The 133,900-nt window shown below is 51.5% G+C and overlaps 49 protein-coding genes across 49 annotated transcripts in view; 25 read left to right on the top strand and 24 right to left on the bottom strand.

Moving 5' to 3' along the window:
* Positions 1–2,208: 2,208 nt before the first annotated feature.
* Positions 2,209–4,233, top strand: UHO2_05428 (putative DUR3 - Urea permease; the record flags this gene model as incomplete). The annotated part of the gene is made up of 1 exon (XM_041560244.1): positions 2,209–4,233. The coding sequence occupies one exon, from the start codon at positions 2,209–2,211 to the stop codon at positions 4,231–4,233; it is 2,025 nt and encodes a 674-aa protein (XP_041416178.1).
* Positions 4,234–4,822: 589 nt separating this feature from the next.
* On the top strand, positions 4,823–5,869 carry UHO2_05429 (uncharacterized protein; the record flags this gene model as incomplete). Its single annotated transcript, XM_041560245.1, has 1 exon — positions 4,823–5,869. The coding sequence occupies one exon, from the start codon at positions 4,823–4,825 to the stop codon at positions 5,867–5,869; it is 1,047 nt and encodes a 348-aa protein (XP_041416179.1).
* Positions 5,870–6,186: 317 nt separating this feature from the next.
* UHO2_05430 (uncharacterized protein) lies at positions 6,187–6,638 on the bottom strand (the record flags this gene model as incomplete). The annotated part of the gene is made up of 2 exons (XM_041560246.1): positions 6,187–6,511; positions 6,607–6,638. The coding sequence occupies 2 exons, from the start codon at positions 6,636–6,638 to the stop codon at positions 6,187–6,189; spliced, it is 357 nt and encodes a 118-aa protein (XP_041416180.1).
* Positions 6,639–7,474: 836 nt separating this feature from the next.
* UHO2_05431 (putative OPT1 - High-affinity glutathione transporter) lies at positions 7,475–9,967 on the top strand (the record flags this gene model as incomplete). The annotated part of the gene is made up of 1 exon (XM_041560247.1): positions 7,475–9,967. The coding sequence occupies one exon, from the start codon at positions 7,475–7,477 to the stop codon at positions 9,965–9,967; it is 2,493 nt and encodes an 830-aa protein (XP_041416181.1).
* A 301-nt stretch (positions 9,968–10,268) lies between these two features.
* UHO2_05432 (putative nucleolar rRNA processing protein GAR1) lies at positions 10,269–11,113 on the bottom strand (the record flags this gene model as incomplete). Its single annotated transcript, XM_041560248.1, has 2 exons — positions 10,269–10,725; positions 10,887–11,113. 2 exons carry the CDS (start codon positions 11,111–11,113, stop codon positions 10,269–10,271), a joined length of 684 nt encoding a protein of 227 aa, XP_041416182.1.
* A 566-nt stretch (positions 11,114–11,679) lies between these two features.
* On the top strand, positions 11,680–13,479 carry UHO2_05433 (uncharacterized protein; the record flags this gene model as incomplete). The annotated part of the gene is made up of 1 exon (XM_041560249.1): positions 11,680–13,479. The coding sequence occupies one exon, from the start codon at positions 11,680–11,682 to the stop codon at positions 13,477–13,479; it is 1,800 nt and encodes a 599-aa protein (XP_041416183.1).
* A 298-nt stretch (positions 13,480–13,777) lies between these two features.
* On the bottom strand, positions 13,778–17,095 carry UHO2_05434 (uncharacterized protein; the record flags this gene model as incomplete). Its single annotated transcript, XM_041560250.1, has 1 exon — positions 13,778–17,095. The coding sequence occupies one exon, from the start codon at positions 17,093–17,095 to the stop codon at positions 13,778–13,780; it is 3,318 nt and encodes a 1,105-aa protein (XP_041416184.1).
* A 2,349-nt stretch (positions 17,096–19,444) lies between these two features.
* On the top strand, positions 19,445–20,304 carry UHO2_05435 (putative MMS2 - part of the error-free postreplication repair pathway; the record flags this gene model as incomplete). Its single annotated transcript, XM_041560251.1, has 4 exons — positions 19,445–19,454; positions 19,557–19,655; positions 19,821–20,064; positions 20,244–20,304. 4 exons carry the CDS (start codon positions 19,445–19,447, stop codon positions 20,302–20,304), a joined length of 414 nt encoding a protein of 137 aa, XP_041416185.1.
* Positions 20,305–20,568: 264 nt separating this feature from the next.
* UHO2_05436 (uncharacterized protein) lies at positions 20,569–21,846 on the top strand (the record flags this gene model as incomplete). Its single annotated transcript, XM_041560252.1, has 1 exon — positions 20,569–21,846. One exon carries the CDS (start codon positions 20,569–20,571, stop codon positions 21,844–21,846), a length of 1,278 nt encoding a protein of 425 aa, XP_041416186.1.
* Positions 21,847–22,027: 181 nt separating this feature from the next.
* UHO2_05437 (uncharacterized protein) lies at positions 22,028–22,734 on the bottom strand (the record flags this gene model as incomplete). The annotated part of the gene is made up of 2 exons (XM_041560253.1): positions 22,028–22,590; positions 22,686–22,734. The coding sequence occupies 2 exons, from the start codon at positions 22,732–22,734 to the stop codon at positions 22,028–22,030; spliced, it is 612 nt and encodes a 203-aa protein (XP_041416187.1).
* A 742-nt stretch (positions 22,735–23,476) lies between these two features.
* On the top strand, positions 23,477–24,844 carry UHO2_05438 (uncharacterized protein; the record flags this gene model as incomplete). The annotated part of the gene is made up of 4 exons (XM_041560254.1): positions 23,477–23,494; positions 23,605–23,770; positions 23,857–23,910; positions 24,018–24,844. The coding sequence occupies 4 exons, from the start codon at positions 23,477–23,479 to the stop codon at positions 24,842–24,844; spliced, it is 1,065 nt and encodes a 354-aa protein (XP_041416188.1).
* A 332-nt stretch (positions 24,845–25,176) lies between these two features.
* UHO2_05439 (uncharacterized protein) lies at positions 25,177–25,512 on the bottom strand (the record flags this gene model as incomplete). Its single annotated transcript, XM_041560255.1, has 1 exon — positions 25,177–25,512. One exon carries the CDS (start codon positions 25,510–25,512, stop codon positions 25,177–25,179), a length of 336 nt encoding a protein of 111 aa, XP_041416189.1.
* An 818-nt stretch (positions 25,513–26,330) lies between these two features.
* On the top strand, positions 26,331–27,144 carry UHO2_05440 (putative APT1 - adenine phosphoribosyltransferase; the record flags this gene model as incomplete). The annotated part of the gene is made up of 3 exons (XM_041560256.1): positions 26,331–26,364; positions 26,466–27,021; positions 27,126–27,144. 3 exons carry the CDS (start codon positions 26,331–26,333, stop codon positions 27,142–27,144), a joined length of 609 nt encoding a protein of 202 aa, XP_041416190.1.
* A 185-nt stretch (positions 27,145–27,329) lies between these two features.
* Positions 27,330–28,614, bottom strand: UHO2_05441 (putative RPN7 - subunit of the regulatory particle of the proteasome; the record flags this gene model as incomplete). Its single annotated transcript, XM_041560257.1, has 2 exons — positions 27,330–27,364; positions 27,471–28,614. 2 exons carry the CDS (start codon positions 28,612–28,614, stop codon positions 27,330–27,332), a joined length of 1,179 nt encoding a protein of 392 aa, XP_041416191.1.
* A 632-nt stretch (positions 28,615–29,246) lies between these two features.
* UHO2_05442 (uncharacterized protein) lies at positions 29,247–30,065 on the bottom strand (the record flags this gene model as incomplete). Its single annotated transcript, XM_041560258.1, has 4 exons — positions 29,247–29,450; positions 29,560–29,696; positions 29,767–29,895; positions 29,990–30,065. 4 exons carry the CDS (start codon positions 30,063–30,065, stop codon positions 29,247–29,249), a joined length of 546 nt encoding a protein of 181 aa, XP_041416192.1.
* A 348-nt stretch (positions 30,066–30,413) lies between these two features.
* On the top strand, positions 30,414–33,011 carry UHO2_05443 (uncharacterized protein; the record flags this gene model as incomplete). The annotated part of the gene is made up of 1 exon (XM_041560259.1): positions 30,414–33,011. The coding sequence occupies one exon, from the start codon at positions 30,414–30,416 to the stop codon at positions 33,009–33,011; it is 2,598 nt and encodes an 865-aa protein (XP_041416193.1).
* Positions 33,012–34,500: 1,489 nt separating this feature from the next.
* Positions 34,501–35,867, top strand: UHO2_05445 (putative aspartate aminotransferase, cytoplasmic; the record flags this gene model as incomplete). The annotated part of the gene is made up of 2 exons (XM_041560260.1): positions 34,501–34,577; positions 34,670–35,867. The coding sequence occupies 2 exons, from the start codon at positions 34,501–34,503 to the stop codon at positions 35,865–35,867; spliced, it is 1,275 nt and encodes a 424-aa protein (XP_041416194.1).
* Positions 35,868–36,073: 206 nt separating this feature from the next.
* On the bottom strand, positions 36,074–37,171 carry UHO2_05446 (uncharacterized protein; the record flags this gene model as incomplete). The annotated part of the gene is made up of 1 exon (XM_041560261.1): positions 36,074–37,171. One exon carries the CDS (start codon positions 37,169–37,171, stop codon positions 36,074–36,076), a length of 1,098 nt encoding a protein of 365 aa, XP_041416195.1.
* Positions 37,172–37,564: 393 nt separating this feature from the next.
* Positions 37,565–38,164, top strand: UHO2_05447 (uncharacterized protein; the record flags this gene model as incomplete). The annotated part of the gene is made up of 1 exon (XM_041560262.1): positions 37,565–38,164. The coding sequence occupies one exon, from the start codon at positions 37,565–37,567 to the stop codon at positions 38,162–38,164; it is 600 nt and encodes a 199-aa protein (XP_041416196.1).
* Positions 38,165–38,325: 161 nt separating this feature from the next.
* UHO2_05448 (uncharacterized protein) lies at positions 38,326–40,389 on the bottom strand (the record flags this gene model as incomplete). Its single annotated transcript, XM_041560263.1, has 4 exons — positions 38,326–38,512; positions 38,622–39,019; positions 39,136–40,028; positions 40,119–40,389. The coding sequence occupies 4 exons, from the start codon at positions 40,387–40,389 to the stop codon at positions 38,326–38,328; spliced, it is 1,749 nt and encodes a 582-aa protein (XP_041416197.1).
* Positions 40,390–41,399: 1,010 nt separating this feature from the next.
* UHO2_05449 (uncharacterized protein) lies at positions 41,400–42,649 on the top strand (the record flags this gene model as incomplete). The annotated part of the gene is made up of 2 exons (XM_041560264.1): positions 41,400–41,887; positions 41,989–42,649. The coding sequence occupies 2 exons, from the start codon at positions 41,400–41,402 to the stop codon at positions 42,647–42,649; spliced, it is 1,149 nt and encodes a 382-aa protein (XP_041416198.1).
* A 1,432-nt stretch (positions 42,650–44,081) lies between these two features.
* On the top strand, positions 44,082–44,594 carry UHO2_05450 (uncharacterized protein; the record flags this gene model as incomplete). The annotated part of the gene is made up of 1 exon (XM_041560265.1): positions 44,082–44,594. The coding sequence occupies one exon, from the start codon at positions 44,082–44,084 to the stop codon at positions 44,592–44,594; it is 513 nt and encodes a 170-aa protein (XP_041416199.1).
* A 619-nt stretch (positions 44,595–45,213) lies between these two features.
* Positions 45,214–45,900, bottom strand: UHO2_05451 (putative polyubiquitin; the record flags this gene model as incomplete). Its single annotated transcript, XM_041560266.1, has 1 exon — positions 45,214–45,900. The coding sequence occupies one exon, from the start codon at positions 45,898–45,900 to the stop codon at positions 45,214–45,216; it is 687 nt and encodes a 228-aa protein (XP_041416200.1).
* A 2,251-nt stretch (positions 45,901–48,151) lies between these two features.
* UHO2_05452 (putative myosin V) lies at positions 48,152–52,996 on the bottom strand (the record flags this gene model as incomplete). The annotated part of the gene is made up of 1 exon (XM_041560267.1): positions 48,152–52,996. The coding sequence occupies one exon, from the start codon at positions 52,994–52,996 to the stop codon at positions 48,152–48,154; it is 4,845 nt and encodes a 1,614-aa protein (XP_041416201.1).
* Positions 52,997–57,023: 4,027 nt separating this feature from the next.
* On the bottom strand, positions 57,024–57,323 carry UHO2_05453 (uncharacterized protein; the record flags this gene model as incomplete). The annotated part of the gene is made up of 1 exon (XM_041560268.1): positions 57,024–57,323. One exon carries the CDS (start codon positions 57,321–57,323, stop codon positions 57,024–57,026), a length of 300 nt encoding a protein of 99 aa, XP_041416202.1.
* A 2,031-nt stretch (positions 57,324–59,354) lies between these two features.
* UHO2_05454 (related to KAP123 - Importin beta-4 subunit) lies at positions 59,355–63,067 on the bottom strand (the record flags this gene model as incomplete). The annotated part of the gene is made up of 3 exons (XM_041560269.1): positions 59,355–60,285; positions 60,652–62,942; positions 63,062–63,067. The coding sequence occupies 3 exons, from the start codon at positions 63,065–63,067 to the stop codon at positions 59,355–59,357; spliced, it is 3,228 nt and encodes a 1,075-aa protein (XP_041416203.1).
* Positions 63,068–64,030: 963 nt separating this feature from the next.
* Positions 64,031–65,161, top strand: UHO2_05455 (uncharacterized protein; the record flags this gene model as incomplete). The annotated part of the gene is made up of 1 exon (XM_041560270.1): positions 64,031–65,161. One exon carries the CDS (start codon positions 64,031–64,033, stop codon positions 65,159–65,161), a length of 1,131 nt encoding a protein of 376 aa, XP_041416204.1.
* A 722-nt stretch (positions 65,162–65,883) lies between these two features.
* On the bottom strand, positions 65,884–68,064 carry UHO2_05456 (uncharacterized protein; the record flags this gene model as incomplete). The annotated part of the gene is made up of 1 exon (XM_041560271.1): positions 65,884–68,064. One exon carries the CDS (start codon positions 68,062–68,064, stop codon positions 65,884–65,886), a length of 2,181 nt encoding a protein of 726 aa, XP_041416205.1.
* A 4,511-nt stretch (positions 68,065–72,575) lies between these two features.
* Positions 72,576–74,616, top strand: UHO2_05457 (uncharacterized protein; the record flags this gene model as incomplete). The annotated part of the gene is made up of 5 exons (XM_041560272.1): positions 72,576–73,078; positions 73,178–73,449; positions 73,579–73,941; positions 74,049–74,406; positions 74,508–74,616. The coding sequence occupies 5 exons, from the start codon at positions 72,576–72,578 to the stop codon at positions 74,614–74,616; spliced, it is 1,605 nt and encodes a 534-aa protein (XP_041416206.1).
* Positions 74,617–86,269: 11,653 nt separating this feature from the next.
* Positions 86,270–88,132, top strand: UHO2_05458 (uncharacterized protein; the record flags this gene model as incomplete). Its single annotated transcript, XM_041560273.1, has 2 exons — positions 86,270–87,464; positions 87,537–88,132. 2 exons carry the CDS (start codon positions 86,270–86,272, stop codon positions 88,130–88,132), a joined length of 1,791 nt encoding a protein of 596 aa, XP_041416207.1.
* A 3,410-nt stretch (positions 88,133–91,542) lies between these two features.
* Positions 91,543–94,437, top strand: UHO2_05459 (uncharacterized protein; the record flags this gene model as incomplete). The annotated part of the gene is made up of 1 exon (XM_041560274.1): positions 91,543–94,437. One exon carries the CDS (start codon positions 91,543–91,545, stop codon positions 94,435–94,437), a length of 2,895 nt encoding a protein of 964 aa, XP_041416208.1.
* Positions 94,438–94,741: 304 nt separating this feature from the next.
* UHO2_05460 (uncharacterized protein) lies at positions 94,742–95,760 on the bottom strand (the record flags this gene model as incomplete). The annotated part of the gene is made up of 2 exons (XM_041560275.1): positions 94,742–95,329; positions 95,419–95,760. The coding sequence occupies 2 exons, from the start codon at positions 95,758–95,760 to the stop codon at positions 94,742–94,744; spliced, it is 930 nt and encodes a 309-aa protein (XP_041416209.1).
* Positions 95,761–96,098: 338 nt separating this feature from the next.
* Positions 96,099–97,800, top strand: UHO2_05461 (uncharacterized protein; the record flags this gene model as incomplete). The annotated part of the gene is made up of 2 exons (XM_041560276.1): positions 96,099–96,214; positions 96,312–97,800. 2 exons carry the CDS (start codon positions 96,099–96,101, stop codon positions 97,798–97,800), a joined length of 1,605 nt encoding a protein of 534 aa, XP_041416210.1.
* A 647-nt stretch (positions 97,801–98,447) lies between these two features.
* On the top strand, positions 98,448–99,719 carry UHO2_05462 (putative RPT5 - 26S proteasome regulatory subunit; the record flags this gene model as incomplete). Its single annotated transcript, XM_041560277.1, has 1 exon — positions 98,448–99,719. The coding sequence occupies one exon, from the start codon at positions 98,448–98,450 to the stop codon at positions 99,717–99,719; it is 1,272 nt and encodes a 423-aa protein (XP_041416211.1).
* Positions 99,720–99,869: 150 nt separating this feature from the next.
* On the bottom strand, positions 99,870–101,810 carry UHO2_05463 (uncharacterized protein; the record flags this gene model as incomplete). The annotated part of the gene is made up of 1 exon (XM_041560278.1): positions 99,870–101,810. The coding sequence occupies one exon, from the start codon at positions 101,808–101,810 to the stop codon at positions 99,870–99,872; it is 1,941 nt and encodes a 646-aa protein (XP_041416212.1).
* A 447-nt stretch (positions 101,811–102,257) lies between these two features.
* UHO2_05464 (uncharacterized protein) lies at positions 102,258–106,199 on the top strand (the record flags this gene model as incomplete). The annotated part of the gene is made up of 1 exon (XM_041560279.1): positions 102,258–106,199. The coding sequence occupies one exon, from the start codon at positions 102,258–102,260 to the stop codon at positions 106,197–106,199; it is 3,942 nt and encodes a 1,313-aa protein (XP_041416213.1).
* A 133-nt stretch (positions 106,200–106,332) lies between these two features.
* On the bottom strand, positions 106,333–107,487 carry UHO2_05465 (uncharacterized protein; the record flags this gene model as incomplete). Its single annotated transcript, XM_041560280.1, has 1 exon — positions 106,333–107,487. The coding sequence occupies one exon, from the start codon at positions 107,485–107,487 to the stop codon at positions 106,333–106,335; it is 1,155 nt and encodes a 384-aa protein (XP_041416214.1).
* Positions 107,488–108,169: 682 nt separating this feature from the next.
* UHO2_05466 (uncharacterized protein) lies at positions 108,170–110,345 on the bottom strand (the record flags this gene model as incomplete). The annotated part of the gene is made up of 2 exons (XM_041560281.1): positions 108,170–109,948; positions 110,049–110,345. The coding sequence occupies 2 exons, from the start codon at positions 110,343–110,345 to the stop codon at positions 108,170–108,172; spliced, it is 2,076 nt and encodes a 691-aa protein (XP_041416215.1).
* Positions 110,346–112,020: 1,675 nt separating this feature from the next.
* Positions 112,021–112,729, top strand: UHO2_05467 (putative ubiquitin--protein ligase hus5; the record flags this gene model as incomplete). Its single annotated transcript, XM_041560282.1, has 3 exons — positions 112,021–112,086; positions 112,205–112,288; positions 112,400–112,729. 3 exons carry the CDS (start codon positions 112,021–112,023, stop codon positions 112,727–112,729), a joined length of 480 nt encoding a protein of 159 aa, XP_041416216.1.
* Positions 112,730–113,150: 421 nt separating this feature from the next.
* On the bottom strand, positions 113,151–113,729 carry UHO2_05468 (uncharacterized protein; the record flags this gene model as incomplete). Its single annotated transcript, XM_041560283.1, has 1 exon — positions 113,151–113,729. The coding sequence occupies one exon, from the start codon at positions 113,727–113,729 to the stop codon at positions 113,151–113,153; it is 579 nt and encodes a 192-aa protein (XP_041416217.1).
* Positions 113,730–114,123: 394 nt separating this feature from the next.
* UHO2_05469 (uncharacterized protein) lies at positions 114,124–114,909 on the bottom strand (the record flags this gene model as incomplete). The annotated part of the gene is made up of 2 exons (XM_041560284.1): positions 114,124–114,803; positions 114,897–114,909. The coding sequence occupies 2 exons, from the start codon at positions 114,907–114,909 to the stop codon at positions 114,124–114,126; spliced, it is 693 nt and encodes a 230-aa protein (XP_041416218.1).
* Positions 114,910–115,244: 335 nt separating this feature from the next.
* UHO2_05470 (uncharacterized protein) lies at positions 115,245–116,834 on the bottom strand (the record flags this gene model as incomplete). Its single annotated transcript, XM_041560285.1, has 2 exons — positions 115,245–115,562; positions 115,650–116,834. 2 exons carry the CDS (start codon positions 116,832–116,834, stop codon positions 115,245–115,247), a joined length of 1,503 nt encoding a protein of 500 aa, XP_041416219.1.
* Positions 116,835–117,561: 727 nt separating this feature from the next.
* UHO2_05471 (uncharacterized protein) lies at positions 117,562–119,223 on the top strand (the record flags this gene model as incomplete). Its single annotated transcript, XM_041560286.1, has 1 exon — positions 117,562–119,223. The coding sequence occupies one exon, from the start codon at positions 117,562–117,564 to the stop codon at positions 119,221–119,223; it is 1,662 nt and encodes a 553-aa protein (XP_041416220.1).
* A 3,398-nt stretch (positions 119,224–122,621) lies between these two features.
* On the top strand, positions 122,622–123,716 carry UHO2_05472 (uncharacterized protein; the record flags this gene model as incomplete). Its single annotated transcript, XM_041560287.1, has 1 exon — positions 122,622–123,716. The coding sequence occupies one exon, from the start codon at positions 122,622–122,624 to the stop codon at positions 123,714–123,716; it is 1,095 nt and encodes a 364-aa protein (XP_041416221.1).
* A 184-nt stretch (positions 123,717–123,900) lies between these two features.
* Positions 123,901–125,581, top strand: UHO2_05473 (uncharacterized protein; the record flags this gene model as incomplete). Its single annotated transcript, XM_041560288.1, has 2 exons — positions 123,901–124,612; positions 124,692–125,581. The coding sequence occupies 2 exons, from the start codon at positions 123,901–123,903 to the stop codon at positions 125,579–125,581; spliced, it is 1,602 nt and encodes a 533-aa protein (XP_041416222.1).
* A 60-nt stretch (positions 125,582–125,641) lies between these two features.
* On the bottom strand, positions 125,642–127,642 carry UHO2_05474 (uncharacterized protein; the record flags this gene model as incomplete). The annotated part of the gene is made up of 1 exon (XM_041560289.1): positions 125,642–127,642. One exon carries the CDS (start codon positions 127,640–127,642, stop codon positions 125,642–125,644), a length of 2,001 nt encoding a protein of 666 aa, XP_041416223.1.
* A 951-nt stretch (positions 127,643–128,593) lies between these two features.
* UHO2_05475 (uncharacterized protein) lies at positions 128,594–129,496 on the top strand (the record flags this gene model as incomplete). Its single annotated transcript, XM_041560290.1, has 1 exon — positions 128,594–129,496. The coding sequence occupies one exon, from the start codon at positions 128,594–128,596 to the stop codon at positions 129,494–129,496; it is 903 nt and encodes a 300-aa protein (XP_041416224.1).
* Positions 129,497–129,572: 76 nt separating this feature from the next.
* UHO2_05476 (uncharacterized protein) lies at positions 129,573–131,135 on the bottom strand (the record flags this gene model as incomplete). The annotated part of the gene is made up of 1 exon (XM_041560291.1): positions 129,573–131,135. One exon carries the CDS (start codon positions 131,133–131,135, stop codon positions 129,573–129,575), a length of 1,563 nt encoding a protein of 520 aa, XP_041416225.1.
* Positions 131,136–131,737: 602 nt separating this feature from the next.
* UHO2_05477 (uncharacterized protein) overlaps positions 131,738–133,900 on the bottom strand; it is a gene marked incomplete at both ends in the record, with an annotated part of 4,179 nt that continues 2,016 nt past the window's right edge. Inside the window, one exon of the mRNA XM_041560292.1 lies at positions 131,738–133,900. This exon is cut by the window's right edge and continues 997 nt beyond it. Within this exon, the coding sequence (XP_041416226.1) occupies positions 131,738–133,900 (2,163 nt within the window).

The following is a 133,900-nucleotide window of genomic DNA, read 5'->3' on the forward strand; positions in this document are numbered from 1 at the left end:
GACACTCCGTTCAGGGGTAGCTCGGCATGATCAATATCAATGCTATGATGACACCAAGGTCTGGTGTGAGTGTTGATGATGATGAGGTTGATGATGTTGGTGATAAGGTTGGTGAGTGTTGATGAGAATGAGGTTGATGGTGTTGGTGATAAGGTTGGTGGCATCAACACGAGTGTCCAGTGTGTTGACTTGATGCTTGAAGTGATCCCCGGACCGCAGTGGACTACTGCCTTCGGTTCTATCTATATCTGGACTGCTAACCTACTATGGGCACCTACGGACGTCAGGTAGTGGTGATACAACACACACACTACGATGAGGAGCAACCTTGATAGATTGCTGCTATGCTGACTGTAACTAATGAGTACTTATGTTTCTAAAGTATTGACTAGTTGTATGGTGAATAGAGTGGATGAGGATCCACTCGACCTATGATGATGAGAAAGCATGGTTATATACCTTTTCACAGCATCGCCAGCGATGCTGCTCCTGCTCTCTCTCCAGAGAGTACCTTCTTCATCGAGTACTGCTCAGGGGCCTCTCCTGCTTGGCACCCCTGTGTCTCTTGAGTGGTGTCGACTCCTTCGACACTGCTCCTCCTCCTCATGACCTGGTGTCAACTCCTTCAACACTGCTCCTCTTCCTTTGACCAGTGACAGTTCCTTTGACTCTTGTCTCTCGAGCCCCTGAGTGGTAACCATCTGAGCTTGGTCCTCTTCGTGGCTGTGCCTGCTCCTTGAGCTTGGTCCTCCTCATGGCTGTGCCTGGCCCTCCTCACATATGGCTCGGTCCTCCTTTGCATGTGAGTCTGTAGGAGTCCATGGTCTCCATGGAGACTGCACTACGACCATGCTCTCTACTGGTGTCAACTAGATCTTCGATACCTGTGCTCCTTCCATATGAACCAGCGACCCTCCTGCTTCCTGAGCATTTAGGCCCATGACACCATTCCCTCTTCATCTGAGTGTTGATGCATGCTCCTACTCATCTCGCCCACCTGCCTGTCTTAAGTTCATCATCTGGTTGGGCCCCTTCTTCATCTGGTGGCGACCTCTCCTTGTTTGTTGTTGCCCTTTTGCCCTATCGGCAATAGAGGCTTCTCTCAAACTGATTCCTGTGAGATCTACTGTAGCGAGCATGATACTACTGATCCTACCAACTCCTGTAGTAAGACCCATGTTCCTACTGATCATGACGAGTTATGCCATAGAGCTGTTGATCCTACTGATCTCACTGAGCTCTGTCGGAACTCCATTCTCGCCCGATCCATGATGTTTGCGCAAGATCTCTTCATATGAGCTCCGTTCTTCCTGTGCATCCATCCATCCCATGACATGTAGCTTCAGACTCTTAATCAGTTGAAGTTATGCAAGACACCACTTCATCTGGGCTACGCTCTAGCTCCTTTTGCACAGGTGTATGGTAGATGCAATGCTTGAAATTTTGTGTTAACTATGACTACAAGACTGCCTATATATATGCCTTTGTTCCATCCATGAGAAAACTTTATTGTCACCTGGCTAACTGAATGCACCATGTGTTGCCTCAGCATTGTCTCCCACAAATGTCTCCTGATTGGTTGCCACATGTTGACCATGCATGCATGTCCCTTGGCCTCTTGGTGACTTGGCTTTCTCACGTGTCAGTTAAGTTCCTGGTAATTCCATCGCATCTTTAACTCTCGATCTTGCTTATCTGTGCCAAGCGTGATTGGAGCGATATTTTTCACGGGCGTGGCAAACTCGGCCGTGCTCCGTCTGTTCTTATCTCTACAGCTTCAGAAATTAAAGTGAAGAATTGGCCATCTTGAACAGTTCCGCTTCCTGGCACCTTGCTCCGTCGGTCGATTGCGGGGACTGTGGAGGATTCAAGGTCCAAGGAAAGGCGGTTTGATCGAGAAAGCTTTAGCCAGGACGACGGATCGATGAGATAAGGATCCACTGATAAGCATTTGATTCCAACGCTTCCCAGATATCGTCGCTGCTTCGACACATCGTTTGGCCAAAGAGAATCTGTAGAAGCCAATTGATATCTGTCAGGATCGTCCAGCCACAGGTGGTTACCCTGTTTCCCAAGAGATGAGTCTGTATATAAGTTTGGCTTTCTACAATTTCTCTCGTCCCGTCAACCCTTGAAGGTACCCAGTAGAAGCGTATTACAGAGACCTCCAGACCCTATCCTTTCCTCCTCTCTTCAGGCTTGCACGCAATGGCTGCAACTATCAAAGTGCTCCCCGAGGGAGCCGGCTGGGCCGTCGTTTGCGGCCTCGGTTTCTTCTTTGCTGCTTTCATGGTCCTCCTTTCCTTCATCCAGCAACGCTATACCAACAGATCCATCAAGGACACAGATGAATTCGCCTCCGCCTCTCGATCCGTCAAACCGGGCCTGGTCGCAGCGGGTATCTGCTCTGCCTGGACTTGGTCGTCGACTCTCCTACAATCCACCGCAGTTACTACAAAACTCGGGGTTTCGGGCGGCTACTGGTATGCTGCTGGCGCAACCATACAGATCCTGTTATGTTCAATCATGGCATGCCAGATCAAGCTGAACGCCCCGTTTTGCAGCACTTTCCTCGAAGTATTGAAGGTACGATGGGGCAAATTGTCGCATTGCATTTTTCTTTTCTTCGCGCTCGCAACCAACTTGCTGGTCTCGTCCCAGCTGGTAGTTGGTGGATCTGCCGTCGCTAGCACTCTTACCGGTATCCCTACTCTGGCAGCCATCTGGCTCATCCCTCTCGGTGTTGCCTGCTACGTCCTTGTTGGAGGAATGCGCGCTACTTTGCTTGCCGACTACACGCACACCGTGGGCCTTTTAATCATTATTTTTTATTTCTTTTTCAAGGTTTGGTGTACGTCGCCAACCATCGGAAGCGTGACTGAAATGGTCAAGCTTCTATCAACATCAAACACCATTCATGGTAATGCTTTTGGTAGTCCTTTGACCTTCAGAAGTACACCCGGGCTTGTGTTCGGGGTGATCAACGTAATAGGGAATTTAGGGACGGTCTTCTGCGATCAGTCGTATCACCAACGTTCGATCAGTTCACGCCCATCCTCAGCAGCTCGAGCTTTCCTCCTGGGAGGTTCGGCATGGTTTGCGATTCCTTTCCTGTTCTCCATGACCATGGGGCTGAGCGCAAGGGGCCTCCTGTTCTCCGGTGACCCGCTCATGCCAGCCCTGAGTGCTGACGACATCACTGCGGGTCTCTCTGCGCCAGCAGCGGGTGTCGCTTTGGCGGGAAGAGGTGGTGCTGTTGCTATCCTGATCATCCTTTTCCTTGCTGTCACTTCAGCCTCATCCGCCCAGCAAGTCGCTGTTGCGTCGGTGCTCACCTTCGATGTGTACAAGCCCTACATCAGGCCGAACGCAAGCAAGCGCGAAATCTTCATCATGAGCCACGCCGGTGTGCTCATCTGGGCCGTAGTAATGTCTCTCTTTGGTACCATTTTCCACTACGCCGGTATCTCTCTTGGTTGGCTCTACCTGGCTCAGGGGATCATTATCGCTCCCGCTGTCGTGCCCATCTTCTGCGGTCTGGTTTGGAAGCGTACCAACAGGCTGGCATGCATTGTCGCCATGATGGTTGGTATCCTGTGCGGTGTGGTAACATGGCTCGTAACTGCAAGCTGCCTTTACAACCAAGTCTCGGTCGCTACTACAGGAAAAGACTATCCCACCCTAGCTGGAAACGTGGTATCCCTCGGAGTCTCTGCCATCATCACGGTCGTTGGCAGCTTGCTCCGTCCAGAGACGGAAGACCACTTTGTTCTGACACGTAGCATTAACGCCCCGGAAGACGCTGTCGAGCGAATGGCGGCCAACTCTGGACTCGCCTCTCCCAGTACGCCTGATGCGGAAAAATCTCCACTTGAGAGCGAGAAGGTAGCCTACACTCTCGAGACCATTGACTACGTCAAAGCTGCTGGTCTGGATGCCGACGAGCTTCGCAAGACTCTGCGATTCACCAGCTGGGTCAGCGTAGCGGCTTGCTTCACGCTTTGCGTTCTGATCCCAGCTTGCCTTGCATCGCGAAAGGTTTGGAACTCAACCGGCTTGGCGGCTTATATCTGGCTCGGATTCATCTGGCTACTATGGACGACGCTAGCGGTGGGCGTTCTGCCTATCTGGGAGTCGAGACATGAGCTTGCCGACATCTTGAGAGGTATTGGAAAGGACATTGTCGGTAAGAACGGCAAGGTCGAGAAGGAAACCGCAAACACTTCTCTGTAGAACAACACCCGACGGTAAGGATCTCCGAGAGCCACTGAGCGTAGACATGTGTCTTCTTATACCATCCATTGTCTCAATCAAGAGGCCTCCAAGATTGGATTGGCTGTACTAGCACTGAAAAGACCAATTTGTGCGGATGCGATTGAGACAGTGAGTGGACTCGATGTGATGTGTGGATTGGCACAGTTACGACAACTATCTGCTCAGCTCGCCAAGTTCGACAGCGGTCAATGTCGGTGCTGGAGCTGAGCAGCTGACTGAGTGAGCTGCTGCCTGAGTCCGAAGCCAGCCGAAATTTCGAAAGAAAGCTTGGACCATCTCCGCATGCGCTTATCAGTGCCACACACCACTTTTGTTATCTATCATCCTCTTCAACATTATCTTTTCGACCAACACCGTAAATGACGACAAGAGACCTGTCCTGAGGGCAGTGATACACATCCACACATTCACACATCCACACATCCACACATCCACACATCCACACCATCATAGAGCAACGCGATAGCCTTGCACATCAACGGTACGATTCAGTTACGGGCAACATCAGCTACCAGCTACCATCTACCATCTACCATCTACCATCACGATGAACCGCTTCCCAGAGATTGACCCTTACGACGTGCTTGGGCTTCAGCGGGGTTGCAGCCCATCCGAGATCAAATCAGCCTACAAGAAGCTTGCACTCAAGAACCACCCAGATCGAGCACCACCTGCGGAAAAGGAACAAGCAACAGCCCGTTTCAAGATTGTCGGAGAAGCATACGAGCTGCTTTCCGATGATCGCAAACGACGAGAGTATGATGCCTTTGGGCCAGGAAGCGCTGGAGGCTTCCAAGCTTACGAAGACGACGCGAGCCGCAAACACTTCGGTACTAGCCCTAATGGCGTTCCTTTCTCTTTCATGTGGGAGTCCAGTGCGGATTCAGCAAGGAGAGCTCAGGCGGGCCGACGTGCGGGAAGACCGTTTGGTGCGGAAGGCTTCGACCCTTTCGAACTATTCAACATGATGTTCAACAAAGAGTTTGGATCTACGGGCGGCAACATGGGTGGAAGAGGTGGAGGCAGCGATCCTTTCCGAATGAACAACCCGGGCCAGCCTATGGGTGGCGGCCTGTTTGGCGACAACCATCCTTTCTTCCAGAACCATCGTAGAATGGCCGATACCATGGCCTTTGGTTTTGGAGCGCCGTCTGCATCATCACGAGCCCCTTCGGGCCCGCCCATGGGAATGCAGTCAGCAACTCGCTTCGGCCATGGCTTCGGTATGAGCAGTAGCTCATCGAGCACCATGTACGGAGGCTTCTCGGGCACCAGCCAAAGCACCACCACTCGCATCGTCAACGGCCGTAAAGAGACAGTCACTCGTAATGTCGACCATCACGGCAATGAAACCGTCCATATCTCGACGCCAGAAGGAAGCTCTGTCCATGTCAACGGTGTACAACAAGCACAGCACCCGTTACTTGGCAACGCCGCGCCATCTGGCAACTCTGCCCTTCCAAGCACAACTAACATTCCACCCACCAATGCTGCAGGAACAGCTGACAACCCGATCGTAGTAGAGTCCGAGTCGGAACGTCCAACACCATCAGCTTCTCGTACGGGGCACGGTTCGAGCAGGTTCAATCTCTGATTCGCTTCATCGCGCTCCCACAGCCTAATGTCGCTGTCTTTGGTTCCTATACCTCTTCTGTCATCTGTAACATCATCGCAACCGACTACAATGCTCATCTTTCCTACTCAAGACAGACAAACGACCAGAACACACACACACACGCGGAGTATGTTGTGTTGTGACGTCTAATTATGAGGACAATGTTTTCTTCATTACTACTGATACAATGGAATGAGTGTGACCGTGTCGCTGTTGCTAAGCACTGACAATGTTGGTCAAGGCGTGGGGAATGACACGAGCTCGATGACGAGCGTTTAGGTTGCGAGACAAGAGGCTTAGGTCTTGATGCCCTTGGCTTCCAGCATCTTGCGTTCTTCTTCTTCAATTTGCTCATCAACCTTGGCACCACGACTAGGGGAGTTACCATGCTTCCTTGCTGCATCGGTAGGCTTCTCCTGCTGCTTGGCCTGCTCGGCTTCACGAGCCTCCTTTTCCTCCTTGCCGGCCTGGGCAAGCTTGTTCTTGAGCGACTTCTCGTCCTTCGAGTCGAGAGACTGGTGTGACTCCGGCTGGCCCTTCTCGTGGTCCTTTCGGTTGTCGTCATGGTGCATACCGACATCGGGGTTGGGGCCAGGGGCGTTGCGCTGGTCACCGTCGGAGCTATAGATCGAGAAGAGGCAAAGTGGACACGGGCGTGAACATGGGAGTTCAAAACATGGAAAGCTGGCAAAGAGGATGCTCGTCGATATACTTACGTGTGGGTCTCGTACTGGGCCTTGGTCGACATGTTTGCTGATGTGTATATTGGAAACAAAGATGTGGTGTGGGAAGAGAAATACAACTCGAATCAGTCAGAAGTTATATATACGTCCAGGCCAGTAATTCTCTCATAGGGCGTGCACGCTGACGCTCGGCAGCATGCTTCTGCAGACAAGATTCAGATTAGGAGCCAGAAGCGGGACAAGACAGGACTATACGCTGCCTTGCAGCAGCAAAGCACCTAGCTGTGGACCCGGAGTGAGGCTCGGGAAGCAACGTTTCTAACTTTGGCTTCGCAGTCGGCTAGGGAAGGGCACAAGCGAAGCAATGCAATCCGGTGCGGCTACCACTCAGCAATGCAGCTGCACAGAGAAGAGCGGCCTCACGTCATTAGCTACTCCAGATCAGTCGCCGGACGGTGAGAAGAAAAGCTCGAAGCTGAAAATAGCAGCCGCAGTCGAAAGCGGGCTACAGATAGTCAGACATTGTGGTAAGCGGCCGTCGATCCTGCCACTTGAACGCTCTTGCTGTTGTGATTGGTGGCGACAAGGATGCTGCTCACAAGTGCGTCATCAAGCGTGGTGTGGGAGGCGAGACGCGTCGAACGTATCGGCGATTTCGACCTGTGACTATGCGATTCAACCTTGCTCTGAATTGTTGAAAGTGTCGATCTCACAGTCCGAATATCGGGCGGTGCCAAGCTTAATTTTTGCAAGATCTGGACCGCCACGTTGGACCCTGAGCAAGTTTTGGTGAGTGCCAGCTTTCTTACATGCCTCGCTCGAGCCCACCTCATAGGGTCATCAGTACAAGCACTTTCCTTGATTCTTGAACCCATGCCCCCCCCCATGTGCACGTCTTGATATGCACAACAAGTCCTCGCAAAAGTCTCCGCCCGGAGGCGCAGAGGTCAATCATACCCTTCCTTACATCGCCAGAAGGTCGCGGTCTCGTCCTTCTTCATCAAAATTTAGCAGCCACCAGCAACGTGCTCTGGGTCAGGACTCGGACGAGGACGCCACAACCATCCAAATGGACCAGTACGAGCTAGGTCAACGGCCGAGCAAGCGGTATGCAGACGCCGTTGAAGATGACGATGACGAGCATGAGCAAGGCGAGAATGCTCTTATGCTCGGACCCGCGTCAGCGTCGGGAGCAGGTGCGGATGAAGAGGCATACGAGCTAGGCCGCAGCAAGTCAAGACATCGTGCTGGCCGCAGACATGTCTCGACAGGTTCGATATCTGAAAAGTATGATCCTGATGATCCTATGCACCTTGTCAGCAAGGCGGTGCCCGAGCATGACGACCCCACCCTTCCGGCACTAACGTGGAGAGCACTTGTTATCGGTACCTTTTTCTGTATCATCGGTGCTGCGATAGCACAACTCTTCTTCTACAAGTCCAACTCGCCTTCTTTCAGCAGCTACTTTGTTATCTTGACGTCCCTGCCAATGGGCCGATGGCTAGCAAATCGTCTACCAGAACGAACGATTCGAGTCGCCAAGTGGTCAGTGCAGCTTAACCCGGGACCGTTCAGCATCAAGGAGCACATGCTTGTCGCCATCATCGCCTCTTCCGGCGCCACATCAGCCTACGCCAGTGATATTATCAACATCCAGGAACTCTTCTACCATCAGCACATGAATTGGCTTTCGTCCTTGACCCTTCTCATCACTACCCAGGTGCTTGGCTTTGGTTTTGCTGGGATGGTGACCAATTTGCTCGTCAAGCCGACTTCAATGATCTGGCCCAGCACCCTCGTTACTACTTCACTCTTCCACACACTACACGACAAGGAGGCACCCAATACCCGCGCTCGACTCCGCCTCTTCGCATTCGCCTTTGTCGGAATCTACATGTATCAATTCCTGCCAGCCTTGATCGCACCCACCTTGTCCAGCGTAGCGATGCTCTGCTTGGTCGACAACAAGATCCCAGCCTTCCGATTCCTCAGCTCTGGCTACCATGGTCTCGGCTTCCTCAATCTCACTTTTGACTGGAACGCAGCTGGTATGAGCGGACCGTTCTACCAGCCATGGTGGGCAGCGCTCAACTTCTTTGCTGGATTCGCAGGCATGATGTACATCGTCATGCCTATCCTCTATTGGGGCTTTAACTTTTGGAATGCTCAGGACTTCCCCGAAATCCTCAGCGCTGGGCTGTACGACAAGGAGCACAAGAAGTTCGCAGTCGATACACTGCTCAATAAGGACAACACCCTCAATGCAAACGCGTGGGTAGAGCAGAAACCTATGCTCCTCACACCGTACTTTGCGCTCTCGTACGGTCTTGGCTTTGCAACCCTGACAAGCACTGTCACTCACGTCTTGCTGTGGCACTGGAAGGACATTAAGAAGGCTGCCAGCAATGCCGTCCACGATGATGTGCATAATCGCCTAATGCGAGCCTACGAACCTGTCCCTCGCAAATGGTACGCCACCACCTTTGCGCTCTCTACTACAGCCTCCATTATGCTGGTTGTGTTGACGCCAGCATTGCAGTTGCCAGTGTGGGCCCTCCTGCTTGCCATCTTCATGGGCCTCCTCTTCATTGCTCCTCTTGGCATCCTCAGAGCGGTCTCGGATACAGGTGTTGGTCTCAACATCATCTCTGAGTTTGTCATCGGATACATCATGCCGGGCAACCCGATCGGTAACATCTTGTTCAAGACTATGGCATACATGTCCCTCAACCAAGCACTTGACTTGGTCAACGATCTTAAGCTCGGTCACTACATCAAGATTCCGCCCAAGCACATGTTCGTTACACAGCTGTGGGGAACCATGGTAGGATGCGTGGTCAATTTGATCGTCGTCAACATTGTTCTCGATCCCGCTTCAGGCTACCGCGCCTTCCTGGATGGCACAATTGAAGACCCTTCAGGTCAGTGGGATGGACGAAAAGTGCACATCTTCTTCTCAGCTTCTGTCATTTGGGGTCTTGTCGGACCAGCAGAGTTCTTCTCTGGCGATTATCGCAAACTCTACTCTGGCTTCCTCGTTGGTGCGCTTCTGCCGCTCATTCCATACTTGCTGTTCAAGAAGTACAAGACAAAGTGGCTGCCAAAGGTCGCCTTTCCCATCATTCTGCATTCGGCCGCCTTGCCTCCAGCTGTGCCGACAAATGTCATCATGACTGGCTTCTTCTTCTCCTGGCTCTCACAGAAGCATCTCCGCGAAAAGCACCCGGTCTGGTTCGAAAAGTTCAACTACGTCTTCTCAGCAGCGTTGGATGCCGGTGCAAGTGTCAATGCTCTAACCATCTTTGTGCTGACATTGACACTGCTCAAGTACGCTCCGGTTCCGCATTGGGCCGCGAACCCTTTGCAAGATGCCGAACATTGCAGACCTACATAGACTTTCTTGTTGCCTTTTTAAGATGCTTGCAATCCATTTTCTAGTTCTGTTTCCATCGACGCCGACCGCATTCCTTCATGCACGGTGTGAAACGCTTCGCAGTCTGAATGGCAGGTTCGCTGTTGACCATGTCGTGACCACAAACCATGGATATTGGGAATGAAATCTGATGCCGAAACGAAGGAGCGGGTCAATACTAACACAAATACACAAAAGATGAAAAGAGACAATGCCGGAACGAATGTGGTGATGATGTAAGAGTCCTGAACGGTAGAGCTGACAAGTAGCAGATTGCTTGAGCTTAGTAGCCACCACGTCCGCGACCTCGGCCACCGAATCCACCGCCACGACCACCAGCACCACCACGTCCACCTCCAAATCCACCACCTCGTCCGCCGCCGAAACCTCCGCCACGACCACCGCTGAATCCGCCGCCGCGTCCACCACCGAAACCACCACGTCCGCCGGGAGCACCACGTCCACCGCCAAAGCCACCTCGGCCTCTTGGTGCACCACGACCACGGGGAGCACCACCAGCACCGCCTCGCCCGCCCTTCTTCTTTGGTGCTTTTGTCAATGATTTAGGTTTTGGCAAGAATCGCTCGATTGGCAAGAGCTTCTCGCCGGAAATGTAGACCTTGTCGTCGGTCTTGAATGATGTTGCAACCATGCCTGGGTCCATCTTGATTGTGAAATAGACCTCGTTGATAGGTCCGAGAATCTCGTCGACCTTGCCGATCTGAGACTTGTTTTCGAGGCTGTTGGGTTGCATGAAAGAGGAGAGTTCAGAGCAAAAGATTGTAAGTGAAAGTCAGCATAAAGTCCGCAAAAAGAAGCAGTGAAAGGCGAGCCAAGGGAGCCGACAGGGCTTCTCTGACAATTCTGAGGGTGCTGTTGAATCTGCGCCAGATGTACGTACTAGATAGGAGCATTGAAGTATGGGACGTGCTTAGCATCGGTCGATTGGCAAAGCATCTCGCCCTCAACGGCGTGAAGGAAGGAACCCATGGGCTGCACTGCCTCGGGAGGGCCAGCGTTGGCATATCCACCACGTCCTCCACCGCCAAAGCCACCTCGACCACCTCGCGATGAGAAGCCGCCACGACCTCCGCGGTCACCTCCTCCTCGTCCTCCACGGAACGACATCGTATATGTGAGTAATAAGTGACGCGGATCTTCGGTGCGATGCGGGTTCCTGTCAAGTTATCGATGTAGGAGCGAGGAAGATGCTGATCCGCTCTGCTGTCGTCAAGAGTTGTCGCGGCTGAGGTGTAGGAATGGTGATGGTGAGCAAGCTTGCTCGGTGTTAGGATCATGTTCCTCCAGGGTCAGCCAAAGGTTTCTGTGCGTAAAACGTCCAAAAAAGTCAAAAATTTCCCTAAAAGCGGTTCTTCTGAAGAGGGCAAATCCCCAGCGAAAAAATCGGAGCCGACTCTTTTCGAAATACAGTAGAGCAACCCTTTCTCGCACGAGTCAGAGTTCACCCTCCACAGGCTCCAGCAATGCAGGGTCCAGCTTGAAAAGTCAAAAAGCCGATTCACTTGTCGCAACCTCACCACCACAACCTCACCACCACAACCTCACCACCGCAACCTCACCCTTCTGGGCCACTTCCTACATCGTCAGTACGGCAAGCGCTTGCTATAAGATCGATTATGATCACGAACCTGGCCACCAGGCTGGACAAAACTACAGGACGCTGATTGATTAGCATGTCTCTGTCGGACCTGTTCAACATCTCACAAACTGTCCGTCGAGACAAGGCGCGGGAGCAGGACCTCCTTCCAGTTCCAACTTCAAGCAGAGCCGCATCAGCTCGACTTTGTAACATCTGCTACGCACAACCCGCAACGTACAACTGTCCGAGATGCAACGTTCCGTTCTGCTCGCTGATCTGCTTCCGCAGACGCGAGCATCAAGACTGCTCGGCTGCCTTCTCTTCGTCTGCTATCAGCCTTGCTGTCGGTTCCCCTGAGCTCTTGGCAGAGGATGGCGACCGGCAAAAGGTTGTCGGCATCCTGGATCGTCTCGAGAAGGATGCAAGAGCGACGCGACAGAGACAAGAGGATACACAAGAGGAAGAAGAAAGCGACGATGACGAGGACATTGACCAGGCTGCTGGTCTAAGAGCCAACATCACGGCTGACCAAATCGAATCTGCTTCGTCTGAGGCTCTCCTTGCGATGCTCACTCCCAAGGAAAAGCAGAAGTTCTTGGAGGCCATCAAGGATCCACAAACTGCATCTCAACTCATGCAGCGACTGGAAAGGAAGGCCGATCGTCTGGCGCCAGTGGAGACTTCAGCCACGAAGCAAGGTGTCCTGATAGCCGCACAGTCGCCTCCCGATCGCGCTCCAACCCAGCCTGCTCCCAAGAGGGCATGGCAGTCCACTCCATGGTTTGAGACTTCAGATGCCTGTCCCGACTTTTCCAGTCGAGACCCGGACGAGGTATTTGCGTTCAGCGCATCGCTCGAGAAGATTTTGCGAGGGCAAAGCGCGGCCTCGACGAGGAGCGGAGGTCCTGCCCCCGTCAACCTGGTCTACAACCTTTATGCTGTGCTCATGGCATATGCGTATACGCTCCGACATCTAGACATCGCAAGCCTGTCGGGCCTGACAAAGCCCCTCGCATCCAGCAAACCAGCTTCGGCGCTTTTGTCTGCATCAGCGCCGACTCCGGACTCGACATGTCTGGTCCGATCTCTTCTCGAGTCACTGCAAGAAAACAACGATGATGACGAGCCACCGCCGCTCGAGCCAGATGATCCGGTTGACGAACCAGCCTCACTGCCGACCTCGTCGCATGTCGACTTGGTACCTGTTTCAGCCTCGAAAACTCGAGTGGACGCCGACGCGTCTCTGGCCGCCACAGCCCTGGAAAAGCTGGTTCACTTGGTCCCATTCCTTCCATCCCAGCCCATCCAACGCAAAGAGCACTCACAGCATGTGCCAGCCGGTAGGGATCCTAGCAAACTGGCTTTCACGTCGCTGGATGATGCATCCATGTGGCTGCTTTCACGGCTCTCGTTGGACGCAGAAGTTGGCCCAGGCGGTGCCGACGCTATTAATCTGCAGCTGTTGCAAGATCTCAGTCAACTCCTTGCACGCGAACAGCTTCTACCAACTTTCGCTCACCAAGACGACGTCGAGCCACGGTTCCTCATAGTAGCCAAGCTTTGCTCTCTGCCCTGCCAACAGGCATTCATCGCCGCCCAGATGCCGTCGCTGACCAATGCGATCGCAGATCTGCATTTTTTCCTCGAGGACCTTGCAGCGCATGCATCCTCTCACGACCCGCTCCTAACGTGGTCGAGCAAATCCTTGAGACTGGCGCAGCGAAAGCTCTGCTTCTACTTCTGCAGTTCGATCCTTAGCGATCAGGCAGCGACGACTAGAACCAGCTCAAATATCCGTGAAGAAGCGCTTGTGCATGAAGAGAGATTGCGTCGACGAATCGAGGTGAAGGACCAGGCAGATAAGCTGGCTTCGGCCATAAGCAAGCTTCAATAGATTTACTTGACACAGAAAACCATCGAATGATGACCCAAGAGATCAGCTTTCCTTGTCTTTTGTATTTGTACCTTCACCATGAGCCAGCGACTTCAATTCGTATATTACAGCACGCATCACTGACGATCGGGGATGTGACAGAATGACAGACTATCTGCAATGAGAGCTTTGCACAACGTAACAAGCAGAACAGTAACGAGACAAGATGCGAGATACTAGGCAAGACACAAAGACGAACCACGGCAGGGATCCTGTTGTCGAAAGACCCGGATGGTTGAAAAAGCCTGACAACCTCTGATCACGCCTCGTAGATGACGTGCATCGAAGTGTTGATGGGAAGAGGATAGCCATTGCCCTGGTTGCTAACCAAGTACGGCAGCTTCTCGTTCGCGGTCGGTCCAGCATCGTTGACGACGGGAGGAGGTCCAGCTGGTGCCATAGCAAGACCAGAGTGTTTGAAGAACTGCTTGGCGATGGCAGGAAGGGCCACTTCGAGGATCAATTGTGTGGGAGTGTCACCGAGACCGAGACAAACGGGAGTCTTGCTGCTGGGCGAAAAGCGCTCAGGGTCCTGAGAGAGATGAGGGTCACGATAGAGAGCCGAAGGCGAGATGTAGACGCCATCGCCGACCTGAACGTGAACCTTGTTACCATCAACGTCAGGAAGACCAACAGCCTGAAGGGCAAACTTGCCCTGCGGAGGAGTGATGCTGTTGAGACGGTAAGCCTCCATGATGCGGTTGCGCAGCTCTGCGTTCGAGGCTGGCTCGTTCTTCTGAGCAAGCGTATACACGGCCGAGAGATGCTCCACGTTCTCCTCATCCAAGAACCACTTGAAAGCCTGCATCAGTACGAGCGAGTGAGTAGCCGTCATCGACACCATCATGTGCAGACAGTCCTTGACGAGCTCGTCGTTGTTCTTGCCGGACGCAAACAGAGTGTGGTAGAACTGCTTGGCTAGGTCGTTGACAGCAATGTTGCCGGGTCCGCCGACAACGTTGGAGATGCCCTGAACGAGCGAAAAGACGGGCGAAAGGAGGCCATCGACGGTGTGGAGACGAGCCCAGATGAGGTTTTTGAGACGACGGGTGCAGACTTCGGCCTGTTCCTCGAGCTGCCAGGTCTGATGACCTTGGAAGTCAAAGGAGCCGTACATGGCGTAGGCAAGTGGTTTGGCAAGTGTAGCAAAGAGGTCCTGAGGCGACACTCCGAGTTGCATTCCGTGGCTGCCGCTTGTGGGCAGTGCGAAGAGGATCGAGGTAAACTGGGCTGAGACGGTGTTGACTACCTCGAGTAGATCGACAATCCTCTGGCGACCCGAAGGCGAGAAGGAGACGCTGTGCTCCTTCATGAGCGTGTCGGTGTTGATGCTGTAGAAGTCCGACACCTCGTCTTGCCAACGCGGGATCGAGTGAATCGCCGAGGTCATGAGGTTCTCGTCGTACTTGGTCGAAGGCAGAGGAACAAAGTAGCGGCTGTCTTCGAGGATGTGCTTGCTAGCAGAGTACGATTCGATGACGTGCCAGTTGCGGGCGGGAGCTGGGTAGGAGGTATCGTAGTGCTCGAGGGTGCGCTTCTCCTTCAGCATGCTGATGGTCCTGTCCGGTACACGGAAGGGGAAGAGCGCGTAGATTGAGTTGTACGGGAACTGACCGGGTAGCGTCGACATGATGAGCTTGCCCATGAGACCGTGCGAGCCGGACTGAGGCGTGGTGCAGTAGTGGTAACCTTGGCTCGTCAGGTTCGAGGTGGAGAAGTCGTTCGTGTAGAAGCGATCCCCTCGAGTGAGAGCAGCAGCGTCGCTGAGGATACCTCGCGAGATAGTGTAGCCGGGGCAAAGACCACTTCCAGGAATACTGGGCTTGGCCTCTTCGGCCATGAGGCCTGGGTAGAGCTCGAGATTCTCAATGTCGCCGTACAGCATCTCGGCCGCCTTGTACACCTTGGGGTCAGGGTTCCACTCGCTGAAGGATGAGTAGGTCTTGAGACCCAAGAAGTGTCGGAACTCGTTCATGGTGCAGAGCGCCCAATCTTTGCGAGCCGTGAGCATGCCGAGGATCTCAATAGGACGGAACCAGCTAGGGTGACCGCGAGCACGGAAAGCAGCAGCGACGTCCTGGACGGCATCCTTGATGACTTGGGCGAGAAGACCATCATTGAATTTGCCCTGGCCGTCCCTCTCCCAGTTGTGAAGGTTCCATTCGCTCGGATCGGTGTGATGGAATTGAGACTTGAGCGCGGCGGCTGCCTCAACAAACTCGCGCGAAGAGACCTCTTCGGGTCTCTTACCAGGGAATTGCGACTCGAGGAAGTCGTTCATCCACTCCTCGTCCATGCGCGAGACGGCTGCATGCCAGCGGTACAACACAGAGAACTCGGCAGCGACCGAGTTGCCAATGCCACGCTCCAGACTGCCGACGCCACCAAAGTTTTTAATCTGATCTAGAGGATTGACGTACCACTCGGCATCGTTGGTGTTGAGGATGACCGGTATGTAGTCGCGGAGGATGATGTGCAAAAAGAGACCACAGTTGACGAGGCGAGCGATGCCAAAGAGCTCTTCGTCGAGTGACTCGCCTTCGAGGTCATCGAAACGGTGGGCCTCGTTGATTTCGTAGATTCGCTTGGCAATGATGTTGTGGCTACGGCTGAAGAGGACGGCAAGCGCAGCGGTGGCAGGTGGCATCATGGCCATACGCCAATCGCCGACAGTGTCGGCTTTGAGAAGACCAAGTGTGCCAGTACGGACTCGTTGCAGCTCCTCCATGTTGGCACCGTAGACCACCTGCAGATCGAGATAGGATGAGTGTTGGTTGATGGCCGAGTGAGCAGCGGGTTCTCGTGTAGTCGAGAAGATGTCGTGTATGATGATGTTGGCAAAGTTGAAGAGGAGAGAGCTGATGCCTGTGGGGTGGGGCTCGAAGCTGTCACGCGCCAGGAGCAAATCGTAGACGGTGCCTGGGTCGGGTAGGTTGACCATCTGAGGTTGAGTTCGCTGAACGTTGCGCGAGTAGGGCTGGTTGGAAGCACCAAGCTTTGGGTTCATGATATTGTTGTCCGAACCATCTGCCCGTCGGAATCGATGGGCGCGACCCATGAACGAGACAGGCGGATGAGGCAAATTGCCCCAGATGATGCCGATGAGTGCATCAGAGAGTTTCTGGCTGATGTTGGAAGCGACGGGCATGCTAGCAAGCAACGTGATGAGCTGCTCAAGAAGCAACTTGCGATCGTCCAAGCCTCGGGCCGAGAGACCTGAGAGGATGAGATTAGGAGCTTGACCGAGAAGCTTGACATCGCTGACGATTCGGGTACGGTTTAGCTGGTCGAGAAGCGACTGCATCTGCTCGACAGCCGTGTTGGACGCCGAGGAGGTCTTTCGCTGTGCCCGCGTCATGGTCGACTGTGCCCGCTTACGAACCTCGGTGGCTGAGAGACGAGCGGTATCTGTGGTCTGGTGCACCTTGTCCTGGACCAAGGACTTGAGCTGTGAAGCAGAGAGTGTTTGGAAGACAGGACGAGACGGCAGCAAATAGTCGAGAAAAGAATTGGAAAAGGCATCCAAAGTGGGCTGGTGGCATGAGATACTCACCGGAGAAACCTTGTCTGTGGTCATGGTGGCCATGATCAAGGACTATGGGAGCTGCAGAAGCCTATGGCTGGCCGAGGGGATGTCAGTAGGTTATGAACGGTCTCGAGAGCTTGCTTGCTAAGCGGAAATGTGGTGATGATGTCCAAGGGGTATTGGTAGTGGCGTGAACAGGATCCATGCGGTTCCAAGTGAGCAGAGTAGGAAGAGGACAGGGGTTGGGGATAGCAATGTCAAGAAGAGACGAGGATATGCATGCCAAAGCAAGAGGGCAACAGTCGACAAGAGGTGCGGCTGGTCTCAGGAGCAGGCCTCAAGGCGGTTACGGTTATATACCTTGCGCCCTCGAGGCAGCGGAGAAGTGTTGAAGAGGGGCAAGCCAGAGCCACAGTCTCGTGGGCTTCTTGCGCCGCTAGAACGGCATCTCGGCTAGGAAAGCTGAGTGGACCCTGTCGGCAATCCCGAAGCGGCAGAAGAGAGAGAGAGAGAGAGAGAGAGAGAGAGAGAGAGAGAGGCTTTCTCCAAGGTCATGTGCCTTCCAAGAAGAAATAAGGAGTAAGGAGAGAAGAACCGTGAGAACGTGGCGCAATCGGCAACAGGCATGAAGCGTTTGCTCTGAGAGAATGAACAGTTGGCATCAGGCGGTGGCCGTATTGTACTCGTCGCTGTGCCTGCGTGATGGAGCGCTTGCTGCTCCTCTCGCTCATCTTGGAGCTTGGAACTTGGAGCACTTTTCTGGTCCCGACCCATGCGAAGCGATCCCGTGTCAAAGGTGGGAAATTCGAAAGCTTAAGCTTATTTTGCCGGCCATTTCAATGCACATTTGGGAAGAAATGCCAGAGAGAAGAAGCGCCAGAGAAAGAGAGAAGAAACACGCTGTTCGGCAAATCCGAAGTCGGAGCCTTCTTTCTTTTTGGCCATATAGGCGAGCTGCGGTGACAGGACAGGTAAGAAAGAGATCTTTGGCTCGTGTGGTTTTGTGCCTGCCATCGGTGGCAGCAAGTTGTGCGCTTCTTGACAACGCAAATCGGGCGCCTGGATAGAGCCAACTTTGCTTCACACGAGACCAACGTCGGATCAGCCAGATGTCTTGTTGCTATCCAGCTTGAGCCAGAATCGCCGAGGCTGGCTTACAAGCTTTCACCATGCCGCTCATCGAAGCCAACACGGAACGAAGCCGACTCCTATCTGACCGGCTGTGCGTGGACAGTCGACGATCGCCAGCTCAGGCGGATCGGACCAGTCTATCGCTATTTTCTTTGCATAGCAAAGCGATCCGCTTGAACTCGTTCAAGATCTTCTGTCCAGCTCGCCAGTTCCATTTCGCTGATCGATAATCGTCCGAGATGAATCGACGATGATGGTCAATGAATCTTTTCTTTTTCACCTTCTTGATGCCTTTCAGCAAGCACAGGCCCCATTCTTGTCTCCATCTCATCAGGCATGCTTAATGCTGCTTTGATGCTAGCCACGGTCTTCTTCTCACCAGGTCCTCAGCACAGCCGTCGACGCACAATGCAGCTTCCCTCGGCCAACACAGAAGGAGCGATCAGTCCTATCCGCTCTTCCACGCAAGCGTTCATTGACAGAATGATTGAGCAAGCTGCTTTACTCAGAGCAGAGGAGGAGCAAGGAAATCTCACCTTCTTCGGGCACGCCGGCAACTGGAAATCGGGAAAATCGCAAAGATTCCAAATCGGCACTCTCTCTCCAATCCCGATCGCGAGGTCCAAGCCTGAAAGCTGAAATCTCCACCGCGCACGAGCCATTTGTGCCGGTGTAAGGTTCATGTGCTGCTTTCACATCGCCAACATCCTCTCTTGTCCATCATTCTATCAACACACGACGCCGCCAACCTTTTTGGCTGTCCCTCTCACTCAATCTCTCACAAAACCAACCATTTGATCTGCTCCAGGATCAGTTTAGGTAAAGCACTAGTAAGTTGCAGCTCTCCAAAAGCAACGACTTTGGCAGTCGCATTCAGCCACCGCCGAGCTGCCTTCTTCGCTCGATCTCCACCATCTATCCTCACCGACAATGATCATTTTCCACCTCCGCGACGATCCGTAAGGCGCACACATTTTGGCATAGCCACAGAAGCCAGTCAAGAGCCAAGGTCGCCATCTAGCTAAGGCCACCATCTTGCCATGGCCGGCGTACAGCTTCCAGAGCTCACATCGATTTCGCACTATGCGCCATTCTGTCTCTTGCCCGACAATCGTCACAGTCTTATCTTTGGTGTCCGTGTTTAGCTGATGCTGACAACAGCTTGGCTTTCCCTTCTTCGCTGAACACTTCATAGCTGACTTCATCCTCTCAGCACCTAACCGATACAGATAGTCTCCTGCACCTAAATCTTCAGGCCCTTTCCCTATCATGGCCAAAGGTTTGTTCGCGCTTCCACGGCTCACTCGGACCTTGCCCGCTTAGGATTGAACTCCCTTCTGATTACGCTAATGCATCTGCTTCCTTTTCTTCTACCACACAGTCCCCCGCAACTTCCGACTCCTCGAGGAGCTCGAAAAGGGCGAAAAGGGTATCGGCGATGGAAGCTGCTCCTACGGTCTTGACGATGGCAGCGATCTCAGTGAGTATCTTGAAGCCAAGACCATCGAGGCCTGTTGCATGGCTAGGCCGATAGACGGAGCGCCAAAGCAAGCAACGCCTTGAGCGGCTAACCATTCATTGTCGGCTGCGCCTTGGGCCACCTGTATTCCTTTCTTTCTCTCCTATCGCTACCCGGCAACCACAGTGATGTCCAATTGGAACGCAACCATCATCGGCCCTGGTCACTCGGTCTACCAGAACCGCATCTACTCGCTTAGCATTCACTGCGGTCCAAGCTATCCAGATCAGCCACCCGAGGTCAAGTTCCTCACCAAAATCAATCTTCCTTGCGTCAAGCCAGACGGCCGTATCGACTACAATGCACTTGCCATCTTTTCCAACTGGTCCCGCGAAAGCACAATCGAAACCATTCTCCTCTCACTTCGAAGGTGAGTCGCACTCTGGTCAATTGCACTGATCTTTCTGCGCTGCGCTTAACCTAAATTGGCGCACGCCCCTTTTCTCAAGCCTATCTCAAAGCGCTGTCGTGGACTGTTTGCTGCGCCGTAGCACTTGAACTGACTCCTGAAGTCTTGCTCTTCTTTCTACACCTGCCCTCCATCGCTAGAGAGATGGCTTCGCCCGCGAACCGCAAACTTCCTCAGCCCGCAGAAGGTGCATCTTACTAGTGTTGCACGCAAGCGAATGTACATGGAAATTCAAGATGAAATCCCACCTTGCACTAACACACGACGGTGTCGATAAAGACTGTGGATCCTTCTCCTGATCAGCGCTCGCCTTCAACGACAACTCGTATCCCCCACCGTCATCACCGACCATCTCCCTTTTCTTGCTCACACCTATTTCTCACTTTCATCTTGCCAACAAACCTCTCACACCGTTCCTTCAGCTTCCACTCAGAGTAGCTCTTCGCTTTCAACTAGCCTTGCGATATGTCCCCTGGCAAGGAGAGCAAGACTCTCTTTGCTGGTGAGGTCGAGCAACCGATGCAGGATCGCGATGGTTTCGCCTACATTACGGTCACGACCAACAGCAGTCCGAGACAGTGGCAGAAAGTGCTCGAGCACGGCTGGGTAATGACGATCACTTACGGCAAAGGAGACAGCATCTTTCACGTCAGTCTTGCAAAAAAAAATGATGCGATTGACTGCATCTTCGAGGTGGTCATCTCAGTCGAGGAATGTCCAGATGATGACCAGCGACGTGGCATTGAGATGAAGCGCAAAATCGTGCGGCTAGATGCTGGCCTTGACTCGGTGTCGTTGAGCATCTCGATTGCCAAAGAGCAGAAGCAAGCTGAACAAGCCCAAGAGAGTCGAGAGCCTCAGACGAACAAGATCATCAACTTGTCCTACCAGATTCGTCAAGATGATGCAGTGCCAAAGACAAACTTTGTCACACCGCCTGGTCTTGTGGATGCCATCGCCAAGGCAACCGTCTTTGGCACCTGGGGCGATACTTGCTTTGTCGTGCTTAGTCGGAAGGCAGATAACAAATACGCATGTGTATATGGCGACAGGGTGAGTCTACAAGCCTACGGAGCCACTGAGCTGCTGCGACACATTGACAACAACGGCTTTTCGACCTTAGAGGCCGCACTGTGCGCACTCACCCACCGAGATGCTTGGCATCTACCAGAACCCAAGCAACCTCTTGGCAAGTTTGTTCCTATCTCCGGCATGGCTGTCACCACGGTCCAAGCTGTGCTGCTGTACCTGCAAACTCGGCATATAACATTTGGTCCTCTCGAGAGTACTAGACGCGAACGCACTAGGAGCATTCCAGACGCAAGAGACGAGTCTCTGTGCGTAGAAGCGTCTGTCGACATCAAAGGGATCCAGCTTGACCAAGAAGAAGCATCGCAGCGCCAACAGCAGTTTTCAGGAATGATTACAACCAGCCCCAAGTCGATCTATCGCGCCGCTTGTAAGTTGGGGCTGACAGAACTTAAGCAATTGGCCTACACAGCGATCAACAATTGTATCACCCCGGCCAACGTGCTCCACGAACTTTTCGACGACTTTGCTCTCAAACATGAAGAGATCCAGCAGAAGCTTCTTGATTATACCTTAGCCCATTGGGAGGAAATCAAGAGGCAGGACGAGAATGGAGTGGTTGATATGTTTGGCAAACGCGGACATCGGATAGGAGCTCCGGAGGTGATCCGTACCATCATCCACCAAACCGAAATCAAAAAGCAAGTCAAGTAGCTCTCACTAGTCTCGACCGCGAAAATACAAGGCAGATCAAAGCAATCTCACATCTCTCCTGTTGTAGTGTATTCTATTGACAGTAAGATGAGCTGAAGGTGAGGCGGTCAAGTGCCGTGCACCTAGCCTGCGAACGACCTGCTGTGAAGATATCTGGACCCAAGATGCGGACGAAGAAAGCTTAGGATGAAGCTGAGGTGGCTGGCTGTAGCCGCTCCTTGCGTTTCTCTTGCTGCTCGCGCCTCCGTTGACGCCTTCGGATGCGGGCCTCGTCACCTTCGATGCGCTCGCGCTCTTCCAGACGCTCGCTGTAGTACTGTCCGCTTTGGAGAAGGATGACGCCAACCAGAGCGACGGCGAGAACGGTATGTGAAGTAGCGATCTCGCCAAGAGGAGCAAAGACAGCATCTCTACCATCAACGAGGCCTTCACCTGGCGAGGGAGCGTTTGGTGGTAAAGTAGCAAGGCTTGGTTCAATCTTGTGGTAGTAGACAAGGCCTGAAGCGCCAAAGAGGAAGAGGGAAGCGCCGTCAAAGAGCCAGTTGCTCTCTCGACCGCCGAGCGCTTTCGAAATGAGCAGTAGCGCAGCAAATGTCCCGATAGCATGAAGCAACTTGCGGGATAGAGAAGGCATATCGATCATGGTATCCCTATAATAAGTGTATGCTGTAACGACCGAGTCGAACGTGACGGGTGACTGCCAGAGTATCAAGTGATCTGCGGTCCAGTGCATGGCCAAGGTTCCTGTAGAGATGACACAAGAAAAGCAGAGGGACGGTCAAGCTAGCCGGTCTCTCATCGATCCGCAACATCAGTGGATGCAGACTCTGGCAACATACCTAACAGGAAGGACGTTGACCCGATGATGAGCCCTGTGCGTAACCCCATGGTGGGCGAAGGCTTCTTTTTCTTTTTTTTTTTTCCTTTTTTTCTTTTTTTCCTCGTTTGTGCCTCGGCAGAGACAAGAGTTGAAGGTTCCTTGGTGGTGGTGGTGTACGTCGCGAGAATTATTCGTCGTTTTCGAAGCTGTGGAGAAGAAGCATCAAGCTTCGAGGTTGAACAAGTACGATTCAGATGTGGAGACGCAGCGGAAGTGGATGTGGATGTGGATGTGGATGTGGATGTGGATGTGAATGTGGATGTGGACGTGGACGTGCGCCATTTTTTTGAAGATCCAAAAAAAAAAAAAAAAAAAAAAAAAAAAAAAAAAAAAAAAAACAGAAAATGTGAGCCGCAAGCCGCTTGGGGGAAAATGTTGGCAGAAAGGATCTAACAGCCTTGGCGATATGATCAGGCCAACTTGCCGGCAGAAGAACGCGGTGAAATTCGAGTCTTGTTTTGAGTGTCAGCTCTTCTTGGCTGAGCTTTCAGGCGGAAGGTGAATGTCACGTGGTGCCGCTAATATGCGTAATGACGCTTTCTTTGTCTTTTGCTGGTTTGCTTGCAGATCTTTACTTGCTCAACACCCAATTGGTGACTTGAGCCATCCAACACATCCGCTCGCCTATACTGTCATTGTAAGGTCTCTCATTCACAGCGCCGACCTCTGAACCCTGTTGACACCCCACCATCACCTGCATTCAACAAGGCTTTTGATCATCGTCGACCTCTTCATTTTCGCAAAGCAATCATGGCTCCCATTCTCAATGTAAGTCTTGAACTGACCAACACCACAGACACCACAGACACCATGGACATCCAGCTGATCTCCCAAATTTCTTTGCACCCCTTGTCTTGGCACCATTCGACGCTACACAGTTTCACGCTGGCTCGCTTCCCAGCTTCGCCCTCCGTCTCAAGTCGGACGACTCGCTTGACAGCCTCAAGTCTCGTGCTGCCAAGAAGATCCGCCTTCAACTCGACGATGGTATCCCACTCGTAATCAAGTACGGCTGGTCCGGCCAAGCCTACACTCTCGAGGACTGTGAGTGACGAGCAACTTTGCAAGCTTTGATCGTAAGCTCACAAGCTGACCTTATCAACCTCTTTCTTCTTTTGCTGCCCTTCCAGCTGATGACTGGGAGATCTTCCTTGAACGCTTCGGCAACGAGAAGGAGGCTGATCGTGAGTCTTGACCACACACACCAACCTTCTCATTTGCCTTTGTTCCTTGCTGACTTCCCGCTGTTTTCCTTTGACCTCACTCGCCTTCTTCACTCAAACCATTGCAGTGTACCTCGAATCGCCCGAGATCCCTACCAACAACCGCGCCGAAGAGCACTCGGCCGATGGCGCACATGACAGTCCCAACGTCCCCCTCGTTGACGAGTCTACCTTGGTTCACCGCACTCCTGGTCGTGGCAAGAGCGGCGGTGTTAGCATCCACCGTGTAGCTGCCCCTCACATCCCTTCCGCCGATGACTACAGCGAAGCCGGAGGAGTCACTGCTGGCGGCCGAGACTCGATCATGTACCCTCCCCCTCGCGAGCCTGCTGCTCAACCCGGCTACAGCAAGCCTTCCCTTCCCGAGCCTCCCGCACCAAAGGCTACCCACGACGACGCCATCTCGACACACACCAGCAAGACCCGCAAGACCAACCAGACTGCCGTCTCTTCCGTTCCTTCCCACAAGATCGCCTTCCAGGAGTTCCACTCGCAACTCGGTGTTCGTCTCCTCAAAGGTAGCATTGGTCCCATCCAGGATGTCCCCATGATGCTCAAGTCTGGCTACCGACACGTCTACGTCAGCCGAAGCTTTGCTCTCAACCACGGTTTCATCCCCAAGGACACCACTCCAGGCACCTACGGTTTCAACGGCATCACCAACCTTGGCAAGTGGCCCGTTCAGGTCGGCTCCAAGGCCGTTCCTTGCACTGTTATGCTTGCCGAGGACAGCTACTTCCCCGTCATCCTTGGCAGGAGCTTCATGGAGAAGCGTGGTGTTCGCACCGACCCTATTGACATGACCTCGGTCACTTTTATGGACAACGGCGAGCGTGCCGATGTCGAAGTTGTTGTCGTCAGGGACGAGCACGGCGAGCCCGTTCCCATCCCTTGATTAGTCAGCCATAGCACTTTGCACCGACCCTCTTTCTCACCGGGAGGCGTCAGTTGATATCCAGCTAGTTGTATGAAACTCTTCCGATACCATAATTCCCTTTCTTGTAATTAATGGACTCGAAGTAATTCCGAAGGGATGCTCTTGCTTGAGTTGAAGAAAGTGACATTACTACGTGACCAGAAGCCTAAGAACTGGACAAGCCTAAACGACAATGAGAACAAAAAAGATTCGATGCGGGCGGAGAAGGATGACAAGACAAACACCACAACAATGGGCCCATCACCTGTATCCCGTAGAGAAGATCAGATGGGGCGTAGGCTGCGGTTGAGCTATGTATGTCTGAACAGATTCTTGAGTTTCTTGAGCTTCAATGTGCGTCCGAGTCGATGTGCGACACTGTTGTTCCTCCTGCGTCTGCGGATGCTGCTTTGACCGCCTAGGCTTGCTCTGTCGCCCGCGATCCGGCTTGCGTTTGTGTCGTAGATAATATATCCAACTAGCGTAGCATCTTCGGCCCATGCTCTTGCGTACTCGGCTTCTCGTTTGGCACGGTAGCATCGATCTCTTCGATCTAGCTCGGACCGTGGTACTCGTTCTGATGGATGTAGGAATACAATGCCATTGGTTTGGCGGAATACCCTTGAGGATGCATAGACGATTGACATGACCTTTGTGTCCTTCCTGTCAGCTGCTTAATGCAATCTTGATTGACGATGACATGCACCGAAGTCAAAACCAAGACAGGGCCAGGCAGGAGGGGCAAAGCGTTGCGTTGCTTGCGTTGCTTGCGTTGCTTGCGTTGCTTGCGTTGCTTGCGTTGCTTGAGGTGATCTGAGAGATGGATGATGGTGATCAGAGTGAAGCTTAGATAAAGTCGGCTGCTGAGAGATGTCGGCTGCTTGCAAGGTTGATCCAAGAGCTGCAAAGAAGCATGTACACGGGGGAAAGTGCATCGAAAGCCTGCTGACCAGCCAAAGCCCTCGACTCGGATCGACACGCTTCGCTTGGCCGGCCGGCTCTCGTGTTCGCCAACCGGCACCCTCTCAACAGACATCTGTGTGCGAGCTATCTCTCTGAGTTCCTTATAAAAGTCACAGTCTCGACGCATAACAGCGCCAACTCCTCTTGTCATGGAAGAAGCGTTCTGAAAGCGATTGCAATTGCAGCCGAAAGCGAACAGATGGAACCCGCATTGTCGCCCTGTGTTGCCTGGATTCTTGCCCGACACTGCCCCACTTTCCACCAGACTGTGTTCTCTTTTCGGCCTAACAACATCAAGGCCGCCAAAAACACTTGCACCTTTCACTCTGCAAGCAACAGGAGCCGCAGGTCCGTGCACATTTTTTATTTTTTTTTCCCCCCAAAAATCCGACAAATTCGCCGGCGTTATCAAAAGCTTTCAGAAGAAGTGTTGCTCTCTTATCAAGACCAACGGTTTCGTCTCTGACCAACACCATCTCTAATAGAGGTTGCCATCATCACCATGTCCGACATCGCTCACCTCAAGTCTCTTTTCCGTAAGTGCAGCGCTTAATTAGCTTGCAGCAGCAGGATCAGCGAATAGGGGACCGTCCGGCTAACTGCTCCTGTCATTGTGAAACTCACTGACCGGCAACAGGTTTCTACGACGACTATCCCAAAAAGGGTATTCGCTTCTGCGACATTCTTCCCGTCCTTCGTGACCCTTTGGCTTTCGAGCTTCTCATCACCAACATTGTCTCGCACATCTTTACCCACACCATCCCTTTGCTTGACGACAACACTCCCGCACCGGCACAGTCTACCCCTCTCGAGCCCGGCGCAAAGTCGTACGGCAACCGCAAGATCGATGCTGTTGTAGGTCTCGACGCTCGAGGCTTCCTTCTCGGTCCCGTTATCGCTCAGCGATTGGGCTGCGGCTTCGTTCCCGTTCGCAAGGTTGGCAAGCTCCCCGGAGACTGTGTCCAAGCTTCCTACCAGAAGGAGTACGGAGAGGATGTCTTTGAGATGCAGAAGGAGGCTCTTGCCCCCAACTCGCGCGTTCTTGTCATTGATGACCTCATCGCTACCGGTGGTTCGGCCAAGGCTGCCGGTGAGCTCGTCAACAAGTGCGGAAGCAAGGTCGTCGAATACGTCTTTGTCGTCGCCATTCCTTTCCTCAAGGGTGCCGATCAGCTCGATGCTCCATCATACCAGTAAGTACTCGTACACCTTGCTCTGACATCGCTCTTGTTCTGCACAGATGATGGATTGAGCCGCTCACCGACGTTGATTCTATTCCTTTTGGCCTTGTCAACAGCCTTGTTGAGGTCGACTAATCCAGATTTATCCCCTAGACGAGATTCACTGCAGATGTCAAGCATTCAAAAGCAATCCATCAACAGCCTTTCACAATGTCTAGATCGCGTGCAGGAGGATCAACGGAACGCGCTGACTCGATCACACCCTAGGTTTGCTTGGTCTCACGTATGAAATGCTGCTTACTTGAACGGACAGAGTCAATCTACAAGGCGGTGCGTGAGAGCTTCTGCAACGAGTCTAGTGAGTCGAAGAGCATAGAAAAACGCAAGCAGAGAAGGCAAACAGTCAGTTTGTTGAAAACAAAAGTCGAGTGTACGAATCGCGGTGGAAAAGGTCAACTTACTGAGCAAGACATCTCCTTCCTTGATGATCTTGGTGTATTGTGCGTTCTTGTGGTCTGGTCGGCGCGTCTCGACAATACCATGCACCTTGTCAATCACCGCTGGCAATCGACCTGACGAGATGAACCTCGACAACTCGCTGTCGATGAAGTCGCCTGAAACGCCGAATGCAGTAGCCATGTTGTCGATCGAGAGCGATTGATACGATTCAAGAAGCTGCGAGTAGGCGATGATGCGCATCTCACGCACGTAGTATCGCGCGTGCTGGTGAAGAGCACGCGATGTGAGGATGTGCGCCTGCTCCACCTCGGCAAGCGCGCGGAAGAAGTTGCCGTACTCGCAAGCATACAAGCTGGTGACAAACGAGCGAAGATGTGGGATCTCGTCAATTACTTGCAGCACCTCGGGCGAGTCGATGATCTTCTTCTTCAGGTCGGTTCGCTTGAGTGTGAGTGCGTTAGCGAGCACGGTCAATGTGATAAAGTCCTTGTAGTCGATTAGCTCGGTCGCTGTGAATGTGCTGAGAGCGTCGAGGAAAAGCTCTCCGCCCGCCTTAAAGTCGCGGATGGAGAGCAGGTGCAAGCCCTCATATACCTTGAGTCGGTTTCTGCGCTCCCAATCACCTCCCTCCTCGACAAGCTTCTTGGCTTCAGCGATCGACGTTGCCACAACATCCGTGTCACCAAAGAAGAGACCGATCCGCACCTTAGTGAGCGTCAAATCAAGTTTCGACCCAAGCCCTGCACCTTTCCAGACGGCCAAGTTGTGTGCTTCCAATGCCTTCTCTTTGTCGCCAATCTTTGCATGATATGCAGCGCGTTGACGCAAGACTCCGTTAATTTCCATCTCCCCCTCGTTCTCTTCAACTTCCTTTTGCTTCTCGTCCAGCTTCTGCAACTCCTCCTTGTTCTTTGCCTCAAGTCGTTTAAGCAAACATTTGTCCTCCTTCAACAGCCCCTTGAGTGAAGCATCGTTCAGGATCAGCTGATAGTATGGTGCCATCTCATCCTTCTCGATACCTTCCAAAAGGGCCTTCTGCGAAGCTTGGGTCTCTGACGACGCACGGTGTTTGGAATGATGTACAAGCAGGAAGAGGTGCTGCTGCACCTTGAGGTTGGGGATCGGCTGGACCGTTTCCTCGTCCATGATGGCGATTTCTGATGGAAAGATCGGTAATGACGGTGGCAGATTGTATGTGCGGAAGGTGTAAGCAGATCCTCGAAGCTGTTGTGGTATAAAGAGGTGTTCGAAGTTGCGCGAAGGGTCAAGTGAGAAGATGTTGGTTGAATTGGAGCTACGCGGCCCAAGCCCAACGAACGCGGTGGAGGTTCAACTCGACTATTTGGTGGGCGATCACAATATTGCTTATGTAAGCATCCGGTTGACCGTCTGCAACTTTCTCCCCATTCTCATCGTTCTGATTCCTCTGTCGACCTTCGAGTTTCAAACCAGCTCTTCATCACCGAGACCAGACTAGATATGGCCACTTGCTCTTCGCCAGCATCGACCCTGGCTTAGCGCTGGTCTACAACTCTTTTGTCAGAGGTAGCGACCGGCTCTCAATGGTTTTAGCGAGTGTTTTTGCAACCTTAATTTATGACGCATTTCCGATTTCTTCGAGGTTATTGGCTGCGATCAACATCATAGGTTCTCAACAAGAGATGGCAGTCAGTAGCGGCATTCTGGGAGATAGTTGGGTTCAAGACGGTACAAGTACAATTGTCGTTTGCAGAACGACATAGGAAATCATGATTTGACCTTGTGAGTCGAAGGCAGTTTTACCTTCTAGGACTATGGCTGCGATCTCGATCCGCATTGGCTCGTCTCTGTCCTGAGCTTCGACCGGAAATGGCGCCAGCTGGCGGCTTGACAAATGCAAAATCGGCCTTGAGCTCCTCTTCTAGCAAAGTGAGACCGTCCTTGCAGGCCTGTATCGCTTCTTGCGCCTCTTCTTGCGTGTCGAACTCCAAAAGAGCGTATCCCTGTGCCAAAAAAAAAAAAAAAAAAAAAAAAAAAAAAAAAAAAAGCATGTCGGTAAGCACGATCAGCCAGAGGTTCATGAGTTTTGCATTCGAAGCATCGGGATCTCACCTTCACGTAGCCTGTACGTCTGTCGAGGTTGAGATGACAGCTCTTGATCTTGCCAAAGTCGATGAACTTATCAATGACTTCTTCCTCGGTCGCTTCCTCGTTCACGTTGGTCACGACGATGACCCATCCTTCGACGGCTGTATATAGAGAGATAATTTGAGTCACTTACTGACAGAACGCCATAGTGAGAGCTAGTGAGGTGCTTACACTTGACAGCACGAGCGCTGCTATCCCTCGTCTCGTTAAGGGTCTCGAATCGTCCGGCCTTCACGCCTTCCGATGCAGGTCCATTACCACGAGGATCAAAGCCTCGTCCCCTGCGCTTGACGTTTGGATCTGTGTTCGGCAGCGTAACATGGATACGGTGATGGTGGACAAGTCAGTGAAGACCTTGGCCTGTAGCTGTCAACGCTGCAGCAGAGGAGCCTACCATCGTCCATTTCGACATCATCAACGTCCACCAAAGCTCGATCATCGTCAATATTGACGTCCTCTTCTACTGGCATCCTGACAGAAGTCTTATCTTTATACTCTGAGAGCGGACGAGGAGTATGCAAAGCAGGTCGTAGTATGGATGGTGGGGGAAAGATAGGAAGAATGTATCAATCTGATTTGGCCTGTGCTCTTCAAAGTGGAGAAAAGAAAGGGTCAGGCTTTTTTTTTATTTTTTATTTTATTTATTTTATTTTTTTAATCCGAAATCCGAAATCCGTGTTCCGAGAATGCACAAGAAGACTCTCCTCCTCGAAACACGAAAACGAGCTTTCTGTGGACAATCGCTCTTCCTCGTCATGAACGGCTTCTACGTTCGACTTCAACAAGGGATAGATGCCTGCATCAATCGCAACATCGGCATGAGTGCGTCAGAAGCTGCTGCGGATAGGCTTGTCCGTTGCCTCTCCGACTTGGTACCATCCTTGCTCAACACCTTGACCATCCTTCGAGGCGCGCAACCGCAACAGCTCCTTCTCCGTTTTGATCACGTTCAGGAAGCCCTCGGGCCCATTTTGGGCTCACCAGATATCAAGGCAGCTTTCTGCGCCATAGAAGATCCTTCTGCCGTCGACAAGGATGGCCCCGAGGTCCGTCTACGTAACCTGTGTCTCGAGATTAGCAACAACGAGCTTCGTAAAGTCGTGCTGGAGGATGCGTCAGGTCTCGACGCTTCGCAAGGAGATACAACTGGCCTTGAAGCCCTGAACTCTTCGTTTCCATCGACCTTCGACCGTTGTGACGCCATTCTCGTCCTTTCACTCTACGATCTCATCGACCCGACACTACCTCTGTCGTTAGTTGAAGAGCTCATCGAAGGTCAACCCATCTCAATATGCTCACAACTGTTTGGCTACATAGAGTCTCGGGTCAAGCCGCTCACCATTGGTCTGCATTCAACAAGAGGTAAAGGCCTTGTCTTGCTGCGTACCTGTAACGAACTGCTCCGAAGGCTGTCCAAACCATCGCAACAGCACACTGTTTTCGCCGGTCGTATCCTTAGCTTACTCGCCAAAGTTTTCCCTCTCGGTGAGAGGAGCGGTGTCAACTTACGCGGCGACTTCAACGTAGAGAACAAGACTCATATCGAGGAGAACGTCGACGACGCTACTGAGGAAGTTGAAGATGCGGAGGACAATGACGAGAGGGACCAGATCTTCAAGGTGGATTATGAGTTTTACGAGCTCTTCTGGAAAGTGCAGCGCTTCTTTTCGAATTCGCCGCTGCTCATGGGTGCACATGAGACATCACGACCATCAACGCGGAGTGCCACGCCAGCCGATGCGGGCGGGGGGGAACACACGAATGCTGACGAAGATCCAGCGCCGGACGGAGCGAAAGGCGCCATGGCTGAGTTCCGGATTAGTACTCAAAAGATCCTCAAACTCTTTGGTGCGGTAAGCAAACGCGAAAAGGAGCTGGCTGGAGCGGCTAGTGCCGAAGAAGGCAACCAAGCAGGAAGCAAGGGCGGAAGTCAAGCCGTCTCTGGGAGCGCCACTCCGGTTTCGGGCAAAAGGCGTAACGAAGGTGGGAAGGGAGCTCTGCGCACCGGCTTCTTCGTTGGTCAGTTGATCGGCAACAGCAGCGAGAATCGACCGAGGAAGCGCATTCGACCCGATCTCATCGACGGTGTCAAAGCCAAAGCTGCTGAAGCCGATGAAGCTATGAGCGACGACGAGGACGATGCCGAACCGGCAGAGGTTGCTACCTCCGGCAGTGGTCACTTCTTCCCAACGTACCTCACAGGTCGCAAGCTGTTCGAGTACGAAATCCGCGACACATCGTTCAGAAAGCATGTATTGGTGCAATATCTGGTTCTTTTCCAGTATCTGCTCTCGTTCACACCGACCGCCAAGGAAAGCTGGAAAGACTGGAAGAACAAGACTTTGCAAGCGCTCTTCACACTGGAGGAAGCTGACGAGCGATGGATTCGGTCCACATGGCGAGAGATCCAGGGATTGATTCGCGAAATTCAGCCCGATGGACGCCTCTTTCTCGAGTCGGTGCTCGAGGTGCTGAAACGTGAGGCCAACTGGATTCGATGGAAGACCGAGTCGTGTCCATCGATCGAGAAGCCGCCACTGTCTCCGGAGCAGATCTCCGCATTCGCATCTGCGCGGGCCTTGCTGCTTCGCAAGCCAGAGCCATACCCGCACAAGCTCGGCACAGCCGCGCTCTCCGAGCTTTGGCTAGATGGCCTCAAACCGCCTGTCGCGGGAACACGCAGAGTCGAAAACGAGATCGGCGAGTACGTCAGAATTGCTACCGACGGTCTAGAGGACCTTGAATTCCTGCCACCTATACCCAGCCTAGAGCACTACAACAAGTCGATCCAACGCGAGAAGATGAAGCTCGACATGCGAAAGGAACAGCTTGGCATCGATCCTGCCACCAAAGAGGCAGAGTTGAGCAAAGAAGAGAAGGACAAGCTGGACAAAGATGAGAGGATACAAGCAACGATCGAGACGATGCAGAGTCTAGCATGGAGGGCTCTACGCGTTGCAAGCCGAGATAATCTTCATCTGTTCGGCAAGCCGGATCGACCCGAGAACATCGAAGGACTGCTCAAGGCGATGGAGGAGGAGCGCAATCCCAAGCCGAAGCCGGTCCCTGTCAGCAAAGAGTCAACGGATCAAGAGAATGCAGCAAAGAGGGGTGAATCGGCGAGCAAACTTGCTGATGGCGCTGAAGAACAAAAAGAAGCAGGAACTGTTTCGAAGCAGTCTGCCTCAGTGAATGCAGAGGCAGGTGCCATTGATGGAGATGGAAAGACGAGGGAGCTAGAGGATTCGAAGATAGCATCATCGGCAACTGCAGTGACAGAAGCTGACAAAAACAAGTCCGCCAGTGGCGCGGCTGAGCCGTTGAGCAAGGACGATCCGACTGGCGTTCCCGTAGCTATTCCAGCGATGCCTCCTTCGCCACAGCCATCGCAAGCCAAGGATACTGCGCCGAGCTGAGACGGCCTCGGACAACTCTGATTCTACCTCTGGATGGGATACCCCCCTCCGCGGCAACGTCTAAAGAAGCTCCTGCTCAAGCGCAGGACGCCGAAATGTCTGAAGCAACGCAGTAAATCCAACGCGATAGTTTGCATCTTTTCTGTACTGTACAGCTTTGCCTATGCTACCTGTGCGATATCCGCATGATCGGTGTGACCATGTGCAATGAGTAAAGACGACTTTGTCTTGTTGAGATAGACGAGGCCACAATGGCATGCTTGTTCAAGTGCAACGGTGCGGAACACTTTCAAGAGCGTTTCCCGATTTTTCAAGGAGGGCCCGATGTTGTCCGATTTTCGAATTTGTGTTGCTCACAGCTCTCTCACAAGACAATATTTCGGCTGAACCCCGCATCCAGCGAGCGATCCTCGCAGAGATCCGCTTGCAGCTTGAGTCCTGATCGTGGAGACCTGACTGTCTCGGCTTCATGGTCGTCTGCCCGCCTCGACACTTGCTTAGCCGGAAGTCGACGAATACTGCTGACATCGTCCTCGCCTTGTCATTCCTCCCCATCTTACCTTCCTATACCTACCTGGATTAAGTCACAGCTGGTGCTTATCCAGCACAACAGCTTCCGCAACCTTCGACTGGGCCCCAACGCATCAGCACAGCAAATTGTATTTAAATATACACCCTCACCAAGCAGCAATCGCAATCATGGCAGCGAATCGTCTCGGCAACATCCAGGGCCATATCTCTGGCGACAACGGTATCAGTCAAGCAGGTAAGTCGTTGCAATACGGCACACACCATCCATCTCCCTCCACCTCGACAGAGCATGACGGCAATTCCAGAGACGTGTAGGATGGCTATTCAGCAAGGTCAGCAAGGTCAACATGCAAAGCAGAGGTGATGGCAGCAGATGCATGGAAGCTGCTGTCCTATGCAAAGAGCCTCTCATCCGGACAAACCCGGCCGACTCGTCTTGACTCAGCACAGAGAAGAGACAATCCTTGAGAAGAGACAATCCTTGAAGGATTTCGTGTATCGTGCGATAGAGATTTTCTTTGCGGGGATCTCAATTTCGCCGGTCGCTCTGTTAGGGTTTGAAGCGTGTATCGGCATTCTTCCGCAGGGGTTCACGCTGCCATACATTTGCCCTGTGCTCCTCTGAGCCTGTTGCGTTAGGGACAGTCGCTCCGACAATGCAACACTGTGACTCCCGCAATCCTCGGCAACTGTGATTGAGGGAGCGAAGCGCAAAGCTAAGTTCATGAGGGAGATACCGTTCACAGCCTCGGAAGTCGAGGGTCCGGGTGGTGTTGCTTTCTTCTTGGGTTTTGGATGATAAAGTTGCCGCCATTACGGCCGTGTGACATTGCGTACAGTGTTCGTGCAATCAAGAGTCTCTTACCTTCCAGCAACTCAGCACCAAGCATCACCATCTTTTCTTCCTCCTCCACCTCATACCTTTCCTTGCTTGAGACTCGTGCTGACGATCTTCACCATGGGCTCTATTGCTGAACTTTCTTCGACGCCAGCTCTCGCGGTATGGAGCGCCGTCCCTCAGGCACCAGAAGATGCGTAAGTACAATCCCGTATGCTGCGATATTTTGTTCCGCAAAACGATCGCTGACTGACTATCTTCCTTGTTCGCCCCGGCTCCTCGTCCACAGCATCTTCAAGCTGACAGCATCCTACAAGGCCGACACTTACGACAAGAAGGTCAACCTCGGCGTTGGTGCATACCGTGACAACAATGGCAAGCCATACGTCCTCCCTTCCGTCAAGAAAGCGCAGGCAGACTTGATCGCAGACGAGACTGTTGATCACGAATACCTCAACATCACCGGTCTTCCGGAGTTCACTAGCGCTGCTGCCAAGCTCATCCTCGGCGCCGACTCGCCAGCTATTGCCGAGAACCGCGTCGCTTCCGTTCAGACCATCTCCGGTACCGGTGCCAACCACTTGGGCGCCGTCTTCCTCCAACGCTTCTACCAATACCAGGCCTTCGGCGTCGACAGACAGATCTACATCTCAAATCCTACATGGGCCAACCACAAGGCCATCTTCAACACAGTTGGCATCAAGCCCGTCGACTACCCCTACTACGACGCCAAGACCATTGCCCTCGACTTTGAAGGCTTCACCAGCACATTGAAGCAGGCCAAAAACCAGAGTGTCTTCTTGCTGCACGCCTGCGCCCACAACCCTACTGGTGTTGACCCTACGCAGGAGCAGTGGAAGCAGATTGCCGACATCTTTGTTGAGAAGGCTCACTTTGCTTTCTTCGACTGCGCTTACCAGGGTTTCGCCTCCGGTGACCTTGATCGCGATGCTTGGGCTGTCCGTCACTTTGTTTCGCGCAAGAGCATCCCATTGCTCATCTGCCAGAGTTTCGCCAAGAATGCCGGTCTCTACGGTGAGCGTGTTGGTGCTCTCCACGTTGTCTCGGCAACGCCAGAGCAGAACGCCGCCGTCTTCTCGCAGCTTGCCGCCATTCAGCGTTCCGAAATCTCGAATCCTCCTGCTTTCGGTGCCCGCGTCGTCAAGATGATCCTCACAGATCCTTCACTCTTCGCCCAGTGGCAGAAGGATGTTCAGGAGATGGCTGGTCGTATTATCACCATGCGTCAGAGCCTCTTTGATCTCCTCACAAAGAAGTTCCAGACACCAGGCAACTGGAACCACATTCTCAAGCAGATCGGCATGTTCACCTTCCTTGGTCTCAACACCAACCAGTGCAAGCGCATGCTCGAGGAGGGTCACATTTACCTTACTGCCAACTCGCGTATCTCGATGGCCGGTCTCACTACCAACAACGTCGAGTATGTTGCCAGCTGGATTGACAAGGTCGTTCGCGAGAACAAGTAGACCAGCTGACAGGCTGGATCTGTATGTCTCGATCGTCTTCTTTTCTTTGGCAATTGCATCCTCATCTTCACGCCCACATTTGCATCTTAATAGCCTGTGTTTCTGCTGCTCGAGTGCTTGTCGCTTTGGCTACGACTTGCTCATTTGTTGTTTGATTTGCGCTGAGATTGTTTTGACGCCCGAAAGCTACAGAGGGGGACCAATGTCTATGAACTGCGCGACTTGACCTCATCTGCAGAAGGTATGCTCTGCATCGCGCCTTCCTTCTCACAAGCTAAACTTGCTGCCTTTGACGCCCATTCCAGCGCTTCTTTGACAAAGCGCTCCTGCTTTGGACGTGCCGAGGTGAGCAAACTTTCATCGGCGTCCACATTGTGACCCATGAGTGCTGCAACCAGGTTCCCGGCAAATGTATCTCCTGCACCTGTAGTATCACGGACTTGTTTTGGCTTGAATGGCGGAATGTTGAAGAAGCTACGCTTGTCTGTACTGTCTGAAAGCAAAACGTTGGCCATCACACCCTTGCTGCCTCGAGTCAGAACGATCCAAGCTGTGTTGCACAGCTGTTCCAGCGAAGAGAGTGTTTCGAGCACCTTCTTTGACTTGTCTTCGCCTTCTGAGAGCGATCCGAGCGAAGATGCAGCTGATGGCTGCAATACGGAAAGCAACTCGAGGCTCTCTCCTTCGTTGACGATGAGAACGTCAATGTTTGTCCAAGGGAAGGTCTGCACTTCGCTCTGACTGAGCATCGGCGAGGGATTGAAGATGGTAGTGACGTGATGGCTGACCTTGTTCGACTTGGCATGGTGCAGGAATGCAATCGTCGTCTCCAATGGGATCTCGTTTTGCAAAACCAGATGTGTGGTTTGTCTGCCAGATTTGAATTGCCATGTCTTAACAGGATCCGCCGACTGACTGTCTGTCGAAAAGTTGGCACCCTTCAAAAGGACAATGCTGTTCTCGCCATCCTCGGCAATCTGGATGAAAGCTCTGCCAGTGGGTGTGTTGTCAAGGATCTCAACGTCGTCGGTGATGACGTTGCGTGATTTCAGCTGGTGGATAGGCCAGGTCGCATCTTTGCCTACAGCACCCGATAGAGAGACCTTTGCTCCAGCGAGAGCGATGGCAGCGGAGACGTTTGCACCTTTACCTCCTGGTCTCGAGACAAGGCCTGTGGATGAGATCGTCTCACCGGGTCGAACGATGTGTGGTACCAAGAAAGTTTCGTCGATGTTGATAGAAGACTTGACCAGACAGAACGGCTGAGCTGCCGTTGGAGAAGAACCAGCGCCAGCAGAAGACATTGTCTGTTTTGCTGGCTGAGGTCAACCTGTCTTCAGTGGATGTGAGTGTTGAGTCGAATGGGTTTGGCTGCAAGGCAAGTTGCGCTCCAACATGTTGAACGGTTCCATGCTCTGTTTGACGGGATGTTCGGATTCGGGTCCCTTTTCGGATCGTCGTAAACTTTGGCACATAGCCATGCAGCACCATGACGTCCAATCGCAGCGAGCGGAAACTAAAGTAACACGCACGATAGAATTCCGACAAGCTCATCGCCCGTGGTCTTCGTCCTACCAACAGACTTCGTATTGGCCTGGTAAAGCTTCATGGCGGCCGTTGGTGTCACCCCTAAACCATGTATCTGCCCCACTTCCCTGTCAGCCTGTTTGAATCTCTCAAAACAAAGTCTTATCAGGATGTTGGAGATCACGCCGCCCACGAGGATAGCGATGTTCCCGGCCAACTTCCGCGAGTTGCTTTTCGCACCGGCAGCACCCGCTATTCCTCAAGCACAACAAACGCTCCAGCCCGGTCAGATCTTCCAGCTCGCACAACCGAAATGGCCCAGTGACGCTCTCATGCCTTCCTTCTACGCTCTTGCGGCTACCACGATCTTTTCAGCCTTCTTCATGGTGGCCTTCAAAGATCTTGCCGCTCTGATCAACTACTTCTTTCGTTCAAAGCTCGGCGTTGCAGGCAATCCGATCTTCGGTATGTCGCTGTCGCTGCTTGCAATCACGATGCTTATCGTCACGTACGAGAACGACATCAAGAAGCGGAGTGGGTATTATGCCGAAGGCTCAGATCCACGGTACATGGTCGGTTTCAGTGCGTTGGCTTCCTTATGCGCAGTTTTCTGGGCGAGCAGTGTAGTTCAGACGCCTGCGTCAGCGGCAGACGAGACGGAATCAGACGTAATGGAACAAACAAAGGCGGAGGAGATGAAAGGATCAAGACGACAGCAAAAGAAGCAAGCAAAGCGCCAAGCAAAGAAGCTTACCGCCAAGCAAGAGTAGTACCATTCGCAATGCAACAAAATAACATATACGCCTCCGTCCTCTTTGACTATGCATCGATCGCTTCTACAAAGCATGTGGAAAGGTCTTAACGCTTGTTCTCGGAATGTAAGCATTTCTGTGAGCTGTCCAAGAGGAATTCAGATGTGTCAGACAACGTTTTACCCATTCGTTTTCTGGTCCTCCTTCGTCCTCGGCACCATTGTCAAGTGTTTGTCGAAAGCAATGAAAGCCGAGTCGCCTGCGAACAGCTCGTCCATCGACTCCAGTGACCTGCAGCTTGTCTCCGGATAGAAAGCCCAGACGAAGGGCATACAGAAAAAGTTGAGAGCTCCAAACAAAAAGCTGCTCGTTCCGTAAGGTAGGGATGCCCGAGTTGCAGAACAAAGGGGAATTGTCAGTCTCTGGCATTCGAGGTCCCTTTGCACAACTAGTTCAAAGCTACCCTGCTACTTACAAGGTGTTATATTTGATAGCATTGAATAAGAACGGCGTGATCTCCGTCACCAGCCCATTGCCCAAGCTCCATCCGAAGACACTGACCGCACCACCCCGAGCTCGGATGAAGAGGGGGAATATTTCGGTAGGGTACAACCAAGGAACGCAAAGCCAACCGATTCCACCGAAGGCTGCGGTGTAGATGAAGATCATGGTGGCAAGTGCAGCACCCCATTGTTTGGCGAGCTGAATGTCCGCCGTCGGCGAGTCAGGGCCGTACTGAAGTGCGTATTTTGCTGCCACTCCAGCGATGAACAGGCTGACTCCCATGATAACATTGCCAATGAACAACGTCTTTCGTCTGCCTGTACGATCAAGGGTGAAGACAGAGATGAAGACCGAAAACATGTATGACACCTGAGACGATGGCAGTAACACGACCCCAGTGAGTGGAGAGGGAGGAGAACCAAAGAAAAGAAAAAGGGATCAGTGGCGGTCAACGTCTCCATCTGGTTTGGTCCTTTGAGACTTACATCGTTGAACCCCGAGAGTAAACGAGCCAAGGTATCGTTGAAACCACCTGATCGGAAAACAGTCGGTGCATAGACGGTAATGACACCGATGCCGGCCAGTTCTTGTAAGATCTGAAGCCAGATTGTGAGAACAATCCTGCGTCGAATATGAAGCTTCCCTCCTGAAGTGGCTATCATTCTGATGTACCCATCTTCTCCGTTTTCTTGACGTATACGCTCAAGCTTAGCCACATCGAGGATTTCTTGAAGCTCTTCAGCGACGTGAATGTCGTGCTCGTTGTATGGGGTAGAGCGTAGACGAGCTAGAATTCGGCGTGCTTCGTCTACTCTACCCATCTTGGCCAGCCATCTGGGTGATTCTGGGAAGAAAGGCAGCGATACAAGAAGCATGAGCACAAAGACGAGCTGGAAGGCCAACGGGAAGCGCCAATTGAAGCCTCCTGTCTCCAAGTTACGAACGCCAAAAGATAGCCAGTAAACGAGAGCAAGACCAAGAATGTTAAAGACAAACTCGAAACCGATCGCCTGACCTCTCTTGTCGTGCTTGGAAAGCTCTGCAACCCAGACAGGGACCACAGCATTGTAGATTCCGGTTCCGCACCCTGTGATCACTCTAGCAAACATCATCCAGGTGATGTTCTGAGCCGAAGCCTGTAAAGATGCACCGAGGATGACCCACAGCGAGCCGAGAAAGATGGCCTTCATACGACCGGCGGAATCAGCCATGTAGCCGCCTAAAAGGCCGCCAAACAAAGTGCCAAGATAGTAAATTGCGACGATGCCTCCAATTGCTGCGCTGTCTCGTTGAGTTTCGTTGCCATCAACGCCTGATGCAGTACCCATCAGGCGCAGGTAGTCTTTTGATTCGTTTACGCCTGACATCACGCCTTGGTCTGCAAACATGATGGTGGGCAAAAAGAAGAGACATTGAGCAATCAAGTTACATTCGGTCCGCTCTGATGCTTGAATTACGCTCCACTTACCGAAACCGAAGAAGAGCACAGCAATGCCGGCGACGACCTGAACAGACCATTTCATCTGAAACGCTGACAAATTAAGAACCCTCTTTTCACTGTAGATGCTGGGCACATACTTGCTCCAGGACGGCTCTGGCAATTCCGGAAAGTCGGAGGAGTCGATCCCGCAGATAGAGCTTGTCTCGAAGACATCACGCGGCGAAGCGTCCTTGCTGAGCTTGTCAGCATTGTCAATGAGCGTTGCAGGAGCACGCGTAAGGGAGTCAGGGGAATCCATGGTGCAGTGATGGTGATTGGATGTCTTGCTTCGAAGCGAAAGACGTTCGATGCTTTTAAGTAGTACGGCCCAGATCTCACCGGACAATATCGCTCAGGACCGGCACCGGTACAAAAACAGAATCGAGTAGCTGTGCTCATCAGTCGAATTCATGCTCCCACCGCAATCCTGAACTCGAGCGAGCTCAACAGGATTGCATCCATCATGGTTTGTCCATATGTATTGTGGACGGCATGCCACAATGGAGTCCTCGCTTAATCATTTGGTCGGCGAATTTTACAATGTGTACCGATGCAATAAAGTGATTCGATCCCCCTGTCCCCCTCCCCCCAACTCCCCCAACTCCCCCAACTCCCCCAACTCTTTGTTCGGCAACTGCTATAGGTCACGTTCTCCGCCGGAAGTACTAGATACTTGCCTCACATTAATTGCACTTTGTGTGTGGTCATTACACGACTTCTAGCTCGGTCAATCTGATTGTAGTTCGTGAGGCTATCGCAATGTTGTATCCGTCAGAAGACCTCCCCTTGTAAATGATGACGCTGTCTGGACGCCAGGCAAGCAACGACGAAGGTTCATCATCCCGGCCTGCCAAAGCAGGGGATTCAGCGGCAGACTGTCGGCGGCTATTCAGTGCCGTCATTCCCTGCGGAGCGGAGTGCGGATGCGCTCGGTCGCTTGTCACCATGCGACCTCGGTCAAATGATCGGAACGTCAAAGAGAATAAGAATGGAGATTTGCGAGGCGGCAGCTTTGAGATTCCCGAACAGACTGAAGGAAGAGAATCGGGAGAGACGATCGAATCCCGATCGTAATAAACGCGCTTCGAAGGTGTGTGTGTCGCGCGTGCTTGGTGTGGAGAGACCAACACTTTCTGTTTGAAATTTCGACAAGCTCAGTCTAAGTGATGAGCTTCTTGACATCGACATCATTCCTCCGCTCAGCATCCCATCTCCAGTCATATACCCTCGAATCTGGTTGACGTCAGTCGTCACCATCGCAACTCAACGATGGACAGTCTATCTGAACGTGACGGGCAGATCCTGGCCCGCGTCTCGTGGCTTCAATCTCTCCTTTCTCATCGCATCGTCCCCGAATCTTTTGCCAAGCACCTCTATCAACGATGCTGCGCAGTCGCACAATACCCATACAGCGAGTCGGCCTACCGCTCGATGGTCGACGAAGCATCGAAGCAGCTATCGATGGTCGACTTGGAGATCCGCAGCTCCCGCGAGCAGGTTTCAGGCAAGCGCATGCTCGCGCTCGTCAACACTAAGAACGACAACGTCATCCAAAACGCGACTCGATACTCACCGCTGGAGATCTCATTTATCAAGAAGCTGGTTGAAGAGATCTTCAAGGCGAGAAGAGAAGCATACTCGATACCGGCGCTCGAGGCAGTGAGGCTGGGTAGCAAGCTGCGAACACACATGACAAGGGATGCGACAGAAGAACTGCTCAAGAATCTGGTTGACCATCGATGGATCGACTACTCAGCGTAAGTGCTACACTCCGTATCTTCTCGCTTGACTTTAATTCTCCTGCCCAACTACTGACCATTTGCTCTTTCACATCGTCTTTCATCTGTCGACAATATAGCGATGGTATCTACACGCTCTCAACGCGCTCACTGCTCGAGCTCCGCAACTACCTCCAGAACGAATTCGGCGACGAGTATTTCCACACCTGCACTCACTGTAAAGATCTCGTGACGCTCGGCATCGGTTGCGGACGCAAGAAGCACGGCTGCAATGTCCGCTACCATCTGCACTGCGCACGCAGCACAATTGCTTCTGCTGTGGACGACGACGACGCGCTTCTTCGCATCGCAGGCTTCTCTTGCCCTGCATGTCGAAGTACATGGAAATCACGCCCCATCGGACCTAAGGCTCTGAACCTCAGCTCCAGCGGAGACCACGATGGGTTCATTAGCTCACAGGGCGAGAGCTCACAGACAGCAGCTACCTCAAGAAACAGAAGAAGGAGGCAGGCTTCCCACGACGATGACGAGGACGAGGGAGAACATGACGAAGATGATGAAACGGTAGAGCAGCAACCGGCTGATGATGGCAACAAAGACGAAGAGGACGAAGAAGAAGCGGAACAGCCGCAGAGAAGGCCAACGCAAGTCAAGCCTGAGCCAGGGCAACAAGGAGAGCCGTCGCAACGTCGTGTCAGATCTCGAGCAGCGCCAGCAGAGGACGAGGAGGAATCTGACGAAGAAGAGCCGGATGTCAAGCCTCGCAAACGTGCTCGTTAGGCTCTTTAGTCCTCTCACACGATTCGGCACCGCTTCGCAATGCAAGACGGCAAAGTCTCGTTCCGATTCATGTCGAATCTCGTCATCCCTCTGTTTCGCATGCTCATCGCAGCTCTGTATTCTACGCATCACAAATCGCATCTAGTCACGGGTCAACATCTTTTCCACTAGCTTGTTCGCCATCCTCATCCCTTCTTGCTTCATCGCGGATCAAAACGGATGCGGAAGCACTAGGCCGTCATGATGATTGACGAGAAAATGTCGTGGCATTCTTCGCATGCTGACGAGGGTATTCTGTATAGCACAGAAATCGACGTCAATGTAGGATCACTTCGTCTCATATCTTCTTAGCGTCACTTGAGTTCGGTTAGCCGCCGTTCTGTTTGAGCTAAGAAATGAGGCGGAGCACACTGAGTTAGATTCCTTTCCTTGGATCATCGCGATTCGCTTTGCCGAAGTGTAGAAGTAGAACTAAGCGTGTTTCTACCCCACACTCTGGTTCTCTGACATTCCCATCCAAATAGCGATCTTTCGGCTACCTTAGTACGGTTCGCGGCGTTCTGGACCTCTGGTGTAACTTAGCGGCAGGCTTATGGGTAGATGATGCGATTATGATGCGGGGTCGATCCGCCGGAGTCTGTTTCATCCACTGTTGATGGGCTTTTCAGTGGATCTGATGTTCCTGTGTTCCTAGCCTGTGTCCAATAGCGCCATTTCGCACCGTTCCTACCTCTGTGCCCTTGTCTCTGCGATTGATCATTACGCAGTCTGCGAGCACCCATTTCCTCGACAATGAAGCAAGCCCGTTCCCTTGGTCACACCTTTCCCATGGGCCGCCTCGAAGAGAATCTACGGATCGACTGGCTAGCTCCGTCCGAGCCTTTCTGTTGTCCTTTCAAAGAACCGAGCCCCGGTTTATACACGTTCCTTGCTCTATACAACGGATCCCCAACCTTTCTGACAAGCTCACAATCTTCAGCATGGTGAATGGTGGTGTTGAGCGATGTTGAGATCATGAAAGCTTGTAGGCGAAAGTTTAGCGTCCTTCATCTTCGTCCGTCGATCAGATGGGCAAAGTCTATCGGCAGAGGTCCCAAACTCAATCACCTCAACTCCTCACCAGGCTGGTCTAAAGTCTCAGAAGCTTCTTGGTGAGATTTCTTTCAGGAAGCCAAGTAGCTTTAGCTCGCCGTTTTTGCTGCAGTCCGCGCAGCAGAACTATCCCCCAGCAGCTAAGAAAGATGTACTTCGACGAGCTCAAGCAGAACGTTCACCAGATCGAAAGAGATATAAGCGGCGCAGACCATTCTTGAATAGCTCCTCTCTGACCATCAAGCCAGTCAATCTGACCTTCTTCCTGTAAAGCCTTGCCCATTTTCGAGCGCTCTAATCTCTTCCAAACCCAAAACTCAAACTCCTCTCCTTCATCAATATGAAGTTCATCGCCAGCACCTCGGCCCTCATCCTCCTCTTCACCTCCGGAACCACGGTCGCTCAAGTCAAATCCGACGTCTCGGCCATCGACTCTGCCGTAAGATCTCTAAATCAGCAACTCCAAACCGACTCACTCAACTACTTCTCCGCTCTGGCCATCAACTCTGCAGCCAACTCTGTGGATGACAAGATCAAGTCTGGTACTTCGGACGTTAAATCCCTCACTGAGACTCCCAGTGACGCTGATGCGCAAGAAATCATCAGCACTCTCACTGGAACCGAGGTCAATGTTAAGAGTGCTACTGATCGACTCATTGCGCTCAAGTCGCAGTTCAACTCGTTGGGCGTTACAGGCGTTGTTAAGGCTGACATTGACAGTTTGAAGACGGACACGGCTGCTTTTGGTGCTGCACTTGTAGCTGCTGCTCCCAGTGCGGAGAAGGCGGATGCTCAGGCTCTGACTGATAAGTTCAATGCTGATCTGGCTAGTGCTGCTGCTGCTTACAACTGAGCGATCGAGCCTTGATTTGTTTGCAAGCGGAACGCAGGGAGAGCAGGGATAGGATGTCCTTAGTATGACCACTCGCCAAATATGTAGCTTTCCTCCTAGTACTGCAATACAGCTTACCAACGCAAAACGCTCAGATTGACGAATCTGTCATAGAGAGTCTGCGAGACAGAGAGAGCGCAATCGGGCAGAAATGAGAAGCCGAGGTGCTGCTGGCTGAAATTCAGGTCGAAGTCGGCCAGAAGTTCTGTCAGGGTAGGTTTTGAGCGGAGCGCTGATCATCAGCCGGGTAAGAGTCAGGCTTTCCTCATTCAAGGGTGACGAAAGCTGTCTTTGGACGAAATGGTATCGTAAAGATGCGGTACAGGACCAATCTCTTGAGACACGAAACGCAGACAAGATAACAAGAGGAAAGATAGCAGAGAGAAGATAGCAGAGAGAAGATAGCAGAGAGAAGATAGCAGAGAGAACTTGAATCTCTATTTGGTAGCTAGTAATACAGAATTTGCAAAGGTATGATGAAGACAAGTGCTGACAGTGGTATGTGAATTATGCAGAGACAATGACGACAAGAAGAGAGTAGGAGACGATGCAGTGGCAAGTGCAACGAGATGCGATGCACTTAGTGAGCAAGACCACGGGTAGCTTGGGTACGCTCGCTCTCCAATTTTGCCTTGTTAGCAGCAAAGGCAGCGTTGCGAACCTGCTCGACCTGTGCACACTTGTGCTGTTCGGGAAGACGGTGCTTGCCGCAGAATTTGAGGCTGCAGTGTGGGCACTCTCCTACAAGGTTGATCGCTGCATCTTTACACTGACCGTCTGTGCCTGCTCCATTCTGGCAACGCTTCTTGGCACCGCCACGAAGACGGAGGACAAGATGCAAAGTCGACTCCTTCTGGATGTTGTAGTCGGAGAGGGTGCGGCCATCTTCAAGCTGCTTGCCGGCAAAGATGAGACGCTGCTGATCAGGGGGAATACCCTCCTTGTCCTGAATCTTGGCCTTGACGTTGTCAATGGTGTCAGAGGACTCGACCTCAAGAGTGATGGTCTTGCCGGTCAAAGTCTTGACAAAGATCTGCATACCACCACGGAGGCGGAGAACGAGATGAAGGGTGGACTCTTTCTGAATGTTGTAATCCGAGAGGGTACGGCCATCCTCGAGCTGCTTGCCAGCGAAGATGAGACGCTGCTGATCAGGAGGAATTCCTTCCTTGTCCTGGATCTTGGCCTTGACATTGTCAATGGTGTCCGAAGGCTCGACCTCGAGGGTGATGGTCTTGCCGGTGAGGGTCTTGACAAAGATCTGCATCTGTGGAGTTGGTAGGTGGCGGAGGAGGAGGAGGAGGAGGAGGAGGTGTTACCAGAGTCAGAAGCTGGTCTATAAAGGGAAGGAGGAGGTAGCGTCGCAATGAACGATGGGATTGCGACTTACTTTGAGGTCAAGATGCGGATGCGGGTTTGAGTTAAACTTGGCTGGGTTGTTGCGGGTGAGATATGAGCTGGGGGTGTAGGAGTGCAGCGCTAGGTTGACGATAGCGGCAATGCGGTGAGGCGAGTAGGATCGAAGGTGGTGATGCCGACTAGGGGCTGGGTGAGTAACGCAGAAGCGGTGTTAGGTATGTTGATGGTTGAGGCAGAAGGGGAACAAAGGTTGTTGGGTGGTGGCAAGGTCTTATAGGAGTGGAGCAATGATTGATAGCCAATTGGGTGAGTTGAGTGACTCAGGTCAGACGAGCCTAGCCAGCGTTGCGTGTGTTATCGCGACTCTGAGACTTGTGTGACACGCTGCGAGTCGAGAACTGAGTTTGAATCTCGACCCACAACGCCAGCCGTCGATGCTGTGCTGTGCTGTGCTGTTGCTTATCTCTTATGTGTGTGTGTGTGTGTCTAGCCTAATAATTCGGATTTCCACTATTGAATGCGACCGATTGGAAATTGAGCCTTTTCCGTACGCAATGGCAGAAGCCAGACAAAGTGTCTCCGCTGCGCCCACCAAACTCCGAGTCAGACACACAACGTCGAGTCGATCTGGCGAAACCGCTGTCTTGGCTCGATTTTCTCCTCCCATGCGACAGAGGCAAGTCGACGCTCTTTGGCTTTCTGCGTCTTTCTACAGTCGCCTAATCTTTGGCTGGATGACGCGTCCCTGAAAAGGTTTCGCCACTTTGGAGCAAAAGAAGTGATCGACGAGGGGATCACCTTGGCTTCCCCTCCGAGCACAGCCCGTTTCTCGCTCTTCTTTCTGTTAGCAAGACCTTCCGGCTTCCATACCGGCCCAATCCAGCCTGTTTTGTCTCCGTACAGATACATACCATCTCCGTTTCCAGACGGCTTTCATTCCGCGTTCAGACGGAGGGTAACGCATGCTCATACAGTAGCCGCTATGCAGACTTGCGGGACTCCTTTTTCATGCTTCATCTCTGGCCCTCGTCTAGGCAGAGGCTGACAGGCTGTCTTCATGGTGTTTCCGGCCGGCTTGGCGAGCAGTTGCTTTTCGTTACCGCACAATCCGATGGGCAGCAGAGCAAGCGAATGAAAGTGCAGTTCCATCCCGTGTGTGGAGGGAAAAGCCAGATTAAAGCTGTCAATTTCTCAAAACAGCTCAGCGCAGAGTCAACTGTGTGAGTGTGCGGCAGAGTCCGAGCTCTGACTGACTCGGCTAGCTTGATAGACCCTCAAATCTCGTATGTCATTGAGCATGATCCTGAGCCAACAGCTTCGACGACTCTTTTTCCAGACTCGATCCGGCCATGGTCGGCCCTTGGGTAGGTCAACGTTGTTGAGCAATACACAAGCGACGAGCAGCGAGACAGACAATAATTGCAATGATATTAGAGAGCAACTAAGTACAAGGCAATGAGAAGCATATATATATCCCTCCCGATGACTAGTGTGTGCGTGCTTGGAATCAAGTGACACGTAGGATTGATTGCTATCACAATAGGAGCAAGGGGGTGATCATGTGCATCTGGGCAACGGTGGTGGCTAACGATGAGCAGTGTTGGTGGGTGATGATGAGTGACGACGGTGAGCGAGGTTGGCGGAAACGTTAGAACGAAGAGGAGAGGTCTTGTGATTTCACTAACATCACACTTCGAGCTAGTCCCCTCTTGTGTCATTCTATGAACACTCAGGTCCATGTTTGATCTCGCTTGGGGGGTCTGTGGACGACTGGCAGCCTGTCTCAACAGAGAGACTGTACCTTGGGAGCAATGGATCATCTGGGCTCTGATTGATGACAGTTCCTAAAACAAGTGAAAGTCTGAAATGATGGAAATGTCTTGCCCAAAATTTGACATTTGCCATCCATCGGATCACATCTGCATTGGTCGCAGGTTGTTCGATTTGGGAAGGAGACCTGCTGCTCATGCAGCTTTTTTGTGCATCTCAGGAACAGTCTATCAAACACGTCACATTTGACAGCAATACTGGGAAACCATAGATATATTCGAGTTGACGGTACAGCAAAGTGACGTGACAGCGGGGAACAAGAGAAGCATGAGGAACAAATATACAAATGGATGGATGGTATCTGTAATGATGTGTTGAGGTAGGCGTCTCTATGCCACGCGGCTGGCAAGACGACGAATCGCCGGAACCGAAATGTAGGCAGGACAGTACGTCTCGATACCCGTCACCTCTCTTGGCAACGGCAGCTCGTATGGTCCAGCCTCGTCCACCTCGGGAGGCAGAAGCAAGTGGTCGTTGCGATCGTTGGGAACCACACGCGATGCAACCGCCTTGAGGATCTCAGGCGAGATCGGGTTTTCGTAGTCAGCCACGTAGTAGTGCGAGATGAGCTTCTGGATCTGTGTCGGTGTCAACATCCAGCAGACGTCGTAGATAATGTCGATATCGCCCAACGTCGCCTTCTTGAGCTGTAGCAGCTTGGTCGCCTGCATTAGGTGTTCGAGTTGCAGTGTGCCTTCGGGCATGTCGTGTGACTTGCACCATTCCTCAATACGTGTGATGTTATACTGGATCTGCATCGCACGTTTCCAAGAGCAGAAGTTTCTTCGCATCAGCAAGTCGTTGAAGCTCGTGACACCGATCAACTTGAGCAGCTCTGTCACCACCTGCTGCGTCACCGAAGGCTCGACGTAGTAGCTCTTGAGACTCTTCCACACCTTGTTCAAGATGCCAAGGATGTCATCCATCGTGTGAGAGGGTGTCGAGTTGTTCGATAGCAATCGGTTGAACAGACGTCCTGAGTGGTCACTCGTCACGAAACCAGGCAGTGACTGGCTCTCGACGAGGGCCGGGATAACCATTTTGTGCAATCGCTTCTTGGCCTCTTGCATCCATGTGTGGTAGATGTTGTACTCCAACGAGTCCAAGTCATGCTTGACGATGGTAACCAGACGCTCGTAGTCGCCCCATTCGAAGGAACGGGCAGCGCCATCGACGCCAGGTCCGATACCTTGAAGCATGTCGCTCTCGGCAATGCAGACAAACGAAAGGATCTCGTGTACGTTCGAGAGCCAGAAGATGCCTGGAATGATGGCCTCCTCGCCCTGGAACGACATGACGTGCTGCTGGATGGTCTGCATGACGTTGGCAAGGAAGCGCTCCGACTCGCGCACAAGACCATACTTCCACATCTCGTTGGTGACCAGCGAAATGAGGTGCGCAGGGAACAAGACCTCCTTGGGCGAAGGAGGGTTCTGCAGACTAGGCGCGGGCACCTTGAGGAAGCGAATGAGACCGTTGAGGACGTCCTCATCGAGCTGCTCCTCGTTCTCGAGAATACGGATGATTTCCTCCGATGGGTCGTCCTCATCATACTCGTCGTCGTAGCCGTTGCGCTGGCCTCCAAGACCAGGAATCTGGTGACCGTCCAGACCAAATGCGACCGAGACGTGGCGGTTGGCCGTAGCAGCGCTGCGCTTGGCAGCCATCATGGCCTCTTCGTGCTCGTCGCGACCGGCAGGTGCATCGCTCCAAGGGCCGGCCTCGCTGTGACGACGAGGACGACGCTTGCTGTTGCCGTTGGCGTAGCCATTCTCCTTGCCTGTGGCCATGTTAAAGACAGGTGGTGCGGCATTCTCGATCCGCTGCGAGTTCTTCTGCAGTGTGTTGAGCGCGTTGGCACGGTTGAGCTGCTCGCGAAGGCCGGCGACTTCGGATCGAAGCGAGTTAATCGTGGCAACGTCGTCTTCCGCCGACTTGGTGACACCGTTGAGAGCTTCGGATCGTGCCTGCAACTCGTCGGCCTGACGCTCGATCTCGGCGGTGAGGTCGGCGATACGCTTGTTCTGCTCGGCGATGCGCTTGAGTGAAGTCTCCTGCTTGACATCGAGCTCCTTCTTAGCAGCAAGCAGCGCTTCGAACTCGGCCATAGCCACGGTGGGCTTGGCAAGCTCGTCATTGAGTCCGCGATTTTTGCTCTCAACCTCTTCGTGCTTGCCCTGCCATGTGAGGATCTGAGCCTCGAGTGCCTTGATCTTGGCCGAAAGCTCCTTGTTGTCCTTGATTCGCTTTTGCAGGTTCTGGGTGAGCTCGACGACCTTGTTCTCGAGCTTGTACGAGACCTCCTTGAAGTGCGATACGGATCTGGCCTCGGTTCGACGAGCGACGAGCTCCTTCTTGGCGAGACGACGACGGTAGCACGACTGCAGGTGGATGACACCTTGCCTCTCCTTGCGGTATTGCCTTCGGGCCAGGGCACCACGGAGCAAGGCTTGGAGACGTGTAGCTGAGAACTCGACCTTGGCGGTCTTGTAGGTTGATCGGACAGCACGTCCACGGACGACGGCCTGGATCTTGATGACAGCCTGTCGGGTGGTCTGGTACTGCTTGCGGGCCAGGAATCCACGAGTGACGGTCTGGATCTTGGTGGCGGCGGTGTTCTGTCGGAGAGCCTCGACCTGCTTCATCGCTAAACGCATACGCCACCACGACTGGATCTTGACCGTGTTGGCGCGCATTGCCTGGTACTTCTTCTGATGAACGTGACGTCGGAGGTTCTTCTGGATGATGATGGTCACTGCATTCAGGCGGTCGGTACGCTTCTGCTCGAACTGGGCAAGCATACCGGCTCGGAAGAAGATCTTGGTGAGACCCACCTGGTACTTGTCCTTCTCAGTGATAGTGGTGGAGAGGATGTGCGTAGCCAATGCCTTGACCTTGTCCATGTTCGACATGTTCCAGCGATCCGATGGTACAAGCATGTAGTATCGCTCGGCAAAGTCGGCGAAAGTCCATCGTGATGGGTAACCGGCACAGCTTATGCGAATGGTCTCGAGCACACCACATGCCCGGAGCTGTCCGAGAACGTTTTGCGGCTCGACTTCCCACGCCTTCTTGGCCTCGTTGGGCTTGATGCAACGAATGTAGTGGACGTTGGTGCTGTCGATGGTGGCCATGAGGCTGACAAGCGAGGTCTTGAACTGAGAACCGAGCGTAGGCTTCTTGATGCTGGCACCGGGCAGCTTCTTGGGTGCAGGCTTGGCGGGAGCACCAGCAGCGTCGGTAGCCTCATCTTTGGACTCCTCGGGCTTGTGCAGGTTGACGGCGGTGTCGAGGACTTCCTTGAGGAAGGGGTTGGCTGTGCTGTTAAGCAGGTTGAGGTGCTCATCAGGAACGGTATCCTTGTTCTTCTCGACAAAGCTGGCGCTCGAGTACTCGACGTCGAGAGCGTAATGGCAAACGGTGAAGCTAGTTGTGCCGAAACGCGGCTTCTTGAATGCATTCTTGAACTCGGGTCGCTTGTCCATCTGCGTGTAGAGCTTCTGTAGAAAAGACTCGTCGGAACCGGAGGGAAGACGCGACTCTTCGTCGAGGAGCGAAAGGATACCGAGCTTGCCTTCAATCATGTCGATGCAGGGCTGGTTGTCGGAGAAGTCGATGAATGTCCAGGAGATCTGTTCCTGAAGGTATTCTTCTTGCTCGAGCTTGAAGACGTGGTGGTTGAACTCATGCTGAAGACGCTCATTGGCGTAGTTGATGCAGAACTGCTCGTATGAGTTGATCTTGAATCGCTCGAAACCGTAGATATCGAGAACACCGATCATGGACTCGCGTGACTTGGATGAGCCAAGAGCAAGAGATCGGTTCATCTGGTCGACGAGCCAGTCAAAGAGACAGGTGTAGACGTACTTGGAGACGGAATCACGAACCACGATGGCTTGCGCCTGTGTCAAGTTGGTGACGACCTTTTCACCTCGAGTCTGGAGTTGACGCTTGACGGTCCATTTGCGGAACTCGGACGAGTCGATACCGAGCATGCGCGTAGCCATGAAGAGACTTGGCTCGTCGTCGGCCAAGACGGCATCGTTTCGTGCTGCAGTGATGTTGACGTTTCCGAGATGCAAGAGTGCGGCCAAGAGACGGAAGATGTTCCATTGTCGTTCGATGGTGAGACCGACGGTGCTGAGGGCCTTCTGAGTCGCTTTGAAGTCTTCTGCATCGTTCACGCCGTTGATGATATGGCTGCCGGCACCACCCTGGTTGAGATAGAAGAATTTGGATGCGTCTTCGAGGCCGAGATCCTTCTTTTCGGATGTAGGTGCGCCGGCACAGAGCTGGTAGAAGATGTGGTAGTTTCGCTCAGTCTCGGGCTGGTAGACGAGACGAGATCGTTCGAGCAGATATGTACGCATCTTGGCACCAACGATCTCGTGGCTTTTGTCGAAGAGGATCTCAAGGTACTTTCCGAATCGGGACGAGTTGTCGTTCCTCGTGGTCTTTGCATTACCGAAAGCCTCCATGATAGGATTGGTAGCGAGAATCTGCTGTTCTGTCTCGCTCATACCGCCGGGTTCCTTGCCTCCAGGACCGGCCTTTCTGCTGCCTGGTCGATCTGGGTCTTCGACAGTGGCAAAGTAGCGCATGATGAACTTGGCAGAGACAGTCTTACCAGCACCAGACTCACCGCTGACGACGATGGTTTGATCCTTTTCATCGCGAATCATGCATCGGTAGGCATCTTCTGCAATAGCGAACAAATGTGGCTCGAGTTCACCCTTGCGTCGACCCGAGTAAGCTTGAATGATCTCGGGACTGTACAGGCTGAGCGCATAGAAGGGATTGACCGCGATGAGGACGATACCAGAGTAGGTGTAGATGATTCGTTGGGAGTATCGATTGAGAATGGTGTGGAGGACTGAAGGCTCGTTGAGGTAACTCAAGTTGGTAAGATCGTCTGTGGCCTCGAGAAGTGGCGGGTTGCGTAGTGGTGGAAGCTGGTCCTCGCCATCTTTGGCTGCGAGCTTGGCCTCGGTGGTGGTGACGGTCTTGGAAGCGCCAGTGTCGTCTAGTGTAAACTCTAGGGCGATCTCGCCGGAAACAGATTTAGCGAGAGGTTTGGCGAGGGTTGCACTGATCCAACCAAGCTCCTTGTCAGGGAACCAAGCCTTGGTGCCTAGCACAAAGGCGGCGAGAAGGTCGGTTGCAGCGGGCGCCATGATGGTATTGGTCGTCTCTGCGGGGGCGTCGGAAGCAAGATTTACCTGCTATGGAACGGCGTGACGCCTGTGTCACTGCGACTTGTGGCAGCTAAGACGGACGGTGTAACACACTACCGCTGGACGTCGCAGCGTAGATGTGATACGAAGCAAAGGACCGCCGGGGTAGCTTGCTGAGCCAAGGTGAGAGGAGAAAGCCAGCGACACTGTCGAGAGCTGGTCTAGCGAAATGGAGAAGCCTGCTCTCGCAAAAGAAGGGAAAGGAGTCCAAGGGAGCAGCGACCGAGTCTTGCCTGGTGTTCAAAGCAGCCGGACAATCAGAACGACAAGCTCGACAAGCCCGGGAGGATGAAAAGGAAAGAGAAGAGAGGGTGAGAAAAGAAGGGAGTGTGGAGCGTAAAGAAAGCAAGTAAGATGCAGAGAGAAGCCAAGGGACAAGCACAAGTGAGAAGCTATTACCGACGCTTGCTGTGCGAGAAGGAATGGAAGCCAAGCCAAAGCCAGATTCAAAGACTTTGAGAGACAGACAGACAGCGAGCGAGAAGGCCAAAAGGAGAAACACACGCACAGAAATGCCACGCAACGTAGCACGGACATTCCATCCCAACAGGCAGCACCAGGGGCCAAGGTCCCTTTCACTCACTCACTCACTCACTCTCACTCGCACACTTTCACTCGACTCTCATTTTCAACAGCAGCGCCAGCACACACACACATATACACACACATATATATACACACACACACACACACACACACACACACTAGAGGGGGTATCAAAGTTTTTGTATTTTTAAAAACCCGGGCTTTTTTTGAAAAGCGCGTTTTTCCAAAAAAAAAAAAAAATTGCAAAAGCTTACATAAAGTTGAGGAAATTGATTTACCCGAGGTGCGTAGGAAGTGAGGATTGTGAATGAATGGCATGCATGCAAAATGCACATTGGTTGTCATGGCAATGACTCAGGAGCTAAGCATAAGAGGACAACCAGGAGGGCACAGTGGCAAACACATGATCAATGCAAGACAAAGCAGTATACCCAGAGATCATGCTGAAGTATATATATATCTATGTAGCTGAGTGTTCCTTAAAGTAATATCATCAAGCATTTTCTCAAAAACTTCAACTCATAAGCTGTGCCAAGTGAAAAACAAAACCGCATTTTTGAAAATGCACCTTTTTCGTGCATTCTCAAAAATGCAAAACCGAGTTCACTCCACAATGCTTCTCTCCTCTTCTCACTTTTGTCACTCTTTGCTCACTCTCTCCTTCCTTGCACTCTTTCAACATGACCACCACCACTGATGATTCTCTTGACATTTCTGCACAGTTGTTCTGGCAGTCCACTACACCTACAAGCTCTGCAACTCAGACCAGAAACATTCCTGCACTGTCTTGATCTGGTTTTACAAGCACCCCTGACAGTTACACTTCCTGTCCAAATTGAGTCTCTGGATCTGCCACAGGCAAGAAGAACTTCACTTTGGTTGAGTGCCAACATCCTCCACCTTGTCACAATCATCTACAACAGCAAGTCCTACCAGCATGATCTGCTTCCATCTTGAGAATTGACCAAGAGAAATCCAGGCAACAAACTTTGCAAACATTCCATTTTTTGGGAGATCTTCAAGTTGATTTTCCCAGGCACATCTGTCAAGCCCAATCACATTAAGGCCAAGCTGAGGTGGGTGCAAGAGACATACTACAAGGAGAAGAAGAAGCTGTCAGAGGTTGTGTGCCAGAAACCTGAAATCTGTAGTAGTACTACAACTACTACTGATCCTATCAAGATCTGTGGTAAAAGGCTATTATTATTATTCTTGCTGAGATCTGTTGTAGAAGCCTTCTATGACTTCTCTTGCTCAAATATGTCATAACTGATATCTATTGCAGATTTCAACTGACCACTGGGGACACTCTGCTCAGAGGTAGCTCAGCACAATTGCTAGTTGATAGATACTTTGAGGTGACACCAAGGTCTGGTGTGAATATGCTTGCACCAATACAAGTGTCCAGTGTGTCAACTGATTGATTGAGCGATCCCTGGACCACAGTGGACAACTGCCTTTGGTTCTAATGATCGAGAGAGCTGAACTGCAGTATGAACTGCCTTCAGATGGCATCAAGTGGTGATACAACACACACACTATGGTAGTAGCAATGCTCTGCAATTGCTACTGACAACGAATCTACTAAGTATACTTATTGTGAAGCTATAGCTAGTAATGTAATGTGTGGAGTGGATGGAGATCCACTTGACTACTATGACGAGAAGGTATGGTTATATACATCCTCACAGTGTTGCCTGCGACTCTGCTCCAGCTCTCTCTAGAGAGTACCTTCTTTGTTGAGCCCTGCTCCTCCCATCTCTTTGTGGTCGAGGATTGCCAACTGTCACTTCATGATTGACAGGGGTCACCCCACTTCATCCTAGTGGCAGTGCACCCCCTTTTCATCTACCTCCTGGTGCTGGCGCCCATCTTTGGCACTGATTTCATCATCATGCAAGGCCCCCTTCCTCATCCAGTGGCAACCTCTCCCATGTTCATCATCATCCTCTTGTGGCATTGGCAATAGATGCATCTTTGAACCAATTTCCATGAAGTCTGTTGTACAAGCATGATATTACCATTCCCACTGAACTCTGTAGTAGTGGCCTTGTTCCTACTGATCTCGACAAGTTCTGTCATAGAGCCATTGGTCCTACCAATCTTGCTGAACTCTGTTGGAACTCTCTTTTTGCCCAATCCATGATTATTGCGCAAGGCCTCTTCATATGAATCCACCTCCTGTGCATCCATCCAGTCCTGTGACAGGACCAAACAAAGTATTTCCCGCTGTCCATGTCCTGGTTTCGAGTTTTGCTTGCTCTAGTGGCTGGTCTTGTGTCAGCAGTCGTGCACCTGAAACCTGAGATCGGTAGTAGTGTCGATACTATTACCGATCCTGTCGAGTTATGCGATAATACTAGTGGTATTACGATTCTCAGTGAAATATGTAATAGAGTTGTCTCTATCCCTTTCTTGCTCGGAACTGTAGTATGGGCTTTGCTATTGCAGGTCTTGACTAACTGCTGTGGACACTCCGTCCAGAGGTAGCTCGGCATGATCAATAACAATGTGAACTTGTGATGACACCAAGGTCTGGTGTGAGTATCTTGTTGATGATGAGGTTGGTGGCATTGGCATGAGTGTCCAGTGTGTCAACTATTGCTTGAGGTGATCCCCAGACTGCAGTGGACAACTGCCTTCAGTTCTATCTTAATCTGGACCACTGGTTTGCTATGAACTGCCTTCAGATGTCAGTGAGTGGTGATACAACACACACACTACAATGAGGAGTAACCTATCAATTACTACTATGCTGACTGAAAACTAATGTATACTTATGCTGAAGTGATAACTAGTTATATGGTGTGTAGAGTGGATGGGGATCCACTCGACCACTTGTGATGAGAGGGTATGCTTATATACATCCATCATAGTGTTGCCTGCGACACTGCTCCGGCCCTCTCTCTCCAGCAAGTACCTTCTTCGTCGAGTACTTTACAGGGGGTCCCTGTAGTACCACCCCTGTTCTCCTTGAGCTATGTGTCGACCTCCCTTGACACTGCTCCTCTTCCTCATGTCCTGCTTGCTGGTGTCCCTGACACAGCTCTCCTTCTTTTGACCAGTGATGGTCCCCTTGACTCCTATCTTGTGAACCCCTGAGTGGTAACTGTCTACATGCTTCTGAGCTTGGTCCCCATCTTGGCAGGGCCTGGTCCTTGTCTCAGCAGAGCTTGGTCTCCCTCATATGTGAGCTTGGTCCTCCTTGCATGTGAATCGTCATATGGACATCCTTATTACTGATCTCTGTGGAATCTGCCATACCATCAAGCTTACTGCAGATTCTGGCAGAATTCGTGATATCAGCATTGCTCATGCAGATCTCAATGAGATCTGTCATAGCACTGTTCCTACTACAGATCTCACTGAATTCTGCTACAATTCCCATGATCTGCCCAATCCCTCGATTCCTGTGCTCCCTTCATATGAACTGATGGGTCTTCCTGCTTCCTGCGCATTCAGGCCCATGACATCTTGCACAATTTGAGGTGGTAGATGTGCTGGGCAGCTCAGGTGTCTGAGACAGATTTGCTAAACCTTCTTCAATGGTAAGGTCCATCTCCAAGAGGTACAGATTGACATATCTGGTGTTGTGGTGATGATTGGTGGACATGCGACAATTGGTGGACATGTGACGATTTGTGGACATGATTAAGTTGAGGGTGGAGAAAGAGGTTGTGAGGTGTGTCACAGGGCCAGCGCAGAGATCATAAGCAGCCATGCTGCGCAGCCACCGAAATGAGCTTGGCACATAGGAAGCAGGACTGGTCAAGACCCAGGGGCTCTGACCAATCTCATCAAGAATGGTCAGACAAAGAGCTGGGGGCAAAACCTCATCAAGAATGGTCAAGACAGTGGGTTGTGGGAAGTTTCACTGAGACTGGCCTGAGATGAAGTGGATCAATCAGTCTCACAACAAGATGAAGATGCTCCAGTAAGACTGTAGGGCCAGCCACTGGGAATAGGGGATGAGAAGACCTCACCACCCAATGAGGTGGGAGAGTAACCCCTGAGTACAATGAAGGTGGTGTAGGAGGATTGCTGCCTCAGCCAGAGAAGTAGGAGCAGGAAGGACTGGGATGCCAAAGGAGCCAGATAGACAAGGGTGGATGGAGAGGCCACACCCCTGCAAGGAGGGGGGCCATGGTGGAGTTGACACCATGGCACAAACATATATATACACCCCCCCATCATAGTGAATGAGTGGATCTGGCATCCACTCTATTCTTAACTAAACTATACTCTACTGTAATGTATACTTAGTTGTTCCATCACATAGTGCAATTGTAGGCTGTTGCTACTAATCTGAGCAGGTGTGTCATATCACCCCTCACTGATGTTGTCTGTAGGTAGTAGTTACTGCAGTCCAGATAATCATCCCTCTGAAGGCAGTACTCATACTGCAGTCTGGGCTTCTCTCACTGATTTGCCATTTGATCATCAACACCTCAAACACTTGTGTCAAGTTGACAGATTATCATCCCATATATTAAGTGTTCTGCATTAAGCAGGAACTGACTGTGCCACATTACCACTGAACTGAGTGTTCACAGCAGTTAGCTGAAAACTTGTTGAACAAACAATCCTTCAAGCAGTCTCAGTGAAAGTGGCTGACAGGTGCATACTCAAGAGTGCTCACTGAAACTGGTTGAAATCACCCAAACCAGTAGCTTTCAGGTTCCAGGCACATGACTGCTGACAAGGTGGTGGCTAAACAAAAAGTGACTTCTACTCTGTGCAGAAAGGGACAAGGAGAGGAGTCAAGTGAAAGGGTTTTGTGCAGAAGAAAGGGTTCATGCAAAGAAAGCTGTGCAGGAAACAGGGAGGTATTTGTGCAAGTAGATCACATGCAACATCATGTGCAACATCACACAAGTGAAAACTCAGGTCCAATTTTGAAAACTATGCTGCAATGGTACTGCTGAAGCAGTGTTTTCAAAAACTAGAGCATTTGTCAAAATGGCAGAGCTTATGTAAGTAATAGATATTCAACACAATTTAAAACTCAAAAATAACTTGAGTTTTTGAAAGTAAAAATAAAATGAAACCCCCTACTCTCATTTTCAACAGCAGCGCCAGCACACACACACATATACACACACACACACACACACACACACACACACACACACAAAACCGTGTCGTGCACTGATAGGCGCGAGAGACGCGAAATTTCAAGGCTTCCTCTTTTAGACGCGCTATGGCCAAGAAGGACAGGGCGAGAGTTAAAGTTAAAAAGGTGTTACAAGTGTTGCACTCTGGAAATTTAAAAGCTTCTTTGCCGGCCTTTTGGCTTCCTAAGCGCCGACACGTATTCCAATTTGTATTCATCTTGTGTTTGACAGCTTAAAAGAAACAATAAAAAACAAGTCGTGCTTTTCCACTCATTTGAAATAATCCGGATGTCAATTATATTCGCTCCCCTGCCGCTTGCTCTCAGATCCTTGCTCAGCCAATCAGACCTGGACACTTCTCCTTCTCTTCTGATCATGATGACCCGTTCATCACATCTACAGCCTCGTCTCATTTGCGGTTCGAAGTTGACACATCTATGCGAACACAATAACACTCGTAATGTCTAAGATGAGAAAACAAAGGATGAAAGAAACGGAAAACCTGCAAACATGTCAATGCGAGAAAGGATGGAATGCTAGATAGAGAGTTTTGAGCAAATGCGTAGAGACACTACTCGGGTATGTTTGCAATGATGATTGACAGGCTTGCCGTATCCTGAGAGACAGAAGAGAAGATTTTACACGAGATACTGCTGCAGACCAGCCGCCTGAACCTTGTCAGGGATCTGAGTGTTGAGCTGGCTGACAAAACCGCACACCTGTCCGCGCAACAAAGCACCAAGGTTATCCTCGTCGCCAGCAAGAACGTGAGCGAAGAGTTGCAGGATGGTTTCGATGTTCTGCGAGGCAACAGCATTGTTGCTCTGGATCAAGTTCATCATGCAGTGAAGCACGGGTGACCACTCGGCCATGTCCTTCTGCAAAGGCAATGACGAGAACAAGATGGGAAGAGCCTGGTCTAATGGCACAGCCTCGGCATTCTTGATGATCATCCTCGACATGCAACCGCAAGCGTTGTCGCGAGCAGTCAACACCTCGTCAGCCTCCTTCTGTCCCTTCTCGAACAAAGGTTGGATGGCGTTGAGCAGCGCAGGGAAGTGCGAGCTCAAGTCGGCCTGCGTATTCTCGATCAGCACACCCGAGGCGAAAACAGCATTGGATCGCACCGAAGCCTCCTCGTCTGAGAGGGCACGCGAAAGGAGCGAGAGCATGTCCTGGGTGAAGGGGGTGATGGCACTCTTCATCCCAGTGATGATCTCGCCGAGCGAGCCAATTGCGGTAGCTCGGTCGCTGACCGATCGGCCGGGAGTGTAGTACTTCATGATCTGAGGCATGAACTGCTTCAATGGGTCGGTGAAGTCGCCACCAAGAACATTGGCCATAGCACCAACAAGGTCCGAAGCAGCCGAGATGAGAACCGACTCGTACTCGGAAGCCTCCTCATTCTCCTCTTCGGGGATCTCCGAGTCAAGCTGAGGTGGGCTCTTCTTCTCGAGGATCATGATGGTGTAAGTGCAAACCGTGTCGAGATGGTCAGGAGCAACGATCGCTGGGCCGTTCTTGTTCAGGCACTCGGCCAACGACTGACAGACCTCGATGGCAGCCGTTCTGTTAATATACAGGGCCCATCAAGAGAAGAGGTGGGTCAGTGTCAAAGCTCAACGCAGTGCAGGGTCGCAAGTGGTATCCACCGACGTGCAGAGACGGATGCATAGACCACAACCACCAATGGCTATTACTCTTGCCAAGTATCAGTTTTGGTTATATAAAAAAAGGTTATAGTCACGTCGACCGCTCCTATAACGGTCGTCATTGTGAGCTGAGAAAAGTTTGTCATCCTTCAAAGGTGGCCGACGTGCACTGTCCAGCTAGCGCATGTCTATGCATCCTTGTCTTCTGCAGTCTGCGGCTGTCTCTGGGTATCGATGGGAAACAAAGGGTATAGTGTGATGTGATGTGGGAATGGAAACTTACCGGTCATCTTCGCTCTCCCACATCTCCATAACGGCAGGGATGACGGCGTTGACGAGCTTCTGCACGTCGGCGTTGAGGGGTACCTTGACGTGCACACCAGCCTGCCATGGCTGAGGGTTGCTCAGCTCGTTGAGTGTGTTGATGAAGGTGAAGAGGGCCGAGACGGCGCTCTTTCGGATGCCCTGGTAGAAGTGCTCGAGCAAGATAACCAGCTGCTCGACCGACTCCTGGATGTAAGGCAGGAAGCCCGACTTGGTGTGCGCAAAGATCTCACCTAGCGAGTCGGCAGCAACCTCCTTCTCGATGGCAATGGCCGAGTTGACGTTGAGGAAAGCGTCGTTGAGCTCGTCAATGTCGACGAAGCCATCATCATCCTCGTCGCCATCACCAGCGCTCAAGCCGGGGATGCCGATACCATTGACGGTGCCGTCGCCGGAAGCACCAGGTACCGGGTCGTGCTCAGACTGCTGGCACGACTGGATGAGCCTGGGTACAACGTGCTGCAAGAAAGGAGTGAACTCTTCGCCAAAGACACGCGACATGACGGCGAAGAAGATGAAGCTGCACTCGCGAAGACGGGGGTTGTTGAGGTCCATACCCTCGAAGGCAAGCTTCATCAAGTCTTGGAAGTAAGGACGGAAAGCATCCTTGCCAACAGCCTCGGCAAAGGTGCCGACAGTGTCGGTGGTGATACCTCGCAAGTCCATAGCATCGCCCTCCTCGGTCAGGGTAAGGAAGGGCTTGATGCGCTGCATGGTCTGGTCGAAGTAAGGGATGAAACCCTCCTTGGAGGCGTGAGCGGCACTGCCGATGGCCCCAGTGACAGTAGCCTTGACAGGAATGGGGGCAGTCTCGAGGAGACCAGCAAGACGCTCCATGATAGCAGGCAAGTATTGCGAGATGTCGGAGCCCATCACTTCGAGCAACGAGTCAAGAGCGGTGCAAGCCGATCGCTGGGTGGCAGAGTCGTTGACGAGCTCCATGATGACAGGCAAGAGAGTAGCGTGCTTGGCAGCGCACTCGTCCTCGAGCATTTCGCAGAGGCATCCGAGGGCAACACAGGCAGCTTTGCGGACAACAGCCTCGTGATCCTTGAGACCAGCCTCGACAAAGGGCCAGAGGTCGTTCATGTGGGGGCGAATGTACTCGGAACAGCCTTCGACAGAGACACCAAAAGCCATCATAGCGGCCTTGCGGTGATGAGGGTCCTGGTTGCCCATGTATGCCTGCATCTGCTCGAGCAAAGGAGGGAAGACGTGGCTGGGAGGGAGCTCGGTAGCGAGACCATCAATGACACGGAGAGCAAGACGCGAGGGCGAGTCTTCGTCGACATCGTCCGAGTCTTGCTCGACAGCAATGGGCATCAAGCGAACAATCATGTGCTTGGCGAGACCAAGGCTCTGGACCTTGGAGCGCTTGTAAGAGCAGATCCAGATGAGCGAGTTGAGGCACATGAGTCGGAGATCCTCCTCATGGTCCTTGTTGGCACCGTTGGCAAGGAAGAAGTCGATCAGCTCGGCAATGTGGTTGGAGATGATCGGAAGTTCGAGCATGCAGATCTCCTCGAGCACGTCAAGGATCTGACGGACACCGTCCTGGTCGCTTGCCTCGAGACACTGGTTGAGGACACCGACCATCTGGGGCACAGCGGACTGCATAGCAGCAAGGTCAGCGGAAGCATCGCTCTCGAGGTTCTGGGCCACCTTACCGAGGGCACGAACGGTGGTGACACGGACTTCGAGCGACTCGGGGTCCTGAAGGCTTTTGGCGAAAAGCTGCATGATCTGAGGGAGGTGCGTGTCGAGAGCCTCACCACCGTCGACGAAGGTCTCGAGAACAGTGTAGAAGACAAAGAGCGAGATCTGTCGGTGTGTGGCGTTGGGCGAATCGGCAGCTTGGAAGAGGAAGGGGAGGAGAGCGGGCCATGATCCAGCGGGGAGTTCGCGCTTTGCAATTTCGGAGATAACACGAGCGATCGAGTTGCGGACTGGACCGGACTGCTCGTTGGTAACGACTTCGAGGAGCTTAGCCTTGATACCATCACGGATCTCGAGCGACTGCTTGGTCCAGACCTTACCTCCGCTCTTTGCGAGACGCTTCCTCAACTCGACGGCAGCGAGCTGTCGAACGGCAAAGTCAGGCGAGGTGGCCAAGATCTCGAAGAGTGCGGGAACACATTGCGGGTTCTTGTAGTAGTTATTCTGGAGCGACTCGGTAGCGGCCTTGACAGTGTTGGTGTCAGGGACACAGCTCTGCTTTAAAAGCTCATGAAGGCCCTGGACGTAGGAAGCCTGTCATTGCGAAAGTATCAAGGATGTACGGGTCAGTCAAAGATGCTCAATTGGGTGCGGAACAATGTTGGTTATGGCTGGGAAAGCGAACGGCGGATAGCATGGAGAACAACACTTACATCCATGGTTGTGGTGGGGAGATCCGAGTAGCTTCGGTCAAGCGAAAACGTCGTCAAGTGACGCTGATGAGGGTTGCCCTCCGTGCAGGACGGCGATGGAAAGGTGTGCGAGATCGAGCTGCACTAACGCTGACAGTCACTGCGAAACAGGCAGATACTACAACGAATGTAAAATGGTGGAGAAGGAGAGTCTGTAGGGTGGATAGAAGGTGGAGAAGAAGGTGAGGGTGAGGACACGAGGAAGAAGATCTCCAGCTCGGTTCTGTCTGCAAGCAAAAAAGAAAAAAATTCAACACGATCCAGAAGAACACTTTTTCTGGCCTAGAGAAGCGTGTCTTCTTGTTTGCTGACAAGGAGAAGTCAACTGACACAGTCGAGTGAGCGCCTGTGAGAAGAATTAGAAAATTTTGAGAAGAAAAGGACAAAAAAAAGAAAAAGAAAAAGAAAAAGAAAAAGAAAAAGAAAAAGAAAAAGAAAAAAAGGGGGCGCTTTGCTGCTTTTGTTGTGTGTGGTGCGTGCGTGCGTGCGAGTGTGTGTGTGCGTGTGAGCTCGCCTTGCTGTATCGCACGAGTCAGGCCGTGATCGACGATTGAGAGGATTTGCAACGTGGAAATTGCTAGCAGCCTCTGTTCAGCGTCATCTCCGCAGCAAATGCTGGCACAGAACGGCTCACGGCTCATTCGTCCGAAGGCGGAAGGTGGAGGTGTGAGTAAGGAAAATTAGTCCAGTCAAGCTTATTCGTGGCTCAGTCGCTCTTCTGTCTTCTCAGCTTTGAAGGGTATATATATCAACGAAGCGTCATCATGGCCCGGCCCTTTCTTTCTTCACAAACTCTGGGATACCTTTCCTCAGCTTCAGCACCTCGAATTGCTATCAGCCGTCCCATCGACTAACCTCGTTCTCACCATCCATATCACAGTTACTCGTTGATCGAAACTACACATCAGTACCTTTCACAGACATTCCATCATGTTGAGGCCGTCTTTCCAGACGCTTCAGCGCTCGCTGCGCAATTCCTTGCTGGTGGCTCGATCCTCTGCATCGGCATCCACTCCCACCACCAGCAGTGCTGTTGCCCAGCCCCTGCGATCCTTTGTTTCCGCAGCTTCTGCCGCCAAGCCGGCTCTCACCTCCACGGCTCGCGGTGGCCTGTCCGCATCCTCGACACCGCTTCGTCATGTTGAACAACAGGTTCGAGGTGTCCGCACCAGCCCTTTTCGTCCCAACGGCGATAGCGCTACTGGATTCGGCGGTCGTCTTGCATTTTCAGCACCACACGCTGCACCAGCTGCTAATGCCCCTACCAGCTTTTCGCAGCCCGGCGGATGGACTCGCGCCTTGGCCAGTCTCGGCATCATCGGTGGTACTGCTTTTGCTGCCAACATGTTCTTCAACCGCGAGACCCGTGATGCTTTGCACCCAGTCGAGGCAAGCTACCTGAACAGCACCTTCATGTATCTTGCTGGTGGCTTGGCCCTCACTGGCGCTGCTGCTGTCGGTCTTCACCGCTACGGTGTCTCTCAGCGAGTCATGATGGCCAACCCATGGCTTGTGCTCGGTGTCGGCCTCGTTGCTAGCATCGGTGGTATGATTGGTGCCACCTCGCTGCCACCCGGTCACCCCATGAAGGTCCCATCTTGGTTGCTTTTCAACGCTTCCCAGGCCGCAGTTCTCAGCCCATTGCTCTTCCTCAACCCTGCCGTCCTCTCGCGAGCTGCCCTCTACACCGCCGGTCTTGTTGGCTCGCTTTGCTACGTCGGTGCTACTGCTAAGGAAGACAAGTACCTCTGGATGGGCGGTCCTTTGCTTGCTGGTGTCACCATCGTCGCCCTGTCGTCGCTGGCTCCCATGATTCTGCCTCGCACCGCCTTCCGTACCCTCGCAGTCACCGAGTCGCTCTCGCTCTACGGTGGTCTTGCTGTCTTTGGTGCCTTTGTTCTCTACGACACTCAGCGCATCTTGAAGCATGCACAAGCTGTCCGAGCTGGCTACACTCAGGGTGATCCTCTTGCCGAATCCATCAGCCTCGAGCTCGACTTTATCAACATCTTTGTTCGCATGGTCCAGATTCTTGGCATGCAGCAGAACCGTCGCAAGTGAGATCCTCACTCGTTGACAAACTCGCTTGATTTGATTCGGTCTCGTTCCTGCTCTCCATTCGTCCGCTCAGCACTGTATTACCACCCGTCCAGCTTCTTTTTATTCGTTCAGCAACTCTCTCTTTCTCTCCTTCAGGTATTCGCAATCGCCCTCAAACACGCAAGTCTAATCATCACTCTCGTATTCCCAACCAGCACACGTTCTAATTGTAAGATACCTGCTTTGTTCGGGTCTGCGATCAGGGCCATCTTCATCTGTATGATGACGCCTCCGTGGTTGAAAGTACCTCGTTTTCAAACAGCTCCCGCTCGCCTGTGTCGAGTGTCGTTTCATGCCACCCTGTTCCCCGTACATTTCCCCGCCTCATTGCTTCCATTCTGTCGAGCCTCTCTTGCCTCCTTCCTCTCCGTGAGCTACCTTTCTGGGACCTTTCCTCCCGTTATATTCATCACAGTGTCCTTTTTTCAGTGGACATCTGGTTGAGGGAAAAACGGGAAAGAGCAACACTTTTATTCTCTCCTTTCCGGGAGAGGCAAAGGTGCGAGCACGATATACACATTACCTAGCTAGCAGGTCATTTACCTCTACCGCTTCTGGGCAAGAAATCGATGTCGACATTCGAATACTTTCACCCTTCACTTTTGCATTTGATCAAGATTCAATGCATCACAGTCTTTTGTTTGTGGATAATGACAATTGAGTATAGTTACGATGATGAAGGATTAGAAGAGATAGCGTTTTGCTGCTTCGATACGGTTTCGCTTGGACACAACAACTGTTTCACCTCTTCCTGCTACAGTGGCTGTTGCGGCTTGTTGCTCCTTCACCTGCTGGAGCTTTTGATCTTCTCTCTTTTGTACTGCCTCTGCCGACATGTTGAACCTCTTCTCCACTCCAGGTTCGACAAATGTCAATCGAAGCGCGGACACAAGTTTGCGCCTTCTAATTCTTTCCACAATCTTTTTCTGTTCTTTGGTCAACTTTGCTGTTGGATCCTCCGCCGTCGGTGCTGGTGCAGCGGTACCTCGACTCGCCTGTTCCACATTACCCGCTTGAGTCTCGTTCAAAGGCGCAAGTTTGATCGACACGGAATGAGCAGGTGTGTTCAGCATCCCTACAGCGCCAACCGCAGCAGCAGCCTCTGCAGCTTCGGCTTCGGGCAAGGGATACACATTGACCTCTGCTAAGATACCTAGTTCAGCCAAGTATGCATCATCAGCTTTCTGTCGATCATACTCTATCCCACGCAGATAGATCTTGAGATCTGTAAGCAGTGCTGAGAGCTCTTTGACTGGTGCTGTTGACTTGAAACTTTCTGCTGTCTTGTCTGAAGATTTCACAGCCTGCAGTTGAGCTTGTAAGGCCAAGAAGCGAGCCGAGTTGAGCCAATCGACAAGTCCAAATGGCGGAGGAGAGTACTCGTACTGTTGCTGCGGACGTCGTACCTTCCTGGGCGGGCGACCACTCGGGTCTCCCAAATCAGCTGGAGAAGATGGTATAATGTTGAAACTCTCAAGATGGTCCGAAGGGGAGAGGGGAGAGCTGGTGGTGGATGCTGTGTCGTCATAGAGCCAAGATGGGAGTTGAGCTGTCGAGCCGAGGTAGAGGTCGAGGAGTTCGTGGACTGATTCTTCCACGTCTTCGACAAGGACGTGGCATTCTGAGTCGCATCCAGGAAAGGGTTCAGATAGTGGGACTGGTGCCGGGGTTCGTGTTGATAATGAGGCTTCCTCTGCTGTCGGTGTTGCTGAAACGGACTTGATGCTATGCAAGAAGTTGACGATCGGGTCAGCATCTTTCGAGCTGGATGCCGCATCTCGATTTCCTTGCTGCTGCTCATTTGGGAAGCTGCGTGGTGGAGGACGTGCAAGCAAAGCAACAGCGTACAGAGCAGCCACAGCAATGACATTCGGCGGATATTGCATCGGCGCACTTGTGCGGAACATGTCCGCGGCAATCTTCCAAGCTGACCGAGTAAACGACTTGGATAGCTTGCTCCTCCTTGCCAGCTTGATGACCATCTTAAGCGTGATGTTGGCGCTGCTATGAAAGTTGAAGCACAAACTCTCGAGAATGAGCTTCTCGTGTGCCATGAGTCGCTTTCGATCGTATTCAACGAGGTTGGGATCGATATCGGCTTCTGCCACACTACCTATTGCCATCGCTAGAGGCTTTGGTGAAGATGAGCCAGTAGTGATGTCTGGTGCGTTTTTCCGCTTTTGACCCGCAAGAGCCGAGATAGTAGGATCGTGAGCTACGTTATTGTCAGCTCGAGTCGACAAAGGGCCAGCAGTGTCGCGGCCAGAGAAGTTGCCTTTCACGAGGTCAGGAAAGCGAAGTGCATAGCTGGCGAGCAGAATGTCTCTTGGTTTCTTATGCGTGTCGTTGAGTTTGGCAGCGACAAAGAGGGATGCTAAGGCAATCTCTCGAAGGGAGAATTCGGCGGGTGGGTAGAAGAGGTGGAAACGCTGGTAGATCTGCTGGGCAGTTGCGATGGTACGCTGTGGGAAGCCGAGTCTGGAGGCGACAGCCTGGATGAAACCGACGGCAGCATCACGATTGGCTTTCCATGTTGAAGCCGACATGCGTGCGCCGCGTTTGCGAGCGTAGAGGATCTCGAGTTGGATCGCGGTGAAGTAGGCAACGTGCGAAAAGGTGGGGATAGCAGGGGGGTCTGGGATTCGTGGAGTTGAGCTTGTGCCCGTGGCTGGCACTGACGCTGACACTGATACTGGAGCAGAGATCTGATACGAAGGTCCAGCAGGGGGCTGATACTGAGAATGCATACCTCGAGATGGACCTGTGGGTGGCTGGACTTGGCCTGGTCCGCCTGGCGCACAATATCTGGAATCATTGCGCCAGGTATTTGGGTCGGGCGCCAGCCCACGAGGATGAGCTGGCATGTTGATGGTGCTAGCGGTCAGAATTAGCGTTAAAGCAGTGAGATCATTGTTTTTGATCACCTTCGAAAGCCTGGGATGATGGAGGGCAAGTGACAGGCTCAAACGAGTCAACCAGTGATCCGGGTTGAGAAGTGGAGCTGATCTTTTTTCTTTTGAGAATGTTAGAGCTACGATTGTCTGAACAAATGTTAGGCCGCTAAAATTCTCAAAAGACAACATGTCGCTCGCTTCCCGGCGACTTTCAACAACGTCGAAAAGTGGCGCAGAAGAGCGTTCGGTCGGCAATCAGGCAGGATAGATCTGATCGGGATCTGGTGATGCAAACTTGATCGGGGAACGGGCTGAGCCGATACAAGACAGAGATTGGATACAACCATGTCCCACTCGTTGTTATATATTGTCATTAGGTAGGATGCACCCACAGTTGGGCATGTGCCACAGGTTTGTATATACAGCTCACATGTAAACTGTCCCAAGATTTTACATGTCACCATACATCACTCTAATGCTCAATAGCTATAAGTTGTATTGCCACACTGTCTGATATTGTCTGAAAGCCCTGCTTCTTCTCTCCAAGACTGTGGAAATGATATTGACATTGACTAAGAAAATTGTGCTATGAAGAAGAGCCAATTTTTTTTTATTGTGGGACAGTTTATGGAGTGCTCCTCGAGAACACCTTAGTACTTTGTATTCCCTCCTTTGGCCTTCAGAACTGCCTTGATGCAGTCCGGCATACTCTCTATTAGCGTCCTACATGTTGTCAGCGGTCGCACACCTGAAACCTGAGATCGGTAGTTGTATCAATACTATTACCAATTCTGTCGAGTTATGTGACAGCACTTGTGGTATTGCGATTCTTCACGAGGTATGCAGTAGAGCCGTCTCTATTACTTTTCTCGCTTGAATCTGTAGTTGTGATGATGCTATTGCAGATTTCAACTGACCACTGTTGGACACTCCATCCAGAGGTAGCTCGGCATGATCAATAACTTATGCGAACTCACTGATGACCTCAAAGGTCTGGTGTGAATATGGATTGGTGGTGTCAACACAAGTGTCCAGTGCATCGACTATGCTTGAGGTGATCCCCAGACTGCAGTGGATGACTGCCTTCGGTTCTATCGAGATCCGGACCACTGGTTTGCTAAGAACTGCCTTCTGACATCAGGAAACGGTGATACAACACATGCACTTCAATGAGGAGCAATCTATTGATTGCAACTTATGCTGACTTGAAAACTAATGAGTACTTATGTTTCTAAAGTATTGACTAGTTGTATGGTGAGTAGAGTGGATGAGAATCCACTCGACCATTAGCAATGAGAAGGTGTGGCTTTTATACCTCTTCGCAGTGTCGCCCATGTCACTGCTTCTGCTCTCTCTCCAGAGAGTACCTTCTGCATCGAGTACCTCACAGGAGTCTCCAATGAGGCTCCTCCTCCTCATTACGCCGTCCATCTGTCTTTCCTGAGCTGTGCTGACTCCATCGACACTGCTCCTCCTCTTTATGTCTTCCTCACTGGTTTCTCTTACACTGCTCTCCTCCCTTGGACCAGCGATGGACCCCCTTTATTCCTATCTTGTGTGCCCCCAAGTGGTAACCAGCTGCATGCTCCTGAGCTAGGTCCCCTCTTGGTGGTGCTTGGTCCCACTACTTGCATGTGAAGCTTCGCCACACTATCATCCTTACCACTGATCTCTGCAGAATCTGTGATAGGATCTTTCCTACTACTGATCCTGGCGGAATCCACCATACCCTTTCTTCTATCACCGATCTCGGTGTGATCCATAGTACCATCCTCTCTCGTGCCAATCTTGTCATCTTAGTACTATCCTTCCTTCTGCCGATCTCAGTGAGATCTGTCATAGGACTGGCACTACTACCAATCTCAGTGAAGTCCATCTCAAATCCCACGATCTGCCTGATCCCTTGATCCCTGTGCTCCCTTCATATGAATTTGATGGATCTTCTGGCCTCTGCGCATCCATTCCCATGACACATGTCTCTGGAGTGATTGCTGTCCATTCAGCTTCACATCTCTTGAGCAGTTCATCCCTGGACTTTGCAATTGTACTATACCATGAAAGTCACATTTTGAGATGGTGCCAGAGGTGTTCAATTGGGTTTAAGTCTGGCAACTGCTCCGGCCATTGCATAACCTTAATGTTATTGCCTTCCAACCACATTTTTGTCTTCTTCAACATGTGTTTTGGGTCATTGTCTTGCTGAAACATGATGTCAGTGTATGCATGCTGAAGCTGCAAATCTGAGATTGTTTTCAAAAGCTTGTCATTCAAGATATCAATGTATTGGTCTGAATTCATTGATCCCAGCACCAAGCATATACCTCCAACCCCTTCCCATGTCATACAGCCCCAGATCATGATGGAGCTGCTGCCAAACTTGACCATTGGCCTGACAAGCTTGCTGTTGAAGCCAGCATTCTTAATCCAACAGAACTGCTTACCATCCAGTCCAAAGAAGTTGATCTTCATCTCATTGGACCATACCACATTCTTCCAATCCTCAACAGTCATGTCCTTGTGCTCATTAGCAAATTTGCAATGGGCTTTGTAATGTCTCTTGAGTAGCTTCAGTTTTTTCACTAACCTTTGTGCTTTGTAATGACAGTAATGAAGTGCTTTTCTTACTGTTGTTGTGCATGTTTTGACTTGAAATGTCTCCTGCAGTGCATGACATGCTTTCCTGACCATGGACATTGAATTGAGCTCAAAATAGTGGTCCAGGAAGTGAACATGATGAGGCTAGAGTTTTCTTGGCCAGCCCCCCTTTGACTTTGGAACATAAGTGGAGGTGCTTTTGCTGGTGCAATTCACAGTAGACTTGCTCATACCAAGTTGCTTGGCAACTGAATGGGTAGATTCCCCATTTTGGATGTGAAAGAGTGCCAATCAGCACCTCTCTGGGGTGGTTTTTGGCATGATGGTATAGATATGATGGTGTCAGACTGGAAGTGCTGCCAGATCACTCACAGTCATCTGATGGAGCTGAAACTTTCCATGTCACTACTTTTGATGTGTATGAAGGTGCCTGTCACAGGGACGGCTGGCCCGCGCAAGAGAGTGCGCCAGATGATCAGCGGCAGTTATGATAATGTCGCGTAACGGAGCAGTATATGAAGGGTGCGCAGAAGATCAACATATGAAGGGTGCACCAGATTGATCAGAGTCGACAACCATTGGGGATCAACGAGATTAATCAGGTTGGCAGTGCACATGATTTACGAGATCAATTGAACCCTGGGAATCCAGATCGATCTCATGGGAACAGTTGGAGTCAGCTGGACCATTATGCTTCAATGAGTTGGCCGATCTGAACAAGTACTTGGAGCTATGCTGATGACGGAGGCAGTCAGATCAGCACGCCTCAACTAATCGGCCGATCTGAACAGGTATTTGGAGCTGTGCCAATGTCAGAGTCAGTCGGATCAGCACGCTTCAACTAGTCGGCCGATCCGAACAAGTATTTGGAGCTGTGCCGATGTCGGAGTCAGTTGAATCAGCACGCTTCAACTAGTCGGCTGATCTGAACAAGTCGAGACAGAACTGAGCCAATGTGACCACATAACCAGGGGGTATGGTCACGAGGTTCAAAAGGGGATTCACAAGATTAAGTTGAAAGGGGGCCGTGCTGGAAGGGGGCATCACACATCAGACAGAAGGAGAGCATGAAGGTGAGAGGGCAGTGTTGCATAACCCTTGCGCTGAGCAAAATGGTAGGAGCACAGTATCGAAGGGGATGATGCCAGCAGGGCAAGGCAGTGCCTAACAGGGGACAAAGGCCCCTCAAGAGGAGCAGGATAGGTGTCGAGGGAAAACACCGATCGAACATATAAATACTCTCTGTCTACCATAGCATTCGAGTGGATGGGCATCCACTCTGAAAACTCTACTACTTACTCTATACTTACTAGGTTACGTATCTTCGCAATAGCAGTGCTCTTGCAATGACTCTCAATGTGTGTGTTGTATCACCGTTAGTTGACAACTGTAGGCAGTGTTCTTTACACTAGCAGTCCAGTTCACAACTGTAGGTGGTGTTCTTTACACTAGTGGTCCAGTTCATTACTGTAGGCGGTGTTCTCACACTAGCAGTCCAGTTCCTTGCTGTAGGCAGTGTTGCTCGACACCAGCAGTCCAGTCGGTTATTGTAGGCAGTGTTTTACACCAGCGGTCCAGTAACTCACATTCTCTGTAGGCAATTGGCATATCGCAGTCCAGACGACATCCAAGAGCATATCAACAGTACTACAAACACTTGTACTGTAGGGGAGGGTGTATCACGCACTCACCAACAAATGACGTCCATGCTGCGCAACCTCTGAACAGAGTGTTCAAGGCAGTCAGTCGAGACTTACTAGGCAACGATGCTTGGTTATGTTTAGGCGAATCATATCGAGTAGTCCTTACTCAATCAACCCCAGCTAGTCTCTGGTGCGCAACCACTTACATTAGAGTGGATCGTTCAAGTTGTGCCCCACGACAACATGATGGAGCCTGACACCAAGGATAGGTTTGAGGAGCTGCAGAGGTTAATGGAAAGGTCCGAGGAAAGAATGGAGAAGCTCCTATCAATGAATCGGACAGTTACCAACCATTTCGTGCAAAGGTTGGAGTCATTGGAAGCCCTCATCGGGAGCAACAGTCAGTCTGAGGAGACTACCAACAAGGAGTCATTTGAACCCAACCCAGCACCCAGACCACACAGGACGGGGTCATTCCTAGGTCAAAACACACAATCATATTTGAACTACGAGAAGTATGTGACCCCTACCAGGCCGAGGTACAGTCAGCCCTATGAAGGAATACCTAGGGACACCAAATATGACGTCAAGAACATGGGGGAGCCTTCCCCTGGTCAGTCTAAACCACTTTCCACCCCTTTCCCAAAGTTCAATCTGAGGGATGTGGAGATCTTCCTGATCAAAGCTGAAACATGGTTTGCATTCAATCGAGTCTATGACCACAAGAGCATGATCCATCACATGGGGTCCCAGTTGGAAGGGAATGCTTGCAAATGGTGGACATCCAAGATATGAATTGATCACGACCAACAAGGGAGATTGTTCCATGACTGGCATTATTTCAGACAACGCTTGACTGAACAATACAACCCCTGCAATTCAAGAATCAAAGCTTACAACAAGCTACTCAACATGCGACTCACAACTGACACACCTGGTGCAGCTACTCGACATGTTGAATGGTTCAGGGACCTTGAAGGGCAAGTCAATATGGAGGACAGGGACTTGGTTATTGACTTATTCCGAAGTACCCTCACCCATGGTCTTCAGGAGAAGTTTGAGCGAAACCCACCTACAAGTATTTGGGAATGGTATCAAGAGGTAGAGGACATTGATCGTCAATGAATGGTGATGCAACATTCTGCCTCAAGATATCCCAGCGTACTTACATCTCACATGAACCTGGTCACACAAGCAACAACAACAGCAATCCCACAGGCCCGACAACCTGGACCTGTAACTGCAGGTACTTCATACCAATTTGGTAATCGTCCCCTGCCTCCTCACCTGTTACAAGCCCAGAAGCCAAGGGAGGCTAACCCTCAGGACAGCAACACTTGTCACATGTGCAGAGGCACAGGACATTGGGCAAGGGATTGTCCTACTAGGAAACCTCCCGTACCAACGACAACCAGACCTAATGGTCCAAAAGTCATGGTGACCTTAGAAGATGCCCCTGAGGGAGAATCAACTCCTGAGGAGGAAAGCACGACTGAAGAAGAACCGCAAGATGCATATTCAGTCAAGCAAGCCAGCCTCGAGCTCGCTCAGTTATCTCTCGCCGACGAGGCAGAGAGCAATTATGAGGAGGACGAGGAGGGAAACATCAGTGGGACGATGCCCTGATGGCATGCATTGCCCTACAACCTTGGTTGCCATCCATTTGTACATATCAAGATTGTTCTGTTTGTTTCTCTGCTAACACAAGCAAGGCAGTGCTTGAGTTAATGGGTACGATCCAAGATCACCTGGCCCGAATACTCGCTGACACAGGCGCAGGCTTATCCATAGTTTCAGAATCTTTCGTCAGCAAGTACCACTTAAACACAAAACCAACAAAAACACGAACTGTACATGGTGTCACTGGACACAAACTCACCATTAACAGCTCTGCTACGGTGCAGGTAGTTATTGGAAAACATGTACTAGGGGCGGTGGAGGCATCAGTAGCCAACACTGCTGAGTATGACCTCATTCTGGGTTTCTCGGAATTGAAAAGGTTGAGACCAATGATCCAGTGGGATACTGGCCAACTCAAATTCAAGACCCAAGCTCAGAAGGACCAACCAGAAGAGTCAGGAGCCCCATGACTGGTGCCCCCGAAGAAAAACAAAAAGGATCCCCCTGATAAGAACTATAAGTCTATAAAACTTCATGGACACGAGTTCATATCAGCGGAAAGATTGATCCAAGCAGCTCTGGAGGATGGCCCTATTGGGTACATGCTGCTAGACACTCCGCCCTCATCCCTTCCGGCATTCAGATTTGTGCCTACTGGAGCTGATCGAGGGGTAGAAATGGAGGTAGAAGCAGATAAACCAGTTATGATCAAGGACATACTGGAACCGTACTGACATCTACAAGAGGTGTTTGACAAGGTGGAAGCAGACAAGCTACCACCACACATGGAGAACGATCTACAGCTTGAACTGGCTGGAAATAGTAAGCCCCCTCAAGGACCATTATATCTCAAGGGACCAAAGGAAATGGCTGAACTCTGCAAGTACCTTGACGAAAACCTAGCCAAAGGTTTCATATGGCCATCGAAGAGCCCTGCAAGATCACCAGTACTCTTTGTACCTAAAAAAGATGGAGGATTGCGACTCTGCGTCGATTACAGGGGCTTGAATGAAATCACAGTCAAGAATCGAGCACCATTACCACTCATTGATGAACAGTTGTTCCTCCTATGCAAGGCAAGGATATATTCGAAACTGGATCTCAGAGCCGCATATAACCTTATCCGTATTGTGGATGGAGATGAGTGGAAGATGGCATTTGGAACCCAGCTGGGTCTTTATGAGTATTTGGTAATGCCTTTTGGCCTAGCTAACGCTCCTGCCCATTTCCAGTCGTTTATCAACCACATCTTCCGTGATATCATCGGAATATTCATGGTGGTGTACCTGGATGACTTCCTAATCTTTAGTGACATGAAAGAGGAACATATCACACATGTCAGCGAGATCCTGTCACGCTTGAAGAAGCATCGACTATTTGCCAAGCTGTCGAAATGTGAATTTCACATGGACACCATCGAATTCTTGGGGTATATCATAAAACCCATGGGGATAGAAATGGATCCAGAGAAGGTGCGAATGGTTACAGAATGGCCAATGCTGGAGTCGATCCATGACATCCAGCGTTTCCTAGGCTTTGCAAACTTCTATCGGAGATTCATAGCTCATTTCGCATGCATCGCAAAACCGCTTATGTCGTTAGTAAAGCCCACAGAACGATTCAAGAAGTTTGAGTTACTGGAAGTTGCCAAGCAGGCTTTTCACAAGCTCACCCAAGCGTTCACAACAGCTGGGGTGTTGAAACACTTCGACTATCACTTGCTGACATGGCTAGAAACGGATGCAAGTGACTTTGCCATTGCTGGGGTATTAAAGCAAGAACATGAAGGTCGTTGGCACCCAGTAGCTTACTATTCTCGCAAGATGGCATCAGCTGAAAAGAACTACGAGATACATGATAAAGAGCTCCTTGCAGTGGTAGCCTGCCTCACCCAGTGGTGCCATATGTTAGCCGGACTACCCAATCAGCTTATCATTCTGACAGATCACAAAGCCCTCAAGTATTTTAAGTCTCAATAACGTATTACTGGAAGGCAAGCTAGATGGGCAGTATTGTTGGCTGATTTTGATTTCGTGCTGCAATATCGTCCAGGCAACAAGGCTGGAGAACCAGTTGCATTAACTTGGAGGAGAGACATGCAACCCATTGGGGAGGAACAGGAACACAATGTGCAACAGTTACTACCATCCAGGGTGTTTGAGAAAGTTCAAGATGAAAACGAACCACAGGACATCCCCGAAACAGCAGGGGTTGCTTCAGTACTGATAGCAGCCATGCCAACAATGGAGGCTATCACTTCTCAAGGATTACTAGGCCTAGTCCGAACGTTCCAGCCCCTAGATCAGGAACTTCAAGAGATGCAAGCCCAGACACCTTTTGAAACCAGGAATGGGCTCTGGCACAAAGACGGATGCCTGGTCATTCCAAAGGTAACCATGCCAGGAAGAACCAACGAATGCAGGACACAAGGCGCACAAGAAGTAGATGAGCAATCCCTCTCAGTGGAACATCTACGATTCATGGTGATGTCTCAGTGTCATGATGGTGTAACTGCTGGACATGTCAGATGGGATGCCACTATCCGGTCTGCCCAAAGACACTACTGGTGGCCTAATATGACAGCCTGGATTGCAGACTATGTGGCGAGTTGTCCTGTATGTGCATGATACAAGACACCTCGACACCGACCCTACGGTCTCCTCCAACCATTGTCAACACCAGAAAGGCCATGGGGATCCATATCATTGGACTTCATTGAAGGACTGCCGATGTCAGGAGTCTATGACTCCATCTTAGTCATAGTAGACTGACTGACCAAGTATACAATCATGGTCCTGATGACAAAGACCATAATGGTGGAACAGACAGCTGTACTTCTCAAAACAAACCTCTTTCCACTATTCGGTGCCCCAGACCACATCGTCTCAGATCGTGGACGACAATTCATATCCAAGTCTTGGTCCGCATTCATAGACAGCCTAGGTGCAAAACACTCACCCAGTACATCCTATCACCCCCAAACCGATGGGCAGACAGAACGAGTAAATCAGGTTGTAGAGCAGTACCTCCAGATGTACTGCAACTATGAGCAGGATGATTGGTCTAGCTTAATTCATATGGCAGCATTCGTGTACAACAACACTGTGCATGCTAGTATTGGCATATCCCCATTTTTTGCTTGCTATGGTTGGAATCCCAAGTCACATCTGGAGATACCTGGAAAACTTGGGGTAAATGACCCAAAGCTTGCTGAATACTTCATGGACAATACTGAATGAATTAAGTATCTTCAAGATCATATCAGACAAGCTCAGAGTCCGGCAGTCAACCAATACAACTGCAAATGGAAAGATATTGAATTCAAAGTGGGTGACCTAGTGTACATCAATCGAAGAAACTGGAAGATGAGACGACCAACCCCAAAGTTGGACACGAGGTTTGCAGGCCCATACCCAATCAAACAAAGGGTTGGTAGAAGGGCATATCGAATCGGTCTACCAGTAAACCTCCGAGTCCACGACATTTTTCACATATCAATGTTGGAGCCAGCCAGGACGAGCACACTTCCACACCGCGCGCAGATTCCAGTAGAGCCATCGTTACTGGAGGAGGACCTCGAATTCGAGGTCAAGGCCTTACTGGACAAACGAGTTCGTAATCACAAGATCGAATACAGGGTACTTTGGCGAGGGTACCCAGAAGAAGCAGCATCATGGGAGTCGATCGACCTTCTTGATTGCCCAACCCTCATCCAGGAGTATGAGGAATTGGCGGGGGGATGACGACTATAAGTTTCAACAAAAAAGCGACACAAAAACTTCCACAAAAAGCGACACAAAACGGAGGAGAGCAAAACGTATTGACGGAAGGCAAAAACTCTGTTCAATTTCGTAGCATCTCACGCAAGTTGACAAAAAAAAAAAGAGAGACACAGGCTTTAGAGAAAAAAGGAGCAAAAGAAAATTGAATTGGGGGCAGATACAAACATGTTGTTACACGTCACGTTCACAAGTAGGAATGAGAGGAGGACGAACCCAGCATCCTTGGAAGAGGAAATCAGCATTCTCGCCAGGTACCATGACAGACTCATGAGGTTGATGCTCTGAGCACAACTTATCATGACAATCAAGGTACAAGAAGAGAATCCAAATGATTGGGAATGCCATTGCTCAGTTAGGCGAGCGCCAGAGAACACTGATGGCAAATATCCATTCATCGGAGGTGTCGGGGTCAGTCACTCGATCATCGGCATGAACAAATCCCAGACCATAACCATTGGTCACAGTCAGATGTGCATGCTCCACCAGGTGAGTGCCCCGAGGCTGCCTGTTGGGGGGACTGTCACCAAGGTACTCCATGTCTGGAGAAATGGGAATTGTCTGTTTGCAATGTGACAAGTTGCCAAGGTGACAATGAGTGCAGGTGCGAGGAACACATCCATAAGGGATGAAGGGGTTGACAAATGCAGAAGGAAAACAACTAAAAAAGGGGGTTAGCGTCGGCAGTAAGAAAGAGAATGGTGTACAAAAGACTACTTATGGGAGACTAAGACTAGCACACTGGGCACATTGCCAGCTAGGCCAGGGCATACAACCCTTGGTCATTCAAAGCATGGCCAGATGGTGCAGTCGCTGTTCAGTCGAAGAACCTCTACCTACCTCCCACTCTGGAGGATAGTCCCCAGTAGCGATTTTTACCACCAGCCTAGACACCACCAATCCTTCAGACCAACCAGCTATCTCACTGTTGGTAGGTACATGACAATCAAGGGAAGGAGGGGCTGGAGTACATGCCAAGTCTACTTCCACAGCATCACGATGGTCAGAGGAAGAAGTCGTGGGGTGTTCCAGGTCAAGGAATGAAGGATCAGGTCCGTACATGTGCCCAAGGGAGGAGCAGTGGGAAAGCAAGGAAGTGTCAGGGGTCTCGCGCCTGAAACCCAGGTCGGTCGGTCGAGATACTCGGTGACTATCAAACTGTGCGACAGCTATTGTCTCGGTATCGGTGACTATCAAGTTGTGCAGTGACAGCAGGTGGCGTTCGTTGTATATACTATCGTAGGTTTCGGCTGACCTCTGTGGACACTCCGTTCAGGGGTAGCTCGGCACGATCAATATCAATGTTATGATGACACCAAGGTCTGGTGTGAGTGTTGATGATGATGAGGTTGATGGTGTTGGTGATGAGATTGGTGATGTCGATGATAATGAGGTTGATGGTGTTGGTGATAAGGTTGGTGGCGTCAACACGAGTGTCCAGTGTGTTGACTTGATGCTTGAAGTGATCCCCGGACCGCAGTGGACTACTGCCTTCGGTTCTATCTTGATCCGGACCGCTAACCTGCTATGGGCGCCTTCGGATGTCAGGTAGTGGTGATACAACACACACACTACAATGAGGAGCAACCTTTGATGGATTGCTGCTATGCTGACTGAAACTAATATATACTTATGCTGAAGTGATAACTAGTTATGGTGAGTAGAGTGGATGAGGATCCACTCGACCTATGATGATGAGAAAGCATGGTTATATACCTCTTCTCAGCATCGCCAGCGATGCTGCTCCTGCTCTCTCTCCAGAGAGTACCTTCTTCATCGAGTACTGCTCAGGGGCCTCTCCTGCTTGGCACCCCTGTGCCTCTTGAGCTGTGTCGACTCCTTTGACACTGCTCCTCCTCCTCATGACCTGGTGTCAACTCCTTCGACACTGCTCCTCCTCCTCATGACCTGTGACAGTTCCTTTGGCTCTTGTCTCTCGAGCCCCTGAGTGGTAACCATCTGCATGCTCCTTGAGCTTGGTCCTCTTCGTGGCTGTGCCTGCTCCTTGAGCTTGGTCCTCCTTGTGGCTGTGCTTGGCCCTCCTTTGCATGTGAGTCCATAGGAGTCCATGGTCTCCATGGAGACTGCACTACGACCATGCTCTCTACTGATCTCGACTAGATCTTCGATACCTGTGCTCCTTTCATATGAACCCGTGACCCTCCTGCTTCTTGAGCATCCAGGCCCATGACAGGAAGCAGCTGGGCTCGAGAAGGCCAAGTCGTCAGGAAGGGAAGACATAGGCAACAGGGGAGTCTGGATAGAAGAAGTCAGACTAGGCAATGGGGGAGTCTGGATAGAAGAAGTCGGACTCTGAGGGGTGGGGTCATCATTAGAAACCTCGACCATTGTAGTAGGAGGTGAAGGGGAAGTCCTCGAAGGACGAGAATGACGAAGATGGGGCATACCGAGTAGAGGGATATCGGTTGCATGATATGGTAAGAGGAGAAGAAAGAGGGGATGAAAAGAAAGATGAAGGAGGGCTTATATAACCTCGATGGAGCTTGGCTCTGGAAGGGGGGGTAATGTCACAGGGACGGCTGGCCTGCGCAAGAGAGTGTGCCAGATGATCAGCAGCAGTTATGATAATGTCACGTAATGGAGCAGTATATGAAGGGTGCACAGAAGATCAACATATGAAGGGTGCACCAGATTGATCAGAGTCAACAACCATTGGGGATCAATGAGATTAATCGGGTTGGCAGTGCACATGATTTATGAGATCGATCGAACCCTGGGAATCCAGATCGATCTCATGGGAACAGTTGGAGTCAGCTGGACCATTATGCTTCAACGAGTCGGCCGATCTGAACAAGTACTCGGAGCTATGCCGACGACGGAGGCAGTCGGATCAGCATGCCTCAACTAATCGGCCGATCCAAACAGGTATTCGGAGCTGTGCCAATGTTGGAATCAGTTGGATCAGCACACTTCAACTAGTCGGCCAATCCGAGCAAGTATTCGGAGCTGTGCTGACATCAGAGTCAGTTGAATCAGCACGCTTCAACTAGTCGGCTGATCTGAACAAGTCGAGACAGAACTGAGCCAATGTGACCACATAACCAGGGGGTATGGTCACGAGGTTCAAAAGGGGATTCACAAGATTAAGTTGAAAGGGGGCCGTGCTGGAAGGGGGCATCACACATCAGACAGAAGGAGAGCATGAAGGTGAGAGGGCAGTGTTGCATAACCCTTGCGCTGAGCAAAATGGTAGGAGCACAGTATCGAAGGGGATGATGCCAGCAGGGCAAGGCAGTGCCTAACAGGGGACAAAGGCCCCTCAAGAGGAGCAGGATAGGTGTCGAGGGAAAACACCGATCGAACATATAAATACTCTCTGTCTACCATAGCATTCGAGTGGACAGGCATCCACTCTGAAAACTCTACTACTTACTCTATACTTACTAGGTTACATATCTTCGCAATAGCAGTGCTCTTGCAATGACTCTCAACATGTGTGTTGTATCACCATTAGTCGACAACTGTAGGCGGTGTTCTTTACACTAGCAGTCCAGTTCACAACTGTAGGTGGTGTTCTTTACACTAGCGGTCCAGTTCATTACTGTAGGTGGTGTTCTCACACTAGCAGTCCAGTTCCTTGCTGTAGGCAGTGTTGCTCGACACCAGCAGTCCAGTCGGTTATTGTAGGTGGTGTTTTACACCAGCAGTCCAGTAACTCACATTCTCTGTAGGCAATTGGCATATCGCGGTCCAGAAGACGTCCAAGAGCATATCAACAGTACTATGAACACTTGTACTGTAGGGGAGGGTGTATCATGCACTCACCAACAAAAAACATCTGTGCCGCACAACCTCTGAACAGAGTGTTCAAGGCAGTCAGTCGAGACTTACTAGGCGACGACGCTTGGTTACGTTTAGGCGAATCATATCGAGTAGTCCTTACTCAATCAACCCCAGCTAGTCTCTGGCGCGCGACCGCTTACAGTGCCCACCAAGTTACATTGCAAGTTATATTGTAGTCAAAAGCCCACTGTCATGGGCCTGAATGCTCAAGAAGCAGGAGGGTCACTGGTTCATATGGAAGGAGCACAAGTATCGAAGATCTAGTTGATACCATTGGAGAGCATGGTCGTAGTGCAGTCTCCATGGAGACCATGGACTCCTACAGACTCACATGCAAAGGAGGACTGGGCCCATATGCAAGGAGGGCCAGGCACAGCCACGAAGAGGACCAAGCTCAAGGAGCATGCAGACAGTTACCACTCAGGGGCTCGAGAGACAAGAGTCAAAGGAACTGTCACCAGTCAAAGGAGAAGGAGCAGTGTATAGGGAACCGGCAAGCAGGTCCTGAGGAGGAGGAGCAGTGTCGAAGGAGTCGACACCAGGTCCTGAGGAAGAGGAGCAGTGTCGAAGGAGTCGACACCAGGTCATGAGGAGGAGGAGCAGTGTCGAAGGAGTTGACACCACTCAAGAGGCACAGGGGTGCCAAGCAGGAGAGGCCCCTGAGCAGTACTCGATGAAGAAGGTACTCTCTGGAGAGAGAGCAGGAGCAGCATCACTGGCAATGCTGTGAAGAGGTATATAACCATGCTTTCTCATCATCATAGGTCAAGTGGATCCTCATCCACTCTACTCACCATACAACTAGTCAATACTTTAGAAACATAAGTACTCATTAGTTACAGTCAGCATAGCAGCAATCTATCAAGGTTGCTCCTCATCATAGTGTGTGTGTTGTATCACCACTACCTGACGTCCGTAGGCGCCCCATAGCAGGTTAGCAGTCCGGATATAGATAGAACTGAAGGCAGTAGTCCACTGCAGTCCGGGGATCACCTCAAGCATCAGTCAACACACTGGACACTTGTGTTGATGCCACCAACCTCATCACCAACACCATCAACCTCATTATCATCAACACTCACCAACCTTATCACCAACATCATCAACCTCATCATCATCAACACTCACACCAGACCTTGGTGTCATCATAACCAAAGCATTGCTATTGATCATGCCAAGCTACCCCTGAACGGAGTGTCCACAGAGGTCAGCCAAAACCTATGATAGTATATACAGCGAACGCCACCTGCTGTCACTGTGCAACTTGATAGTCACTGAACAACTAGCTCATCGAGACTGATACCAAGACAATAGCTGTCGCACAGTTTGGTAGTCACCGAGTATCTCAACAGACCGACCTGGGTTTCAGGCATGAGACCCCTGACATTAGAGTGGATCATTCAAGCAGCTCCTCACGATCACCATGACAGACCCAGACCTCAACAATAAGCTCAATAGACTACTCACTCTATTGGAAGCTCAGCTAGAGCTTACTAGGCAGGGTCATCGAGAGGAACAACTACAACGAGCTCATCTGAGCAGGGAGGAGATGATTGACCTCTCTCACTCAGAAGACCAAGCAGGAGGAGGAGATGAGTCTATGATAGGAGACCCACATACTCCTACTCCAGCTCCACAACCAAGACAATCAGTCTCATTCGTCAACCTGGATGAGCAGGATGATGTCAACTACAAGAAGTATGCCTCACCCACTGGGCCAAGATATGTCAAGTCCAGGGTGGATCCATACAACAAGAGCAGGACAGAACACTACACTCTTGACCAAGAGGAGGACTCTAGCATCATGGCAGAGCTTAACCAGTCAAAGCCCATCACCACCCCCTTTCCAAAGTTCAATCCCCGAGATGTGGAGATCTTCATTCTAGAAGCCGAAGCATGGTTTAAGTTCAACCAGGTGTATGAGCAGTCTAGGATGATCAATCACATGGGTGCTCAACTGGAAGGGACAGCATGAGAGTGGTGGACCTCCAAGCTCCGTATTGATAGAGCTAGAGAAGGAAGGTTGTTCAATGACTGGCACTACTTCACAGAGCAACTGTCAGAGCAGTTCAACCCACACAATGCTAGGATGGAGGCATACAACAAGCTGTTGGCTCTCAGACTCACAAGTGATGCCCCTGGTGCCGCCACACATCATGTAGAGTGGTTCAGAGACTTGGAGGGACAGGTCAACCTAGATGACAATGAGCTAGTGATTGTTCTCTTCAGAGGAAGTCTCACTCGCAGCATACAGGAGAAGTTCGAGAGGAATCCACCTGGGAAGAGATGGGAGTGGTACCGAGAGGTTGAAGAGATCGATCGACAGAGGATGCTACTACAGCAGTCCTTGGCTAGACACTCACTCCCAAATGCCACGTCACCTCCACTAAGAACTGGGTCTCAGCCAAATCAAAGTTCAATCCCCATATGTCAATCCACTCAACCTTATCCAGCTCGATCATCAGCACAAGCAACTACACAAGCAACTACACAAAACCTAAACTGACCAACTAACCGACCCCTTCCTCATCAACCCACCCAAACTTTGAAACAAGGAAGCCCTGCACCATCAGGTACCAACACCTGTCATGTATGCAAGGGTATCAGCCATTGGGCCCAAGACTGCCCCAGCAGGAGGATAGACCCTCTTAGCTCTCGACCCATGGGTCCAAAGGTCATGGTCACCACAGCAGACCCCTTCGAGGAGGCCACTGACTCAGGAGATGGCCACACAGGCAGCACTGAGATGGGTGACCCCAAGGCCATGGACCTCAGCTCATACCAGCAACCCATGGACCCCGATCACGAGGAGGAGCATGATGATGATGACGACGAGGGAAATGTCAGTGGGGTGATGCACTGATGGCATGCATTGCTCTACAAACGTCCTTGCCATCACTCTGTATATATCAAGATTGTCAAGTATGTTTCTCTACCAGTGGAGGCAAAGCAGTACTGGAGCTCTCTGGAATGTTTCAAGACCATCCTGCTTGGATACTAGCTGATACCGGTGCTGGTTTGTCCATAGTCTCAGATTCTTTCATTAGTAAGTACCAAATACCCACAAAACCCATAAAAACAAGATCGATCCATGGTGTCACCGGGCACCAACTCTCCATCAATAGTTCTGCAAGCATGCAGGTATCTATTGGTACACACAATCTGGGTGTGGTCGAAGCTTCAGTGGCCGACACTGCGGACTATGACCTCATCCTGGGGTTCACTGAGCTATGGAGGCTCAAACCCACCATACAATGGGATACGGGCCAGCTGGAGTTCAAGACTCAGGAGCAGGACCGACCCCCAAGGAGACCCCCTGAGGCAGCAAGAGCAGGGGACCTAACCATGAGGAGACCAACCCTTCATGGTAACGAGTTTGTCTCAGCAGAGCGCATACTACGAGCAGCTCTAGAAGATGGACCCATAGGATTCATGCTGTTGGAGGAGCCACCATCATCACTCCCAGCCTTTGGTTTTGTACCTACAGGTGCAGACAAAGGAGTCGAGATGGAGGTGGAGGTAGACAAGGTGGTGATGGCTGCAGACATACCAAAGCCATACCAACACCTGCGAGATGTGTTTGATGAGGTGGAAGCAGACAAGCTGCCCCATCATACCAAGCATGATCTCCACCTCGAGTTGATAGAAGGAGGTAAGCCACCTCAAGGGCCCCTATACCTTAAGGGACCCAAGGAGATGTCCGAGTTGAGGAGGTACTTGGATGAGAACCTCGAGAAGGGGTTCATAAGACCATCGAAGAGCCCGGCACAATCACCAGTGCTCTTCATACCAAAGAAGGATGGAGGTCTCAGACTCTGTGTGGACTACAGAGGTCTCAACGAGATCACTGTCAAGAACAGGGCACCATTGCCCCTCATCGAGGAGCAGCTGTTCTTACTCAGGAAGGCAAGGATCTATACCAAGCTAGACCTTAGAGCAGCATACAACCTCATCTGGATTGCTAAAGGAGATGAATGGAAGACAGCTTTTGGCACTCAGTTGGGACTCTATGAGTACCTAGTGATGCCCTTTGGCCTAGCCAATGCTCCGGCTCACTTCCAGTCATTCATCAATGACATCTTCCAAGACATCATTGGGATATATGTGGTAGTATACCTAGATGACTTCCTGATCTTCAGTGACACTGAAGAAGCACATGTGAAGCATGTCACCGAGGTCCTCACTCACTTAAGGAGCAACAGGCTCTTTGCTAAGCTGTCGAAGTATGAGTTCCACACCAAGACAGTCGAGTTCCTGGGGTACATCATCAAGCTGATGGGCATAGAGATGGACCCAGAAAAGGTGCACACTGTCAAGGAGTGGCCAATGCCAGAGTCAATCCATGACATCCAAAGGTTCCTGGGTTTTGCCAACTTCTATCGAAGGTTCATAGCCCACTTTGCTCGCATAGCCAAGCCCTTGACAGCACTGGTAAAGCCTATAGAACGGTTCAAGAAGTTCGAGCTACCAGAGGAGGCCCAACAGGCCTTCCACAAGCTCATCCAGGCATTCACATCAGCAGGAGTGCTTCAGCACTTCGACTACCACCTTCCAACAAGGTTGGAGACTGATGCAAGTGACTTTGCTATAGCAGGAGTACTCAAGCAGGAGCATGAAGGATGATGGCATCCAGTGGCTTTCTACTCTAGGAAGATGTCTTCTGCCGAGAAGAACTATGAAATCCATGACAAGGAGCTCCTAGCTGTGGTCGCCTGCCTTACTCAGTGGTGACACATGCTAGCTGGACTACCAAACCAACTGGTCATCCTCACTGACCATGAAGCCCTCAAGTACTTCAAGTCACAGAGATGCATCACAGGTCGACAGGCTCGATGGGCCATACTACTAGCAGACTTCGACTTCATATTGCAGTATCAACCAGGAGACAAAGGTGGTGAACCCAATGCTCTCACCAGAAGGACAGACATGCAACCAGCTGGTGAAGAGCAGGATCACAATGTGAGGCAACTACTGCCTCCTCGAGTGTTCAGGGAGACAGCAGACCATGACTCAACCCTAGTGGCCCCTATGCTCTCGATGGAGTCCATAGCATCAAAAGGTCTCAGAGACCTGGTCAAGATCTTCCAGCCCTTAGACCAAGAGCTACAGGAGATACATAGGAAGAAGCCCTTCGAGGTCAAGGATGACCTATGGTACAGTGGAGGAAGGTTGGTTATCCCCAAAGTGATCATGCCAGGGAGGACCAACAACCAACACTCAAGGAGTGCCAAAGAGGTAGATGGACAGTCTCTCTCTGTAGAGCATCTGCAATTCATGGTGATGACCCAATGCCATGATGGTATTACTGCTGGACACGTAGGAAGAGATGCTACCATCAAGGCAGCTCAACGACATTACTGGTGGCCAAACATGACAGCTTGGATTGCAGACTATGTAGCAAGTTGTCCTGTATGTGCTAGGTACAAAGCTCCTCATCACTGTCCATATGGTTTGCTACAGCCACTAGCAACACCAGACAGGCCCTGGGGCTCCATATCCCTTGACTTCATCGAAGGACTACCACCATCAAAGAAGTATGACTCCAAGACCTATGACTCTATCTTAGTCATTGTTGACAGGTTAACCAAGTTTGCCATACTAGCTCCAACCCATAAGACAGTCACAGCCAAACAGACTGCAGTGTTGCTATATGGACACATGGTTAGACTTTTTGGATACCCAGATCACATGGTCTCGGACCGAGGCAGGCAGTTCATATCAGGAGCATGGAAGGCATTTGCAGAGCAAATGGGTGTGAAGCACTCACTTAGCATGGCTTACCATCCTCAAACTGATGGTCAGACAGAGAGAGTCAATCAGGTCATAGAGCAATACCTCAGGATGTACTGCAACTATGAGCAGGATGACTGGGCCAACCTGCTGGACACTGCAGCCTTTGTATACAACAACACGGTCCACAACAGCATTGGTGTCTCACCATTCTTTGCATGCTATGGATGGAACCCCAAAGCTCATCCTGACATCCCTCAATGACTAGGAGTCAATGATCCAGGTCGCTTCGAGTACCTCATGGATGGAAAGGAGCATTGCAAGTACCTCCAGGAGCAGATCAGAGAGGCACAACATAGATCAGTAGACCAGTATAACAGGAAGCACAAGGACATCGAGTTTAAGGTGGGTGATATGGTCTATATCAACCATCGAAACTGGAAGACATGGAGACCCACACCCAAGTTAGATACCCGGTTTGCAGGACCCTACCCAGTTCAGGAACGGGTAGGACGCCGAGCTTATCGAATCACATTGCCAGCAAACCTTAAGGTGCATGATGTGTTCCATGTCTCCATGCTTGAGCCAGCAAGAACAAGTTCTCTTCCTCAATGTGCTGAACAGCCCACCATACCATCACTTCCAGATGAGGACCTCGACTTCGAAGTCGAAGCACTCATCGACAAGCGTTCACACAATGGGACTACAGAGTACAAGGTGTTGTGGAGAGGGTACTCAGAAGAAGCTGCTTCATGGGAACCAGTAGAGAACCTCAACTGTCCTGACCTCATCCAGGAGTATGAGGTGTCGGAGGGGGGACGAGTGGGTAGACAAAGTAGAGAAAGGAGGAGAGAACAGGAGGAGTAGAGAGAGGAAGAGGAAGGAGGATGACGTTGAGAGAAGGAGGAAGGATGATGTTGGCAATGTTGTCAAGGAGGAGGAGGAGGAGTCAGCATGAACCAGACCAGAGCATGCCTCGACGGAGCTCGGCTCTTAAGAGGGGGGTAGTGTCATGGGCCTGGATGCTCAAGAAGCAGGAGGGTCATGGGTTCATATGGAAGGAGCACAGGTATCGAAGATCTAGTCGAAATCAGTAGAGAGCATGGTCGTAGTGCAGTCTCCATGGAGACTGTGGACTCCTATGGACTCACATGCAAAGGAGGACACGAGCCACATGTGAGGAGGGCCAGGCACAGCCGTGAGGAGGACCAAGCTCAAGGAGCAGGCACAGCCACGAAGAGGACCAAGCTCAGATGGTTACCACTCAGGGGCTCGAGAGACAAGAGTCAAAGGAACTGTCACCGGTCAAAAGAGAAGGAGCAGTGTATAGGACACTAGCAGGCAGGTCCTGAGGAGGAGGAGCAGTGTCGAAGGAGTCGACACCAGGTCATGAGGAGGAGGAGCAGTGTCAAAGGAGTCGACACCACTCAAGAGGCACAGGGGTGCCAAGCAGGAGAGGCCCCTGAGCAGTACTCGATGAAGAAGGTACTCTCTGGAGAGAGAGCAGGAGCAGCATCACTGGTGATGCTGTGAAGAGGTATATAACCATGCTTTCTCATCATCATAGGTTGAGTGGATCCTCATCCACTCTACTCACCATATAACTAGTTATCACTTCAGCATAAGTATACATTAGTTTCAGTCAGCATAGCAGCAATCTATCAAGGTTGCTCCTCATCATAGTGTGTGTGTTGTATCACCACTACCTGACGTCCGAAGGCGCCCATAGCAGGTTAGCAGTCCGGATCAAGATAGAACCGAAGGCAGTAGTCCACTGCGGTCTGGGGATCACTTCAAGCATCAAGTTGACACACTGGACACTCATGTTGATGCCACCAACCTTATCACCAACACCATCAACCTCATTATCATCAACACCCACCAACCTTATCACCAACGTCATCAACCTCATCATCATCAACACTCACACCAGACCTTGGTGTCATCATAGCATTGATATTGATCATGCCGAGCTACCCCTGAACGGAGTGTCCACAGAGGTCAGCCGAAACCTACGATAGTATATACCACGAACACCACCTGCTGTCACTGCACAACTTGATAGTCACCGATACCGAGACAATAGCTGTCGCACAGTTTGATAGTCACCGAGTATCTCGACAGACCGACCTGGGTTTCAGGCGCGAGACCCCTGACACAGTGTTGAAGGAGTCGACACCACTCAGGAGGCACAAGGGTGCCAAACAAGCAGGATAGCAAAGAGGAGGAGCAGTGTCGAAGGAGTCAACACACATCTCAAGAGGCATAGGGGTGCCAAGCAAGCAGGAGAGGCCTCCTGAACAGTACTCGATGAAGAAGGTACTCTCTGGAGAGAGAGCAGGAGCAGCATCACTGGCGATGCTGTGAAGAGGTATATAACCATGCTTTCTCATCATCAAAGGTCAAGTGGATCCTCATCCACTCTACACAACCATCATAACTAGTTATCACTTCAGCATAAGTATATATTAGTTTCAGTCAGCATAGCAGCAATCTATCAAGGTTGCTCCTCATCATAGTGTGTGTGTTGTATCACCACTACCTGATGTCCGAAGGCATCCATAGCAGGTTAGCAGTCTGGATCAAGATAGAACCGAAGGCAGTAGTCCATTGTGGTCCGGGGATCACCTCAAGCATCAGTCAACACACTGGACACTTGTGTTGACACCACCAACCTCATCACCAACACCATCAACCTCATTACCATCAACATTCACCAACCTTATCACCAACACCATCGACTTCATCATCATCAACACTCACACCAGACCTTGGTGTCATCGCAACCTATGCATTGATATTGATCATGCCGAGCTACCCCTGAATGGAGTGTCTGCAGAGGTCAGCCGAAACCTATGATAGTATATACAACAAACACCACCTGCTGTCACTGCGCAACTTGATAGTTGCCGAACAACTAGCTCGTCGAGACCGATACCGAGACAATAGCTGTCACACAGTTTGATAGTCACTGAGTATCTCGACAGACCGACCTGGGTTTCAGGCGCGAGACCCCTGACACCCACAAGGTTAGGAATGGAGTGGTGTTGCTATTTGGGAGCATGCTCCATAAACTGTCCCACAATTTAAAAAAAAAATTGGCTCTTCTTCATAGCACAATTTTCTTAGTCAATGTCAATATCATTTCCACAGTCTTGGAGAGAAGAAGCAGGGCTTTCAGACAATATCAGACAGTGTGGCAATACAACTTATAGCTATTGAGCATTAGAGTGATGTATGGTGACATGTAAAATCTTGGGACAGTTTACACATGTACTGTATATATATATATCAAGCTGAAAACACTAGGCTCTCACCATGTTCATTCTATTCAATTGAGTATATGTGTTTCTGTCTTAAAACAGCAGTGACATCGTGCTCCGACTCTCACGGATCGTCGACTATCGGGACCGATCTTCTTTACTTTACATTATCGAATTGTTCCGCTCTCCGCTCCTCTCTTCACTACGATCATCTTCACCAAAGCCAAGCGTATTATTAGCAGCCTGGTTCGTTGTTATTCTCCCTCCCTGTCTGTACATTGCCGCTCGTTCCTGCGCTCGACCGGCCCCCTCTTACGGCCGGCTGGGAGACCTCCTTGTTGAGCTTCGAGGACCTCACGGCTCTTTGCCTGTTAGTTTCGTGTTTTATATATACACAATTTTGGTTACCTTTCGTGCGATTGAGTCCAGAGGGGATGGCCAATTTTCTTGTGATTCCGGTTGGCTTTTGTGTAACGCTAGGCTGCTGTCACCCTAAAATTCTGAAAAGAGAGAGCCCTTTCTTGTGTTGGTGTGCTTGTGTTGGTGCTGGTGTGCGCTTGTGCGCTTGTGCGACGTCACTTCTTTGTGTGGTTGCCGAGTAACTTAGACCGAACAAATGTGTGTGACTTGAGGCTTTCGTGCCAGTTTGTGAGTTCAGGGACCAGCCAAATCTGAGCAGCTCATCTGTGCTTGATTGCGCTGCCGCCGCTTCAGTGACTTAAAACTTCCCCTCTGCCAGCGCGATAGGAGATCCTAAGCATCTCTCTGAGCTCCATCTTCCCATCCAACTACATCGCTCTCCAGAGCTTGCGACGGTCCACAGGTACAACAACATCAGGATCTAGTCGCGGCAACATAGTATCTATCTTCGACTCACCACGCTCGCCTTTCCTGCTGGTCAGAAGGTTGGACTCGTCTATCAGGCATCTCTTTCCCACAGAGCATTCAGATTAGCTCTTTTGTAGCGAGACGGATTTGGTTGCCTGCTTAGCGCACATCATCAGCACTGACGCTATGGCGCCTACTCCACCGCCCCTGCGCTCTCAGGTGTCGCTGCCTGACAGTCTCCCTGGTGGGCTCGCATCGCCACCCTACGAGCGACAGAATGCACAAGAGGCTCTCCCACCCGTCTATGCCAGCCAGTCCAACCTCGCTGCTCAGGATTCTCACGACGGACATCACCTTCTCCGTGATGTTGCCCTAGCTGCTATCGCATCCGGCGACACCAACATGTCGCGACAGCACAGCACAGATCATGCTTACCCGCCCGAGTCAAGATCACGTCAATCAGGACTCCACGACCACAGCATCCTTGCAGACTCCTCGAACAACAGCTCTCGACCTGGCATCGCTGGTCCACGTGTTGCCATCACAGATCCTCTCGCCGACTTTCGTGATCGCAATCTCCCCAAGCCTTCCGGTCTTGGTCCCAAGTCCGACTATCCACCTCACGAGACCAATCGCACACCAGGCACGTTCAACTACGACAGAAACGTTCCCTACAGACCACCCCTCCTTCGTCAAGACAGCGAGGTCTCATCTACCGACGGCGGTGACCGCGACTATGGTGAATTCAATTGGTCCGATGAGGAGGACCTCGATGAAGCCGCGCGCTTCGAGAACGAGCAGGCAAAGCAAGTTCGCATGGGTCGTTTGAGTCTTTGGAAGATCCTCAACTTTCTCGCTACAACTTTCCTCGGCAATCTCATCATATCTTGCTGCATGCTCATACCCGTCATTGTCATCCAGTACGTCTATCGCAAACGCGGTCCTGACGAGGGCCACCGTGACTTCGTTGCAGACAACGTCCAAGCTTGGTTCATCTGGGCTGCTTTCAACCTTCATGTCGAATGGTGGATCCATATCCTTGTAGAGCTCTTTCCTAAAGCTGTACTCGGTCTCATCCAGCTCGTTTGGGGTCGTCCCAGTCAACGAGTCCTTTCACTCGCAGAGTACTTCAACGCCATCAAGCCCTACGTCAAGCTCGTCTGTTACGCTGCACTCGGTTGGGGTTCCTGGGCCATCATCTTCAACTCCATCTATGGCCTCTACAGCCAATCCGACCCACGCAACAGCCGTGCTCGATACCTGTACCGCATCTACCAGGTCATCCAGTTCATCTTCTTCTTCACCCTTACCATCTGTGTCGAAAAGGTCATCATCAAGCACATTGCCATGTCCTTCCATCGCAGCGCCTATGCCGACCGTATCGCAAAAGTCACCAAGTCGCTCAAGGTCTTTGACTGGCTCCGCGACCACAAGCCGAAGCTCAAGGGTCGAGACAACACTTCCGCTTTCGGTTTCCCTCGTTCAGCTCGGGGCTCTCCGAGCGCAAGCGGTGCTGCCACCCCTGTCCATCCGACCGATTTTGCCCTTGAAGATGACGAGAAAGACTCGCGCGTCAACACGCCACCAAGCAAGAGCTCATGGCTCAAAAAACACAGCAAGAAGCGTCCCTCCGATCAGGCTGCTTGTGCAGGCACCAACGACCGTGCCATCGATCTTGCTACCGGCAAGCCTGCAGAAGGTCAAGCTCCTGCTCGAGGCAATGGCAAGTCCAACATCATCGCACGGGTTGCAGCTCGTGGAGGGCGCAGGGTTCGAGTCACTGCCGCTCAGGCTAGCACCTTGGCTCGTGTCGCCATGAACGACCCTTTCGGCCTGCTTCGCAACGAAGCCCTCGGTATCGGTACTGACGTCAACTCACCCGCTGAAGCCAAGCGACTTGCACGATCCATCTTTGTTGCCTTCCGAGGTTCGCACAAGCGCAGCTACCTTATCCCTTCTGATTTCGAGCCCGCCTATACCAACGCCGAGGACGCCAAAGACGCTTTCAGTGTCTTTGACCGTGACGGCAACGGTGACATCTCACAGTCCGAGATCAAGAACACCGTCATGCAGGTGTACAAAGAGCGTCGCTTCCTCAGTAGATCCATGCAGGATGTCAATCACGCTGTCGGTCAGCTCGATGCTATCTTCATTGTCGTCTGCCTCGTTATCATCATGTTTGAAGCTCTTGCCATCTTCAATGTCGACATTGGCAAGACGCTCACCACTTTCTACTCGCTCGCCATCGCCTTCGCCTTCGTCTTCAAGGAGTCTGCTGCTAACGTCTTCGACTCGATCATCTTCATCTTTGTCACCCACCCTTTCGACACTGGTGATCGAATTCAGATCGGTGAAGCTGTGCTTGTCGTCAAGCACATGTCCTTGCTCTCGTGTCTCTTCACCGACTCGCTCAACCAGGATGTCTACATCAGCAACGTCATCCTGTCTGCTACGAGCATCGTCAACATGCGACGATCAGGCTACCAATGGGAGGCCATTACAGCGCAGTTTGACTTCAACACACCACTCGAGAAGCTTGATGCTGTTGAGGCGGATATGATCCACTGGCTTCAGACCGAACCTGAGCGTCTCTTTGTGCCGAGTACTGCCATTGTTCCGCAAAAGATCGAGTACATGCGTTCGCTCGAATGCACCATCGGTATGACACACGCAGACACCTGGCAGGACTGGGGCCGTCGCTTCTACCGCAAGAACGCCTTCTTTGCCGCCTTCTCGTTCTATTGCAAGAAGCACGGTGTTCGTTACGCTAACCCCGTTCAGCCCATCGTTTACTGGACAGAAGATGCAGCACAGCTTCCTCCCAGCTACGATACCAACACGAAGGGAGCAGCAGACGAGGAGGACAACGGATACGTTTTGGATGACTTTACCCCATCTCCATACTCAAGCCCACAGATTCGCGCTGCGGGTGGGGCAGTCGCCTTGCCACCTAAGAAGTACAAGTCATACATGAACTTCACACCCCCTCCCGACGAGCTTGAGGGAGACGCGGCCAATGTGCGTGCTCGAAAGGCCAAGCGCGAGGCCAAGAAGTTTGCCAACCAGGGTGGCGATGGCTAAGCATTGTAGTGCTGTCCATCATGTATGCAGCTTTCTTTTCCTTTCTCAACCTTTTCCTCGAACTGGACACTATCTTATCCTCTAGATCACAATCATGCACAGCATTTCCTCTCATCTCACAGTCTCCTGCATTAGTCTCCTATCAATCGCATTTCAGATTTGTCCAACTCAACAGACTGTGTACGCAGAATACAGATTCTCTTGTGTTGCCAATGAACTAGAGTTGCATGACTCGTGTGGCGGAGCACGTTTACAGTGCAAGCAACAAGGATATCAAAAAGAGAGCTGGCTTCGTTTGTGACGGCTACTGCGTGGGGGTGCTAGTCAACGCCGTCCTCCGCTCGAAGTCATCAGCCAAAGCCTGTGCAACGACCTTGTGAATGTCCACCAGACTTGCATTGATCGCTTCTAATGCTTCATCCAGTGTATCCACCTCGATTCCTGCACCTATTGGAACGCTTCCTTGACCCACTCGGTCTTGACCCGCTTTCGAACTGAGCTGACTCGACCCCGCCGAGACATTCAAGCAAGTCACTGATGCCAGGGCTGGCATGCCACACAAGAGTACCCTCGTTGCTGTCTTCATCCCTGTCACCAACCCCAAGTCTGACGAGCTTGGGTCTAGCAATACCCGCTTATCCTTCGCCAACTTTTCAGGCGAAGATGGGATGAGTGCGACACTTCCAACGACGAGACCGTACATTTCGATGCCGGCTGAGGCGAGTGCGGTGGTGGCAGCGATACAGGCTGCTGCAATGCAAGACTCTTCCAGCCCATCGGTCTGGAGGACCATGATATGGATATCAAGTGATGCTTTGGGAAGGAGGTCGAGTCGAAGGGATGGCAGCAGCGCTTGATGGAGTAGGTTGGAGAGATGTGCGCTCTCGGTTGTCTGGGCGAAGGCAAGTTTCATAGTTGAGAGGACGTCAGCGAGCATGGAATGGAATAGAGATGTCTGCGCGATAGAAATATGTTACTTACCCTTCCAGGTTGTCTACGACGTCTACTCGAGAACGGCGCAAACTTGACCTCTACATTGAGCTCTGCTTTGCCGCTGTACTGACGACCCTTGACCTGTCTGGGGCCAAACACGGAGCATGCGAGCTTAAGGTCGCCAATCTCTACATAGGAGCTTCCAGATGCTGAAGGTACCAAGTTGGTCTGCAAGAAGATGGGCCGGAGCTCTGCGTACGATCTGTTGTCGGGTCGTTGCTGCGATGTGCTTGCTAGAGAAGCCGAGCTTGGGGCGGTCGAGGTAGATGCCTCGGAGATAGGAACATAGCTAGGTGGGCCATTGACCCTTCGGCGGTCGTGTTTGGACATGCTGCCTTGTATGCGGAGCCTATCGTATGAGCAAGGTAGCTAGTGTTGCTAGTGAAGAGTTGTCTAGACCAACATGTGAGAGAACCAACGATATCAACGAGAAGAACAGCAATCCGAAAAAGTTCCAGCTTTCCGAGTGGAAAATACGAGGGGGTGTGAGATCGTGGATTGCAACATGACCAGATCTTTCATTGCACATTTTTTGGCGCTCGAGCCTCCACCTGAAGGAGCGGAAAGCTGAGCATCAAGCCAACATGCCAACTTTGGCGCATTCTCCGACACCTCTTCTTCCACCCGTTCCTCCATCAAAATCCAAGCCAACGCTCTCTCTCGCCAACATGGACGAGGCCAGCACTTCCGCTGCGGCGAACGTCCCTTCGACGTCGTCGTCGCCGAGCTCATACACGAATGTGACCATAGGTCCTGACGACAACTTTGACTGGGAAGCTTATGTGTAAGTCAACGACCTTCACCTCACAATGCCGGAACATACAAAGACAAGAAGCGCAAGTGCTGACAACTGGCTGATCCTGGGTTTCTCTGCCACACAGCGCTGCGTATACGGGTCCAGCTCGATCTCAGCGCCTCATGTACATTGCGACACACTGCCCTGCTCTCCGCAAGACGTGCAGCAAAGTGGCAATCGACCACATCAGAGAAACCACCCGTGATGTATCTGCCTACCAAGCGATGGTCACAGTACACAACACCGAACCTGGGACGGGAAATCTCATCTTAGCATCCGAACGCATTCAAGCTGACTCGGAATGGATCCAGTCAACCCAACAGCGCAACAATGCCGAACGCGAAAAGCTCGAGCTCGAAATGCGCAACTACCAGAACAACCTCATCAAGGAGTCAATTCGTATGGCGCATCGCGACCTTGGCGACCATTTCTGGGACACTGGGGACTACGCTGAGGCGCTCAAATCGTATACCAAGACACGAGACTACTGCTCGACGACAGACCATGTCATCGAGATGTGCATGAATGTCATCGAGGTCTCGCTGCGTATCGAGAACTGGACCAACGTGCAAACTTTTGTCAGCAAGGCAGAGGGCGTCTTGGAATCGTATGTTCCTTCTGGCAGTGCAGGTGGCCGAAAGTTGAGTTCGCTCAGCACATCGAACATTGCTCCTCCAACCAAGGGCGGATCGACACCGGGAGCAGATGCGATTGGAGCGCTTTTCCGAGCGGGTGGAAGCTCAGCAGCACAACCAGCACCGACCACGTCTTCAAGTACGCAGGCTGGATCGAGCGGCGAGAGCGCATCTCAGACTGCGGCCAAGAAGCTGGTCGCCGAGACAGGCGCCAAGCTCCGTGCTGCCAATGCCATTGCATGTATCGGTCAAGGCCGATACGAAGCAGCGGCAAAGCTTCTGCTTAGCATCGACCCAGCACACAGTCCTGCATTCGCAGACATTATCACTCAATCTGACGTTTCGATCTACGTTGCGCTATGCAGCTTGGCCACGATGGAACGAGGTGCTCTTAAAACACAAGTCATGGAGAACAGCAAGTTCAGGGGCTTCCTCGAGCACGAGCCTTACGTACGTGAGCTGTTGGAAGCCTTCAGCTCAGCACAATTCAAGAAGGTCGGCGAAATTCTGAATCAGCACGAAGCGCGGCATCTTCTTGACCCGTATCTTGCTTCACACGTGAACAGCCTCCGCACATCGTTCACCAGGCGAGCGCTGCGACATTTCTTCACACCTTTCGACCGAATCAGCATCACCAGGATGGCAGCAGCATTTGGATGGGAGGAGGATAGGATGACAAACGAGCTGGCGGCGTGTATCGAGCGTGGCGAGTTCAAAAACTTACTAGGCAAGGCGGCAGAGGTGGGAGATGCGAGAATTGATGCGACCACGCAAACGCTCGAGTACCGTATCAAGGATGCTCGCAGGGCGGTGTTCGATTCTGCCCTCGAGCTCGGTGACAAGAGGTGTAGGGAGACAAAGCGACTTCTATTGCGGATGAAGCTGGTCGAGAATGGCGTGGTGGCCAAGGCGAACCGGTCGTATACTGCCGATGCTTAGCGGTAGGCTTTCCAGCATTTGATCATTCCTGCACATCCTGTAATTGTTGACTTTCGCATTTGCATATCATCCATCTGGTTTCAGGTGGGTTTCAAGTCAAGCTGTCCGTCAATCTGTGCTCTGTTGAAGCTCATCGAGATGTGCAGAAGGGAGCCTGATTTTTTCCTCGCCGCTACCTGTGAGATCGTAATTACACCACAAATTTGGTGAGCGAAAATGATGATGCGGCGCGAGAAGAGGACGCGCGAGCTTTGTGATCGGAAACTCCACTTTGAAGCCTTGAGAACAGCGCTTCAGCCATGGAACTGAGCTCACGCAGCCAAACGACCAAAGCCAACGTCTTGCTTCCAGACACACACATCATCACAAAGTCCACCTCGTCCTCACGCCTCATTCCGCTCACCACCCCTCGGTTTTGCTCGTGGATCAGTCACCACAGCCTCAGAACACGGCAACACTGGCGTTCGAAGCTCATCATCCGGATTGACAAACACTCCAATCGGCGCCTTCTCCATTCATAGATTCGACACATCATGTCCGACGCTCAACCTCCTAACGCCGGCAACCGCGAGGATCGTCAACCGCCCGCCGACACATCACAGGCCGGTCCTTCCTCCTCCTCCACCACTGCTGACGGCGATGCCAAGATGGCTCCTGCCGAGCCAGAAGAGGAGCCTCTGCCAGCTGAGATCCTCGAAGCTTCCATCGACGAGATCCAGACCCGCACACGTCTACTCGAAAATGACGTCAAAGTCATGCGATCTGAACACATGCGTCTCATGCACGAGCAATCGTCCAAACGCGACATGATCAAAGACAACTCGGACAAGATCAAGCAGAATAAGATGCTGCCATACCTCGTAGGAAACGTTGTTGAGATTCTCGACATTGATCCAGATATCGACGAGGACTCGGAAGAGGGAGCCAATGTCGACTTGGACGCAAGGAGGAAGGGCAAGTGCGCTGTTATCAAGACAAGTACACGACAGACCATCTTCCTGCCTCTCATTGGTCTTGTTCCCGCAGAAGAGCTCCGACCAGGTGACTTGATCGGCGTCAACAAGGACAGCTACCTTGTTCTCGACAAGCTTCCAGCCGAATACGACTCGCGAGTCAAGGCCATGGAAGTCGACGAGCGTCCTACCGAGACATACACCGACATTGGTGGTCTTGACAAGCAGATCGAAGAGCTTGTTGAAGCCATCGTATTGCCCATGCAGCAAGAGCAAAAGTTCAAGAACCTCGGTATCCGACCACCCAAGGGTGCGCTCATGTACGGTCCTCCCGGTACCGGTAAAACTCTGCTCGCACGTGCCTGTGCAGCTCAAACCAACGCCTGCTACCTCAAACTTGCCGGTCCATCCCTCGTTCAGATGTTCATCGGTGACGGAGCCAAACTCGTCCGAGACGCCTTCGAGTTGGCCAAGGAAAAGGCACCTGCTATCATCTTCATCGACGAACTCGACGCGATAGGAACCAAGCGTTTCGACTCAGACAAGTCTGGTGATCGTGAAGTGCAACGAACCATGTTGGAGCTCCTCAACCAGCTCGACGGTTTCTCTTCGGATGAGAGGATCAAGGTTATTGCTGCTACCAACCGAATCGACATTTTGGATCCTGCGCTGTTGAGGTCAGGTCGATTGGATAGGAAGATTGAGTTCCCCCTACCTAACGAAGAGGCTAGAGCGAGGATCATGGAAATTCACTCGAGAAAGATGGCGGTAGGACCTAATGTCAACTTTGAAGAGTTGGCCAGGTCGACAGATGAGATGAACGGTGCTCAGCTCAAAGCCGTTTGTGTTGAGGCTGGTATGATTGCACTCAGGGAAGGTGCGACGGTGTTGGATCACGAACACTTCCATGGTGGTATTCAGGAAGTGCAGGCTAAGAAGAAGAACGACCAGTTCTACTTCTCGTAGTCTTAACTTGTATCGGGTAGAATTTGGCAATAACATCTTTCTCATCAGAAGCCAGCACGGCTAGTGGGCCTGTGGAAACAATGCGTGTGCCTCTGTTTGTATGAAAACTGCGTGATTGTGATTCCGAGTTGTAAAAGTACAATTTTCCGGTCAGGAAAGATCATCCCATCCAGTCAAGTCTGGCCCGTCATCGTCTTCTGTTGGCTCTAATTTGACTTTGCTCTTGTCGTCTTCCTCTTCTTCAACAGACTCAGTCTGCGCTTGGTCAGTAGCAAGTGGGAGCGACACGGTGTCCTCTTCGTCCTTGACCCGGATTGGCGCGTCGAGTGAAGTAAGTGGTGGTTCCGGCTTTACCGTGGGAACATTTGCTTGTGAGGTTGAAGGGCTGGCATCTGGTGTAGCATCGTTGGAAGGCATTGGCTCGTCCGCTGCTGGTTGCTCAGTCGACTCGAGATCCACTTTCGCTGCCACATCTTGTGAGCTTAAAGGAGCCTCTGCAACCGTCGTCGACACTGCTGTTTGCGAAGACTCCGCTTGCGGCAGGACTGCTTCGTTCTCGCTCGAAGACGGCTGTATATTCGTCGTCATGTCCTCTGCTTGCTGTACTTCCACCTGCGAAGGTGGCATCGACTGATTCGTCCAGCGATTCTGTAACGCGGCAAGCGCCTTCTGTCTCGCCAACCACAACCTTTGTGCCCGCTCCATTGTCAGATCCCTATACTTGTCCACCTGCACATCCGCAGCTGCCTCCTCGGTCCGCTGCGCTTTCGCTTTTATCCTTGCAATCTTCTGATCCAGATGCTGTATCCTCTGCCTGAATTCCTCCACTTCTTCCTTACCCATATGTTCCTGTAAAGCTGCTCTTGCCGCATTCTCGATATGGTCAAACCGCACCGGACCCAGCAGCTCACCACCATACCACCTGCTCACAATCACCAACACATCCGACGCTCCCTCATCCCTCGCTACCTTTAATACACGATCTCCACCCCACCTCTCACCATCATCTTCCTTGTCTTCTTGCAACGAGAAGTCGTCTGGACCTGCGAGTCCAGTTCGACCACGTTTGAGCTTGAAAACGCGGTAAGCATACATATCGTGCGAGGAACCGCGCTTGTTTGCTGGTGCATTTGCGAATTGTGGCGGCAGCAAGTCTGTAGGGACTGTTGGGTGGACGACACGGGTGATATGGGAAAGAAGCGCAGAGATGTAGGCAGACGATGCGTTGGTGAGCGGGTATACATAGCCGACGAAGAGGGAGTTGCGGTCGACGATTTGTGCTGCTTTGCAGGTAGTGGGCATCGGAAGGGAGGCTGCGAGTTCAGAGAGGGATGAGGAGGCAGAGGGACCTTTGCCGAGCCATGCTGTGAGAGAGGGTGCAGAGGCTGGCTTGTCTGCTGTTGGTTGGGACGTTGGCTTTGAGGTGGTGCCATTTGTGCTTGGTGGTGCTTGGCCAGCTTCCTTGCGTCGACGAACGTCTGCCCATGCAGCTGCAGCCTCTACTTCTGCCTGAACTCGCTCTGCTTCTTGGTGGAAAGAGTCGTAGGCTTCCTCTTGATCTCCTTCTACTCCTTCTGTCTGCCGACGAGGACGCTTTGTTTTGTCCGCAGTCGTGTCTCCATTCGCCTTCTTAGCTTTGGCTGGCTTCTTGGCTGTTGTCTTGTTCGACTTCTTTAAAGCGGGTTCTTGGTCTGACTGAGCTTCTTCTAGGGCGTCATCATCGCCGTCTTCTGAGCTCGATTGATGCCGACGGCGTTTGCTCCGCCTAGCTGAGCGTCGCGATGCAGGTTCTGGCGGCTGCCATTCGTCCTCTGAGTTGTCTTCCTCTTCAACTATCTCGGCGTCCAGATCGTCTTCGTCGTCAGCATCCTGCTCGTCAGCCATCTCCCCATCGTCGCCTTGATATTCCTGCTGCTCATTGACAGCTTCGGCTTGCGCTCCATTTTGATGGCCAGCGGCGGCAAGGATCTTCTGCCGTTCCTCCTCGAGTTCGCGCGCAAGTTCGTCGTCTAGTGTGTGATCCTCGATGAGCTCCTCTTCGTGATCAGCGGGAGGGCTGACGCTTTGTTGCTCCCTGCGCCGCCTCGACATGATGGTGCATCCGCGAGTAAGGGGGGGCGGGTATATGGTGCGCTCGGACGTTGTTGAAAAGAAAGCATTGCTTGGCGAGAACGGTCAGAATGATAACTCAGCCGCGAGAAGGTGTTGCATGCAGAACAAGTGGAGGCATGACTGCGCAAAAAAATTAGCGTGAGCGTGTTACGCCGTATAAAACGACATTAGAGAACTTTGAGCTTCTGAGACGAGACGCGACGCGACGCGTCGCAGTTGGCGTTGATAAGCGGAGCAAAGGAGAGCGTCAGACCAACACTTGGCAAAGGAACAGCCAGAGCGTCGACTGGGCAGCAAGAAACATTTAAGCAGAACGTGGAGCAACTTTGAAGCCCTTTTTGCCGATGTCGGCCCTTTCTTCTCCAACACCATTGCAGCCTACCGGATCCTTTTCCTATCTCCACTTATCTCCACCTATCTGCAACCATGGCCGATGCAGACGCCATCTATGAGCTCGCACAACGCATAGAGTCCAACATCGAGGTCGACAAACGCGTCGCTGCGTTGAAGTCTCTGCAGTCACAACTGGAATTAGCCGGCTATGTCGTCGAAGCAGATGCGGTCACCTCGGCCGTCAAGGTGGCTCTCAAGCATGCTAACCAGGCACTCAGCACAGCCTCGCTCTCCTTCATCCCGACCTATGCGTCAATGATCTACTCGGGCGACGAATCCGAATCCCACTCAATCCTTAACCACAACGTTCGCATGCTCGTCAACTCGGTCACCTTGCCCGTCATCGAGAAGCTAGGCGATCAGAAGGAACGCATCCGCGAGGCTGCACGGACAGCACTGATCGAGATCGGAAGTGCTGCCTACGCTATTAGCTCGGGTCACCTCATGACAACCGGAAAAGGCAAGGAGACAGAGACACCGCTCGGCATCTTCGAAAGAACACTGCGTGAAGCGGGACTGGCGGCCAAATTTGCCAGGATCAGAGAACAGACCGTCTTGCTGATGCCAATCTTGCGAGAGAATTGCGAAAAGTATCCTGTCAGACCGCTTCTCCCGACCATGGTGGACTTGCTTTCAGATGCCGATGCAACGGTCAGAGAAGGTGCACGATCGACACTTGTCGCTCTCTTCAGCAGCGCAGCGCCAGCAGCGAAAGCAGATCTCAAGAAGGAGCTCGAAAAGAAAGCGGTTCGCAAGCAGACTGCCGATGGGATCTTGCGTGAAGTTCTAGGTGTACCCTCAGCAGCAGTAACTCCCGCATCTGTACTCAGCCCGCCAGCACCCACATCATCTGTTCTTACCTCTCGCAATCGCACTGCCTCCTCCTACGGCGAGGCCGACACACCATCGTCATCGTCCAGACCAGCACCGTCAACAGGTACAGTTCGCGATGCACCAGCAGCGGCGCCAACGGCTTCAGCTTCTGCAGCAGCCACCGCAGCAGCAGACAACATTCGACCAGTCTATATCGCTGCCCGCTCCGACCTCGAACGGACATTCGCAACGATGATGCCTTTCTTCGAGAACAGGGAATCCGAACACAACTGGCTCAATCGAGAACAGTCCATGATCAGGATCCGTGGTCTCATCGTTTCGGGCGCACATCGTCAGTTTGGCGAGCCATTCTTCGTAGGTCAACTCAAGACTGTTCAGGAGGGCATTTTGAAATGTGTCGCAAGTCTGCGAACAACGCTTTCGATGCACGCTGTCCATCTGGCGCAAGAGCTAGCTATCGAGCTCGGTGATGACCTTGGTCCCTGCGTCGAAGGCTTTCTCATCAATCTCACTGCCATGGCTGGGTTCACGAAGAAGCTTATCGCCAATGCGACGCAGCAGGCTGCGGCAGCAATCATGGTCAATGTCAGCTTCCGGCCGCTGTTTCTACAACTCATCTGGCAAGGCACACAGGATAAGAACGTTGCAACACGTACTGCAGCTGCAGAGCACCTCTGCACACTGTTGACACATCATGCACCGCACCGCAAGCATGCCGTCGAGTCGCATAGTGGATTGGATCTGCTAGACAAGTGCTTGAGGAAAGGCGTCGGCGATTCAAACCCAGGAGCAAGGACCAAGAGCAGGGAAGCATTTTGGATCTTCCATCGCTATTGGCCGGACCAGGCCAACACGATCCTCAATTCGCTGGATCCAGCCACCAAGAAGCAGGTTGCTGCGATGGCGCCTCCCGATGTAGAATCTGAGATTGTCGCTGAGGTCAGGCCGAAGGCGACTGTAGGACCAGCAAGGGCAAGACCTGGTGGAGCGTCGATGGCGTTGATGCAGGCAAAGAAGGCAGCTGCTCTCAAAGCTGCCCAAGAGAAGCAGGAGCAAGATAGGAGGAGGGCTGAGGAAGCTGCAGCTTCGCACGAAGCAAGAGTGGAGGCTGCTCGTGTTGCGTTGGCTGAACAGCAGCGGCAGCAGCAACACTCCCAGCATCACAACCACCACCCCGGAGCACCGCCAGAGGAATATGCCACACCCGTCGCTGCACACAAGAAAAGCACCGGCTTCATGCCAGCAAGACATCGTTCACAGCAATCTAGCCATCTCAAGTCCTCGACTGAGCTGTCGGTGCTAGTCAGTCCGACTGCGCATCAACGCATCCAGACAGCCGTTGCTTTGCCCTTACCCACCAGTCCTTCTCCCGCACCGCCGGCGCACAGCACACCGCAGGCTCGGACCAACAGCAAGCTCTCCCAACCCAGCTTTGAAGCGTCGTCGTTGCGAACTCGATCGCCCGGACTCAGCCCTCGCCCTATTGTCTCTGCCCGGAATCGTGCTGTATCGTCATCTTCCTTGTCCTCCCACGGTTCTGGTTCGGCATCTTCTGCACGTCATCAAGCGTCATCAGTCACACCACAACGGACGCACCGTGCCCCCAGCTCGACCCTCGACGCTGACCTGGACGACCTCAGCCTAGACGGTATTCAGGATGACGACGATACTGCTGATGCCACCCAGCAACCGCGTTTCCATTCATCGGCCAACGGCGAGGATGACACAGTGCAGCTAACAGCACCCGAAGATGCATCAGTGGATCTGATGGGGATGAACTTCAATTCCCCTTTCAAGATTCCTTCTTCCACCGGTGTCAATACTCGGAGCGCGAAGACGCAATCGGTGCTAGTGGAGCGACAAAATGCATTAAAAGCACTCGAAAGTGCAACCCCGCAACGGCCCAAGACTGATAGAACGGTATCGACGTCAAGTGGATCCAGCAACAACTCCAACACTCCGTCTAATGCTGTACGGAGGTCGGGGCTGCCGAGACCCGTGTCGATGATGCATTCCCCTTCACCCACCAGCGCTGGTGGGATGCAGCCGTTTCCTAGATCTGCTTCGAGTCGTATGCTTGCGTCTACACCTTCACGACAGCCTCAATCGAGGCATCTATCGAATCGGACTGGAACGGGTCACAGTGTGCTGGACAATCGAGGAAAGAGACTAGAAGCAACACATACAGCCTCGTCTTCACCAGCAAGAGCAAAAGCGGAAGTTTGGTCCTGGATTACCGCCCTCACTTCCTCCACCGCTGATCTTGGCGTCTTCCGACGACTAGCGCGGCTAAGTGCGGAGATCAAAGTCTCTCCCACCGCCCCTAACTTAGACCGGGGCGAGGAGGGAGATGAAACGGTCTTACGTCCTGGTCCGCTGAGCAACTCTGCAAATCGCACATCGGACAAAGAAGGTGAAGGATTCACCTCGGACATCGAAGCTTGGCTCGAAGGCGGCCTGTTCAGCGCTCTCTTGGACGGGCTGAAGAAGTATCTTAAGCCCACTGAGGGTGGTGGTGATAATGTAGTGGGAGCGGAGTTGCAAATGAGTGCACAAGTGGTGTTACATCGAATGGTCGAGTACCAATTCCCACTCTTCGGTGCAACTGGGAAGGAAAGAGAAGTGGTTGAACTCACACTGGAATGCATCTCTACTCTTTCCTCCACTAGCACCGCTGGTGGTGGCGGGTCAAGCAGTGCAATAGTTGCGAGAAAAGCGGCGATACAAGGGCATGAAACAATCCTTAAAAGTTGGGCCACTGTATGCGACCCTGTACTCGGGTTCGACCTACTCCTATTTTCTTCCACATCCTATCTCTCAACCGCAACCTCGACAGCGGTAACTGCAGCAGTGCTTAGGAGTGGTTTGACACCCATTTTATTGCGGCTACCATCCGAGCTTCTACTCGAGGACTTCCTGCCTCGGCTTAGCGAGATAGCCAGAACGGCCCTCAAAGCGCAGTCCACGGATTTGAGGCTGGTTGCTACTACAATGCTTAAATCTCTCAACGACAAGTTGAAAAAGGAAGGCGTGGAGGGTAGTCATGATCGAATCTTCACTGCACTAGGGTTGAACGGTGGAGAAGGAGGGGAGAATAAGGCATTGCTGGATGTTTTAATGTATTACTTTTCCAAAAAGTAAACCTACGCCTCGCTTGATCGAGTCTTCTCATCTGGAATGCTCAGCCTTCGATGCTCCATTCTGTGTGTGTGGCCGGCATGAGAAAAGCTCTGATTGTGAATGCAATTGCGGTGTCTGTGTGCAAAAGGCGGAATCAACTGGCTATGCTAACAGGGGTCAACAATCCTAAAGCCTGACCTTCAAATCCTTCTATCAACCTCTTTACATCTTGCACCTCTCTTTCCACCCACTCGCTCTCCCTTCTCCCCTCCCCTGCATCCCCTAACCCTTTCTCGCTGTGATGGGAAATCCATTCTTCACTAGCCTCCACACTTTCTTGTTCCATCTTCCACTGACTGATGAGGCCTTTTAGAGTCTTAAGCTTTCTTGCTGCATCAGCAGTGCTGCTTTTCGTAATCTGCGTGTGTTCGTACAGCGTTGTTAAGGAAGTGAGTAGGGTGGTTGTTGAGGTGTATAGTGGAGCAAACAGGCCTCCTTCCAACAAAGGTTTATCGGTGGAAACGGTTAGGGGGGTTAGGTCGGTGATGGTCGAATCGCTTTCTACTGATGCTGTTGCTCTATGTCCTCTTGATTTGGTTGGTGAGATGGGAGAGGTGGGAGAAGAAGGTAAAGAAGAGCTTTCGTCTTCTATCAAGTCCGGCAGTTCCATCCCACTTGTACTCGGCGAAAGAAGAGTGTCGTTACTAAAGCTGCTCGACATTCCAGAAGAGGGGTAGGAGAGCAATCGGGAAACTTTTCTATCCAACTCTCTAAGCTCTCTCACCTGTGTTTCCCTCTCTGCTGTATATTGCGAGATAAGGGTTAGGTACCTTGATGCACCTTCCTCTAGCTTTGCTGTATCTTCTCCCACCCCTCCTGCTCCGCTAAGACGAGAAAGAAAAGATGATGTGGCAGCTATGCTCTCCGCCACCTCCTGCGTCTGTGTTGTTGCTAGATGCGATATTTCCGATCCTACCTGTCTAGAAGAAGCTGATGTACGCGTTCCTGAGCTAGAAGCTTCGATCGAGTGAGGGTCTAGCTCCGTTGCAAGATCAGAACTCAAACAAGCTTGATCGGGGTGGAGGTGAAGGGAGTCAAGTTGAGCATCCAAACTCAACCCATCCACTCCTTGTGTTGTGGTGGAGGGATCTTCGTATTCGCTCTGTTGGTGGTGCAGGTGATCAAACTCATCGCCGAGCGTCGAGTTGAGGGTGGAGTGCGCATGGAACTGAAGTTCTGATTCATCAAAATCGGTGGAGTTGCCAGCGTGAAAGTTTAGTTCGTCTGCTAGAGAGAATGCTGGATCCATCTTTCCACCCTGCCTCTCCTCTGCGGTCGAGGAGGTGGCTTAGCTATCGAGGTAAACTGTCACCGAGGTTGGGTTGGGAGTCGAGTGAGAGTGCAGTGGAGGCTGAATCGTCGAAAGTTGTGCAAAGTGTCGTTTTGTGATGGTTGACGTTGTGAACAAAGCCTTGGTAAGGGTGCGGGAGATAACGAGTCGCGTTGGGTGTTCCTCGTGTGCTTTACTGCCAACCAAACGAAGAGCCCGGTTACGACAAAGTGGTGGTGAAAGCAAAGAAAGGATGCGGAAACAAGAACTACAGAGTAAGCGGAACCAACTTTACTCGGCTCCTTTCAGAGACCAACACTTTGAGATTCGGCTGTGGCAACGCACACGCACGCACCCAGACATGCATAAATCTCGGTTTCCGCACAGCTTCACTTGCACCCCGTACCAATACTCACATCAGACCAACTCTTTGTTCACAAGCCATCGATCACAGTTCCAAATCGGCGTGGATAGAATAAGGAGGTAGGGAAAGGGGAGATATGCTTTTCTGATCATGAGATACAAGTACATTGACCGAGATTACAGCGCGGAAAAGTGAGATCGCTACCACCGAGGCGTGTCTGTGTGCTTCCACTGCTCCATGCATTGCTGGGGCCAGGTACATTGTGATGCCTCTACTCGGCTATCTGTTGTATTCACCTTAGACGGGAGGGAAATCCGCCTCCTCCAGCTCAAAATAAGGATGCTTCAACGCATCCGCAACCTTGATCCTCTTGCTAGCATCGAACTCCAACAACTGCCTCAGCAGATGGAGCAACCTCGAGTGATGTTTCGCATACTGCCCCTGTTGTGCTGTCGGCCCATTGATGAGATCCTGCAACTTTTTCATCTGCCTAACATATTTCCTACTATCCTTGCTAGTTTCCGGGACCGGATACTTGAGTGCACCGTGCTTGAAGTACTCGGGTTTGTACGTTTCCGCTTTTCTCCTATAGTCATCCGGCATTTTACCGAGTACCGCTTCCATCATTGCGAGATGTTCGAGATTGTCGTGGGTCTGAAAGAGGGCATCGCCGGTGAAGAACTCGACTAGGATGCATCCAATGGACCATACGTCGCACGGGAAGGACCAACCCATGGACAAGATGATCTCCGGCGCACGATAGTGTCTAGTGGAAACGACGGAAGAATGAAACTCGTCGTTGAACGTCGCCGATCCAAAGTCGATCAGTCGAATCTCGGTATTGTGCAAAACATGTTTGCGTTTGGCATTCTGCCTCCTTGATGTCGCCACGATGGAATGCTCGCTACTGACAAGCAAGATGTTTTCCGGTTTAAGATCCGTGTGAACCAAGTTGAGTCGATGCAAGAAAGCAACACTCTGCATAAGCTGTTTGGCAAATTTCCAGATATGCAATGGCGGGAAAGGCTGAAACTTGTTCTCCTTTAAAAAGTCGAATACGCTCTTGCCCAACAGCTCGGAAACGATGCAGACGTGGTTCTTGAAGTTGAACGTCTCCAACAAGTGAATACACTTGTTCTCGTTGCCTGGATCGTTCTCGCGCAGTGTCCGCAGGACTCGAATCTCGATCTGACTCGCATCGCGATACTTTTGCACCGCTCGAATGATCTTGATCGCCACATACTTGCGTAGCTTCTTGTCGTAGCATTCCACGACTTTGCCGAATGTTCCTTGACCCAAGAGCCGCAAGATCTTGTATCGACTCGTGACGTAGTCACCCTGGTTGACAATGAAATGGCCTTGATCGTCATCGACAGGACCATTGTTGGCGGCTGCTGCTGCAACGTAGGATGCTGAGCTGGCGTAAGAGTCTCGTGTGCTGGCGGTGCCTTCGTAGCCGTGATGCGCTTGTGCAAAGGCAGCAGCTGGATCGTAGCGTGCAACATAGTCGAGTGCACCTGTGCCTGCTGGATAGCCACCTCGATAGTTGGGCGCCACCCTCGGCTGTGCCATTTCAGGTGCAGGCCGTTTTGCAGATAGCAGACCTGCTGCACCTGATGCGGCAAGATGTGCTGCTGTGGCGGGATCGTTTGGATCATATGCTCCTGCACCTCCCGCCACAAGGTTATCGTCCGGCTTGACAGGGTGGCTGCGTTTTCGTCGCTTCTGGACGGGAACTTGGGCTGGGATTCCGTCAAGGCCGGCATGCGGTGCTGGAGCTATGAGGTCGGCATCATGAGGCAACATGTCGAGATGGGAAGCGGAAGGACCTGGATGCGCATTCGTAGCGCGGCCATCTTGTGCTTTCCGTTTACCCTTGGCCAGTTGTGCAGTGGCATCGTATCGTGGATCGGCAGCGTAGCCGTGGAGTGTGGAGGTGTAGGGTGCGGGAGCAGCACGGTGACCATTGGCGGCGTGTGCATAGTTATTGAGGAGATGCGGATCACGAGCGGCTTGTACGCTGAGCGGATTGGATGGCGGTGGTGTATCGTCGTCGATGACAAAGACTTCCTGGATCTGCAGTGCGGCCAAGGGAAAGAGACAAAGAGTGTAGCGAGGTGAGTGATCTGAAGCAAGGCAAGAAGCGGAAAGAGATTGGAGCCAACTGCGGACCTACCTTTCCGCCAATGAGTTCATTGACCTTTTGAAAGCCTGATGCGGGTTTGATGGGCCGACTGCCACTTGCAGCCGACATGTTGTTGTGGGTGGAAGTGGAGGCGGCGTTACTGGTGGTGTAGGGATATTGCTGTTGATGGGACGATGGGGGTATAGGATGTTGTTGATGTGCTAGCATAGCGTGATGATGGGTTGGTGATGGTAGTGGATCGGCGCCTTGTAAGGACAAAGGAGCGAGGCCGATAAGCTGGTCAGGTATTGTCCTCTGCTTCTTGGCGCGTGGTACGATGGTGGCCATTGAGGCGGTGAGGAGAGCACCGCAGGCGAGATGGCAGAAGCGGATAGGGTGCGGAAGCGAACGAGGCGGTGGAAAGTGCGCGATGTGTTTGCGGGAAGAAAAGGCGACAAGGAAATGACCCTATCTCTAAAGGGGAGGTGGACCAAGTGGAGGTGGGGGGGGGGGGGGGGGGCACTCTTGCAGACTGTCTTGACGATGAAGGAGGCACCGATGCAGTACTTTACAGTAGAGCAGCCAACGATGGATGCTACGGGTGTATGAAGTTGGTGGCAGCTTGATGAAGATTGTAATGCAGATGTGGTATCGAAGATATGATGGATCGTCCCGAGATAGTCGCACGAGTGTCGATGGAGCGAGGTTTGTACAGGTGAAAAACGACTTGCGTTTCCGAGGGCAGAAAGAAGTCGGTGAGATGGATGGGGATGGGGATGGGGATGGGGATGGGGATGGGGATGGCCGTGTGATTTGATGTGAGTTGGAAGGAATGGATGAGCGAGCAAGATTGTGTTCAAAGATGGGACGAGGACGAGCAAGAGAGTGTGCAAAGTGTCGCTTGCCTGAGCCAAGCAAAGTGGGTCTGGCCAAGCTTTAGAAATGAAAATAATGCCGTTGCAGAGCGCATTATTTTCAGAGCGGAGCACAGAGTGGAGCACAGAAAGCAGCAGCACACAGCAGCAACGCCTCATTATGGAAGCTAGTTGACTATGTTTGTACATCGACCTTGTTGCCATTTCATCGCTGGTCGAGAGGGCGAAAAGGGGGGAAGGGGGGAAGGGGGGAAGGGGGGAATGGGCACGAATGCGAGATGGAGCAGCGGAGACACTGTGAGCCGCTACGGTTGACTGTGGCACAAAGAGCGAGTCCCGGCTTTGGACGCACCTTGCTTAGCCCACACTCTCGCACTGTCAGACGCGTTTACGACAGCTTCTCTGCCTTTGCTTTCGAGGAGAATTGAATACAAAATGTCGGTCGGAAAAAACAAAGCTCAGCAAGCGACTCTATTTTGGACTTTCAAGTGCCCATTAGAATGCATCTCAAGCCTTTCGACCCAACGTGCCTCGTTGAATACAATCCTCTTGTATTCGCTACTCGTCACAGTTTGCATTCCAAATTCACCAGCTTGGCTTGATTGGCTCTGTTAAGCATCGCTTGTGAGGATTGCCCTCGGAAATGACCTCCTCGCTGTTAGGCTTTTTCCAGCCACACACACCGATCTGTCAAGAAAATCACCGGCACTGAATGCTTTGTTAAGTTCCGAGTGCCGAGCTTCTGGAAAGAAGCGTGTCTTGGTTGCTTTGTTGCGATTGATTATTTTAGCCGTTCAACTGGCTGTCCTTCCTCCGCTTTCTTCTCCACACAACACCATTACCATCTCCCTTTTCCACCACCTCTTCTCCCTCGACACCCTTCCGCATTCGAGGAGGTCAAGTTCGGACCCTCACTACCCCTTCCCCCCTCAGCGCCTCGTAGTTCCACCGCATTGCATCAGTGCCCTCCACTTGGTTCCGCATCTGCATACCCGCACTCGATAGCGTAGCACAAACCACGCTCCGATCATCACCGCGCCAGCGGGCTAGCAGCTGTATTCCCTTGTCCGTATTCCTCGGCCCAAACTCGAACCTCTCCTCCACCTCTAGCTGCGCTCCTATCTTAGCACACATCAACAACAACAATTATGGCGGGCATCTGCAGGAACCGCCTAGCCGAAGAGCGTAAGCAGTGGCGCAAAGACCATCCATTCGTACGTCAACGCTCCACACCACCACTCTTTCCGCCCTCGCTTTTTACCTTGCACGCTCTCGCTGACATTCCACCCCTTGCTTCCATGCTCACCTCCCCTCTTATCTCGGATCGCACAGGGGTTCTACGCACGTCCAGCCAAAGCATCTGATGGCTCTCTCGACCTCATGAACTGGGAAGTCGGCATTCCTGGCAAGGCAAATGCAAGCATCTGCCCCTTCCCACTCTCCTCTAGACCTCGTTTCAAGATCTCGCTGACACACTCTCCCTCTCCATCCACTTGCTTATCGCATGCACCGCTTCGCCCTGAACAGACACCATGGGAAGGCGGACTGTACAAACTCCGCATGATCTTCCCTGAAGAATACCCCTCCAAACCACCCAAGTGCAAGTTCACCCCTCCGCTCTTCCACCCTAACGTCTTCCCCTCTGGCACCGTCTGTCTTTCCATCCTCGACGAAGATAAGGGTTGGAAACCAGCTATCACGATCAAGCAGATCTTATTGGGCATTCAGGACTTGCTCAACGATCCAAACCCACACGATCCCGCTCAGAGCGAAGCATTCACCATGTTTCAAAAGGATGCTACGGCCTATGAACGAAGAGTGCGACAGCAGGCCCGGGAGATGGCTACCGCTGCCTGAACGCGCATACCAAAAGCACTTGAGCAGAGAAAGAAGGATGCAACGCAATACATTCATCCCTAGATGGCCTCGTCTCGAATTTCAGATGTAACAACACATGCTAAGCTCGGTTTTGTGGCTGCGCTGCCGCAGTGAAGAAGAACGAGTGACATACATTTATCCGTCGGCCAAACGCAGGCTGTAGATCTACACGATCAGAGTTCTTCCCACAACTTGCCTGTTCACACCCAGCGACCATTCGAGTTTTTCAAAAAGCGCCTCTCGACAACATTCTACACTGTCCGACGCCAAGCGGCCCGCAACAGCTGTGCACAGGACCACATAGCAGCATAGCAGCACAGCAGCACAGGATCACTTTTGAGATAGATTGCAAAGCTTAGACTGTGATTGCATCCCTTGTTCTTATAGTGCGACCCGATCTTCAATCCTCATCCTCCTTAATCTTACTAGCCTGTCCCCGAGCCTCCTCTTGTTGAACCCAATCCAACCAGCTCCCCTCGTAATTCCTTACATTCCACCATCCCTGCTTCTGCGCAAACTCTGATGCCTGTTGACTTCTCTTGCCTGATCTGCAGTAGAAGATGATCTTATCGTCGTATTTAGGTCGGTTGAAAGCATACTCTTTGACAAAGTCTCCACCTGAACCAGTAAATGCTTTTTGAAACTGAGAAAGGGGAACGTTGACAGCGGAAGGGATGATTCCTTGGGCTACTTCGTTGGCTTCTCGGACGTCGATGATCGTTATCTCGCCAGAAGGGGAGCAAGTTTCGGGTTTGAGTTCAGAGTATTTTACTACTCCTTTGGATCGCCACGTTTCGTCTTTCGATAGACCGAGGCGAGTAGAAGAGAATAATCGGGGAACGGGAAGGGTTGAGGCAAGGGCAAGATGGAGGCAACCTTTCGTGGCTGAAGCGAGGGCAAAGCGAGGAAGCGTCCAGGTGAGCGCGAGGGTGCGTGGTGCAGTACGAGCTGCGATTCGGGGTACAGTGCGGGCTGACATATTGGGCAACGAGAGTTTTCGGGTGGTGATGGTGAGCAAGAAAGCACTGTTGCTTCGCGATGAAGCGCTGAGGAGAAAAGCGAAAAAATCAAAGAGACAAGGCTGAGCTGTTGCGTGATTCTTCTGCTTTTAGTTTATTCTGGTTTATTCTGCCTGGTTTGTGCGGCGTTTTTTCCCACCTTGGCTGCGTCTCAAGGTGGCGACTCCAACACCCAAAACAATCTTCAAGTGCGAATCTTCAGCATAGTCGCTCTGATCCATCAGCTCACACTCTGACATGATCTGTCTTGCACTCGAGCACAGAACATCCGCAACCTAGTCAATTAGATTCTTGGTTTCCGACCAAAGGACAACAAGCCTGTCAGCAGTTGGCCTCCATCCAAAGCTCCGACGCTTAGTTGTCCCTCAACCTCTTCTCCTTCTCCCCTCTCTTCATCTCCAGCGCAGCCAGCTTATCCTCCTTGGTCGCATCATAAGCGAGACTCAGCTGATTAAACGGATTATCCGGATGCTTCTGAAACTGCTTGTACAGCAAATCATGATACTGCTGCAATCTCAGCCCTTTATGTTCCTCCTTCACCCTCGGCAACTCTCTTTCCTTATACGCCTCGAATGCAGCCTTGAACCTCCTCTCTGGATGTCTTTCAATCTGACTTGCTGCTGCGCCCTTCCCTGCTTTATCCGTTTTCTCGTTCACCAAACTCATCGCATCCAGTGCATCATCCAAGTTGTCGGCCGAGAAAGATGCGATGGCACCATCGATACCAGTAGGAGCGCCCGATTTGAGCGCAGACTTCTTGGGAGCACCTTTACCCTTGTTGGCTGATTTGACAGGAGCCGTGGGGAGGCAAGCTTCGTCTTCTGCTTCAAGACGTTTCTTTTCTTCGGCTTTGCGAGCTGCTTCGGCTGCTTTCTCGGCTTTCTTTTCGGCGGCGGATTTGCCTTTGGAGCCTGCCGGGTCTTCCCATCGAGCTGCTTCGGCTGCTTCGGCTTGGGCAGCGGCTTGACCGGCTTTTTTATCTTCGTTGGCTGCTTTTTTGGCTTTGCCTGATTCTTTTTTCGCGTTACCGCCTCCTGCAGTACCGGCATGAAGAGCGGAGGTGTGAGAGGGTCAGTCGGAACGAGAGCAGATGGCTTGGAAGAAGAAGCAACGAGACTGACACCTACCTTTAGCTGCCATCTTTACGGATACTCGGTGTGAATAGGGTGAGGATGATGGTGGTGTGTGGTGAGAAGCATGCCGATCACGCCAGAAGAAGCGAAATTAAAGCTTGCAAAACCTCCACCTCAAGCTCTCTGCACAGCCCTTCCGGAACTCGGCACACTTCGGCTCTCAACTCCCGCGGCTCATTCCACACACTTCTACCTCACACACGCACAGTCTGGAGTTGGCCTATCTAATCTGATTGGCTTCCCCTCTCCCCTAAACCAACCCCCCCCCCCCCCCTCTCTCCTCATGCAATGCAGCCGCAGCTACTGTGTCGATTAGATCCTAGTTGCCTTCCTTACTCGGGCCTAATCTTCCTCCTCAAACCCGCCATTACCGCTCAGCGTCCCTCTGCCTCCAAAACTAGCATTGAACTTGAGCAACGTATTGATATCTCGTACCCAGTCATCTTGCTCCCTGTCCGAGATTTTTTCTCCAATCCCCCCGCCCGCCGCCGGACTCGTGGTAAGCGAAGGCGAGCTCGAGTGATCAGAAGAAGCCTTACGACTGACACAAGGGATAGGAAAAGGACTCATTGAGACCTCAAGGTATTCTCCGGGTTGTAAGAGTTTGCTCACTCGACCGTCTACGGTTAATTCGGCTGGTGAACGCGAGTCTTCCGATATCTACATTGGCCATTCAAGCCACGATAGAAAAGAGTCAGTTACGACGATGCAAGGTCAAGTGGCGGCGGGAAATGGTCAAGTGCTTACTTTGAGCTGAACAACCGAATCACTCGGCAACAAGACCGTCCTAAAGCTCAAACTCCTCGGACAGATCGGTGTTAAGACCAAACATTGTACGCTTGGATGCACGATCGGTCCACCCGCCGAAAGCGAATATGCCGTCGACCCTGTTGGAGTTGCAATGATTAATCCATCCGATATCGCTTGCGTTAGATGCTGTCTATCGACAAACGCATCGATTTTGGTCATATGCGGCTCTCGGCCTCTATGCAACGTAACTTCGTTCATGAGATGAACATCGTAGCATCCACCACCTTCCATCTTGTCTTGGATTTGACAAAAGGCCTCCCCTCCAGCCCTATGACTCGTCTGTCTCAACCTCATCCTGAGCAACAAGCTTATGTTCCCCTCTACCGTATCCTTCACCGCCTCTCTGTACGAACTGATATCGTAGGGAAGCAAGAACCCCAACGTTCCCATCGAGAAACTTAGGACTGGTGGAACTGCATCTCTATCGAACAGACTCGAGACATGTAATATCGATCCATCCCCGCCCAACGTGATCACAAAATCCGTCTTTTGCGCTAGCAATTCCTTCTCGCTCGGATCCGCCGCTATGAGTTCCGGATAGGTTGAAGCGAGGTGACCATCGTTGGAATCGATGACAGAGCGTTCCAGGATGATGTTGAGCGAAGGATAGCTTTGTCGAATGTGGGAGATGATGCGGGACATAGCTTTTGTTGCGCGTGTATCACGAGCTTTTTTGACGATAAGGACATTAGAGGGGGGAGAGATCCAGGAGAAAGTGTGTGTACCGGCATAGCTGGATCCGACGCGGGTTGTGATTTTGCATCCTCGACGAGGTTGCATTACTTTGGAGAGGCGACCGGCGGGGCCTACATTTACGTCGACTTTGTCGGGGAGTGAGGAGAGGATTGGACGAGATGAATGGTGGCAGGCTTGTTTTTCTGCTGCTCCAAGGCAGAGAGTCGTCGTTGAGAAGAGTCTATGGCCTGCACCGAAAGGTAAGAGCAGAACTGGCCTGCGGTTATGAGTGCGAAGAGTTGGTCGAGTGGTGGTTTGGAGGTGTCGAGAGGTGCCAGGAATGGCCGTGCGAGGGATGTGTTGCAACAAAGGCCGTGTGTCTGTTGCTAGTTCTGTGGCAGCAGCTAGGCTTCTGCTCGGCAGAGAGCTTCGTATTGGTGCTGCCATGGTAACACCTTCGCCTTCTGGTGGTTGTGTGAAAGATTGATGTGGTTCAGCGAAACCCTTGTTGAACAGCTCATCTCTGGGGAACCACAAGTCCAACAAGGCTCGGCTGACTCGAAGATGCGCTTTTACTCCACTTGTCGGGATTCAACGCTATGTTACGCCGTCATGTGTCACACTTTTCCAACTTTTGGAAAGTTGATCTCTCGAAAAGCTTTCCCCTTTCCCTCCATCTAGCAAGGATAGATGGCGCAAACTCTCGCAAATAAGAGACCGACAGAGGTCGCAAGTGACGAAGGTCTTGAACAAGGCAACACAAAAACGGTCCGATTATCGCTTATCTATTTGTCGTGTGCCAAAAGATCTCATACCGGTCAGCGCATAACACCGAAGAAATCCGGAATCTTGACGGAAAGCTCCGTTCTTGCCCGTGTACTGCGAGTACAAAGGTTTGCCGGTGATGTTGACGGCTGCTCAAACGGACATTTGTTGCACCATTTGCTGGCCGATGTTGTTCTTCACCCAAAGAAAACTTGGCCTCTGTCGTCGTGACTCGGCGGCATGAAATGCTAGAAGCGAACAAGATCGTCTGGATGATGGATCGAGTTGCGCTTACCCCGCGTGTCACCGAACTCTTCTTCGCCGCGATACCTGAAAGCTTACTGATGTGTGGCCTTCCCATCTTCTCGCCTCACCATCACATCCCCATCCGCTCATCGAGTTGCGCACGATGGCGTCCACCACCGCCGTTTCCGAGCGCCGTCTCTTATGGAAAATAGACCTCCTCCTCATGCCCCTAATGACCTTCGCCTACGGTCTGCAATTTTATGACAAAGCCATCCTCGGCTCCGCGTCCATCTTCGGAATCCTGACCGACCTCGACCTCTCCGTCGTCGACCCAGGGCCCCCACGCAAGACCTCGTTGCAACGATACTCCACCGCCACCTCCGCTTTCTACTGGGGCTACCTCGTAGCTGCCTTGCCCATGGCCTTGCTCGTTCAACGATTCCGACCGAATCTTTTCTTGGGTTGTGCGATTATTCTTTGGGGTGTTATTGTGATTTTGACTCCTGCGATTGGTAGTTGGCGAGGATTGATAGCTCAGCGCTTCTTCCTCGGGAGTATTGAAAGTGCCGTCTCGCCTGGCTTTATTCTACTTACGAGAAGCTGGTACAAGAGATCCGAACAACCGTTGAGGTTGGGGATATGGTATAGTGCCACAGGCTTGTTTTCCATTTTTTCCGGGTTGGTGAATTATGGGTTAGGAAAGGCCGGGAGCAAAGCGGGAGCAAAGTTGCATGCTTGGAAATATATGTTCCTCTTTGCTGGGTCATTGACGATTCTGTTTGGTGGCGTGATGTTGTTGTTGCTACCCTCATCTCCCGTAGGTGACGCTTTGCTTAGGATCCCGGGGTACAACAAGTTCTCACCTGAAGAGAAAAGTCTTGCTGTCGGACGACTGCGATCCAATATCACAGGCGAAGCAGAAGATGATGACCAGTCCACCACTGCAAGAGCTTCTTCTGTTGACGACCAACACAAAGCAGATCCCCTCCAAGACGATTCTTGCCACCACGAACCACCATCAGCACCCCTACCCACAGCGGGGTTGAAGGATAATTTAGCATCGCTCAACATCTCCGCCTCCACCTCCGGTATCCGAGAACATTGGAACATCTCGCAAGTCAAAGAAGCATTCCTCGACTACAAACTATACATATTCTTCCTCCAAGCCATCTCCATTTACATTTGCAACGGTGGAGTTACCGCTTTCGGTGCTTACATCATCAAGTCTTTCGGCTATACCTCTCTTCGTTCCATTATCCTGCAAACTCCTGGTGGAGCTACAACTTGCGTTTCGATCTATATTTCCACTCTCATCGTTCTTAAGACCCGAAACACCCGGTCCGTCTTACTCATTCTCACCTGTTTGCCGGTGATAGTGGGAGCAGCAATGGTTTGCAAAGGAGACTGGACAAACCGAGCTATCCCTCTCGCTGGCTACTATCTCCTACCCATCTTCGGAGCACCATTCGTTCTGATGCTAAGTCTAAGCACAGCAAACGTGGCGGGTGCAACAAAGCAGAGCATAACTTCAGCCATCGTTTTTGCTGGCTATAATGTGGGCAATATTGTCGCACCGTATTTGACACTGGCGAGCGAGGCACCGATTCATTACAGGACTACATTTCTTGCGATCATTACCTGTATGGCCATTACGATCGCCTTGACGCTTATACTGGATGCAGGCTTATGGTGGCAGAATAAGACAAGGAGGCAGAGAAGGCAAAGCGAGGGAAAGAGTAAGCAGGAGGTAGAGGAGATCAAGAAAAAGGCGATATTGGAGGATTGGACTGATTGGGAGAATCCTTATTTCGAATATGCCTACTAGAGGGGGGAGAAGGATGGGCTAGTAAAAGGGATCATAATGATATAAGTGAAGAAGTTTTGGTCCCGATAACTGGCGATCGGGGAGAGTCTGAGCACGATGTCACTACTTCTTTAGGGCAGAAACATGTATACTCAATGGACTACAAGAATGTGGTGAGAGCCTAGTGCTCTCTGCTTTATATACAGCATGCATGTAAACTGTCCCATAATTTTACATGTCACCATACATCACTCTAATGCTCAATAGCTATAAGTTGTATTGCCACACTGTCTGATATTGTCTGAAAGCCCTGCTTCTTCTCTCCAAGACTGTGGAATTGATATTGACATGGACTAAAAAAATTGTGCTATGAAGAAGAGCCAAATTTTTTTTTATTGTGGGACAGTTTATGGAGCATGCTCCCAAATAGTGACACTGCTCCATTCCTGACCTTGTGGGCTGTTGACTACAATGAAACTTGCAATGTAACTTGGTGGGAGCCTTCATATACATCAAAAGTAGTGACATGGAAAGTTTCAGCTCAATCAGATGACTGCAAGTGATCTGGCAGCACTTCCAGTCTGACACCATCATATCTATACCATCATGCCAAAAACCACCCCAGAGAGGTGCTGATTGGCACTCTTTCACATCCAAAATGGGGAATCTATCCATTCAGTTGCAGACCAACTTGGTATGAGCAAGTCTACAGTGAATCACATCAGCAAAAGCACCTCTGCTGATGTTCCAAAGTCAAAGGGGGCCCAGCTGAGAAAACTCCAGCCTTGTCATGTTTGCTTCCTGGACCACTATTTTGAGCTCAATTCAATGTCCATGGTCAGGAAAGCATGTCATGCACTGCAGGAGACATTTCAAGTCAAAACATGCACAACAACAGTAAGAAAAGCACTTCATTACTGTCATTACAAAGCACAAAGGTTAGTGAAAAAACTGAAGCTACTCAAGAGACATTACAAAGCCCATTGCAAATTTGCTAATGAGCACAAGGACATGACTGTTGAGGATTGGAAGAATGTGGTATGGTCCAATGAGATGAAGATCAACTTCTTTGGACTGGATGGTAAGCAGTTCTGTTGGATTAAGAATGCTGGCTTCAACAGCAAGCTTGTCAGGCCAATGGTCAAGTTTGGCAGCAGCTCCATCATGATCTGGGGCTGTATGATGTGGGAAGGGGTTGGAGGTATATGCTTGGTGCTGGGATCAATGAATTCAGACCAATACATTGATATCTTGATTGACAAGCTTTTGAAAACAATCTCAGATTTGCAGCTTCAGCATGCATACACTGACATCATGTTTCAGCAAGACAATGACCCAAAACACATGTTGAAGAAGACAAAAATGTGGTTGGAAGGCAATAACATTAAGGTTATGCAATGGCCGGAGCAGTTGCCAGACTTAAACCCAATTGAACACCTCTGGCACCATCTCAAAATGTGACTTTCATGGTATAGTACAATTGCAAAGTCCAGGGATGAACTGCTCAAGAGATGTGAAGCTGAATGGACAGCAATCACTCCAGAGACATGTAGGATGCTAATAGAGAGTATGCCAGACTGCATCAAGGCAGTTCTGAAGGCCAAAGGAGGGAATACAAAGTACTAAGGTGTTCTCGAGGAGCACTCCATAAACTGTTCCACAATAAAAAAATAAATTGGCTCTTCTTCATAGCACAATTTTTTAGTCAATGTCAATATCAATTCCACAGTCTTGGAGAGAAGAAGCAGGGCTTTCAGACAATATCAGACAGTGTGGCAATACAACTTATAGCTATTGAGCATTAGAGTGATGTATGGTGACATGTAAAATTATGGGACAGTTTATGTGCATGCTGTATATACATTGGTGTGGCACTTCCCAAAGGTGGGAGTACCCCTACTTAATGATTTACCATGACAATGAGCAGGACTGTGTTGCACCCGATCCCTTGTCAGATCGGCCCTGCCGAATCTCTGATCAGATCGAGTGTTCAAAGCAGTCAGCTGAAACCTACCAGAGTCAAGCCTTCTGGTTCTTCTCACAAAAGCACTTTGGAAAGAGCTTACTCAATAGATCAATTGAAGATAACAATTAGTATATGCCGTTAATGGGGTCACAATCAGGCTCCCTTACCACAGTCATATGTCTTCTTGTAATGCTTAATATTTCTATAGTCTGAATCTTAATGACAAGCACATATTTATACTCTATTGCTACCCTTGATCATGTCTGAGCCAGATGAGTCACCTCTTCTGTAACCCCCTAAGTTGCTGCTTTCTGCGATGCCCCTGAGCCATTGCTATGGCAACCTTCATGTGCTTTATTGTGTTCATTGCTTATGCATGCATTTGGTCCCTTGGTGTCTCGGCTATAGCTCATGCATTCTTCTTGAGATGCCGACACATCTTCAACTAGATCTCACCGAGATCAACCAGGATTGTCAAACTCAGGTTTTAGGCATGCGATCGCTTACATGCTGCTGCTGGAGCTTGGCAGATGCGAGGGTGGTGAAGACGACATGATGGAACGGTGAAGCCCAAGCACACTAAATGCTAGCCGATATTGTGTAGACATAAAGCTGTGGCAAGAGATACTGTGTTGTGGTGGTGGTTATGGTGATGTTGATGAATCCAACCTGAGCTTTGACAACATGTGCCCATTCAGTTCAGTTCAGCTCAGCTCTAATTTCCGAGTTTTGGTTGGGGTCACGTTACGCTCTAACAGTTTCAAGGTTGATGCACGTGACGAGGCATGCGCATCTGAGCTGGACCAACACGCGTCGCAACCCACTCAATTGGCTTTGTTTGCTCCTTACTCCTTTCCCACCTTGCCACCATCATCTTCTCATTTCGGCAAGTGTCGCTTCGAGATCGACCTTGCCAATCTTCTTACGTTCCAACAGTTTCAAGGTTATGAATATTGGTGCAACACTACACAAAATGCCAGCCACATGCATTGCAACGATTGAAGCACGCTAGCTTGGACTTGACAAACACGTCGGCACGGTCGAGCAGAAACTCCTGCATCTGATATTCGAAGGCGTAATCGTGGCTGTCGATTGACATCGTAGCGGCTTAAAGTGAGGGTGATGGATCAATATGGATGAACCGTGAGAAGATGAGATGCGGCATTGAGGTTGGTCGTGATAAGATGGAAGGTGAGGAGGGCATGGAGCTAATCTTTCGGAAGAAATAAGGATTCGGAACTCGGAAGTGTTGGTCTTGACGGTGTTTATCCTCATGCTCATTTCCGCTTCGGTAACACTTTGTCCTTGACTGTCACATCCTCATCATCACTTGGCTCCTTCGACGGCCCATTCTCTGGCAGTCAAACTGGAACTCCAGCCTTGAAGCGCTCCACAGGGCCGTGACTAAGCAGCTGTCTGTTGGCGCGGCTGCGCACACCACCACGGAACAACAATGATTCACACCCGCCGGAAGACGTCCTTACTGTCGTATGGAAGGATGAACGAGCCGTTCCGCATGCTTGATGGCTTGACCGCCATCATACAGACAGATGAAGCCGTGATACCACGCTTTGTCGTAGCCTCAGTGTACGAAACACCAGGATCAGGCGATGCGAGAAGGGAATCCAGTCCGGCGAATGACGAGGACGATGAGGAAGAAGAATCCATCTTATCGTCCCACAAGACATACCATGACGATACCAATGGCGAGACAGTAGCAAGTATTACAGGAACATGGACCGTTACGGTAGGCTGCGAGAAAGGCTGGTGGAGCACCTCACTTGACACTCAGGCTCTCCAGGATCTACTTGGCCATCCCAGCGTATCGACGAGCAAAGCTCCTTATCCCACTCGAAGCGACATCAAATCCTTCACCGAGCGCATCACATCCGCCTATGATCGCAAAAGCATCCTCTTTGGCGGTATTCGCACCAAAGACCCCTCTTCCTGGGGCGCCGTCAAACTTTTCCTCAACCCCGAATCCGATCCTGTTGAGCTCAAGCTACACCGACTTTCCCAAGCAGCTGCTTTGGACATCAGCACAAAGCTCATCCTTACCTCTTCCCTCTCCTTTCCTTCCGCTGCTATCGCCTCATTTAGCAGCTCAGCGTTCGAAACCCACCAATTGCGACGTAAACTAGAAAGCACCCAACAAGCCCTCCGAGAAGAACGACACAAGTATCGATCACTCCTAGCCGCTCCTTCCGCCGTCAACTCGCGCACGGGGCGCAGAACCGTCGTAGGTCTAGGTCCTAGCTTACCCAGTGTCTCACAACGGACGCAATCGCAAATGATTTCTTCTTCGCCCTCGTCAGGATCAAGAAGTAGAGGTGGTGTAGCGAGTAGTAGTTCCGGCGTAGCGAGTAGTAGTTCCGGCGTAGGGCCTAGCTCCGAGGATCTAGCTAGTATCTCAGGCGACAATAGAAAAGTTGGAGGCTCGCAAAGAACACTGTCGTTGGTCAATCCGACAAGAGTTCAGAGGGCGAATCCTGGTGAGAATGATGGGTTTATCGGTGATGATGATGATGATGATGATGATGAATTCTAGTACCACAGTTTTTCTGCATTTGTTTTTCTTTTGGTGACTTTTCTGAGAAGTGTGAATAAGAGCCGAAATCCGAGAGCCGAAATCCGATAAACAAAACTGAAGATTTCCTCCCCCCACCACCCTTCCGAGTGCGACCTTCTTACCACCATCAACTACACCCGCCAGAAGAAGGAAAAGGGGGATCATGGTTTCTGCACCGCCAGGTAGATCAGCCACAGTGACTAGCTTGAGTGGCCGTGTCAATGCGTTGAAGTTTATGCAACGTGCTTCTCCCTCTTCCACCCCTACTAAAGCCTCAAATTCCACCGCATCCAACACGGCAGCTTCTACGTCACATACACCTCTCGCTTCTCCTTCCCTAGCCGCTTCTGCATCGGGATCATCAGCGCCATTTGGCGCCACTGAAGGGGCAATAGAGGAACAGTGGAGTTTGTCTCCTGCTGCGATAGCGAGGCTTCGTGCAAAAGCAACTGGAAGTAAGGAGAAGAAGAAAGAGACTACGGGGCCAGAAATCTCCCAGCAGGCTGGGTTTGACGCTTGGCTCATTACTCGTGATCAACCTGCTTCGGCCGCTGGGAAAGGGAATAGTAGGCAGACCTTTGGCAAACTCGGCAAGAACAAAGAAGAAGATCCAGACGACACAGAGCCAGGTTCATCGAAGAAGAGATCGAGGACAGACGAAGGAGAAGGAATAGAACCGGACTTTGATTCAGCTTCCAACTCTTCCGAAGCAGACGAGCTTAAAGGTTTCGTCAAACCTGGTACGCTTCAAGGTGCGCGTAAGCAACAGAGACAATCAAGTCCATCTTCGGCAAAGCAAGCGAGGAGTGGAGGGAAGAAAGATCAGGATAAAGTAGTGTTTGCTAGGAAGCGTGGTGGGAAAGCTGGCATCTCTGGTGGCGGACGATAACTTGCTCCTCAAGATGTCGACCAAAGTAGGCAAGGCGAAGAATGCAGAGGTGGAATTCGAAAAAGTGCTCTGGCGCAAACAGCCGTTTCCGGACAACCATGTGCCGGCGTCATTCCTTGCTGATCTTCGGACCAACTCTCAAATCATCCTCCCGAGCCTCGGAGAGCTAATGATAGCATCGTTGCGGCTTTCAGCAAGGTTCTTAAGCGTAGTGCTATTCGCGTTGCTGTTTGTGCATCTGCATCTAGGAACGCTGGATTCGGAAATGTTGTTGCTGGTTATTCTCAGCGTTTCGCTGCTTTCCGCTCTGCTTTCCTCCCTGCTGGAGAAAGGGAAGAATGAAGACAGAGAGGGAAGAGGAGGAAGGAGCAAAACAGTCAGCACAGCCCTAACCAAACTCATCATGGGCCTCGTCCTTCTTGCAGTCTCGCCGGTCCTCCGAACGCTCACCGAATCAACCACCTCAGATAGCATATGGGCTTTATCCACAGTCCTATTCTTTCTGCACCTCGCATTGGCTGACTACACTTCTCCTTCACCTCAACAAGGTGGAAGAAAGTTGTCAGATACGCTCTCGTTCAACGCTGCTATTTCCGCTTCTGTTGTGCTTGCTTCTCGGTTGAACTCGAACACGGAGACGTTTACTCTTTTGACGCTGGCTATCGTGCTTTTCGCCCCCACAAACTCCTCTTCTGCGCCAAAGGGGTCGTGGGGAGGGGTTGGGAGGTTCTCCTTGTTGTATCTGGTAACGATGGCTACAACAGCATCCTTCTTATTTTTAAAGGTTGGCGAAAAGCGGTGGGTAGTGGTAGTAGTAGCATGGACGAATCTTGTCGTGGGATTCGTATCGGTCGTCTGTCCATACTGGATCAAATACGCCCAGGGCTGGAAGATGGAGATCTTGGGACCTTGGGATCCTGCTATACCCATCCTCTCCTCTTCTCGCACACCTTAGCACACCTCACACAGTCGCCTCACAGCGAAATATAACCTTGTTCAATACAAATACACTCAATCACCAATCAAGTACATTCCCAGCCGAATCTTTGACCGTGATCGAATCAAGATCGAGATTTGACCAGAATTCTTCCTCTCCCTCCTTCTCTTCTTCACCTGACACAGCCTTTAGTGTTGCGTATTCGCCGGCTTCGCTTAGCTTAGCAGCGGGTGCAGGGGTGAGCTGTATCCGAGCCAAAGCTTTTTGCTGAGCCGCATTCTGATGTTGCAAAGACTGAGATGTGCGCCATTCACAACCATCCATCCATTCACAAGTCCAACATCTTTTCGTTTGGTCTACACTCACACCCACCAGCGAACGCTCGCCTTTCCACATCGCTATCATCTTGCTTAGATAGTCGTCGAGTGTTTGGGGGTCGTAGGGAAATGTGACTAAGCCGATGATGTTCGTCTTCTCCTCCCCCTTTCCCTCCTCTCCTGGCGGGGGAGAAGTAGGAGAGGTGGGTGATTCTTGGGAGGTTTGAGAGAGGGAAGGCTTCTTAGGTGTACAGGGAGGAGCAGATAAAGCTTGCTCGATTGCGGCGGAGGCATCGTGATGTCCTTCTATAGCGTCGATTGATTTTCGAGCTTCTTGTTCTGGTGGTGGTGCTGGCTCAACCGCAGCCTCTACCTCTTCTGCCGTTTCTTCCATAGAGGTGGTTGGTAGTATTTTTTGCCGTAACCCATCCGCCTGCCCTTCTCCAACTGAGTTTGTGGTGGAAACAGCTTTTTTCCTCTTCCGCCTCCTTCTCTGAGATTGTCTACGATAAGTCAACGCCAAACTATCCTGAATCACACCCGCTCCCTCTCCTTCCCCCAAGCACTGTCTTCGCCGCGCATCAGCAACCAACTCCCTCAACCCGCTCTCCAATAGTAACCTGATGTGATCTAGCGTGCACACATCTGCATCCCTTTCCGCTATCCAAAGAGCTAAATCCGTACCCCAGCTACCACACAACGGTATTGCATCACGTAGAAAGACACTTGATAGCGGCCGATGCGGGTCAAGATCGAGAGAGCCGAACGTTGCCCGCCAATCCATCGGGGTTGTGTTCCGATGAAAGGTGCTCGTACTCGCGCTTACCGAGGCGGAGATAGTAGAGGTGGGGGAAGAGGAAATCGCACCGAAACACAACCCATCAAACAGCCGCTTGTACGTCATGCACTGCATCCGAGCGCTAAATTGATCTTCTTCTGCGGGAAGCCAGGATGAGATCCTTGTTTTGGTATCTGATAAGAAGTAGCCCCAGCCTTGCTTCGGATGTTCTTCCTCGGTGGTGTTGCTCGGTTGTTCTGGTTGTGGTTGGGAAGAACCAAAGAATGCGGTCAACGGCTTTGTAGCGTTCTTCTTTGCATCTGCACCACCGCCCTTCTTTGGGCTTGTGCTGGCGGCTTTACGCAATTGATCCTTCTTCCATTGCTCTTGACTCGCCCAAACTCTCTTCTCCTTCTTGCCACCATCTCCAACATCAACCCTCCTCTTCTCGATCTCATCAATCACCCCCATAACAAGCACCCCCTTTATCCAACCGTACACCGGCACTTCCCTCACACAATTCACCCCCATTCCCCCTCTTCGCTTCCCTTCGCTGCCCGGTTCTAACCTCAACAACCCCACCACATCGCACCAAAGATTCAACAACCTCAACGCCCAACTATCCTCTCTAGTCTCTGTCTCAACATATATCTGTACTGGTGCAGCCTCTTTCTCGAGCACTGCATGAACAGCTTTTCCGGCGGTGAGGGTTTTATCCTTCTGTTGGACTAATTCAGGTTGTGCGGCGAGTGTTGTGCCCTCGGTGGTGGTGATGGTAGCGGGTCGTTGAGAGGGTGGAAGATGGGAAAGGGAAAGGATACCGTATTGATAGCTGTACTCGCACCAGGAGGGACCGACCAGATCGGAGACGCTGAGGTAGCCTTTGCGTGTGAAATGGTCTGGGAGTGAAGTTGGGGGAGTTGGTCTTCTCCGCCGCCGGTCGGAGCCATGGGGCGGTTCTTGTTCCGTGGTGTCTTGAGACATCGTCTAGCCAAACATTCTCGAATTTAGAACCGAGGGGAACCTGTTGAATAGGCGGTGCTGAGCTGCACGTTGAGTTGTAAGAGCTGATAGAGCGAAGATACGGCGGTGATGATGGTGTGGAGTCAAAAGTGACACACCGCAGGCAACTCAGCAAGTTGTTTTCGGCGAATAAGCCGCGAAGAAATCGGTCTTTTTCTTCTTTTTCTTTGACGTGTTGATATCAACGTCTTCGCTGGTCACTTAACTGATACACGATGTCAGAGATGGGAAAGAGAATTGATTGCCTAACTCGGGTGAGTCGCTTGCGAGCTCCCAGTCGTGACCGTAAGGGCCACAGATGGTCGAGCGTCGTGTGAGAGCGAGGCGGACCGCGCGTGAGAACAAAGTAACAAAGAAGTGGGTGGGTGTGGTGGATGAGACAAAAAGCGCGGAGAGAGAGATGATGGTCGTAAAGGAAGAGAGATGTTGAGCGAGTGTGCACTAAGATGCGCTCCCGCTGGGGGACGCTTGTATCGGTCACATGCCTGATCGCGAATGCATTCAAGTCAGTGTCCGAGACCCGACACTATATCACCAACTCTTGTTTTTGGCGCCATTCTTCTTCTTGCTCGTCATCATCATCCTCCACCTCCCTCGATACTCACTTGTAGGTTCTCAACAATGCCAAGAATTCAGCTCCCAAGGTCAAAGCTAGACCCTCCCGAGGCAATCAAAGCCCCGCAACCTCAGCCTCAATCTACTCAACAACCTCCACCATCATCTCCACGAATCTACATCCCCGCTCCATCGACCTCGCCGATGCAACAAGACCATCCTCACCCCGCTCACACCACCACCACCTCCAACACCTCAGCCGCTTCGATCCTCACATCCCTCCGTCAGCTTCTATTCTCGCTCCTAATCAGCACTCCCCCCACCCTCACTCCCGCCCAACTCTCGTCAGACCTCCGCATGCGACATCAAATGTTATCCCTCCCCTCGATCCCACCCTTGGCATACGACTTAGTCGAAAGATCCGTTTTATCCGGCGGCTTTCCCTCTCCTGCTTACCTCTCTGCAACCCATGACGAAAGGATTGCTTCCCAGCACGCTTTTACCTCCTATCTCTCCAGACCCCCCGTAGAGCTTGTACCGAATGCGAGCAGTGTAGATGTTAACCGGACGAGTGTGGCCTTTTTCTTCGAGCGCATGACGGCAATGCAAGTTGCGTTGCGCGGCGAGGAGGATCCGGTGAAGGTGGAGGATTTTGGGATTTGGTGTAAGCAAGATTGGCATGGAACGGGGGAAGGAGCGGGCAGAGTAGTTGTTAGGTTTCCGAACAAGAGATGTGGTGGTAATTTAGGGTGGCTATGTTTGATGCTAGTCCTAGATGGCGACGAGGGGAAGGACGGGGTGAGGGTGAAATTGGATAACCTTTTCAGAGTGGAAGAGTGGGATGAGGCTAGAGAAGGGTTGCATGAGTGGACGGAGGGGTGTATGCGGGCGAGGGGGAAGGGGACGGGAAAGGGCAAGCAGAGGGCTATTTCGACAGATCCAGAGCAAGAGCAGGAAGGAGAGGAAGGGGAGGAGGGGGGAGCAGAGTACATTATTGATGCGAATGATTTTTGGGCCGGTTTCTCGGACGAAGATGAAGCAGAAGCAGATGAGGAGGATAAGATAGGGACTGTTGCTGGATCCAACGGTGTGGTTATCCGAAACTCAACCACAACCATCCTAGACCCCGCAACACGGACGGAGCAAGAAAAAGCAATACAAGACATCATCCGAGGAGCATTCACCCTCTATCGCCGCCACAATACCACTGCCGATGCAAAAGATTCATTTGTCGATCTTGTACTTGGCACCATCTCATGAACCCCCTTCTCAAAGCACACATTTGTATAACATAACAAGCATTCTTTCATTACTACACAACAAGCTCTCGCCAGAGTTAGAAAGTGGGTCCGGCCTGATGCTTAACACTGAACCCTTTAGGATCAACTTTCTTATACACCTTCTTGAGCTGTTCATACCAACCGTAACTCTGCAACGTCTTCTGTTCCACATCGACCTCGTTCAGAAACAGCGGTAGACCTTTACTACTCGGATTATCCTTGATCCACCTCTGCCTATCCGCTTCGAAGTCCGCTGGGAAGCTATCCGTACCTTCGGCCAAAATTTGGCTGAACAAATAATGCATATAGCTCCCACCCTGGGGAGGAGGGGAAAGGGCGTTTCCTCCATTGGCATATCCTGCGTTGATCTGGGTAGTTTTGACTGGGGTCAAGGACCAGAAACTGGACGCGAGGATGGGTTCGTGTTTGGTGATAAGGGTAAGGGCGTTTGCCCAGGTGGTGAGCCAGCTAGTGGGGAGGAAGGGGTTGGGGAGGGTGTTGTTCAGGAGTTGTCCGATGATGGGGAGGGATGAGACCGGGGATGGGAGGGTGGAAGAGGGCTGGGGGTAGAGAGAACCACCAATCCATTTGTATGCCTGCGTATCTTTCCATCCAAGAGGGATTGTGTTGGCTGCTTCAACGTAGGATAGGGGTTTGAGGTCTGGGATGAGGCCGGGGATGGAGAGGAAGTCTTTGAACGCTGCCTCGAACTCTGATTGAGTGCCACGGTAGAAGAGGAATGTGTTTCCGAGGTACAGTGGGAGGCCCTGCTGTTTGAGCATTCCGAGATTGGTGAGGACTGTAGCTTTAGGATCGTCAGGAGTGAGGGTGAACTGTTCGGTAGCCTGAATCATCTCTACGATTCCAGTCGGGGTAAGAGCGGTGATACTACCACCGTACCAGTTCTTTTCATCCTTCGTTCCAGTAGGGAACGCTTTCAACTCGTACTTGGTCACAATCCCAAACCTCGCTCCACCACCCTTAATGGCACGCAACAACTCTGGATCAGATTTCGCATCCACCTTCTTAACGCTCCCATCAACCATCACTACCTCCGCAGAGAGAAGTCCATCACAAGCATACCCATATTGCGGAGACAACAAACTCAGCCCACCTCCCAAAATCAAGCCTGTCCCCACATGATACACCCTGCCACCCATCGGTGCTACACCAAAAGGCTCGCTCATTTCATTCACCTCTCCCCACCTCAATCCCGGCTGTACTGTCACACTTTGCCTCTCTTTGCTGTATTCGTAGTTTCGCATGTTGCTAAAGTCGATCAGAACTCCACCTTGGACGCTGTCCCAACCAGCCATACCAGTATGACCACCGGCTCGAACCGCATAGTGCGCATTGTTGCGATAGATAGCCTTCATGGCAGAGGCTACATCAGAAGTGGTGGTGGGCTGGATGATGCATGTCGGTGAAAGTTTGTTGTTTAGGGGGTTGTAGCCGCCTTGTTTTGCGTCGGAGTAAGAGGTGGCGTTGGTGGTGGGGGTAAGGAGGATAAGGGAGCAAGAGGTAAGGGTGCGGGTTAGATCAGAGCATGCCCCTGCAGCTGCTGAACCAGGTGGAGCAGCAGCAGCGGGGGCTGGGGTGAGGGTGGTAGCTGTAGCCATTGCGGCGATGAGGATGGTGGCGAAACGCATTCGCATTTTATATCTCCAAGGGGGAATGGGGTGAGGTTTATTTGATGGGGAGGCATAGAGAAGGAGACGTGGATCTATTGTGTATATATGTTTTCCTCGACCTTACGATCGGACACACGATGAGAATGTTGTACCCTCTTGGGCTTCTGTGTGCATTCGAGATCAAACCGCACCAACCGATCGAGGCATCCAAGTTATGGTTGTGGTGGTCGTGGGAGGCTCACTGCGCGCAACTGGATTCGGTTGCCTTGTAACTGAGAAAAAGTGGATCGCACGGGTCCCGATGACTGGCGATCGGTGGGGTCGGAGCACGATGTCACTGCTGTTTTAGGACAGAAACGTGTATACTCAATCGACTAAAGAACGTGGGGGGTGCCTGGTGCTCAGTTGAGGAGTATGGTATTGAACGATGATGATGGTGGTAAGAGACAGAGAGCGAGAGAGCGAGGAGTCTATATATATACAAAAGGAGAGCGGCGGAGAGCCGCATTAACTGCGGAGCATAACAAAGCATTTGCCTTGAGTAGGTTGTGACACATTTTAGTCCTTCTACTCGGCCGTAAGCACTACCCTCATGCTGTCTCCACGCTTTGTGCGGCTTCAACTTCCTCAACTGCCTCCCTCAGTGGTAAGGCAGGAGGCTGCCGATCCACTGCATCATGCTTGGCCTTCAGTCCCAATCCCTGTCGCGCGCGCTGTAACGTGGTCTTTCCCACCGGCTTGGTAAAGAGGTCTGCTAAGTTGTCTGCAGTGTTGATGTACTTGATCTTGACCTTTCCGTCTTGCACGTTATCTCTGATGAAATGGTACTTGGTATCGATGTGCTTTAACTTCCAGTGTTGCGCGGGATCCTTGCTAACCTGAATAGTGCCAGTGTTGTCCGAAAAGATTGTGGGGATACCGACGTCAATGCCTACGGTCTTGAAGAGGTGTTTGAAGAACAGGATCTCTCGTGCGGCTTCTGTCGCGGCTACGAATTCTGCTTCCACTGCCGATAGGGCGGTGCAGCGCTGAAGAGCTGACTTCCATGCTACCAGGTTGCCGCACACGAACACCGCTGAGCCAGATGAGCTCTTGCGTTGTGCTGTGGCATCGCTTGCCCAGTTTGCATCGCTGTGCGCTGTCAGGAAATCTTGTTGCTTGTCGCTGCCATATTGCAAGTGGGTGTCACGTGTGTGGTCCAAATATTGGAGTACCTTTTGTGCAGCGTTGTAATGCTCCTTTGACGGCTGTGTCATGTAGCGTGCAAGCACGCCGACGGCTTGGCTGATGTCCGGACGTGTTCCATTTGACAGCCACAGAAGTTTGCCAACGATCTGTGGGTATTCCTTTCGCTCTGCCATGCTTGCTGCCGTCTCTGGGACTGGGATATCTTGGAGTGGGACGCTAGATTTCCTCCTGCGCTTGTCCAGGTGTTCATCCAGAAGCTGCTTGACATAGCTGGTTTGCTCGAGATCCATGGTTTTTGCTTCTCGATTCCTGGTGATTTTGATCCCGAGGAAGTGGGAGACGTTGCCGCCATCCTCCATCCGCCATTTTTGGCCTATTTCCTCCTTGATGCGCCTTACTGTTTCTAGGGTTGGGGCTATAATTAACGTGTCATCGACATAGATGACCACTATTGCGAAGTTATCCCCTTCTCCTCTGGTGTAGATGCATGGTGCGCAGTCGAGCCTGTGGAAGTTTGAACGTCGCAGGAACTTATCAAATTCCATGTTCCACTCCCGTCCCGACTGTTTAAGACCATATAGTCCCTTGATGACTCGGTAGGCTTTCCCCGTCGGCACCTTGGCGCCTTCCGGTGGTTTCATGTAGATCACGTGGTTGAGCGTGGAGTTAAGGTAAGCCATTGTGATGTCGAGCTGATGGACTTCCCAGTTGCGCTCTACTGCCAAGGATAACAGGGCTCTTATTGCGCTGAGTGGTGCCACAGGCGCGAAGGTCTCTTCAAAGTCAATACCCTCCCGCTGTGTGAAGCCCCGTGCGACGAGTCTTGCTTTGTGCCGGACGGGTATGCCGTCGGCATCCAATTTTAGCCGAAGGACTATTTTGGAGTCGACCAGTCTAGTGTTTGGTGGAACATCCACTATCTCCCATGTTCCCATTGCCTCGAGTCCATCTAGCTCCTTGCGTATGGCTTCCTGCCATTGTTGCGCATCATCACCGGCAAGTGCTTCCTTTAAGGTCGGCGTGAGGTTCAAGGCGGCTGTATGTGCTTCTCCAATCATCTCTTCGACATCGAGCTCCGACCTGTTGTCGTCGGTAGGGTCGGTGGGCGGTGCAGTGTGTGGCTCGGGGAGTGGATCCTCCATGTCGAGTACTTCCACCTCCAGTTCGGGCTTGTCACTATCTGCCTCGGGTCTAGTGCCTTCTGCTTCGAGGCTCTCGAACCCGAACTGCAGTGGGCTCTGCACGCTGGGGCGATCATGCCAACCTTTGGCTTCGTGGAATGTGGCTGAGTTGCTCCACCGTATGGATGGGGAGTGGCCGGGGGTGAAGAATTTCCATCCCTTGTGCTCGTCATCGTATCCGACCATGATTCCTGGGATTGCTCTTACGCCGTGCTTTCCTGCGTGATCTTTCCTGGGGAGGTGGACCCAAGCGAGGCAACCGAAGACACGCAGCTGCTTGGCCAAACCATGCGCAGACTTGCGATAGAAGTCCTCGTATGGAACCCTATTTGCTTCGGTGGAGGGTGTCAAGTTCAGTGTGTGCCCTGCGGCCATGATGGCGTA

The sequence above is a fragment of the Ustilago hordei genome (genome assembly GCF_900519145.1).
Source record: "Ustilago hordei strain Uho2 genome assembly, contig: UHO2_contig_13, whole genome shotgun sequence".
Lineage (NCBI taxonomy): Eukaryota > Fungi > Basidiomycota > Ustilaginomycetes > Ustilaginales > Ustilaginaceae > Ustilago > Ustilago hordei.